General features: G+C 38.2%; 2 protein-coding genes across 3 annotated transcripts; both read right to left on the bottom strand.

Moving 5' to 3' along the window:
• Positions 1 to 32,550: 32,550 nt before the first annotated feature.
• On the bottom strand, positions 32,551 to 99,143 carry TNKS2 (tankyrase 2). Of its 2 annotated transcripts, none has more exons than XM_069099219.1 (27): positions 98,825 to 99,143; positions 74,185 to 74,409; positions 72,905 to 73,000; positions 71,586 to 71,622; positions 71,364 to 71,439; positions 70,750 to 70,844; positions 68,916 to 68,982; positions 67,057 to 67,243; positions 65,515 to 65,636; positions 64,423 to 64,514; positions 64,266 to 64,344; positions 62,461 to 62,632; positions 60,927 to 61,006; positions 58,916 to 59,061; positions 58,325 to 58,490; positions 54,542 to 54,761; positions 53,806 to 53,915; positions 53,075 to 53,263; positions 50,979 to 51,228; positions 49,408 to 49,490; positions 46,889 to 47,009; positions 43,919 to 44,016; positions 42,218 to 42,307; positions 38,594 to 38,699; positions 36,653 to 36,839; positions 35,309 to 35,465; positions 32,551 to 35,016 (listed from the first exon to the last, which is right to left on the bottom strand). In XM_069099219.1, the coding sequence occupies exons 1-27, from the start codon at positions 99,027 to 99,029 to the stop codon at positions 34,954 to 34,956; spliced, it is 3,519 nt and encodes a 1,172-aa protein (XP_068955320.1). In that variant the 5' UTR covers positions 99,030 to 99,143; the 3' UTR covers positions 32,551 to 34,953. The 2 variants fall into 2 exon arrangements, with proteins under 2 accessions (XP_068955320.1, XP_068955322.1); XM_069099221.1 differs by having other exon boundaries at positions 42,218 to 42,292; positions 98,825 to 99,142.
• LOC138169611 (large ribosomal subunit protein uL23-like) lies at positions 74,421 to 83,678 on the bottom strand. Its single transcript, XM_069099222.1, has one exon. It carries the CDS (start codon positions 79,347 to 79,349, stop codon positions 78,849 to 78,851), a length of 501 nt encoding a protein of 166 aa, XP_068955323.1. The 5' UTR covers positions 79,350 to 83,678; the 3' UTR covers positions 74,421 to 78,848.
• Positions 99,144 to 125,470: the final 26,327 nt, after the last annotated feature.

Genomic DNA, 125,470 nt, shown 5'->3' with positions numbered 1-125,470 from the left:
AAAGAAAGAAAGAAAGAAAGAAAGAAAGAAAGAAAGAAAGAAAGAAAACATGAGCTATAAATTTATGCTCCTATGATTCCCCAAAAGTTTTCTAATTGCCTTTTATGAAAAATACCTGAAATTCCAGAAGTTTAAAGCTTCTATCCTCTCTAGAAGATCGACTTAGTCTTTGTTCATATCCACAAATTCATTCACTTTTCATTCATACATTATTTCTATTCTATTTTAAAATTCTATTCAACTGGAGGGAGATGTTTGCTTTGTGTCAGTGATTGAGGTTGAAGCGGCAGATTTGCCAACTGTGAATAACACTGCGTAGTTTGTCTTCAAAAGTCTTCAGGGACAGATCATTGGAACAACCCAGATAAACAAGAATCAGAAACAATCAAACTCAGTAACAGTATCTGACAAACATCAGAATGTAAACTTCTTGGGGGCAGACTCATTATTTGATGAGAACTGCTGATGTAACAGGGAAGCAGTTTTATAAAGTTTTTTTTAAAAACCTCTTTGAGGGGCAACTAGGTGGCACAGTGAATAGAGCGCTGGCCCTGGAGTCAGGAGAACGTGAGTTCAAATCCAACCTCAGATACTTAACACTTACTAGCTGTGTGACCTTGGACAAGTCACGTAACCCCAATTGCCCTACCTTCCCCCCTCCAAAAAGCAAAAACAAAACAAAAAAAACATTAACAAGGAGAGGAAGGGAATAAGAACCACAGAAGGAGTGTTTGTGTTCTATGTGTCTTTGTATTTTAGTCTGTCCTTCTCTTGCATTGTCCCCATCTTTCTAAGACTTCTTGGTTCTCAAACTCAGCTCCTGTTGTTTCTATTTGCCAATTAACTGCTTAAAACTATTCCTGCTTCTCCTCTCTCAGTCCTCCATCTCTGGTTCCTATGTGGCTGATACAAACCTTTGCAGCACACCCTGTGTGATCTATGGGAGCTACCTTTCCTGCCTCACCACATTTCCCTTTCCCTAAACCTCCATCCAGTGGTGGAAAAGCACTAAAAATAATGAGACCAAGCTCTACTGCTTATTATTATCATCATCTCCTGAGCCTGAACAATCTCTGCCTTGTAGGCTAGGCTAGTTTTTATTTATAAGGGATTGAGGCAGTCTTCAGGATTTAATTAATTCAGGTCATTCCTGTAGCTTCCCAGTGGCCTACATACAAAGGCCAGCCAAGGAGGAGAAAGGAATTGCTCTCCCTGAGGCTTGACTGCTGTCAACATGGTAGTAGAGAATTCATGCACAGCTAAAATCAATGCTATTTATTTATTCATTCATTCGTTTATTTGTTTGTTTGTTTATTTATTTATTTATTCTGGGTATGCTTTCTTTACTATGGCTGAGAAAACCTCCTTCTGTGAAACTGCTAAATGGTCTATGAACATCTCATTTCATTCCAGTGTTGAACTGAAAGGGTTGCTGGGGCTCAAAGCAGTCTCTACAACAATATATTACAACAAGAGGAAGGTTAACCCCATGTAGCCTCTGGTGGCACTGGCCAGAAATTGTGAGGCATCCCCTGTTTTTCTATATGTAGAAAGTAAATTGTATGTAGACAACTAGAAACTAGAGACAAATTGCAACGTGCTCTGTCTTTTAGAACTGAGCTCTGAAGAAGAGAAATACTGTAAATGGTCACTTACTGAATCTGTATACATTTTATATGGTGGAGTGACAGTAATCTCCAGACCCACCAGCTATGGTCAATCAAAGTCCTCTCTAAAGACTAGAACTATACTGAAGGAACTATTTGAGGTTTTTGAGACAGCATTTAGGAGGTCACTGGGAACTGCCATGACTACTTTGCTGGAACTCTTTGGTATGACACCTAATCCTCCCCAGGAACCCAGGGATCATATTAGAATTGAGGAAATGGACAAGTGTGCCAAACATGTCCCTGATGATTTGTTGTGTTGAGATGGGGGGTTCGGGGGATGGGAGTGGGTTGCTTCTGAATTATTTTTAAAAGTATTCCAGGAGGCACAACTTATACCCTTTTTTTTCTATGTACTACAGCTGTCTTTCTAGGACTTCCAGTAAGAAGTGGGTGAGTAGGCCCCAATGTAGGTCTCAGCAGTATCAGCATCTGTGGAACTCTCTAGTCTTGGACTAGGAGGGGGTGGTGCTGAACTCAGGTATGGAGGGGAGCAGTAGGTAGCATTTTATAATTCTATTAGATAGTTTCAGGAGAGACCTAAGTGGAAGTAGGTGTCAGAGGCATTAGGGATGAAACTCTGTGGGTCCCAGTAGTCTGGGCACTAGCATGGGCATCAACAAAGGCAGGCCCAGTGTAGATATTTAAATACTCTAATCCTGAACAAATGGATCCCCTTATTTTTTTTGGCAGTACAGTACCTGTATTAGTGTTACCCCAATTAGTGTTGGACAACTCCTTCCCAAGGAGACATCAGAGGATAAAGGGATGGTTGGAAGGCAACTTACCTTCTGGTGACAGGTAGTAACAAAACTGTCAACTAAATCCCCATGGAAGAATGTGAGTAATCCCTCAACAGAGATCCCTAATGGTTCAAAGATTTGGTATTCCCAGGCCTGGGGGTTAGGAGGAAGAAGGTATTAGTTGGTGAGTTGGGGAAGATGTAATGAGTAGATTGCAAGGACTTGACATTGCCCACTACATGGACTTGAGATCCAGGAACTGGTCCTTCAGAGGTAGGGAGGAAAAGCCTGGAATTTCCGGTCTTCATTCTCTTCCATATCCTGCCACTCCTTCAGGAGGCTGCTACATTGTTTGTAGTTGTTTTGCATTGTTTTATTTTGCTCTTGTCTATCTTTTTTCTTTGAGTTTTCTTTTCTTTCTTCAGAGTTGCCTATGCCAGAATTTTCACAACTCTGAGATTAGGGTTGTTTGGTAATAGCCATAAATCCATGAAAGTGGTAGAAAGTCCTCTTCTAGAAGGCCTTTTGGACCTTACCACCAAAGGATGGGTGTAATGGTAATGATAATTTGAAGTTCTTCCCTGCCCTTTAATAGGCTGGATGTAATCATATGGAGCCTGTGGCTGGAGGAACTTGCTGAAGGGTGGAGCAGAGCCCACAGGAAGCTGAGAGTCCGAGCATTTAGAGCTGGAGGGAGGAGAGGACACAGGCAAAGAGACAGCTAGGCTTGTGAGTGTTTGTGGGAAGGCTAAAGGATGGTGTGGCTCCCTGCTATGCTATGGTGTATTCATTCCTTTGTTGCTATGATGGATTTGGTTTCTTAGTATTGGGATTTGGTTTTCTGGTGTCTGAATAAATGTTTTGCTTCTGTTTTCTATATGGAGAGTCTGTTATATTTTGCAATTCAGAATTACACTGGCATATTCATAATCACCATCGGTGCTGTGAATATTGTGTTGGCACTGCAATGGGGCATAGTAGGAGCAACATCTATCAGATAAGCAAGATTGGTTTTTCCTTAAAATATATTGAAACAATCCTCAGTACTTAATTGACTCATGGGACTAAGGCCATGTCACTGATTCAGTCTCCTAGAGATATAAACACAAAAGCCAGTTCATGAAGAGGCAAGAGCTACTCTCCTTCAGGCTTGATTGACCTGCCAGCATGACCAACACAGAGCTAGGAAAGGTGAGCTCAGATAAATTAATTCTGTGACCTTGCTGAGTATCTTTTCCTTGCTATGGCTAAGTAGATTTTTGGTTAACTGTCAGATGGTCTTTCAGTGTCTCTTTTCATTCCAATACTAAACGTGAAGCACTAGAGACCAGCCTGAATCCAGCATGGCCTCATTCATTTAGAGTCTATAAAATAGAGATGGCAGTGATATACAGAGAGAATTGGTGGAAATAATAAAACTGGGCCCTATGTGACTCTAAGATATCTTCTCAGGTATGAGCTATGGAGAACAAAAGAAAAACTGACTCCCATCAGCCATATCCCAGTGAAGAAAGTTGAAACAATCCTCCCAGAAGACAGATTCACAGGCAAATACAATCCAGAGGTTGACTCATTAGAGGTTAGAGATTATAGGCCACCCATAGGCCCAGAAATGGTACTTCAGGCCACTGGGGCTGACTATATCCACATGCCCACAGTGAGTACCAACATATGGAGTACAGAAATACAGCAGTTCACAAGAGAAATACCAGGAACAAAAAATAATTTATCAAATGCTTACTATGTGCACTGTCCATCCAGATACCAGGTTGATTATATTATATTTCTGGGGCAATGGGTGAGGAAATTACATATGTTACCAGATGGTGCCCACTGATGGAATGTACTCCACATGTGAGATTGTTTTATGCATTTACATATGATCTTTATGTTTTGAATACTGCATGCAGTTATTATGAAGCCTGATTAGGATTCTTTGGACTGAAATCCCATAAGATATGGACTTGGACATGGGGGAATTTTGTCAAGATATATGGTCTCTGATGGTGGAGCAGGAAGCTGATAAGAAGGAGGGCAGCTTTGCCAGTCAGTAAGTCATTCATTTAGGAGTTCAGTAGTCTTAGTTTATTCTTAAGACCTCTGGGCAAGGAGAAAAGTCATGAGGACCAAGAAGCAGACACACAGTAGCCTGTTGATCTAGGACTCTGTTATCTGCATGGGGATGCCTGATCAGCTACATGTGGAGAAAGAAAGCAATGCCCTTTGCTGGGCATCAGCTTTTGTTTTGACCATCAAGTTGAACCAAGAGGAGTTGCTGAAAGCCTGGATCTTCCCTACACAAATAAAGTTCACATGACTTTGGAACTTCCCCGTATATTTGAGTTTGGGCTTGAACCAATAGACATGCCCTTATTTCCAAAATACCCCACGCCAAACCCAGTAACCTGTTGGAACTCCAGAGTAGATTGTTTCTGGTTGTTGTTCAGTCATTTCAATCATGTCCAGCTCTTTGTGACCCCATTTGAGGTTTTCTTGGCAAAAATACTGGAGTGGTTTGCCATTTCCTTCTCCAGTTCACTTTACAGATGACCAAATTGAGGCAAATGGGGTTAAGTGACTTGCCTAGGGTCACACAGTTAGTAAGTATCTGAGGTCAGATTTGAACTCAGGAAGAAGAGGTTTCCTGACTCCAGGCCTGGCACCCTATCCACTGTGCCATCCAGCTGCCCATTTTCTGACAGATTCAAGGTTGCCCAATTTTTATTCTAGAGCTGTATCTATTAGCCAATAAGTATTTACTGAGCATTTACCAGTGTAGAGTACAATACTAGTTGGGAAAGGCAAAATAATCAGCAGTCACTGTCTCTAGCAGTCTAGTTGGGAGAACATATGGAGCAAATGAAAATAATATTTCTAGCCCAAGTTAATTAGCATAGTACAGTCTGAGTACATGCATGCTAACCAATAGAAGAGTGACCAAGGAATAGTTGTTGCACTGTTATTTTAAAGGTAAACATAGTTCTAGTGGGTTTAAATAGTTTTTCCATCCATTATATTCAGAAGACCTAGTTAGATTAGAGCACCATGCTAAATTCTGGAATCCAGGATTTATTGCCCAAGAACTAGAAAGTAGGGGCAGCTAGATGGTGCAGTGAATAGAGAACCTGCCCTGGAGTCAGGAGGATCTATGTTCAAATCTGGCCTTAGACACTTGACACTTAACTAGCCGTGTGACCTTGGGCAAGTCACATAACCCCAATTGCCTTGCCTTCCCCCTCAAAAAAAACAACTAGAGAATAAGATCTGTATGAGGAGGTATAAAGGAATAAGATTTGGCTAGGGTATGATTTAATGTTAGTCTTATAGTACAGAATGGGGCATTCATGTACAATCCTCTTTTTCTATTTCACTTTGTATATGAAAGTGCTTATTGTATTTTGTGTTTGTTAAGTTCAAAATAAAAAACAAAACAAAACAGAATGGTGAGGGCAGCTCTCCATCTTAACTAAGGATTGTACTGACTTTGTATATATTTTGTATTTGCTTTTCTGTGTATGTGTTGTCCCCGGTCTCCCCACCCCCGATTAGGATGTGAGTTCTTTGATAATTTTATATTTCATGCTCTCTCCCCCTCAGTCTTCTCACCCACCCCCATCCCCACCCAGTGCAGTGCCTGGGACACAGTAAGACATGCCCTTATTTCCAAAATACCCCACACTGAACCCCGTAACCTGTTGGAACTCTAGAGTAGATTGTTTTCTGGTTGTTGTTCAGTCATTTCAGTCATGTCCAAGTCTTTGTGACCCCATCGAATGATTGAGTGAATGAATAGTATAAGAGATATAAGGGAATATAGAGATATATTTTTGATGAATATCAGGATCAGAAAAAAGAATTTCCTAGTAGGGGAGCATCATATTTGACTGGGAAACTGTGGAATCTCTTTCCCGGAGATGTTAAACAGGGGAGACAACATCTGCCTGGGGTGGTTTATATGTGGTGCAGTCTGAAAACAAGACAGGTCGAGGATGAGCTAGAGACCCTGTCTGGGTTCCAGGAACTCTGAGATCCTCTGATTTCCCTTGACTTCAAAGAATACCTCTTAGTTCTTGACCCATGCTTACAGCTGTCGAGCGTTGGTGAACTCATCCAAAGTTTTGTCCCTCTTTTGACCTCTGGTTGGAGCATTCAAAGAAGTTTCCCCATTTCAATTTAAAAAGCAACAACAAAACAGACTAAAGACCACAGTTTTTGCCTTCCTTATGCTGCATTATTAATAATAATGGTAATAATAATGATGGTGATGATGTAATTTTTTTTAGAGTAAAAGGCAGCTGTAACAAATAAAAACAAATGGCTGTTGGAAGGGAAAGATGAAAGATCCAGAAGCCCTCTGTGGAGAAGGGAATGTGTGATAGGCAAACTACTAAAAGTCCCTAAGGAATGTCAGTGGGCATGAAATGTAAAACAATGCAAATGACTTCAGGCATCTGTTACTAGGTAACTCGGGCTTCCCATGAATGGGGAAGGAGCACCAGACCAGCTTGTAGTAGAACAGTTGCAACTATTGAGACAGGGAGTCATGTGACAGTGTTTGGGCTGTAGGACCCAAATCTTTGATCAATATGTCCTTTTGTTCCTGTGTACAATGATTACAATGGGAATGATTCTTCCTTCAGTCGTGCTCTGGATAGGGCACTCATGTATTGAACATATCCAGTGCTTCAAATGGGGTGGGGGGGGGAGGGGAAGAGCAGTGAGGAGAAGAGAGAGAAATGCAGAATGCCTGGGCAAGACGCCACTGTTTATGGATAACAATATAAAAATCTTCTTGTGGTGGGTCTCAGGGATGACATGTTTTCTATGAATATTTTGGAAGACTCCGTGCCCTTGCCTCTAGCTTACTTTCCCCCTGTCTCTGCTGTTGATATATCTGCACAAGAGAAAACAGATTTGCAACTTGGAACTAAAAGGAAATTTCAGGCTCTAAGGGCACAGTGAAAGAAGAGGTCAGTTATTGGAATGACTTGGAGCTAGAAGATGGAGATTTGGGTCCCTCAGCCATGTGACCTTATGCAAGTTGCTAGTTTCATCAGACCTCAGTTTCCCGATAAGTTAAATGAGAATGATAATTCTTATTGGACCAGACTCACTGGGCTGTGAGGAGAAACAAAAGAGATAATGAATGAGAGCGCTTTATAGCCTTAAGGGGCTATACAAGTCTCAGCTCATAGAACTGATGGCTAGACCAAGGTGGCAGTCCTGTGTGGCCATGGATGCTTTACTTGAACCTCAGGTTTTTTGGTCTTTAGAACAGGAATAGCAATACCTGTTAGAGCCTTCCTTTCTGGGATGTTGTGAGACTCACATGAGAAAATGTAGGTCAAGCATTTTGCAAACATGAAAGCATTAGGTACATGTCAAGGTTTAAAATACTATAAATTATCAATAGTTCACGAAGGACAGGAACTCTTCAAAATAGCATTTTAGAATTTGAAATTTGACTCTCTAAAGCCTTGAGTGTGAATTTGTTCTGTATCATTGTGAAATCCTTGTTATACTTTTTCTGGAAACACAATTCTAATATTCCATTGGGTTTTGCTTCCTTACTCAGATGGAAACCAAATGATGCCAGACCTTTATTCCTTTTGCTTTGGGTTCCAACAGGTATTCTCCCTGATAGACAAGTTCCTTTCTGGATGATGCTTCTTTTAGGTCTCAGTCTACTTTCATGAAATCTCAGTAGCCCTTTCCCAGAAGGCTGCTATTTTTGCCCATTATAGAAACTACATTCTCTTGGTATTTACATTTACTCAGCAGAGAGAGTAAGCAAATATGGGGCATGTGGAAAGATTATGCTAGGTTTTCCTAAAAGGAGAAGAAAAGCCCTGCTGAATAATTCTCTATTGTTGCCTTGAGACAATATGGTATAGTTGCATGATGACCTCAGAGTCAGGAAGACCTGGTCTGGAATTCTGCCTGTGGAAACTATAAACTGTGTGATCAAGAGCAGATTTCACCTCCCCAAGCTACAGCTTCCTCCTCTGTTAAATGGAGATAATAATACCTATAGTATCTAACAACTGTATTTTGAGAGGCTCAAATAGTGATATGAGGTATATAAAGATCTTTGTTGGCTGTTATTTTTAAGGACATGAAAATACTGTGTAAATATAAGTTATTATTGTTAGTATGTCGGTTTCCGAAGGAGAAATTAGAAAGGTGAAAAATTGCCCTGTATTACTAATGCATGTGTGGAATGCTCCTCCAACGGGCCCCTTAATCCCATTGCTATGAACACACTTTTTCCACATTTCCTATCATATACCCCTTTCATTTGTGAATAACATGGGATAGAGAGGACATATTCTTCTCGAGGAGAAGTAGCCTCCTTGATCAGATTCAAGATGCAGGAAACCCTTCTTAGCAAAAAGCATTATGCTCCTCAGACAATTAATAGCTCTAGGACCCTAGACGAATCATTTAACACTGTTTGCCTCAGTTTCCTCATGTGTAAAATGACAAACCACTACAGTATCTTTGCCAAGAAAACCCCAAAAAGAGTGATAAAGAATTAGACACAACTGAAAACAACTGAACAAAAAGGTGTGCAAAGAACATTACAGATATTATCTAATTTTGTGCAATTTTTATCCTCATTTTACAGATGAGGAAACTGAGGTACACAGAGGTAGGTACTATTATTAGTCCTATTTTGCAAATGACAAAATTGAATCAGACAGAAGTCTGGGAGGGAGGTGTTGTTATTAGACACATATTATAGATGAGGAAACTAAGGCAAACAGAGGTTAAGTGACTTGCCCAGGGTCACACAACTAGTAAGTGTCTGAGGTCGAATGTGAACTCAGGTCTTCCTGACTCTAGGTCCAGCGTTCTATACACCACGCCACAGAAACAATAACTGTACTTCTATAGGGTACACACAGGGTTGTTGTGAAGGAAGTACTTGGTAAAGCTTAATGCGTGAAAAGTTTAATGCATTAAAGATTAATGCATATTAAATAATTGTAGAGCTAAAAATATAAAGCTGCAAATGTGAATTGTAATTATTTCGTGAGGTAGCCAATTCTGCTTCTGTTTTTGTTCTTCCTCACATTATGCCTAAATTGTCCTCTGTGCCACTTGTAGCCAGCCCCTAGACTGCACAGAGGAAGAATAGACCTCTGGGATTTGAGAGGTACCACGAGGTGTTTCCTGCCAGCTCAACACTGTACCATATATGAACAATAACCATTAGGAGCATTCTTTTGGAATAGACAAATTATGGATATTATTGTAGACAAAGAAACCTAACTGTGTGTCTATGTCAGTCAGGCACAACATGTACTTTGGGCCTCTCCAGTGACCTGTTGGTCACCTCTCCTTGTGAAAAGCAAAAATCACTACTTTCCCATTATCGTGTCTTTTCATTCAACTTTCCTCTCACTTTGGATGGCACCATTATTCCCTCTGTCACCCAGACTCAAAGCCTCTGAATCATCTTAGTGGTTTACTTTTCCCTGCTTCCTCCTAAATAGTTGTCAAATCCTATTACAGTATCTCTCAAGACTGACTATTCCTTCTTTTTTACTCCTCCTACTATGACCCTAATTCAAGCCTTCATCATCTCTTGGCTGGAATATTCCCCACCCCAAGGCTTTCTCTTCTTCAGCCTAACCCATACACAGCAGGCCAACAGAAGCTTCCAGCTCTGACCAGTCATTTACCTGCTCACAAACCTTTGCTGGTTCCCTCTTTCCCCTCTAATATCAAATAAGAAACCTCCAGTCCAACATTTAGGGCCTTGCACGATATCCCTCCGCTTGACCTTTATAATTTTATTTCACAGGATTTTTTTTTCACATATTCTATGCTCTAGTCAATTCACCCTGTACTCTCATGCCTCTGAAATCACACAGGTTTGCTCCTTGGTCCTGGAACACTCTTCCTCCTCATCTCTGCCTGTTGAAATACTTCCCTTCCATCAAGGTTCAATCTCAACTCTACCTCTTCAGAAATTCTTGTCTGATCTATTTCTACTTCCTCCACTGGGCCTCTCCTCTCACTCCAGCTCAAAGTGATCTGTTTCCCCTTACTTTCAAAATGTACTCTGTCTGCATCTCTCCACTGCTCCTGTCATCCTATATCATGTTTATTTGTGTATTTACATATGTATTGTGTATACATATCATATGTAATTGTGTACTCAATTACAGTCATTACACCTTTAGAGCAGCAGAGGTTGTGCTACAGCACTTAGCACAGGGTCTTATATGTAGAAGGCACTTAATAATGTTGAATTAAAATAGGAACCCCCAGGGATCAATCAAAACAGTTTGTGATTAGAAAGTTGGCTTTCAGTGGTCCAAAATCAGTCATTGGTTAAGACTAACAATGCACACTCCATTGGCTTTCAGTCTGCCTCAGTGGAATGAATAAAAATATCTCCATATATTTTATTTTAAAAATTGTTTTACCATGAATATTTTTTGTGTGTGCAAATAATCATTATGGATGTGTGAGTAAGATGGTAAAGTCTGAAACAGACCCACCGGAAGTCAGTTGTTTTAATAATAGCCAAGACTCTGAGCATGAACCAGGCATTCACAACCTTAATTCCACTTTCAAATCACAAATACCTAAGGACCATAAAATGGTAGGATTTAGGACTAAAAGGGATCTTAGAAATGAGCTAGTTCAATCTGCTCATTTTATAGATGAGAAAATGGAGATACAAAGGAGATGTGACTTACCCAGGGTCAAAAACAGGAACTGATCATCTTAATCTCCAATTTGGATTTGCTTCTAGTAATTCTGGTATTATAAGTTTTGTTCTGTCAATCAATCAATAAACTAGTATTTATTATGTATCTACTAAGTGCCAACCACTGAGGGAGGTCTTGGGGATAGAAATATAGTAAATGGCACAATTTCTACTCAAAAGGAGATTGCATTCTAATCAGAGAAACAAGGACATATATCAAGCATATACAATATAAATATAAAGTGGATTAATACAAATACACAAAATAGTTAAGTGCAAAATAGCTTGAGAAGGAGGGCACCAGCAATTGAAGAAAAAGGTCTAATTTAGAAGATGAGGTTTGTGCTGCCTCTTGAAGGAAGAGAGGGATTTTATGAAATGAAGGGAGTCCACTCCAGGGTCTACTGATAGCCAGTACAAGAATTGGAGACCAGAAATGGAGTGTTCTGGGTAAAGGACAGTTTGACTGGATCAGAAAATGTGGGAGGGTGTATAATGTCCCATGAGACTGGAAAGATAAATTGAAACCAGGCTTGAAGGGCTTTAAAAAGCTAAACAAAGGACTTAGTATTTGATTCTAGAGGTAATAGAGGACCACTAGACTTTATTGAGTGGAGACTGATGTAATTAGGCCTGTTTGCTTGGGGAAAATTGTTTTGGCAGTGGTGTGGAGGATGAACGACCATGGTGAGGGACTGGAGGCCGGGAAACCAATTAAGAGGCTAATGAAATAATCCAGGTGAGAGATGATGATCACCTCAACTAAGGTGGTAGCTATGTGAGTAGAGAGAAAGGGTCAGACGCTATTTTACTAAACCAAAGACAAAACAAGTTTCATGGTTCCAGCAAAATAACAAAGGCATTTACAAACAAAGCTGCAGCAAAGTTTTATTTATTTAATTTTATTATTATTATTATTATTAAGCAATTGGGGTTAAGTAACTTGTTTCTGGGTCGATGCTGAGTGTCCGAGCCCGGATTCAATCCCCAGGTTATCCCGACACTGGGGCCAGTGCCCTTACTCTCTGTGCTACCTGGCCGCCCCAATTTTATTATTTTCAATGAACAAACATTTGTTTTTGAAGGAAATATGTATTTATTAAGCACTGTGCTAAGCATTTTACAAATATCTAATTTAATAATAGTTATTATGATAACGAACATACAGTGCTTGCTATGTTCCAGGCACTGTTCAAAGTATCGTACAATCATTATCTCATTTATTTATTTTTTTGTACTTAATAGTATTTTCCCCTATTTTTGTAAGATTTTGAATTCCAAATTTTTCTCCCTCTTTCCCTTTCTTCCCCTCTCCCCAAGACAGCAAGCAATCTAACATAGGTTATACATGTACAATCACTGAACAAACATTGATTTTCTCTCCTGATCTCCTGCTATCATCCCTGCATTGAAAAAAAAAGAAAAACAAAACCCTTGCAAGAAATATAGTGCATAGAGTAAATACATGGGATAAATGCATAGTAAAGCAAAATACATCCCCACATTGGCCTTGTAGAAAGCTAGGTCTCATTCTTCATCTCCAGTCCACCACCTCTTGGGTAGGAGTTGGGTAGAATTCTTCATTATTATTCTTTAGGAATCATGGTGGGTCATTGAATTTTTTTGAAAATTGTTTGTTTTTGCCATGTTGATATTATTGTATACATTGTTTATATATTGCTTCACTTTGTATCCCATTCATGATAGCCTTCCCAGGTTTCTCCAAAAACCAACTCTTTAGTAATTTTTCATGATACATTGGTGTTTAGTTACATTCATCTAACATCATTTGTTCAGGTATTCCCCCAATGATGGACACTCTCTCTTAGTTTTCAGTTCTTTGCCATTACAAAAACAGTTGCTATAAATACTATTGTGCATGTAGGTCCTTTTCCTCTTTGTTTGATCTCTTTGGGGTATAGGTCTAGTAGTAAATGAAGCAAAGTATAACCAAGGACTATTGAGAAAAGAGAGGCTATTCACTCAAAGTGTGCTCTTCCTTTTCCTACATTATAATTTAAGAATCCATGATATTGTCCCCCATTATTTCCTCTCATATTAAAATCTCAGAAGTAGCCCTTCACATCAAGGCTAACCCTTTATTAGGATTGTTAATTCTATTCTCTCTAGTTTCCTCTAGCAAATTAACCCTATAATCATCATTCTTCTCTAATCTTCAATCCCTCCCTATCAATGAGCTCATTTGCTGTTCCCTGAAAAAATGTCCTGGTCTTCCCCAAATCCAATGAGGTTTTGAAAAACCATTCTTTGACTCTACCACTCTCTCAAGCTATGGTCCTACATGTCTCTTCGCTTTCATATTCCTAGAATTCCTGGAAAAAGTTATTTTTACTCTGGTTTCCACTTCCTCTTCTCTCATCCCTCAACTTTTTATAATTTGTTCTGATTCCAAAGCTGCTTTCTCCAAAGTTATGAACAATTTCTTAATAGGCAGATCCAGTTCTTAATCCTCAGTCTTCTTGATTTTCCTGCTGCACATGGCACTGTTGACTACCTTCTTTTCCTACGTATTCTCTCCTTTCTCTTTTTTTGTGACACTGGACTCTTATGCTAGTCTTTCCAGATTTCTCTGAAACCATCTGTCTCATAATTTCTTGTGACATATTGATGTTTTTGTCACTTGGCTCTCTTAACTGTCTGAATGAGCTTTCTTTACCACCTTTTTTGACTTATCATCCATATCATGTCCCCTAACTGTGGGGATGCCCTAAGGCTCTGTTCTGGGCTCTCTTCTCTTCTTTTTCTACATTCTTTTTTGGTGACCTCATCAGCTTTCCTGGATTTTCCTGCCCAGGTTGATATATCTAACCTTGGTCTGTCTCATGAGTTCCAGTCTGCAATAGCAACCTTCTATTGGATATTTTGAAATGGATGCCATAATAGTACCTTAAACTCAATATATTCAAAACAAAATTCATCATCTTTATTTCCCCCCAAAAATCCCCTCTTCCAAAATTCCCTATTATTTTCAAGGTTACCACCAGCCTTCTAAATATGCAGTCAACCTTGACTCCTCACTATTTCTCACCTCTATTTAATCAGTCATCAAATCTTTCTGTTTCTATATCCACAACATCTCTTGCATCCATCCCCTTTTCTCCACTCATGCAACTTCAACCTAAGCTCATTCCCTCCTTCTCTCTTGCCTGTATTACTGCAGTAGCCTTGTGCAAGGAGCACCATTTACCAAGGATCCTGTCATGTAGTTTGGGCTACTTCATTGATGCAGAGGACAAGAACTTGAACTGCTGGTGTGTCATCCAGAACTCCTAGGGCATAAAGAGGTCAGAGGAGCCAGTGCTCCTCAGATTTGACAAATGCCCTATGCCAATCAACATCCTCTTCTGCCCATACATCATGGCCACTGCCATGGTGGGAAGAGGGTACTCTCTTCTATAAGGAACTATGGACATGGCTCCTGAAACATGATATTGATAAGGAGGTGATTGATGTCCTATGGAGGTGCTGATAAAGCTGCATCATAACAATCACAGTAGGTCAATAAAGGCCTTTAAGCCCTGTCCAAGCTTAAAATCTCTCTTAAATCCCCTGTCCTGCTTGGATATAAGAGAATGTTAGACACTGGCAACCAGCTTCCTGATATGCTAGGGGACCTTTAATGGGTCCATTGGAACATTCCAATTTCCATGGAGAAGTTTTGGGGAGACAGACAACCACAAGAAGAAGCATCATGAGGTCTTGGGAGTTGGTGCCTATATGGGAGCTTATAGCAACATCTACGACAGTTATTGTGAGGATGGTCAAATGATAACCCTTGACTTTCCCCAAGTCATCCTATGGAGTTAATACCAAAAAGTACTAAATCTTGGGATGTGTGAAAGAGGCTTTTTCTCTAGTGATGGCAATGAAAGAGGCTAGAGAACTTTGTTATAACAGTTCACCTGACAATAACCCTTTATTGGTGGTGAGGAAACAGATGATACCTAGCATTTTATAGTAACTATGGAGGATTAAAGTCTACTTCATAAACTCTACTATGTGTCTGGTATCAGCAACAACGTATTAAGCAGCTATTATGTACAGAGTACACACACGTACAGAACACACTAGGTGTTGAGGGTAGATAAAGTTTCTGTAAGACCCAGTCTCAGCCCTGAAGGAACTTACAGTGTAGTAGGGGGAGATGATTCCTTTGAAGACGGCTGTAAGATATAATAAATCATATCTCCCTACTGCATTGTAAGCTCCCTTAGGGCTGAGACTGGGTCTGATGGAAACTTTATCTTCCCTCAACACTTTACCATTAAACACCTTATGATGTGGTAGGGAGAGATGATTCCTTTGAAGATGGTTATATTATATAACACAGGACAGTTAGGTGGAGAAGTGGATACCAGCTTGAAGTCAGGAAGATTCATCTTCCCCAGTTCAAATCTGGCCTCACACACTTACTAGCTATCTGACTCTGGGTAAGTCACTTAACCCTGTTTGCCTCAGTTTCCTCATCTGTAAAATAAGTTGGAGAAGGAATGACAATCCACTCTAGTATCTTTGCCAAGAAAACCCCAAATGGGGTCACAGAGAGTTGGACCCGACTGAAATGACTGAATATTCCTTCACATAATATATAACATCACTTTGGGAAAAGTACGTCTTGTAGGAGCTGAAAGTGTCTAGTATTGATGCCAGTTTTCCATGGCTCAAGTTTGAAATGTCTCTGTATCGAATGCTTTTATGAAGACAGAGCTTTTGGACATAGTTCTGCTTGACCCTTTAAGTCTGTCCTTATTCTGTCTCCCTCAGAGTTACCTACGCTTTAAGGTCTGGGCTCCTCCCACAGGTTTCCATAATCCCCTGGGAAATGATTCAGGTCCACCTCAATTGGCAGGTATTCTTTCCTCTAGAAAATATTAATATTCCACCTTTTACATGGGGACTAGATTGGCTTTCCTCTAACCTAGGATTCTCATCTGGCTCTCAGGCTATTTCCAGCTATCAAAGTTGCTGACTCATTTTGTCGTTATTTTCACAACCTCCCCTGCAATATTTCATAAATGGTTGGGATTTCTGAGGAAATTAGGTTATCTCTAAACATTTATCAGGATGAGATTTGAAGCAAAAGTCACAATAAGGCCACATGAATATTCTTCTCCCCCTCCCCCCACCCCACCATTCTCACAATTTACTTTTTAAAAAATATTAAAAACGATCTCAAACTGAGTAACTAAAACTTTAGCAGTGTGGATGCGCATTTTCCAGAAGTGACTGATGGAGTTCGGCTCCTAAAGAGTTATCCTTAAAGTTGCCCCCAATACAAGACAAATATTTTGTCCTTTTGCATTGAGCACTTAGATGGTTAATGATGCATGGTCCTTCATTTGCTTGGGGAGGGGAATAGGGAAGGGAAAAGAGAGAGTGAGAGAGGCAAGAACAAGGGTGGGCTGGAGGGGCGTGTGAGGGAAGTCTGCATATCCTTAACTCAGCCCACATTCCTGTTTTCTGAATAGAGGAAGTGGCCTGATTGCTATGGGGTGATTTTACTCAACGAGATGCAACCTTCCCACAGACCTGGTCCCGCCCCCTTCTCAGGGAACCCACCAAGTGCTTTGCAGTAACTTACATTCCACTCCATTCACACAGACTGGGAGACTCACAAAGGGAGGCATTAGGAATTCTGTGGTCATCAAATCTACAGAAAGTGGGTTGGGCTTGGTAGAAGGGTCGCTTGGGTTTCACAGTCTCTTGGACTTAGTTTTGGGGGCTGACTCCTCAGAGCGAGGGCTTTGAGGGGAGCTCTCTCTGTTCTGAAAAATGCCGCAAAAAGCATTTCCAGAGAGGAACGGGTGTTTCCATCTCCCTTTCAGAGGCTTGTCCTCTCTGCCAAGTGGGGTCATTCTTGCCCATTTGCTTTAAGAGTTGTTTTTGCTTCCTTCTACATGAGGCCAAATTGTAGAAAATAGACAATCTTACTGAAACCCTAAATTTGAAGTCAAACTGGATCCTAAATAAATATATGTCTTCACAGGCAAACTCTTCAGATCTAGGCACAGGCTGAGAATTGATAACTGTTGCATGCAATGAAATCTGGACAAAATTTTATTTTAAAAATTAGCCATACCTTCCCTGCCCCGAAATAATGCAGCAATTACTTACAAAGATCAACCATACCACTTTGATAGCTAGTTACAGTCTTACTAAATGCAATTGAATTGTCCACATCAAAAGTCACAATTTGCCTTAGATTGCTTGGATTTTTTAGTTCAGTGGAGGGAGAAAGAAACCTTTCATATATTTTTAAAACAAAGGCTATTTGGCTTTAGATTGTTGTATCTTTTCTAATGACTAGCTGAAAACCATTCTGAAGGCTGACGGGAACATCCAATATTAAGTGTTAAAAACTTCCTGTGGTATGTAGCCCAATAAAGAGAAAACATAAAGAGATTTCTGTTTGAAAAATGGAAAAAAAAAAAGATGAAATTAAGATGTTTCCTCAAAGAAATAGTAGAGGAAAGAATCCTAGATGGGGAATCTGGAGACCTACATTTTAGTCCTAGTTCTGCTCTGGACAAATAACTTCCCTCTCTGGGCCTGTTTCCTTATCTGTAAAAGCTTTATGGGGGGAGGGGGAGGATAGGGGGGGGGTATTATAAGACTAGCCCATATATGTCTAGTTTGCAATTCAGTTTGCTTGCTATAACCTTGTGAAGTAGGTAGTATCATGACTTCTGTTTTAGATTAGGAAACTGAGATTCATAGGTGAAGTCAATTCATAGAGAATCCTATAACTTTAAAAAAGTATGTCAGGGCCAGGATTCTAAAGGCTCTAAGTCTGGCATTTTTTTCATTATGGATCCCTGATTAGGTGAACCCTAAAGTTCTTTCTAGTTCTTAAATTCCAAATTCACACTCATTTCCTTCAACAGAATGCTGTAGTAATAATTAGTGGTCAAAGGAAAATAGTTTCTATCCATGGGCTCTTCTTTCTTTATCTTGTGGGCAAAGCCACTGTTAAAATTATGGATGGGTTTATCACAAGTGGGCAGGCGGAGCATACCAAGAAGGCCACACAGGGAAATGTTCCTTCATATTGGGGGAGGGGTGGGGAAGGAGAGAGACACAGAGAGAGAGAGAGAAGAGGGGGAGGGGGGAAGAGAGACACACACAGAAACAGAGAGACAAAGAGAGAAAGACAGACTGAGACACAGTCAGACTGATGGAGAGAGAGAGAGACAGAGAGAGAGAGACAGAGAGAGACAGAGACAGAGAGAGAGAGACAGAGGGAGAGACAGAGACAGAGAGAGACAGACAGAGAGCAGAGACAGAGACAGAGAGAGACAGAGGGAGAGACAGAGACAGAGAGAGAAAGAGACTACAGAGAGAGAGAGGGAGGGAGGGAGGGAGGGAGAGATCGCACAAGCTGGGAGTATTGAGAACTAATCCTTTGCCTCCACCCAGGGATGAACAAAATATAAATTATATGAACGCTTCTCTCAGAACCTCGAAGGACTTCCACACAAGTCTCTAACTGAGGGTTAATAGCTCTTTTGAGATTCTTCTCTCTAATATGTACCTTGGCATGAAATGGTCTCTAGCGATTCATCTCCCTTTTTAAATAGTAGCTCTAAGACTACAAGCACTTTGAAGGGGAAAGTGGGGGTAGGGGTGGGAGAATCTCTTTTAACCTTGGATGAAGCAGGCTGTGTTTCCATTGGATTGGACATCACATAATGTGAACTGCCCTCCCCCCAACTAGAGCTATTCTCTGACAGCCCCCCCCAGCGCCCATTTAGATACACTGAAGAACTGCCTGAACAGAGGACATGATGTCATGCCACCCATGGAGGGGCCGGTGAGGACGCTACTCCAGACCATGGGGAAAAGAAATGTACACGTTGTCTCCAGTTTAACAACTTTTAGGGACGTTCCAATTTTTCTGGGAGAAAGTGGAAAGCAAAGTTGAATGCCTTTATTCTACTAAGTCTAGCCTGTGCCTAGACTGGGCCCCTCTGGTCTGTTGGACACCAAGGCTCTGGGTCCACTGTGATTAACAGGGGGCGACATGCTCCCTTTCAGACTCTTGTCTCTGAAGGTTCCCCTAAATCCTGGGGCTTTGGGAGGAACGGGAAGTTGATTGGTTGAATTTTGTGGGAAGAGGTCATCTTATTACACACACACTAAAAAAAAAATCAAGGAATTGCTGAAACAAGGCAAAGTTGGTCAGTGCCTTGGAAAGCAGAAATCAGCTCTAAGATGAGGGCACTGGAAAGAGGGTAAAATGTATTTGAAAGGAAGACTACAATAGACCAGCAGGGAGTCTCCTGTGTAGATATTGTAAGCAACCTGGAGCTATTTTGTGTTGTGCCCTAAAAATGTCGCTTGAGAATGAATTGACTTGTCCTCCATATCTTTCTTCTTTGGAATAGTTTGAGATACACACACATACACATATACACACACAGATTCCACAGTTAGAAAAGTCCATTTAAAAAATATAATTCTTTTATTTTGAGCTTACGTAACCTCACTTACATAACATTACTCTTGGGTTCAGGGTCAGCCTTAACTATGGATGGAGGGGGTGGATGCCTGGGGACTATGATTTTAGGGAATGCCATGAATGATCTACCTAATTAATCTTCCTATTAAGGAAGTGTCTCAAAAAATCTCACCATTAGAACTACTCTTTGGGGAGAAATCTAAAGTATATATACACATATAGAGACATATATATATATGTATGTATACACATACATATACACACATATACAATTCAAGAGCCATGGTACAATGAAAATGAACACTGGACACTTGAATTGGGATTAATTGCAATGACCAATCATGGTGCCAGAGAAGGGATGATAAAATACATTTCCTTTCTCTTGGTAAAGAGTCAGGGAACTATGGGTGTGGAATGTTTTATACACTGTTGGATGTAGTTGTGTTGCTTTGTTACAAGGAAAGGTTTAATTGTGGTGTTATATGGGGGGAAGACTGTTATACAAAAAAAAAAGGCATTATAATAATTTTTTTTTAAAACAAAAAGGAAAACTTTCTTTTTTCCAAATGTATATGTATATATACACACACATACATGTGTGCACCCCAAAAACTGTGTGCAATAGAAATCCTTACCCAAATAATACTCAGAGGTTTCTCAAGGTAGGAAGCAGAAAAGAATGGTTTATTTAGGATCTCCAGAAAGGGACACCCTCCTGACTCTTTTCTTCCATTGGCTGGAAGGAAGTTAGGTGTACAATCTAAGCGTGGCAATCTACCTCAAGTACTAGAACAAGGAAACAGTAGATCACCCAGTGTACGTTTGAGAAAGCACTTTTGTCCTCATTTGGCATATCTTATGCTGCAGTGGCACTGGGGAGGGTCTCCATTGCTCTAAGTCCCAGATTCCTGCAAGGTCAGGTGACTTCTAAACTTAGGCCTAGTGGATGCTGAAGCCACTCTAGATTTGATTTTTCAGAATGGGGAAACTTCATTACAAATTATCCCTCACATACATATATACATACATATAGTTTTCAACATTCACTTTTATAAGATTTTGAGTTAAAAAAAAACAACTTTAGACTTGGGATCAGTACACTTAGGTCTCAAGGCCGACACTATTAGCTATGTTACAATGGGCTTAGTCTCTCTGTTTCATTTTCCTCATCTGTAGAATGGAGTCAGAGATAAAAAACCTGCTACTCCATGGGACTTTAGCCAGGATCAGAGGAAACAATGCATTGGGGAAGAAATTTGTAAACTGTGAAGCAGGATACAAATGTAAGTTAACTTCATACATGCCTTCAGTCTATTGGTAGGGCTAACCTTGACCATACAGGTTATGAAATCTCCCATCCTCCACCCTGCCCACAGAGGGAAAGGTAGCTCAGTGCTGAAGCATATGGCCAGAAGAAGCAGTTGGGGGATAGGTATTGAGGCTCCTCTTTTTTCTGCTCCCTCCCCCAACTCCTTGTTTGAAATCCAAGGAAGGGAAAACACTAGAAAGAAATACCTAAGCCACAGGATCCCCAAAAAGGAAAAAAACAGAAGAAATGATTCCACAGCTCATTGTTTTAAAGACCAAAGAGAGGTTGATTTCTTTTAGCAAGAGCCTCCTAAACCATTCAACCCTCTTCATCGTAACCCTTGTTACTAGTCTGATCTGCAGTACACTTCCTTAAGCAAGGGACCATGGGGGATCTCTAGCTCCATGAAGGTGCCCTTTTCTGACAAAGTTCCACACAGGCTCCATTCAGTCCTCAATTCAACTGCCAAAATGCTTTTCTGAAAGTGCTCGTCTGAGCCCACCTCTCAGTAAATTCCTATGACTTCCTGCTTCTTTCACAATCAAATATGAGATTCTCAGCTTGGTATTTATCATTTATTCCTACACTTGACTCCACTGGTCTTCTTTAGTTGTTCCTTGCACATGACACTGTCTCCCCACTCAGTATGTTCTCACTGTCTGATTTCCACTCCTGGAGTGCTCCTTCTCACCTCTGTTTCCTTTAGAGTAGGGATTGTCTTTTGCCTTTTTTTTTTTTAATCTCTAGTGCTAAGCATTAGTGACTGGCACATAGTAGGTGATTAATAAATGCTGGTTAACTGACTTCCGTCAAGACTCAGCTCTGATCCCACCCTCTGGAAGAGGCCTTTCCCAGCTCCCCTATCCAATCCTCTTTCAACTTTGGGATTACCTACTATTTTCACAGTTTATATCTTGTATATACAGTTATTTGCATGTGTTCTCTATTAGGATGTTAACTCCTTAAGGGCATGAACTGTTATTTTTGCTTTTCTTTGTAACCTGAGTGTTTAGCACAACATTCTGCACACAGTAAGTGCTCAATAAATGCTTAACTATGGTTGATCCAAGGTTACATGGCTAGTTAATGGTGGGACTGAGGCTAGAGAATGTCACATAGTTTATTTACAAGTCTGACTTCCTGGTGTCTGTCTGCCTGATCTTCCTACCTTACCTGATCAGGAAGTGGTCACTTTTCTGGTCAGACCCATAACTAGGGTGGGGGCAATCAGGGTTTTCATCCCAGGATGCTGAATTTAGAAGGCGCTGACTGTTCCTATAATCATTTAGCAATGTGGAAACAATAATACTTAACATCCAGTCAGGAATAAAAATTAGTTACAACGAAAAGTTTTCAGATGGTGTCCTGGGGTGGGCTCCTTTCCTTCCTAGCTCCCCTTCTCCTTCTCTTTGGTGGCTTCTCTAGCCTTGAGTGTCTCCCAATGGGGCAGTGTTCTGCATTTTCTGCCCTACTCCTATCCACAATACTCAAATTTGTGGTACTTTCTCTAGGTGCCACAATTGCTAGTTATTATGTCTTTGCTCCTGAAGTTTCTTTTTTTTTTTTTTAAAGCAATTGGGGTTAAGTAACTTGCTCAAGGTTACACGGCCAGTTATTTCTGGGTGTGATGCGAAGTATCTGAGCCCGGAATCTATCCCTAGGTTTCGCCACACTGGGGCCGGTGTCACTCTGCCGCTCACTGTGCCACCTGGCTGCCCCTAAGCAATTGGGGTTAAGTAACTTGCTCAAGGTTACACCGCCAGGTGTTTCTGGGTGGGTGCTCCTGGAGTTTCACTGTCAGATACTTACCAATTTCCCCTAAGCAGCAACCCATACAAAGGTTGCACCTTCTGATTTACATGTCTGGGTAAACAGACTATTTTAAAGTTGGAGATCCCAATGATGGTCATTTGAAGTTCTGAACATTTACTTGTTTATAATGAAAAAAAGGGGGGACTGGAAGCTCTGTGCAGTGATCCTGGAGCATTTGGAAATAAGATGGGAATGTAGTGTCCCTTAAGACTCTGTTGGCCTTCTTCTCTCCTCTCAACACTCCCTCCTTAGGTGACCCTATCCACTCCTGTGGACCCAACTGTCTGTAAACCATTCATTAATCTCTATCTTCACCTTTAGTCTCTCTCCAGAACTCCAGTTTCCTATTTATAGCTACCTATTGGACTTCTCTACTTGGATGTCCTTGTGACACGTAAAACTCAACATTTTGTAAAACCAAACTAATCATCTTCCCCCATCCCACCCCTCTACCACAAAACTATCTCTTATCTGATCTTCAGTATTTCTGGTGATGGCACTTGTCACCTAGGGCAGCCTGAAACTTCCAAGTCATTTTTGTTCTCCCTCTTCAATCTCCCACATACAATCAATTGAAAGAACCTATACTTCTCCTTGCTACTGTCACTGAAACCATCCTGGTTCTTGTCAATCGATCAGCAAGTATTTATAAAGTACCTCCTATGTGCCAGGCATTGGGGATGGGTGTACAAAGAATTAAACAATCCCTGCTTTGCAAGAAACTAACATTCTAAAGAGGGAGAGAGATTCCATATAAAAATATACACAGTATAAATATAAAGTTAAATAAGAGTATATGGGTATGGGGCAGTTAATTAAAAGGTAATTTTGTGGAAGAAGGTATTAGCAGTTGGGGGATCAGGAATAGCTTGATGCTGAAGATGGTACCTAAGATTTATCTTTAAAGCAAGAGAGGGGAACTGTATGAGGCAGAGGGAGAGCAGAAGGTAGAGATTTCCAGGTATACAATAGGGCCAGTGCAAAGTAAAAGAAGAAATATGGAGCGTGAGGAACAAAAAAGATCAATTTGATGGTATTGGAGTGTTGGAAGGGGGACAATAAGGCCGGGAAGACAGGTTTAGGCCAGTTTATGTACATCTTTAAAAGCTAAACAGAAGCTATTTTTTTTTGTTTGTTTTTCTGCTTTTTGGAGAGGAGGAAGTAGGGCAACTTGGGTTAAGTGACTTGCCCAAGGTCACACGGCTAGTAAGCGTTAAGGGTCTGAGGCTGGATTTGAACTCAGGTTCTACTGACTCTATTCACTGCACCACCTAGCTGCCCCAACAGAAGCTATTTTATCCTTGAAGCAATAGAAAACTATTGAAGTTGGCTAAACAGAAGAATCAATGTTTTAGGAAAATTACTAATAAAAGTTATATTAAAAAAAAAGAAAATTACTTTGGCAGCAGTGATTAGATAGATCGGAGTGGGAGTGTATTAGAGGCAGGTTTTGAATCCAGATCTTCCAGGTTCTGAGGTCAGCTCTCTATTTACTACACAATACTATCTATCTTTCATGTGACATAATACCATAGCTATTAGAACACAATTTTCTGGAGATCGGGACTTGTTCCTTATTGATATAATCTCAGTACCTTACATAAAGCCCTTGGTTTAGTAGGTACTTAATAAGTAATTATGTGTGTTAAATTGAATGGAATTACAATACATAATATACTGCATATGCTAGGTTCATAGGCAAATTGGCTTGAAAGAAACTTGATTAAATTCCAACAGCTATTTGAAAAATGAATGGTTGAAACAATATTCATGGTTATTATTGGTTTCTAAAATGAATGGTGTATTCAATTAATTTCCTCATTTGTAAATGACGTTGAACCAAATGACTTCTAAGGTCTGATACAGCTTAGATAATCTATGATTCTGAGAATTAATTTGGAACAAAACAAAACAAAACAAAAAACTTCCCCTTGAAATGCTTTCTAATGTAGACCTATTTAAATTGATTTCACTTATGGAAGACACCTCAAATGCAGAAAGATTTCCCCTCGTCATCTCATTCCTCAATTCCATGATGGGGTGGGCCTGTTGTCTGGACCCAAAAGATGCACTCAAGCTTGGGACATGGTGTAGCTTGCAAGGTCATCCTGGTTTGGGTAGTCTACAGTAATCACATCCCAAACAGCTAAGGGTCAGAGAAGCAAGAGGTGGGTTATTTGAGGCAATCAGATCCATTGGAAGAGCAGTTAACATGAGGGGCAACCAGAAATCCAAAATCTAAAAGGTGTTGGTCAGCAATGTGGCAGAGGCAATTATATTAAAGGGAAAGAACAGGAAAATAAAGTCTAAATCCAGGTAAGAGTTCAAGAGATAGGGTGTCCAAATAGGTTTGAACTCATATAATAAGCTATTACTTCAATCTGACTGACCTTTTTGAGTTCCAGTGTTTGGGGATAATCCTATCCAGCCTCTTGCTCTGAATGCCTTTCAGAACAAAGCAACTGCCCCTGGATTTGATTTGACAAAAAAGTGCTCATAATAATGAAATCAATAGTGGGTGTAAGGGGTCTAAGGATAACCTTTAGGCATGGTAATATGAGATAGTTCTGCTGTCTCAAAGAACAAAGATAAGGAAACCTGTCAATTTAGCAGTGGGTAAAGGGCTTTTCAGACAATATAGAGAAATAGTTCTCAAATGCCAAATCTAAATCTCGGATGCTAAAATCTAAATCTCTAAAACAAAATCATTAGCATTCTACAATAAAATAAACTTTGATTTTCAAATAAACTTTGAAATTTGAAAATGAAACTGTCTAAATTGTTTTCTAATGAGGAAAGGAGTGTCTAAACTTTTAGAAGAGGGGTTCTTAAATGTTTTTGTTTGGTGATGTCTTTGGAAGTTTGGTGATGCCTCTAGATCTCTTTCTCAGATGCATAAAATACATAGGATTACAAAGAAAATAAACTACAGTTATCCCTTCCATATCATGGGGTTAGGGGGACTGTATTTCCCCCATCACCCTCAGATCTGCAAAATCTTTGTAAAAATTTTTTACCCTCTTTTTGTACCAGAGAAATCTGAGGGTTTTTTTTTCTTTGATAGGGTGTTTACAGTACCTTATTGTAAAATTTGAGTTAAGTATTTGGTCATAGCTTCTGTGTGGCCTTGGAGAGTTGGATACAGCTTCCACAAAACTTCCCCAAAATTCCAATTTAATTTCTTATGCTGACCCTCGATATCTCAAAATCTAGATGGGGAAAGTCATGGCGTGGAAGAGATGACCATACATTGAAACAGCTATTTAAAAAAATTCACGGACCCCAGGTTGAGTTCTAGGAGAGCTAATTAGAATTTTAAAGGTGAGAACATTCTGATTCTCACTCCTGAAGTAAATAGGATTTAACAATGGCTTCTTCTAGACAAATTATTTTCAGGTTTCACTTACACAGAAATACTAAAATGAATCTCTGTGCTGTGTTGGGCTCAGAAAAATACAAAGGTAGCCAGGTAGCACAGTGAGTAAGGGTTCCAGTGTCAGGATGACCTGGGGATCGAATCCTGGGCTCAAACACTTAGCACCCACCCAGAAACAGCTTGCCGTATAACCTTGAGCAAGTTACTTAACCCCCATTGCTTTAAAAAAAAATACAAAGGAGTCATTTTATATTTGCTGAACCACTGATGTTGACAAATGGACTCATGGCTGGGCAGAATAGGGCTTTGGCAAGACAGTGAGGGGATTTGAGGAGTTGGAATTTTTAATTTGGCGCCACCAAAGGCCTACTTTGATGTCTTATCATGGCATGAAGGTGACCCTGGGCTCTTGAAATCTATGTCAGTGGAACAGAGGCTCTCACAGGCAGTACCAAACTAGAAAGGATTCAGTTTGGGCCTGGTGATGTCCCATCCATTTGTTCTCCAAGGATCAGACATCACAGGGAAATGAAGGGCCCTGATCAAGGTCATAAGGTAAATTAGTGGCATATCTGGGACTGTACTTGCTAATGATAATATCTAGCATTTATATAGTGCTTGAAGTTCTAAAAGCAGTTTACATGCATTAACCCAACTGAGTCTCACAACAAACCTCCCAGGGCTCATCTCAGATTCTCTATTTAAAGAGGGTTCCCAGCCTTACCCAGCTTCACTCCTATGGACTTTATCATCGCACTTGTGACTCTCTCCCCCATCCCCACCCCTTTTCAGTTTCTTTTAATGTCTTGTTATACTATGAACTCCTTGAAGGTAGTATGATTGGGGATTTTAATTCAGAACATCCTTTGTGCTTAGAATTCAGGAGGGGAATATGGAACTATCAGTTCATTATGTGGCTTTTCACCACCTGAGTTATTTTTTCCTTTAGGGCAAGATGTAGTTGCCCCTTTATCAGTTTTGTACCTCCTGAGGCACTCCATTGGATTCCCTATCCCAGTAAAATATTGGGACTATTTTGGAGTGACACAAGAATTCCTTGTTTAAGTTGCTTAAAGAAAAGCAAAAAGAAAGCTTTTTGCTTAATCTCAGCTGGGAGTTTTGTCTCCACATATTTCCATTAAAAAGTGTTCATTAAAATGTCTCATAATTAAGGATTTTCAAAGCATAACAGCCCTTGCCGGTCCTGGAAGCTACTTCTCTGAGGTCTACTGTAGGATGCTTACTCCTGAAGGGAGCCTCATTTAAGCCTCCACTGCTGTCCTACTGCAAAGTTTTCATTAGAAACCATCAAATGGAAGATAACATTGTTGGTGACAGGACAGTGACACCTTTTTTTTTTTTTACTACCACCAACATGGAAAAAAATAGAATGTGGTCCCCCCCACTCCCTCAGTCCCCCTAGTCCCCAGCAAGCCAACAAGAGGAGCTGTGAAACCACAATACAAATGTGGTAAGTCAGGGCAATATGCAAATACTTGCATGGCTCCAAAGCCCTAATCCTATCAAGAATGCAGAGGATGTTAATTTGGCCATCTTTCACAGCTCATAAATCTACCCGTTCCACAGCCAGGCTACCAGATGCCATGAAGCAGACCCTCTGTCAGGCTGGCAGCCCCAGTCTAGGAGCCTTGGCTTATGCCTCAGTAAAGACTAATAAAGAGCTTTGTACTGTGGGGCTCCAGAGAGGCTTCTCACATTTGGATACAATGGAACAAAACAGTAGGCAATGGGAAAGTCTGATTATCTGAACTGGTGGTCTCCCCTGGGCTGCATTCTGTACGCTGAGCGATGGATTTCACATTCATTTGCCAGTCTTCCCATGCTGATGGACCTATCTTGCTTTGGAACAATCACCCCACAGACTGCTGAAGGATTAGTTTATTGAGTCCCTGCCTATAAATACAAATTGAGTATAGTTCCTTTTGGATGACAAGGCTAATTTTTGTATTAAAATCTAGTGAACTTCAGCTATATTATTTCTAGCCAGAAGAACTCTTTCTCCTGGGATAAGAGCGCAAATACTTTCTTCATTTGAAATCAAGGTGTTTTTTCTTTTGCCCTGAATCATTTGGTTTCCCTCTCATATGCACATGAGTTGAAACAGTAAATGATACAGCTTCAACTTCTGATTACAGTCTAACCCAGAATCCAAGAGTCCCTAAAATCTCTTTAAAAATGCATTGATTAGAATTTGATTAGGTATTTTAAGTATCATCTGTGCACAGAATTCAGGAGGGGGAATCTGGAAAAATTAGTTGGTTAAGTGGCTTTTGAACCCTCCTCCACTTTACCATTCATAGCGACTTCAGGGCAAGATGAAGACTGAGATTTAGGCAAGGGAAGGGCAGTGTGTGCTCTTGGAGGAACTTTCCCCAGTATCTAACCTAGCTGTTTCTTTCCATTTCAACTTTTTTGCTTTTTAACTTGTTTTAGAAGCAGTCAATTTTACTTAAAATTTTTTTAAACTTAGACTTAATCCAGAGATGGATGGGTTTACATTTTTTAACTCACTTTCATGTATACATAATGTAAACTTGGTGAAGCCTTAGTTGGGATCTGAATGACAGAAATTTTGCTGCATGGAATTTCTAAGAATAGTTCTAAGTACTGATCAGAGAGTTAAAGATAATATACCTGTTCCTTGACACTTAATTGATATATGGATCAAAAAATGCAAGTTCATTTGTATTTTCAAACAGCAGAACTATGTGTGATGGGTGAAAGATGCAGAGAAGCTTTAGGTTTCACATAAGGAAAAAAATTCTCAATAGAAGTCATTACTGTTCAATGAGAACTGCTGAGGTCAGGTGAAGAAATTCATCACCTGGTGGCCGGGTGCCTCAGGAAGTAGTGGACCGCCTGTCACTGAGGCCTGTCACTTCAAGGCAAAAAGTGAATGCCCACTTCCTGCAGACATCAAAGAAAGGCTGCTTTTCAAGTATGGATTGGACTATGTGACATCTGTGTTGCTAATTCTGATTCTTTAGCATTTTACTATTAGGGTCTCTCTGAGCCCAAATAATTAGTAAAGTACTTATTGTACTAAATGTTGAGGATACAAATAAAAAAGATGAAACAATTGTTACTTTGGTTTGGTTGTTCTTTGTTTTTGGAGACCAAAAATGGCATCACCGTGTTGGGGTCAAGGGACAGTGTGTCTGACTGGCTGATCAGACCAATGAGCTTGCAGTCCATATGAACATTGAGCGGAGAAGTCTCTAAATCTGTGCATTTGATGGTTTTTTTGGAGCTTTTTCAATTCTGTTGGATGGTACTGTGCCAGCGTCTCCCATGTCTCCACATTAATTCCAGAGTTCTTCAGAGAGACCTTGGGAGTATCCTTGTTTTGCTTCTTCTGACCTCTGCATGTGAGTTCTCTCCAAGTCTTTTAGGCAGATGTACTTTTGGCGTTCCATCACTGGCGCTGTGCTTTCCACAGCAGAGTTTGAATGGTTGGCCATTGTTACCTAGTGTACAGAGGATGACCAGGTGGTTGAGGGGAATATAAGGGTTTACTGAAAGAACGGAGTGGTTAAAGATGACTATTGGGGACGGCTAGGTGGTGCAGTGAATAGAGCACCGGCCCTGGAGTCATGAGGACCTGAGTTCAAATTCAGCCTCAGACTTAACACTTAACTAATCGTGTGACCCTGGGCAAGTTGCTTAACCCCAATTGCCTTCCAAAAAGCAAAAAAAAAAAGATGACCATTTCTTGGATATGATAAAGATATAGGTTGGCCTAGAAGATTATTTCCAAAGTCCCATTAAACTCTGAGCTACTGGAATTGCACTTAAACCTTCAAAGGAATCTTTACAAACTTCCTGACAGCTTCTGCTTGGAGATCTCCAGGAACTGGCAGCTTGTTACATCTCAGGGCAGTTCATTCCATTTCGAAAAAGCCCCAATTCTTATAAAGTTTGTTTCCATCAAGTTTAAATCTGCCTCTAGAATTCCCTAATTCTGCCCCTTCTGGGGGTAAAGCAGTATAAACTTCCCCATGATAACTCTGCTTGAAGACAGCTTTCATGTCTTGTCTTTTGACCAATTCATCTATCTATCCATCCATCCATCCACCTATCTGTTGGTCTCCTAATACCCTGACTTCTGTGCCCCTCTTCAACAGAGCCACAAAACTGTCACCCTGAACACAACCAGATGGGGTCTAACAAGGACAGAGCACAGTGAAATTATCCTTCTTCTTGCTCTGGAGAGCACATGTCTCAAAGCAGCCTAAGACAGTGTGCTTTTTTTTTTTTGATTATCATGTCATATTAACTCATACTGAATTTCTAATCAGGAAGACTCCTGCATATTTGCCTCACGGTGTTGTCATGCCTTCTCCCACCCTGTACTCATAGTGGTATTTTGAACTTAATGTAAGGCTTTGTATTTACTCCTTTTTAAAAGTTTATCACATTAGATTAGGCCCTATGTTCTAGCCTGTTGAGTTTTGGAACCTGTCATGTTTTAGGCACAAAACAACATGTTATCTAAAATTTAAGTATGTTGTCCTATGCTTTTATCCAAGTTACTGATAGAAATGCTTGATGTCACAGAGCACAGCTTTTATACAGTCCACTGGAGACCTAGGTGACCTAGACCCATAAATGACTTTGGGAGTACAGTCCCTAGTTTTAAATTCCAGCATATTACTGAAATGAAAAAAAAATAACACTGATTATAAACTACATTCAGATTTTATACCTAGGAGATGATGCAGGGCAAAGAGGTGGCTGTGGTTAGTAGGTACAGGTCTCTTATCAATATTATCTACAAACCTGATCAAATATTTGAAATGCCTAGTCTTTGTGGAAGTACTTTTGAAAATAGTCATTTACAAAAGTGTGCAAAAATTAGAAAGATTCTGACAAGCCCTGTCAAGGAAAAAAAAATTGAAACATAAGTGCTTGTTATAATTTTCATTGGGCAACTGATTTAGTTATGCACATAATACACACACATATAGGTATGTGCACAAACAATTGCTGTTTGCATAAAGAATAAAGATTTTCTATAGTGACAAGCAATATAACAACATAATTGCATAAAGGCTGTTGTGTTACTTGCTTCACACCTTACAGCATTTTAATTTGTACACATTTTTTTTTTTTGGCTTTTTGGAGGGAGGAAGGTAGGGCAATTGGGGTTAAGTGACTTGCCCAAGGTCATATGGCTAGTTTTTTGTGTTGTCTGAATCCGAATCTGAACTCAGGTCCTCCTGACTCCAGGGTGTTACAGGAATCTAAATTTTTAAGATCTTCCCTGCCCCTAGAGCTTGTGGTGGGAGGCTTGTTTTTCAGGAGACACTGTGATTGGGCAGTGGGTCAAGAGGGTTGTTACATTCTCTGAGCCTGGAGAAGGCTACATAAACCCTGATGTGAGACTTTGTTTTGGGGTTCACTTCGAGAAGTGTTGTGTGATTTGACCAGACCAGACTCTGGGCAGCCGTTGAGAGCCCCCTGCCTTTGAAAAACCCAGATGTTGATACTTCCCTCTCTGGTAACTGACTAGGTATGGATATAATGGCTGGACAGTTGGAGGCCTGTCTGCTGAAATGTTTCTGTTTGCTTATAACCTCTGTATACTCTGAAGTTCGGGGTGCTGACTTTTTCCCCTGAACTAGGTGAATGTTATGTTTGTTTGATTATAGCAAGACTGTTAACCCATTTTGAGTTGCTTTCCTTTAGAAAAGCAGATCTAAGAACCTGTGTTGGTAGCCACCCTGCAGATGCTGGGGTGCTTGCTGCTACACAGCACTAGTGCTCTATTCACTGCACCACCTAGCCACCCCAACAAATCTTTTTCTTCACACCAACTTTATGAAGTAGGGGGTAGAACATTTTTTTGCAGATGAAGAAAATGAGATGCAGAGCTTGTACTGAGAAGAGGAAGATTTGAGCCCAGGTGTCCTGACTCTGTATTTTACCATTTTGAACATTAGTTTTCTGAGAATAACTGAGTTGGTGTGATTAAAATGTTCAAAATTCCATCATTTTAGCTTATAGGAAAGAAGCCTGGATTTAGAAATAGTGGCCCTGCTAATTGCTTTATGTTTTAGACAAGTTACTGAACCTCTTTTGGGCTCAATTTCTTCATCTGTAAAATGAGATTAGACTAGAATACAAACTTTACAGAACAAAATCTCCTTAATAGAAGGATTTGTTCTATAAAACTTGGACTCAGTCAAAAAGCTGAACCCAAGGACTTAGAAGGCCATAAGTTCCCTGTCCCTGGACTAGGTCTCCAGGGTCCCTTCCAACTCTGTTCTACAGGCCCTTCCTAAGTTTTGGGAGGCATCATTTCTGTCTGATAGATTTAGAACTATGCTACATCACTCTGAAAGTATAGTTTAATGTAATCTTCATCCATTTTTTCAATGATTTGATACACTATACTATTCCAACAATTACTCAAAAATACCAGTGAACAAAATTGTTTATTTCATGTTAAATGGGGTACGGAATGTGAGACAGTACATGTAAAACACCTTAAGGATGAGTTAGGTAGCACTAACTGCACAAGAGGTTCAAATTCACCTCAGAAAGAGTCACCAAACAATGATAAAATTCCACCTTCAGAACATAAGGCATGTCATGCATAAACCTAAAACAAAAACTATTTGAAAAAAAGTTTCCATGCTAAAATACTGAACAAGATACAATTACTCATGGGAAATGACATATCATAATTAAGTAATATAACATTATTGTAAACCTGGCATGACAATCAATTCCAGAATCACTCAGGGTGAGTAATATGGGACAAATGTTGGCAGAAAAGGTACCTAAATATAAGCCTCTTTAACTCATCTCAATATACCTAATCAGAGAATTGAGAGGGATTGGTAGACAGATCTCTTTCTGATCCTGCAAGACTATACAAAATTGGCACACTTACTGGTATTCAAAAGAGTAATTTTAGGATATATCTGCAATTATTAGAGTGCCATCTAAAAATACTTCAAAATCACAACTTGCCTTCTTAAATAAATCCAATAATATCAAGCAATTAAAAAACACCCCAGATATATCTGGACTCCATTTTTCTTAGGAGAGTATCCATGATTTTCTATAACTATTTACAATAATTCACTGCAAACAATGAATTTAAAAATTAATATAGAACCAAGGTAAACTGGAACAGAGGGTACAAAATCAGAAATGCCCTCAAATAGCAAACACCTTTAATAGGCAAACTTTCTTTCTTGTTATCTGAGGGATAGAAAGATTTAAAAAAATGATTGAAGATGGGCACACGATGTAATGCAACACTTCTGTACCAAGATTCTTGAGCATGCTTCAACGGATAGATGACCCATCATTTCCTGCAATAGCTGCCAACATGAAGGAAGACCATGTTAACTCACGGTGTTCTACCTGGGCTTTACCCAACTAAGTCTGGTTCCAGTCAGGCAGCTGTTCTTCCTGGTGGAGCTATATGGGAAGCAGAAGTACCAGTTCCACTGCATTTATGACAGAAATGATAGCAGAAAACTGGGACTACTGTGGGGCCTATAAAGAATTTACTTGTTATGCATGTAGACTGCCATGACAATAATGGAGAGGCAGATAAAAAAAGATAATTAAAAAACACAGAACAAACAAAATATCAAAACTAAAAATCTAACGGCCCCCCCTAAGGTATGTATACTTTGTGGTCGTTTGCTATACTACCACACTGTATGTTTAGAGAACCCTGCTAGACTGTAAGGTCTATGCATGCAGAGACAATGTCTTACTTAGCTTTGTATCTCTCCTGGTGCCTAATAAAGTATTTTGTACATAACAGGCACTTATAGACAGCTGCTAAATGAATAAGGGGTTTCCAATGGACTCAAGGTATATAGAAAAGTTTGGGATTCACCCAGGGGAAAAAATCCTCCAGAAATTTACTATTTACAATAAAAGAAGAAATCTGTAACTATATAGACAGATTTTAGTCACTAAAAATTACGAGCAAGTTGCTCTATATTTCCACATGATATAAAAAAAATTTCTACCATGAAACCAAGGTTGCCCCTTTAGCAAACTGGTACCTATCTCAGCCATGGCTCTTTGGAATATGTGTTTGATATACTCAAGGTAACCATTAAACAAAAACCTCTCTAGGATATTTAGTAATTCCTTTAATTGGAAGGATTTTCAGAGTGTGCTGGATACTTCCATTATTAAAAAAACTGAATCTGGCAAATAAATCATCCCCAACTGACTGAAATGACTGTTAATAAACTCAGCTATCTTGCCAACAAAGCCTCTGGAATTGAGTGAAAAGTCTCTCTATTGTACAAGATCAAATACAGATGAGCAATACATTTGAAAAACACTTTGTACAAGGTTGCAATTCTGAAACAGTAGATTTATATTACAAAGCAATGTAAATAAATACAAGGCTAGTACAAAAGCTCTTATTTACAGTTTTACAAATGACATTGTATTCAGTGTAAATGTTGTGTTTGAAAGAACACAGTATTAGTAAGACAAGTTCCTGTTGAGGACATTACACAGTTTCTGCTAAATTCAATGCATAATGTAAAAAGGTTCAAGTTACCTGTTTATAATTTAGTACAGACAAACCCAGTTTTACCTGGAATGGCATCTGTTAAAGTGCTGAAAAACAGGAAGTATTTAGAAAATACTGTACATTATTAAAGCTTTATCAAGTCAGAATGTTAAACTTCATTCACATTTTTTTATACCACATCTGTGGCCCACAGAATTTTTCAGCAAAGAGTAAAACTGAGAGGTCACCAGCTGCTTAGATGTGTTCATACTCAGCATAGTTGTCTTCATAAAAAACAAATCAAACCAGCCCTTCACTTATCTATCCCTCAGCTATGGCTTCAGGCTTCACAATCTGGTAAGTAATCAAATACTCTGGATAAGCCTGAAAAAAGAGAAAGAGAAATATTTAACAATAAAACTTGTTTTTTTCCTCTATAGATCCAGATCTATTTATTAAGATTTCTGATGCTACTGGAGACATCACTGTCACAGGGACTAGGCAGCATAATACTCTACTTTGATGTGTTCACTAAATATAGACGTATACTGAATTTTATTGAAGTTCAGAAAATACCACATTCTTAAAAAATATGGTTTATCAATAAGACATAACAACAGACTTTAAGAAGTCCACTTCCTAAGTAATTTTTGAAGATATGATAAAGAATTGTTACCTGTTCTCCTCTGTAAATGACATATTCTGCTAATGCCAGGCCATTAACACTAGGCCGACCTGTAACTGAATGGTGTCCTGGAGGAGAATGAGCCATCTTCATTGCACTGAACTGCAGGAAAGATTTCCCCAATGTTACCCGGCAAAATAGTAATTGCCTGCGTTGGAAAGGAAAGAAGAAAAAATTCAAAAGAACAAGTCTTTTAGAAATAACTTGTACCTTCTACTTTTATAACATTTTGTGCTTGTCAAAGAACGTCTCTACCTATTATTTCATTTCAGTCTCAAGACAATTCTTGTTAGGTAGGCAGAGCATTAATGACAATCTTTCAAACACAGAGGGGAAATAGAATTTCTCCTCCCAAAATAATATGTCATTTTTCCTAGCTATATCTGCAGCAGTGAAAACAATTTAATAATTTTTCAGAGATGAAACTTGTCACCTCCTTTCTATTCCCGCAAAAGTCCAATTTATAGAACAGGGACAACTGGGGAGCTATTTTCCTTTTGCTTGGGGGTGGGGGGTCTTGATAACAAACCAATCTCTTCTCCTGCTCTGGTATAAACTGCAGATCCTCTGACCCAAGCCCTAGGTTTGAGAACACTCCACTTAGGCTTTCCACCTGGGATCCTGCTAACTATTACTTAATCCTTCATAAATTCTATTTGAAAAATCATAACCACTCAGCTACTTCAGGAATTCAAGTACCAAATTCTGAAAGCACATATTAATCATTCAAGTTGCACAAAACAGAATGGATGGAGGTACAGTAGAAAGAATAGTGGGTTTGGAGTCAGAGGTCCTGGCTATGAGATGTGTATGATCTTGGGTGAATTGCTTATTCCAAACCTTACAGTGTCTTCATTTGTAAAATAACAAGTTCAAAACTTGATTTATTTCTAAGGTCCTTTTTCTAGCTTTAAAATTCTATGATCCTATAAATGATGGCTCTTTCCTCCTTCTGGGACTGTTTTGCCTGTTTATTTTGCTATGCAAAATTTCTATTATTTTTTGTAGCCTATTGGATTGCTAGAATTTTTTCTTCTAGCAAGGTACCTAATACATGCTTATTTTTTTTTTAAAGGAGAAAAACAGCTTCTAAACTGATCTAAGTCAATGGGGGGGAAGTGGGGGTGGCACTGCAGATAAGTTCTCAAGGTGTCTTTTTTATGGTTATCTAAATTTCTCCCCCTATTAAATGGCTTTCTACTAAGCAAAACGCATCTATGTTATTCAAGACACTCGTAATCTGGAAAGCCTTCTCTATATACCATGAAATGATGGTAATCCTTTTCTTTGGAATAAAAACAGAACCAAGCACATGGGTGTAAATAAATGACTTACCTGTGGCAAATGTAACAAGATCTATCTTTGTGAACTGGGCAGCCGGTACCACCTCCAATTCCATACACATACTGATTGCTTTTGGAAGAGTTCTCAGCAAAGTAAATACCAGCTCCAAACATTCCACCTATATAGGCATGCCTTTCATCAAAACCTTTATGAATAATTGCATTCACAAATGGAGAACCTAAAATAAAGATGTTTGATATGGATAAGGCACAGTCACAAGTCTAATTCATCTCTCCAACATTACTGAATCCAATCAATCTTTTCGGTGACTCCATGGACTTACTGGCAAAAACAAGCAATACATAGTAATTTTTCTTATGCCTCAATCTTTTTTTATTCTGTTTCTCTTAGCATGTTCCATCTCAGATCCAAAGTCTAACTATAAATGTGATATATTTTCTTAGAATCCTGAATGCCACCTTTTCCCTCCTGCAGCCTCACATGTGCCTCATAGAGCCAATCAGGGCAGGCCCTAAGCCAAAGGGGAAGTAGGTAGTTAAGTCCTGGATCACGGCCAGCAAGTAGGGTGACTGGGTGGGCAGGACTACAGCAGCTGCACAGCTAATCGATTCATCAACAAACTGTGTCTATAATCATATGGAGAGGTAAAGAGAATGCTGTGGATTCCATTTTATAGAATTACTGATGAACAGAATCAGCCATTTATTTGAACTGGTATGGGAAAACCAAGACCATGTGTACATTTTTCTGTATCACTCATTATAATCAGTAAACCAAATCAATAAATATTTATTCTGCTTGAGTTCTGTGCTAGGTGCTGTGCCTAGTCACCACTACTATATAAACAGGACTCTGGGTTTTGGCAATTGAATGCCATTTAGATTTCAGTTTCTTTGCTCATTTGTGGAGCTCTGCAGCATTTTGAACCCTAGATCTATGTTCCTTCTCTATTTAGGGCAGTATTATAAAAGCTGTGTTTTATATACGTACTGTAAAATCTCACAACTTTTGGAAATTATTCCTGGCCAAATTAAGGAAGCCAGTAGTTATACTACTTTCTCTCTCTTTTTATACCCAAGTTTTGGCCCCAATAGGTTCAAAGGCAGACCTCTAAGGTTCCATAAAATACTAAAATTTATATGTAATACTTAACATGATTGATCTAAAATGGAAAGGCCAAGTAAAGCATATGTGTTTCTAAAAGACTGAAAAAAGAGTCAATGGGGTGGCTAGGTGGCACAGTGAGTAAAGCGCCAGCCCCGGAGTCAGGAGGACCTGAGTTCGGTTCCAGTCTGACACTTAACACCCACACAAAAAAACTAGCGTGTAACCTTGGGCAAGTGACTGAACCCCAATTGCCCTCCAAAAGGCAAAAAAAAAAAGCAAGAGTTAATTGAGCTTGTGCCATCAATTCAAGGAAGGATAACTGTAGAAAGCCTCCACACACAAAACTTCCCCTTCAGTTAAACCCCTATAATTTAGTTTGGAACTTTTCAATTTGAACTTGAGAAGGATGCAGGTATTTTCCTACTTCTTCCTTTTAACTGAGTCAGTGAATTAACTGAATTATATTGTCACTTTGTAAAAGATTCTAATAAAATCTGCTGAACTGGAAAAATAAAACAGAAATAGCCTAGAAGACTGTCATCAACTGCATTTATTCTATTTTGGGATTCATCCTTGGTCCATTACAAAGGACACATCTGAATAAGTCCAACGTTAATTATTAGATCAGTACGAAATTTATTCAAAGCTAATATTAGAAACTATTTGCATCCTTGAAAAACAAATTCTACAATCAAAGAGCATGAAAATGAATGCAATTTAAAAATTAATACTGCTAAAATTGAATTTACATCAAGAATAGAAAGAAATAAGTTATCTTTTAAAACAGATGGCTTATCTAGCCATGCAATTTTCTCAGAATGAACAGCAGAGAATAAAGTTATTCAAACTGCTTGGGAATCTTACCATGAAACAGCATTCTTTCATTTGCATGGTTATGATTTTCTTCAGAAACCTCTTTCCTTCGGTGAGTATATCTTTCCCAGAGTTTTTTGTTACAAACTTTCTGAATCTGCAAAAATTAAACCAGAATTCAAACCTCTAGTTTGGTATTATAGCTATCTTATTGTTCATCTTGGCCAAACATTTCCAAATTTTTTAATTAGAAGAAAGGCAAAAATGATTTTTCTCCTAACAAAATATTTCATTTATTTGGGTCAAATTAAAAATACTTCAAGTCACAAAAATTACACATACTGCAAAACTTTGGAACCTAAGCACTGTAGAGGAAAACAAAGATTTTAAAAACTAAAGTCCAAACTTTAGTAAAGAAAAAAAATTATATTAATAATTAACATTTATAGATCACTTTCAGTTTGCAAAATAATTTAAATATTTTAATTTAATCCTCACAAAGGAGCTGTGCATTGCTCAATTGTATGTGAGGAAAATGGCTCTGAGGTTGTGACCTGCCTATGACCAACAAGTTATTAGAAGTGGGATATGACTACAGATCTCTTGAATTCGAAGTTTAACAATTTCCCTGCCGTAAATACACAAATTTGGCTACTATACTCACAAGATAAACTGATTCTAGTTTACAGCTTTTTCCCTGAGAAATATAACAAAAGTACTAATGTATATGTATATAATATATACAACACTATTAAAGGTGCTTAGTATTATACCCTCTTTATGACCTAAAAGCCTAGCTGAGACTTTTATCAAAAATGTCTTAAGTCTCCTTTAAGAACAGTTAAAAGTCATTACTCAAAGAAGAAGGACTCCTTCCCACCAAGACCCCTAAACATTCTTCTGTCTGGCTAAGCAGCTGAAAGGAACCAATGTGAACATTACCAGCTGTGTTCTCAAGACTTAGCAGTCCTAGAGCAAGATATTTTCCCCACTGCTTTTCTGAGTGTGCTATAGCCCCCTGCTGGTCTTAAGGTGCTGGATGAAATTCAGAAGCCAAGAAGGTGATGTGGAAAGAAGCACAAGGCATGTGCTGGTATAAATAGGTAGTTTTAATTAAACTACCCAAGATGTCACTATGGACCTCAAAGAGCACAAATCATGGGCATGAAGATAAAGAATGATTTTTCTGAAGGACCACAATGACTGAAAACACTAAAATAAAAAAAATTTCTATTATTTGTAGCGCACTATGTTACAATCCACCTCCCAACAAACTTGCTTGTATATAAAACTTTATTTTATAGTGAACTTTCCTTATAATCATTTTGTGAAGTACTATAAACTTTATTATGCCCAACTTAATTCTAGTGCCTTCCCTCTGTTATTTTCTATTTTTCTTGTATAGGCCATTTGTACATATTTGTTTATGGTCTCCTCTATTAGAGTGTGAGTTCCTTATGGGCAGGGTCTGTATTTTGCTTCTTGTATTGCCAAGGCTTAGTGCAGTGCCTAGTACAATATTAGGGGTTTAATAAATGTTTATTGACGGAAGAAACAGACCCAGAGAGGTTAAGACTTGTACAGGGTTACAAGGCTGTAATCTAGGCAAACTGGCCACTTTAAGCACTAACATACCTTTTATCCAGCCACTTCACTTGCCTAGAACAAACATACTTTCCCCTTACCCTCACCTTAAGACGTAGCTCAAGCACCGTTTTCTGCATGATCTCTTTCTTGACTCTCCCAATTGCCAGGGTCCTCTTCCCTAAACTATGTTGGATTTAATTATTCTGTACACATCTGTATTTCTTAACTTTATAGCTGTTACATATTTATATACTTAGAGCTCTATCTCACTTCTTTATAGTGATAGCATATGATACTTTAAATAGGAAGTAGTAAACAAACTGACTCATTTCACAAGAAAGTAAAGGTAAAAACATTCAACGAATTTAACCACAAGCTTCTAGATAAATTAATGAGTTGTTAAGGAAAGGCAGGAATGCTTGCAGTTCATTCCTAATCTTATGAGGAAACATCCCTGTATAAAAATATTAAGTTGGATGGGCCCCAAGTAAACAATTTGTATTCTTAGGCGAAAGGTGATTACATCTAAGAGACTATGAAAATATTAATTTTAACTGAAAATTCTACAGTGCTTTGAAATTTACAAAGCTCTTTATGTCTATTTCAGGACAACTCTGTGAAAAAGGGCTACAAGTATTAATAACATCATTTAAAGAAGAATAAACACAAGGTGGCTTAGGTGGCACAGTGAATAGAGCACTGACCCTGGAGTCAGGTGGACCTGAGTTCAAATCCGACCTCAGATGCTTAACACAAAACTAGCTGTGTGACCTTGGGCAAGTCATTTAACCCCAATTGCCCTACTCTCCCCCCTCTGAAAAAGGAAAAAAAAAAGCAAAAAAGAGTAAAAGAGTAAACCACCTCAGAGATATTAGGTACCTTGTCTAGTCAACACAGCTAGCAAGTGTCAGGTGATATCTGGACTCAGGTCTGGTCAGCACTCATCTACTACACCAATTGTCTCCCCAATTTTTTTGATCCTGAATTCCATCAACTTTTTTTGACTACACTTCCCAATATGTATACATATTTATAATTATATAAATGCATCAACATACTAATAATTTTGTACTTTGTAGAAACTAAATTGAAGATTGAAAGTCATTGTAATAGTCCAGGCAAGAAAGATGTGATGAGGGTAAAGACCTGAACTGGGGTGATGAGTGTTAGGTGAAAGAAGAGGTGAGTGATGTCATGAATGTTGAAAAGACAAGTTCTAGGGGTGGCCAGGTAGCACAGCGAGTAAGAGCACCGGCTCCAGTGTTGAGAGAAGACCTGGAGATCGAATCCCAGGCTCAGACACTTAGCACCCACCCAGAAACACCTGGCCGTGTAACCTTGAGCAAGTTACTTAACCCCAATTGCTTAGGGGCGGCCAGGTGGCTCAGCGAGTAAGAGCACTGGCTCCAGTGTCGGGATGACCTGGATCAAATCCGGGCTCAGATACTCAGCACCACACCCAGAAATAATAACTGGCCGTGTAACCTTGAGCAAGTTACTTAACCCCAACTGCTTAAAAAAAAAAAAAAAGACAAGTTCTACCAATTGACTGGACAAATAAGATTAGGAAAAGTGAGGAGGTGAGGATCTCCTAAACCGGCAGGTAGTTTTTTTGGGAAAGATAATGCAATGAGATCTGTGATACAATCACCACCTATCCACACTTGCTTGTTCTGGGCCACTCATTCTGTCCCCCTACAAATAAGAAATGGGCTGTGGTGGTGACGTGGGGGCTCTCACTGGCTACTACTCTAGAGTGTACCACTGACCAAAGACATGAGTTGATTTGGGGGGCAGGATTTGTGGGTGTGAGGGGAGGGGGCTGGAACTTTACCTGCACAACTGCTGCAGGTGCCTGAGTCACTTCAGCCCCAGGCTTATTTTCAGGCACAACTGGAGGGAAGGGGGAGAGCAAGGGGATGGTGTAGCCGTGTTGGAGTTAAGCCTGGGATTAACTACTGTGGAGGGGTTAGGGTGTGACACCCTCCCACCTTATGGACTGATGAAACACCCTGGAATTATACCAAAGTTCTCATTTCAGAGACCACTGAAACATTTAACTATCATAGTTAATTAAAAAAAAAATACCTTAAGAATATTATATCTATTAAAGATTCCACCAGCATGACCTCCATCTCTGTGTTCTCGGACTGTACTCTGCATCTGAAGAAACCACAACTTCAAGATCAACGTAAATTATTAAAATTATTTGTCTAGTACTTTACAATTTATAAAATAGTTCTTTCATAACTACCTTGTGAAATAGGTAGCACAGATATTATTATTCCTTTTTACAAATCAGAAAAAAACTTCAAGGGTTTAAATAAGAGACTTCTTCATAGTTAAATCAAAGTAAAGAAAAATCTCACACCTGATTCTACAAATACAATGCATGAATCATTTTTATCCATCTTCAGAAGATAAAACCTTATGAGAACCAATTTTAGAAATATTCCCAAGACAGTCTGCTTTTTAGGTGAGAATCAGGATGTAAAGGTAGATTTAGTAACAGCATCATTTGTGACATAAACTAAACAAACAGTAAATGACTTCTCTGCTCCAATTCCTTCTACTTTTATAAGGAGGTTAGTCAAAGATTTCATTTAGTTATGCTCTAGAAAGTTATTTCTAGGGCCACTGTCTAGTCACAGCCATTGGAAGGCAGTGTTGCTGAATAAACTTTTCTTGGATTGGAGGCTCTGCTGTTCCCTTCCTACTCTATCCTGCCACCTCCAACCAGACAATCTATTCTTTAACAAAATTCCACACTGATTTTACTCAGTTACAGCACTAACCTCTGTTAATAAAACGAAGGTATGAATTATGAATATATCTAAAATGTTGATTTTTAAGCCTATACAGCTAGTAATTGTAAAGTTAATAGGATATAAGATCTTCCCCACCCATTCATAGGCTTCAGGTGGAGCCCATTAAAGGAATTTTGCTTGTAAGAAGGCTTTCATACCTTTTGCTAATTTCTAATCAGACATTGCCATGAGGGCTGTGATGCCCTCTGGTATTAAAAAAGGTATACATACTCTGAGGTTAGCATTTTGCTTTAGGGCTCATTCACTGGAAGAGTGTTTTTGTGATTTGACCAGATACTCTGGGTAGCTGTTAAGGAGCCCCCTGGCTTTGAAAAACTCACTCAGATACTGGTGCTTCTCTCACTGGTAACTATGTATGTATTGCCTTGGTCAGACAGTTGGATCTGTCTGTTGATCTGTACTAATTTCCCAGACAGTTAGAAGCCCTGTCTGTTGGTCTTTACTTCTCTGCTTGTATTTTCTCTGAAGTTCAGGGTGCTGACTTTTTCCTGAACTAGTGAGTATAATTAAAAAAAGACTGTTGAGGGGCAGCCAGGTGGCTCAGTGAGTAAGAGCACTGGCTCCAGTGTTGGGATGACCTGGGGTTCAAATCCGGGCTCAGATACTTAGCACCACACCCAGAAATAACTGGCTGTGTAACCTTGAGCAAGTTACTTAACCCCTATTGATTAAAAAAAAAAAAAAGACTGTTGAACCCTTAAACAGCTATCTTTCCTAGTAAAGTAGATCTAAAAACCTGTGCTAGCCACCATCCTAGGTATGCCAGTGTGGGCAACACTACAGTAATATACTGGGAAATGTGACTTGTACCTTTACTATAAGTTATATCTGATAATTTGGAATTCTTCAGAAAGTTAACAGAATATTAAATTCTGTAGAGGCTGTGAATAGAAAATTTTAACAGAGCCAGCCTTGAATATTGCCTATCCTTTTCAAACACTCAAGGTATGTAAAATCATACCTCTTCTTCCACAGACTGAAATTCTTTATCTTCAGGAGACAGATCTATGAGAATTGTCCCACTACCGGAAGTATTCAGAGTCAAGTATGGGTTGAGACCTACAAAAAATATTTTAAAATTATAAAACACTTTTCAAAAAACAATTTCATCATCTGTAACCAAAAATAATTACTTGCATTCAGATGTAACAAGTATAAAAACAGATTTAATTGATTCTTGTTGGCGGAATGTGTTGGCTTTGAAGATGGGTAAAAGCTCAATAGGTATATTCACAGAAGAAACAAGACACAGAAGTTATAGAACTGAACAAGATGATTTGTGGTATGAATTCAATAATAAGCACTGGACAAAAGAGTTGTGTGATTTGGGTTTTAACTTAAGTTCTACCACCTATGTCTATGTGAAGTTGGGTGTAAGACTGTTAACTATTCCAGGCCTCAATTTCCTCAACTCTAAAATGAGGGGACTGTGAACTAGATGATCTCAAGTTTCCATTTAGCTCTTTAAAATGTCTATGACTCTAGGCAGCTACAAACTGACTATCAATCATTAATTCATTGCTTTTGCTTTAAAAAAATCACTAGAAATAATACGGGGATATATAGTGTGGCACATAAGGCTAAGTAAAAATTTACTTCCTTTTACATTCTGCTTTAATTGTATATTTACATTATGTCCAATTTTATCACTTTAAAAAAGATATAGAGGAGCTAAGGAGAGACAAATATAAGAGGAATATAAAAGTAGTTCCCTTCAGAAAATACAGAGATTACATAGGCCAGAGGTGACTGATAGATGACTTAGTATTTTTGAAGTTGTTCAGTAATTTTTCATGTCTACTTAATGTGGCACAAGAAGACATAGCTTATGGTAGGAGATGGTTTAACTGAACACAGAGCTTTTCGGTATCAGGGTAATAAAATAGAAAAGACAATTTGACTAAGACTAGGATCACCATCCTGGAGATTTCAAGATATTAGAGACAGCTAATGTGGCACAGTAGATAAAATGTTAGGCTTGGAGTCAAAAACAAGTTTAATCCTGCCTTAGTTATTTACTAGCTCTGTGATCCTGGATAACTCAACCTCTCAAAGACTATTTCTTCATCTGTAAAAAGACACCTCATAAGGTTGTTGTAAGGATCAAATGGGAATGTAATGCAAAGTGCTTTGTAAATTTTACAGGGTCCAATAAATGCTGCCTTATTGTTATTATTGTTATTTAGGAGAAACAGAGACAGTAATTTGTTCTTAGTTGGTTTAGACATTCATTTGTTTAAAGGTAAATAATGAACCTCTATTGGGCTTCCTTATTGACTTTATCATGCCTCACTTGATTACTTTCCTTTCTTCTGGGAAGCGAAATTTGGCTGTTGGTGGTGGAGAACACCTCTAGTTGACTGGCACGTGGACCTGCCTTTCATCTTAGCACCTCATTTCTTTCCTCTTTGGGAATGTTCACATGCCAAGTGCCCAGTGTTTTTTTTTTTTTGTCTTTTGCTACTCAAAAGCTCCATTCTACCTCAGAATACTATTTCTTACACACATACCCACCCTCTTTAGTTCTCTTCCTCCTTTCCTTTTTACCTCCAGTTTCTGTCCAGTTACATCAAGAAAATCTTCCTTCCCCTGTCTTCCTTCCATTTGAGAGACCAAAATAAAATAAAGTAAAAATAAAAGGAGATAACCATGGCTGAATGGTGCTAGTGAGAAAAAGGAAAGCCAAAAGTTTTAAAGTGAAATTAGGCCTAAAGAATCAGGGCCATCAATCCCTTCCTCAAACCTGAAAGTACCTCAAAAATTCCATTTAGAACCCCCACAAAGGCATTTAATTTCTTATGCTCCTCTAGTGAACCCTCTTTTTCCCTTTGGAGCACCTAGAATTCTAGGCAAATAAAATAATTAATTTATTTTTTGGGGTTTAATTAACAGAAGTACTCAAAAACACTATTTTCTATGTTATTTTACATTACAAATATACAGCATTTCAGCTACAAAATGAATTAAATAGGCTTTTGTGAGCCAGTCTAAGAACCTAGATACCATCTGTAGCATTTATGATAAAATATGTTCAAAGTTTAAACACCTTAAAATCATAGGCTTTTTAGCACTGGTAGGGATTTTGGGGAAATCATTTAGACTAGTCTCATCATTTTAGAGCAAAGGAAAGTAGGGGCAGACAGATAATTACATTGACTAATAATAGTCAGCATTTCTATAGCACTTGAGATTGGTCAAGCACTTCATATATATTATGTCATTTAGTTTTGTGAAGGAGATGCTATTATTATCTTCATTTTACAGATGAGGAAACAGGCAGAGACAGATTAAGTGACTTGCCTAGAATCATACTACTGGCTAAATGTCTGAAGCAGGATTTGAATTTGGGTCTTCCTCACTCCAAATCCAGCTGTGTCACCTAGGTGCTTTCTCAGCTTGTCCATGATAACACAGTAGCACAACGGGGACAGGAAGGTTCTCAGGAAGATCAGAGTTCAAATCCAATCTCAGTTGGCTTTCTCATCTATAAAATGGGAGAATAGCAACTACTTCACAGGACTGCTAAGAAGATCAAATAACTAGTCAAAACTGTAGCTAAGAATTAAAGTACTGGTGACCAATGGTTGTCTAGCTCTTTATTTAGAAAGTTTATTCTTATACTGAACTTAAATCTGCCTTTTGATACCTTCTATGCATTGTTCCCAGTTTGTCTTCTGGAATCAAGGGGAATTCTTTTTCCACAGAGAGACCTTTCAAACCTCTGAAGACAGTCATCAGGTTCCTCCTTAGAGTGTGTTTTCTTCAGGGCAAACATTCCCAGATCTCAATTCCTAGGAACTGGGCTTTTGCCATAATGACCTGCTGCCTTTCCAGAAAACGAACTTTTGGAACACAAATATTTTTAAAGCTGGAAAATGTCTATAACCAGATACCAAGGTAATGAGAACAATTATTTTAAAAGAAATGGTACCTTGTTGTCCAGAGATAAGTCTTTCAACTCCTTTGATGATTTTATGCCTATGCCCATAAGCATTGATCCCAATCTCCTTTAGCTCCTTATGTCCCATTTCAACTAAAATATCCAATGTGATCTTGTTAAAAAACAAAACAAAAAATAACATTTAGTTAAGAATGGAAATACATTTGATGGTATGTCATTATAAAGAATATTTAGCGGTGGCTAGGTGGTGCAGTGAATAGAGCACTGGCCCTGGAGTCAGGAGGACCCAAATTCAAATCTGACCTCAGACATTTAACACTCACTAGCTGTGTGACCTTGGGCAAGTCACTTAACCCCAATTGCCCTGCCTTCCCCCCTCCAAAAAAAAAAAAGAATATTTAGACACAAATATAGTCATTCTGAAATAGTTTCAATAATTCAGAAATGGAAATGAACTAATATTCATAAACGGGTATTGATTGTGAAGAGTGAAGACTAATTAAACAACTGAGGAATGAAATCCCTAACATCTAAAATTAATTTAAGAATAAGAACTTAAATCAGAATCAAATAGCAAAACCAAAAAGTGTTTTCAACTCATTGTGAGAAGTTAGAATTAAGCATACTATTTTAACAGGGACTAAAACTTGGAAACCTAGAAATGACCAACTCTACTGTTTATATTGCATTTCTCTTGGATTGAATTGCATCCCTTTAGTTCAAACCTTAAATACAACTGTGACTTGGTCTTCCTTATTCTAATCTCTTCATTCTGGTGGCAAGAGTAATTTTCACAAAGGAACACTGAAAACCAGAGTTTTCCCAGTTGGAAGAGATCTTACCAATCATCTAATTTAACCCTCTTGGTTTGAAAGATAATGAAACAGAAATCTGAAGAGATGAGATGATGTGACTGAGATCATACAGACAGGAAATGCAAGAGCTGAGATGTGAATTTAGGTTGTCTAATTTCAAATCCAGCTTTGAGGAAGCAAAACATCCCTCTGACCAAAAGGACTATTTACCCACCTAGTCATTATTGTTAGAAACTTCTTTAAGGAAATAAGGATATAGGGAAAGGGATGTAAAGTTGGGGGAAAAAGGGAGAATGACATGGAGAAAAGGAATCAGAAAGAGATTAGAGATCTGCTTTAGGCCTCAGTTTCTATTCTAGATTTGTTCCTGACAAGTATCTGTAAAGTACTTCACATAGTGGTTAGAAGGACTGGAATTTTTTTTTTTAAATTTTACTTTATTTTATTTTTTTTAAGCAATCGGGGGGTAAGTAACTTGCTCAAGGTTACACAGCCAGTTATTTCTGGGTGTGGTGCTGAGTGTCTGAGCCCAGGATTCGGATCTCCAGGTCATCCCAACATTGGAGCCGGTGCTCTTACTCACTGAGCCACCTGGCCGCCCCCAGACTGGAATTCTTTTAGGGGAACTCCAGGTGGAATCCAAACGGCTTCATCCCCTGTCCCTTGCTTCTTTCACATCTCCATGATCAAATTTAGATATTTAAGTGGTTTTAATACATTGCTGTATCACATCCCTTCACCTACTAAAGAACCTATCTTACTGCTCTTTACCTACCCCTAAATCAAGTAAGCACACAAATACAAATTACGATGATTCCTTTACAAAGTCTAAGTCGCTCTGCTTGGCTTTTAAAATCCTCAGTAATCTTGGCCTATAATCTGACAATGGGACAGTGGAAAGAGCACTGGATTTGAGGACCTGGGTTTCAATTCTAGCTCTGCTATTTACTCTATTGACAGGTAACATCATCTCTCTGGGTTTCAAAACAGGAGGTCTGGATTAGATTAGACAATTTGAGGTTCCTTCCAACTCCAAATTCACTAGGGAAATAATGTTCCTCTAACCCATTCCCCCCCACAAACTAATTATCACCTCCTTTGCTTTTGAGGATCCTTTGATCAAAAACCCTTTTTCTCTGCTCAATAAATCCCCATCCTGTGAGGCTCAATTGAAGGCTTGCCTCTTCCAAGGAGCTTTTCCCTGAACACTACAGACTAAATTGACCTTTTCCTTCTCTGAATTTCTGTAATATAATTTTACACTTACATATTCTTTTCCAATTGTTAGTGTGTTAGTTCTATCTCCCTAAGGCAGGGAATTTGTTGTATACTTCTTTCACATCCCTCATAGCACCTAGTATAGAGTTGCACAGAACAGATGCTCAATAAATACCTAATTGGTTACAACAAAATTGAACAAATGGCAAATCCAAGAATATCTTTAAAAACTAAATTAAAGCTCCATAAGAGATGACTCATTCAATTTTAAAACACGTAAAATAGTATTAAGGAAATAATCCATACTCCAACAAAAGGATTGAAAACCCTAAAATCAGAGAAAGTAGAAACTGTGAGAACAAAAACTGTTAGCAGCAAATGTGCTGTTTTCTTCGCAAAGCAGATATAATATTCTTCCACAGATTAACTCAAGTGACAAAATCATTTAGGGAAAAAAAAAACTAGTACAAAAATGCAATACTACACCAAACCTGACTATAAAATACAGCTACTTACCTGTTCTCTCTCAAATATATCGATTAAATGTTCAAGTCCAAGATTTCTTACAAACTGATTGATACTAAAATCTACTCCTGGAACTGGAAAAGAAAAAAACAGCATTTTGCAATCTGCATATTTTTTTATTTCATAGCATTTAATTATTTTCACAAGATCAATCTAGGTATTAGAAAGAACACTGAGAAAAATACTTAATAATCACTTAGGTGTACAATATTGATTTGCATTGCTTCTTAATGGCAAAAAAAAGGGTGCTAAGATTTCAAAATCCTTAAAAATAAGTTTTAATGAAAGAAGCTTCGTGATTAAAAAAATATCTTTTAGCTACACACTCTAAAAAGAGTAGTTTTGCCTTACGGTATTCATTTTTATGTTTTCTACACTGAATTCTAAATGTATTCTTAAGTTTTATTTAATCATATGTACAAACTATTCTTTTGAATACCATTAGATATTTTAGAAAATATGTGAACTAAAAATATCACACTATAGGGCCAGTATAGGCTATCAATGACATGATCTGACTAGTTAAAAATTTCCAAGTGACTTACAGAAGAAATTCACAACTGTACTGGATCCAGTTGTCCCCCTATCCCTCCAATTTACCTCTAGATTGTAATGTGCTAGCATAGGTAGAAACCATTGCCTTTGCTCATCTAGAAAGTGCTAGATTTCGTGTCAGGAAGACTGAATGTGATTCTGTCTCAGACAATTAAAAGATACATGATCTTGGATAAATTACTTAATCCGTCAGCCCTCAGTTTCCTTACCTGTAAAGTGGGGATAACAATAGCACTTACTTTACAAGGATTACCCTGAGGATTATTTGAATTACATATTAAATGTTTTTCAAATCTTAAAGTACTATATAATTGCTAGCTATTATTATGATTAGTCATAGATAATCTGAACACTATGGAGCTAGGGAATGAATGGGGAGCGGGGAAGAGGAGGAGGGGAGTGCTTTGTCTTACCAGTTGAAGGAGTGGGGAGTTCATATACTTTTTGTTCACAAGCTTGGCTTTCTTTAGAGTCAAAATTGCCTGGGGTGGGGGTAGGCGTGGGGGGTGTTTCAGGAGACTGTGTTACTGTATCCTATACTAGCCCCATACTATGTTATATTAAGTAGCTCCTATATTTTAAAAAATGTCTAACAATACTGAAACTAAGGTTAAATAAAACTCAAGTATATATTTAGAACTTGGGAGCTTAAAGCATAAAAATTAGTGCCCTGTTTTTAAATGGAGACAACCATAATGTAAAATTTTTACGCTTCTGTAATAGTACATGGAAGATGACTATTAACTGGCAAAATTATCCGACTAACAAGTGTTGCTCACCTTCAGAAAGAAAATACTTAAAAAACATTACTGAAATGATAGTGTCTAGCTTATCGATTTTTGCTTGGAAGGAGGGTATATAAAAAAATGACAATTCATTCATCATAACTAAAAACTAAAAAAAAAAAAAAAAAGCAAGAGTTCAATGTTCTGATGGCTGAATTAGGTACTGATTTATGCACTTCCAGTTTGACACATTTTTCCGGCACTCATGCAAAATTTTCTCACCTTCCTTTTTTTCCAGACCTGAAGCACCCTCTGTTCCACCTGAATTAACAACTGAAGAGAGTTCAGAAAAACTACCAGATAAATTGTCAAGACTACTGGCTGCAGAGAGGGTGGATGGACTGGAGGGAACTGACAGAGCATCTGATGTAGTTCCTGTGCTTCTCAGACCATTGATGACTTGTGGTTTATAACAACATGGCAAGGCAGAAGGTGGCATGGCTGCTGTCAAAAGAGCACTAACATCGTCTGCCTAGGGGTCAAAACAGAAAATTACAGACATGGACAGTCATCTCTTAAAAATATGCAGTCACAAAAATACCCTAGAAATAGACATATACTTTTAAAAAAGGCTAGTTCATAACATTTAAAAAATGAAGGCAAAAAAGTCAACATTCAGGGAAAACAAATAGGCTCCAGAAAAGTAAAAGATAAATCTGTCAAATGTTGCTCATTATGACTAAAATCTTCACTTCTACTACCAATGAAGTATGAGGAGAATGGCACAAAAAAAGATCAAGGAAAGGCTGATCTAATTGTATAGGCATTGTATCAATGCAACGTCTTCAACCTATACTTAGTTTAACCAAACTGAATGACAATAACATTTTCAGGAAAATGTTCAATGCAATATTATCATGTTTGTCTCTGGAAGTAATGCAGTTTTTTAGGTAAAGAACATTCTTTTGTAGAGAAAATATATTTAGCTGGCCAAACGTCCTCAAATCTGGAAGTATAATAATTCCAATAAAAAAAATCTGTATTTTCTTCCTTTTCAAAATTCAATTAAAACATTAAGTTGCTGATTATTATCTCTTATTAGATAAAGAGATCTAGTTGTTACTGATTATGTTACAATGGCTACTCATTTTTCTCCTCTGAGTTCCTATGGCTCAAGTAGTCCATGCCACACAATTTATCATTTAGTTAATACAGATAGCAATTTCTGACTTACAAAAACAGTTTTCCAAATATTGCTTTTAAGGAGATTGTTTGGAATTTAGAACTCATTTTCCTATCGAAGCATTCATAAATTTTCAATTGTCCACAGAAACATATTTAATTCCTAATTTGGCTATATATAGCATTAAAACTACTACAGTTGTCATTATTTCCAGGGGAAAATGTACCCCAAGTACCAGCTAGATTTTCTAATCTTTGCTCTAAATGGGGAAGGAACTTCATCAGGGTAATTGGGAGTTGGGAAGAAGGGCAAATAACATCAACTTTGGTGGAAGCTCTTCTTGGGGTAGGTGACAAAGGCTCCATTAGAGGAAAAAGGGAGCAGAAAATTCCTGCGGTGGCAAAGGGATGGGAAATGGAAGGAAAGATAGAAGGGAAATTCACCTCGAGAAGTAGTAGCCAAGAAGAAAGACAAATGAGTGGGACTCATTTTATATATGTTTTGTCTTGTTTTCACAAATATACAGTAAACTGTTGTGCTCCTTGAGGGCAGGGACCTACTTTTTCTTTATCTAAAAAAAAGAATGTGGCATAGTACCAGGCACAGGGTAACTATTCAGTAAAAACTTACCTGATTGAACATACCTACTAGTTTTTTTTTAACAATTAAAAAAATTTATTTTTCCCAATTACACTTTTGTAAAAACAGTTTTAAACATTTGCTATTTTTTAAAAAAGTTTTAAGTTCCAAATTCTATCCCTCCCTACTGTGATATAGGTTAGACATGCAATAATGAAAAACATTTCCATATTTGTCATTCTGTGCAGGAAAATGCAAATAAGAAGTGGAGGATAGTATGTTTCAGTCATACATACTAGCTTTTATCAATTAGTTTTTAATATCTGGAAAATAAAAACTTAACACTGAATTGATTTAAGATTTAGCCCATGTCGGAATCTGCTGAATCCTAAACCAGGATTAAGATCTTTCCTAAAGTCCTTGTTGCAATAGTCACTTGCTGTGTGGAAGTCATTTAATTTCTCTGAGTCTCAGTTTCAAAAGAGATAATGTAATTGCATGACTTTCCTCAGGTTTTTGGCAGAGAAATGTTTTCTAACCCTCAAAGCATTCTGTAAACATACATTATTCTTAGAAACCCAGCTGATGTCAGGAATAGAAAGAATCCATGACTTACAGTAACCAAGTCCAATGGGGTTTGTCCTTCTTGGTTTTTCAGTGTAGGGTCAGCTCCATGCGCCAACAACAAGGCACAAAGTTGGGTTCTTCCCTTCTGGGCTGCTTCGTGCAGAGGGGTGAAAGCCCATTTATCCGTGGCGTTTACACAAGCATTATACTTGATAAGTAATGCTGCTACATCAACATGCTATGAATGAAAATATATGTGGCATTTGAGATAGTTTCTCCTATCACACTAGCTTCTCAAGAAACTACAGTTGTATGTTATCTTTATTTCTTAAATGTACTCTGAAAATTTTAAAAAGGGATGTACTCTTTTTTAACACTACAATTCAGTAGTCATCATAATAATAAATTTTGGTAACCTAAGGAAACCAGAATTATGTTGCTTCAATCATTTCCTAATTTTGTGCAAGGACAGCTGTTGAATATAAGAGATTTAGGCTGCACCTAATTATTCATACTATTCTACTGAAGGAGTTCAATATAATTTGAATTTAAGAACTCAAGAGTCATACAAGTTAGTAATCTATTGTAGCCCAGTCTCTATGACCTCTATAGGTTCTCTGAGCTATTACAGCAAGGTAGTTTAAAAAAAAAGGGAGGGAGGGGGGAAAGAGAAGATGATGCCAAGGCAGACCTAGGAAAAAAGTTTACCAGTAGACTACTATACTACCCCTTATTTTAAAGGTCCCACAGATTTTTTTTAGGTGTCAAAGGACAGCTTACCCCATATGATGCTGCATTATGTAATGGAATTAGACCACCTTTGTCCTGGGCATTCACATCAGCTCCATGTTGCAATAGATATTCTGCAACTTCTAAATTGTTGTAACCAGCTAATATAGAAAAAGAAGGGGGAAAAGTTACATAAAAAAGTCAAATGAAGATATACTTCAATTTATAAAACAGACACATAAATGAAAAACTATGTATAAAAAGATTTCATACTGAAAATACCATTCTATATAGTGCCAGAAATTGCTGACAGCCAAAAATATTTGAGAAGAGAGAAAATGTATTTCATTGGTAAAATACAGTGAGAGCATTATAAACAAAACACCTCAAACTTCCTTCTAATGTTCCATTAGTTGTATCTTACAACCTTCCAGACCTCTTTAACATAGTTTAAATCACATATTTAGAGATGGAAAAGGACTTCAGAAGTCATCTACTCCAACACTCATTTTTACAGATGAGAACACAGATCCAGAAATGTTAAGTGATTTGCCCAGGGTCATACAGGTCCTGTGACCCCCAAACTACTGCACTATTCTGTTGAGAAAGTGATAGTGAAAATATAATACTGTATACATAAAGGTATGCAGTTAAAAAAATAGACTTGGAATATAAAAGCTTTAAGTAGATTAATGTTAATCAATCTCCTGTGAGACTTAGGTCCCAATTTATCCCAAAAGATCCTTACCTGTCACCATAAGGAATCTGGGAAATCTCATTCACTTACCTGCTAAATGTAATGGGGTTGAATGTCGGCCCTGAGTATCCCGGCAATTTACATTATCAGGTGAGGATAACTTCTTTACTCTGGCTAAGCAGCCCTTCTTGGCTGCATCTAGCAAAGCTGCATCTCCCCTAAGAAGATCCTGGATATCTGTATCTCCATCTTTAACAAGGTCCAAGGGAGTATTTCCATCTCGATTTTTCTTTGTAGGATCTGCTCCATGCTAAGCACATGAAAATCAGAAAGGTATGAAATCTGTGATTTTGTTAGTAGAAAAAATCAAGTAATTATGCCAAAGAAAAGTATCTTGCTTGTCCCCTGAATATTTACTTTTCAGGTTAATTTTATTTTTACTGTTTAATTTACATGAAAAAATAAGAATTAGAAACCAAATCAAATCTGCAGATTGTTTTTGAAGACAATGATTAATATTTATAAACACACTCTGAAAACTACCATTAGTTGTTCATTAAGAATTACGTATGAACTTGATGCTGTATTTTGGATGCAAGTTTAATGCCAGTTATAGACTGGGTGAGACCTAAATCAGGGCAAGGGCTACTCCACGCTACGAAAATTGCAGACCAATGAAGTAAAGTATATAAATATATTAATAGTACTTCTAGATAATTCTAAGGCTAAAAAAAGCCTTAGGAAAAAAATTTAAAGTCACAGTGAGCCATTAACTCTGTATATGTGAATAAAGCTAAATTATAAAACTGACTCTTTGGCTATAATGAGGTTGAAGGAGAAATGTCGATAGGCTGATTTAGGATGACAGACTGTGTTAGCTTCTTAAAAATTATAACCACTCACCCCAGAAGGTGCAGTAGAAAGCACACTGGATTTGGAGTCAAAATGCCTGAGCTTCAGATTCTAGCTGTTTTCCTTACTCTCTATGGTGAACTCAGACAAGTCCCCTAAACTCTGGTCTTTAGTTTCATTTATAGGATGAGAAGATTGGAGGGAAGGACCTCTAATGCTCCCTTCTGGCTCTGAATCCTATAAGTAATTCAAAGGATGAACTATTCTGTATGACTCTAAAATTAATGATTCAAAGGAAGTAAAAATTTCTTATAGAATTATAGGATTTAGAGATGGAAGAGGCAGTAGAGATCATTTAGTCCAATGATTCCAAACATTTTTGACTATGAACATCATTTAATTAAAAAAAAAGTCACAAGAAGATTCAATAGTATCAGACCTTAAACTATATTGTAAAGTAAGAGCATTGTTGAAGTATAAAATGGATAATTCTGATTATTTTAAATTAAAATTTTCCTGTATTTGAATAAGACCTATGCAGGTGTAGTGGCAACCACACTGGCATACCCAGGATGGCTGCTAGCATAGGTTTTTAGATCTGATTTACTAGAAAGATAGCTGTTTAAGGAGTCAACAATCTTTTTAAAAATTATACTCATTAGAGTTCAGGGGAAAAGAGTCAGCACCCTGAACTTCAGAGAACATACAAAAGAAGAAAATACAAGCAGAAAAATAAAGACCAACAGACAGGGTTTCTAACTGTCTGGGAAATTAATACAGATCAACAGACAGCTCCAACTGTCTGACCAAGACAATACATACATAGTTACCAGAGAGAGAAGAACCAACATCTGGGTTTTTTCAAAGCCAGGGGCTCCTTAATGGCTACCCAGTCTCATCTGGTCAAATCACAAAAACATTCTTCCAATGAGTGAGTCCTAAAGCAAAATGGTAACCTCGGAGTATACATACCTTTTTTTAAAGCCAGAGGGCATCACAACCCTCATGACTCAGTGTCTCATTAGAAATTAACAAAAGGTGTGAAAACCTTACAAGCAAATTTCCTTTAATGGGCTTCACCTGAGGCCTATTAATGGGTGGGGAAGATCTTATATCACATATTAACCTTATAGCAGCCAAGAAGAGAAGGAATGCAGAAAATTGGGGAAAAAACTTTCATAGATAATCTCTCAGAATATGATTGGGTTGGAATATTGCTGTGTAGGAAATAAGCTGGTGGGTTTAGAAAAAGATGGAAAGACTTGGACTTATGAAGGAAGATGCTATCCACCTTCACAGAAACAGATGACAAGTAGAAATAAGCACAGTGTTCTTATGTATATGTGTATAGATAGCTATATGTATGTACATATGTGTATGTGTGTATATATATGGAGGGAGAGAGATCTACACTTAACTGTAGGCTTCTTTGGGGAGGTGGGGAAAAAATAAAGTAAAAAGTGCACAGCAGAGAACAAAAGAAGAGCTGGCAGCTTTGAAAACAATATGAAGAATTTATCATATGGAAATGGAAATTTATTTATATTGAATCCTCTCTCATATTCTGCTGTATACATGGCAATGCTTTTCTTTTCTTATTTTGTATTTGTTTAAAATAAACTTTAAAACTTACAAAAAATGTCATGTGATTTCACTAAGGAACTAGTATTTGTTGATTTTTCAACAATTTCCTTTGAAAGATAAGGAAACTGGGGTCCATGGTAGTGGTGGTGGTACTAGTAGTAACTCATAATTTTATATTATTTCAAGGCTTGCAAAACTTTTCTCCCATAAGAACTCTGTGAGAAAGTTAGTTAAAATATTATTCCCATTTTACAGAAAAAGAAATGGAAGTTTAAGAGATTAAAATGTCCACCATCACATAGTTAGCAAGGAATAGTATACGGATTCGAACCCAGTATGGGGAATTTGACATAGTATGTCTGCCTAGGAAGAATTGGATAATGAAGTTGGCTTTTTCTTAGGCAGTTTGAGTTTATTGTTGCTACTGGAAATATCATAGGCTTATAAGATCATGAGAGTGTAGAGAAAGGGGAAAGGAAAAAGCATTTATATAGTACCTAATATGTGGCAGGCACTGCGCTAACACTTTTACAAATGTTATCTCATTTAATCCTCATTGACAACCCTGGGAGGTAGGTGCTATTACCTATCCCCATTTTACAAGAGGAAACTAAGGCAATCAATGGTTAAATGACTTGCTGTAGCAGCAAGCACCCTGGCATCCCTAGGGTGGCTGCTCACACAGGTTCTTGGATCTGCTTTGATAAAGGAAAGCAACTCAAAATGGGTTAACAAGCTTACTTTAATCAGTCAGACACATATCGTTTACCTTGTTCAGGGGAAAAGGTCAGCACCCCATACTTCAAAGTATACAGGCAGAATTATCAAGACAGAAACAGATCAAGTAGACAGATTTCCAAACTGTCCAACCATTACATCCATACCCAGCCAACATCTGGGTTTCCACATCTGGGTTTTTCAAAGCCGGGGGTCCCTGGACAACAGCTTCCCAGAATCCATATCAAATCACAGAACACTTCTCAAACTGAGCCCCCAAAACAAAGCTACACATCAGGGCTTATATAGCCTTCTCCTGGCTCAGAGAATTAACAACCTTTTGGACCCACTGGCCAATCAAAAAGTATCTACTGAAAAACAAGCCTCCCACCCCAGGCTCCAGGTGCACTTTAGCTTAGGGGCAGGGAAGATCTTTAAATTTGCATTTCCATTACACTTGCCCAGAGTCACAAAGCTACTATGTGTATGAGGTCAAATTTGAACTCGGGTCGGCGAACTCGGGTCGCCCCAATTCTAGGCCCATATCTCTATCCACTTTGCCACAGGAACTCTGGGATTATTTAGTCTCATCTCCTTGTTTGACAGATGAGGAGAAAAGGGGCCCTGAGTAGTGAAGTGCCTTATCCAAAGTCATATCATATCATTAAACATGATTCATAAATTACATGAATCATATACAATTTAAATACTTGACTATACCTGTAGAAGAAGTTTACAAATCTCATATTTTCCTTTTGCTGCAGCTTCATGTAGAGGTGTGAATTTCCACAAATCAGCTACATTAACCACTGCTCCATGTTTAACAAGTAATTCTGCAACTTCATAATGTCCATAAGAACATGCATTGTGCAAAGGCACAAGGCCACTGGAAAAAAATTAAAGTCAGGGTAAAAGATGGTTAGTTTTCAAGGTTTTTTTCCCCAAGTAATTTGTTTAGAAAGTTTCTGACATAAAGTTAGGTATAGACAGCATTTCACAGCAACCTTAATTCTATTACTAGTATTAAAACAAAGTATCAGATATCTATCCTTATGGAGAAAAAAAATTTCTAACATAAAACAAATAAAGCAGTGTTACCCATCTTGCTTTCCTTCACTATTTAAAAAACCTATAATGCTCTGCAAATATGCCTTTATAAATGCGAGGAAGTAGTCTAACTGATAGTGAACTCCATTCATACCAAGAGACAAAGTTCTTGGAAAAGAAAAGAGCCAGACAATTCTCATGAAACAATTTCTACTAAATTGAGGGGATAAAAAGGAAAACCAGGTTATGCTATATGCTCTTTACCCTTTATCTTTAGCATGCACATCAGCTCCATGCTGTAGCAGGTATTCAACCACAGACACTCTGTTGTATCCTGCTGCAAAATGAAGTGGTGTAGACTGTCGCCCTTCAATGTCTCGGCAGTTGACGCTCTGAGCAGTGCACAGTTTCTGTAGGATGTACCAAAAATGTTAGTCAGCATATTTTCTGAGGAAAATAAGCAATGATTTTCCTTGTTGCCTTACTAATCTGTGAAATATTCAACTAAGTTTTTGATGACTCTGCTTTATTCTTACTTTTATCATTATTTCCTCTTCAGTACCCAAATGCTTTTTAACAAAACCCTTATCTTCAAATACCAGGATTTATTAAAACTTAATACATTACAGAATTACTACTGTTTTATGTATATAATCTAATGGAGACATATGAAATTTCCTATGGTATTTCAGAAATAGTTTACAATTTATTTAAAAAGATGTTATAAACATATGGCATGCCAGTATAGTGGATAAGGAACTGATCTAGGATTCATAAGACCTCAGATCAAGTCTTGCCCCAGAAACAAAGAGACTGTGTGACCCTGGGGCAAGTTACTTAACCACACTGTATCCTTAGGCAATTCTCTAAGACTAAGCTTCAGAGAAGGTGCTTGCTTGCACCAGGAGAGTAAGGTTTTTTTCCCTCTAGGAGCTTCCTATACCAATTAAATCACAGGACCAGTCTCTAACCCTAACCCCTATATACTATACTATAACCTATTCCTCCTCACTCTTCCTCCTATTTGAAAGTATATTCCTTTTTGTGAGTAGGGATCACTTATTGTTATATCCCTAGTGTCTAGCACACAGCAGACACATAATAAATGCTTACTGATTAACTGCTGCATATGGACAACAGAACAGGCCCAGAATAAAAAAGGACTGTTTTGACTGCATCTGGTAACCTGGAGAAGTGCTACAACAAATCCTCCAGACCAGAACTGATATAAAAGATAACATATAAGAAATGCATCATCAGAAAAGAAGGTGGGCTGGTTGTATAGTGAAGCCTAACAGATGGATAACTATCTTAAGACCTACAGGAAGCCCTGTAGAACACTGGATAGCTGCTCTGTGGGGAAAGTGGCGGAAGAACATGGAATAGAATCCTATAGGTGTAGAATGTGTGCACAGGCTAGAATTGGAACACTTGGAGGGAACATGCAGTTCAATGGATCCTCTGAAGTACTGACAAACTAAAACTTGTCCAGGTAAGCTGGGGACCTTCTCCCACGAGGACCAAATGAAAGAACTGGGGGAAATTTGGTCTGAAGAGAAAATTAGAAGGGGCTATGGTAGCTGACTTTATGTTCTCATGGAAGTCGTAAGAGAGAAAGATTTAGGCTCAATGTATGGAGAAAAAAAACCCTCAATAAAAAAAGCTGTCCCAAAGTCAGTGCCTCAGAAGGAAGTGGGTTTCCCAATAATGAAGATTTTTCCAAGTGGAAATAACCACAGTTAAGGATGTTGTAGAAAGGATACCTATTTAGGTTCAGGCTGGATTAGAGAATTTAGGATCCTTTCCAACAGATTCTGTAAGTATTCTCCTGAAGACTGACCCAACATACTCAAACCATTGCCAGTGAATCCCCAAATAGCTCTTTAGGCAAAACATTTGGTCAAAAACTTTCAGAGTTTATTATACATTTAATGAACAGTAGTAGTCAAAGTAGTAAAGGAGTAGAAAATATGGGATCTAGTTGGGTCCTGTTTAGGGGAAAATATTTATTAAAACTTTAAAGGTCTGCTTATGTATACTGATACAATGTCAGAATGAGGGTAAATCTTTTCCTTACATTACTCAAAAACTCTTACAGGAGAAAGAGATGAGACACAGAGACATATACCAGCAAAAACAGAAGTGGACTTAAAGATCTATTTAAGAATTTTTTTCTTTTTTTAATATGACAAATCATATTCTCTAGAGAGAAAAATCCAGATAGTATGAACCACAAATTTAAAAATGTATGAAGAAAAATGAGTTTATATCTTACTTTTACAGTTTCTACATCTCCAGCCTTTGCAGCTTCCAGCAACTGTCTATCTGCATCTGAATTACTCAATGGGAGTCCCTCTAAAAAGAAGAAAAAAATACTTAATTCCTATGTGGAACATAGGAAGTACTGATCAGTTTCTCTTTTTGGGTCTTTTTTCCTTTTTTTCCTTGCCTTTCTTCTAGCATGTATTTAGAGGGGCCCATGCCAGATGAAAACAGTATTATTTTAAATTCCCTACATGCCTAGATATAATATGGTTGGTTATAAATAAGAACAAGTGATCGTATGTAATTCAAACACCAATAACCACAAATTATATAGTAAATGGAGGCCTACTGTATAACTTGTCTAGGTTAATATAAAATATCATTATAAATAATTTGAAATCTCATTAAAAAGCGAGACTAGTATTCTCAAGTATGACTTCTTTCCTTCCTTTCCTATGAACAATATGGTGTCACCCCTACCCCATAAAACTTTGGCAGCTGAGTAAATTTCATATATGATATATGGTTAACAGGTGATTCTAAGTCACAATCTCAGTTTAAAAATCAGTCAGCCCACAATTATATATTATGGAACCTCCTCACATTTATTTAGATATTATGCAAAGGGAATTGTGAAGGACAGACTACTGCTTCCTTTTGTACTGACGATGAAAGGATCTGGTGTTCAGGTAACTGCATTGTAGGGCCCACAGTATATCGAGAGCAGGGTGTGACTGAGAAAAACCTGTTCACCATCTTTTAACAAGTTGTTTCAAATGAACAATGGGGGTACAACTAAAATCCTGGCAGGGCTCCCTAGCAGTAAAAGAGAGGCAGGAATAACACAATGTGTTTCTAAAAGGATAAGAGACTTCTCTGTAAACTGCATCCCATGTGAACTAAAACAAATCTACTGCATTTGTTTCTTGTAAGCAGATCCTAAAAATGTGGAGGGTAGTATTTTTCTGCTTCCTATCTTAAATTCCCTTAGGAAACCTTTAAAAATTCATGGCAGTGAGAAGTAATCTCACCCTAGATGACTACTTTTCTGTCAGATATTCTAGGTGAATGGATACCATATATTTAAGTAATAGTTAATATAAATCTATCTGATAGACAAATATTTACTAAATGTTTTTACTAAGTGGCAAGGCATTGTGCTAGGTGCTACACCTCTTATATGTATATAACAGATATAAAAGAGAGTAAAGAAAGACCTGCCATTACAATAATATTTATCAAAATTGCTACTCCACTCAAGAGATCCTAATAAGCTTTAAGATATGAATTAAAAACTAGTTATTCACCTTTGCAATCAACTTTAAGAGGACAGACAATAATAATCCAAATTATAATTAGCACCAAAAAAGATTTGGTCACTAAATATAGTGGTCTGGTTAGAAAAGAAATGGAAAACAAATTCAGGAATTGTCTGAATTTGTCTACTTCTACATTTAACAGCTAAAAGACATATGGACTCATTTAAAATTAAAAGACTAGATTTACTTTCTTTTTAAAGGTCATATGATAGAAATATTCCATACCCTGAAGAAGTTGCTGTACATTTTCATTTCCCATTTGTAAAGCTGTGAAGCCTTGAAGAGATACAATTGAAGGATCACATCCATAGCTCAAGAGAAGTCGGCATGTCTGCAAATGACCACAGTGTGCAGCTCTATGGAGTGAAGTCTGACCAAGATTATCTAAAGCATTAACCTTAAAAAAGCAGAAGAGATACCAGTGAGATTGCAAAGTGCATTGAGTAAAGAAAGAGAAGTTAATTTATTAATAATTAATTCCAAGCTGCTTCTTTAGGAAGCAGTCTTACATAACCTTTAGTCACAGCAATTTTTAAATTAATCTACAGCAAGATTTCATCAATGTACAAATGTTAACTATAAATATAGAAATAGTTCTCTTTTTAACATGAAGATTTTTTCTTTAAAATAATATTTTAAACTTTGTACTGGCTTATACCAGTGGTACTATCAAATTATGTAAGTAACATTATTAACTATATGATTTTGTATTTTTGGGGGGAGATGACTATGTAAAAGAAACAAATAATTAAAGCTCACAAATGAGCTGTGGTGACTAGGACATTTTGAGAAATCAATCAACTACTTTATATAATAGGGTGGTGAACTTGTTGCTGGTCACAAGCATGTCTCAATGATCTTCAAATGAGACTACAACATAGGGTGCTATGCATTTCCACTGGAAAATGAAAAGGAAATAAAGCTTCTGTGAACTGTAAGCATAATCCAAGACAATTATTAAAACTCTTTGAATAATATTCAAATACCAAATTACCATTAAATCATTCCCCAAATGAAAACTTGAACTGGCTACCCTGTAAGTCTCTGTCTCCCACCAATTTTAAGCATCAAATATTTTGATACTTTAGTAAGCCAACTACTTTAAAAAAAAGTGACTACTAAGTGCCTCCCTCCCCCCCCAAAACAGGACAAGATTAAATAAATATAACTTCATTTAATCAATTACAGCAGAAGAAATCTAGAGTAGACATTAGTAAGTACTTTCACAAAATAATTTGTGGGACTTTGGAAGTCATGACAGAGGGGAAACAAAGCACTTATTTCTTTGGGAATATTTTAACACTAGAGCAGGCAGACTTTGAAGGAAGATTTTAACACATCCTTGTTTGGGAACAAAGGGAAGTTCTAGAAGGTGGTCTAATATCCCTTCTAATGTGAGGTACTGATCTGTAAACAGTACACTGTAATTCATCTTTTACTAATTATTATTTCAAAAAGTTATTGGGACATAAATGATTATTTTAGTTCTTAAAAGGACAAGAATATAGCCATTTGAACACCATATGTCTATCAAAACAAAGTTTCCTCCAAATGACTAGCTAATTTAAAGTTGCTAATAATATTCCTACTGTAACCACCTCCATACCTACTCTCTTAGTCTACTGTAATAGACTTCTTGCCTCTGTCTCCTTTCAAGATTTAGCTTGGATAACACTGCCTGAACAATGTTCTTAAGCACTGTGGGATAGTGGAAAAAAAATACTAGAATTGGAGCCAGGAGAGGTCAGGTCAAAGCCCCACCTCTTTTAATGGCTTCTTCTATGGCTCAGTTCAGGTGCCCCCTCCTCTATCAGAACTTGTTTGATACTTCTTGTTTTCTTAACTCTCCTCCTGAAATGACTTTGTGCTAATTTATCTGTGTATATATTGTATCCCTCCAGTACAAATGCAAGCTCCTTGGAAGGTAGGAACTATGGTTTCCTTGTATTTTCAGCACTGAGCATGGTACTTAGCATGTAGAAGGTCCCTTAATAAATGCTTTTTGAAATCAATTTGATTGAAAGAGATACCTTTGCTTCATGCTTCACCACTACTTCAACAACATCATTATGAGCTTTTTCAGATGCCACATGCAGAGGAGTCAAGAATCTTTAGAGAAAAAATAAAAAGTCAGTGAATGCACTTGCCAGAAAACCCCATTTGACTTATTTCTGAAAACAGACTTACTCTTTTGTTTTTTCATTGATGTTTGCTCCTTTTCTTAGTAACAGTTCACAGACTTGTTTTCTCTTGGGATATGGAGATGCAGCAGCACAGTGCTAAGTAATTTAAATTGCAACATAATCAAGGATCATAATTAACTACATTATTACTTAAAAATGTGTTTTTAATCAATGTTAAAAGAGTTCTCTGATCTACCGTGTTCAGTATTTGACTTAATACTGACTTGAAATTTCACTCTCCATACTCAATTTGGTAGAATTGACCAAGGATAAAGTTCTTCAAAAACAACTTAAAAATTATACTAGGTTGACTTTAGCTACTTGAAATTCTGGCCTGCTTTTCCTATTTCCTTCCTATATGGGAAGAATTAAGATCGAGATTATGAACACATATGTGGATGGCTAAGATGAGGAACATGACCGACATTCCTGTTCAGACTGTTATAAAGGATCTAAAAAGGCAAAAGAAACAAAAAACTTTTTTCCAAGTTTGGGATGACTTCCATGCTGGCATCACAATTGCTTTTACAGGAGGCAAGCTTTGTAGAGCTCATATTCCTGGCTCTCCCTAACAGTGGCTACAGACTGGGAATCAATCTCAGAACAGGTGCCTGGCTAGTCACATCCTAGATGGTGCTAGAAATAGCCTTTGGGGTTGGAAGCCAAAAGGGGTTATGGGAGTATAGGTTTTCTGTCAGTTAAAGGTTTTTGTAGCTATAAAACCCCAAGTTTTTATAAGGAAATGTGAAGTCAATTTATATTCTGGGCATCATGACCTGTACCCTGAAATAGATGGTATTGATATTGGTCTAAATCTTAGAAACAATTGATTTCATGGAATTTTAATGCGAGTTAATAGCTAGAACTCCAATTAAAAACAAAAAGAATTTTACAAATGATTTAAGGTATACTCTTATAAAACATAGCCAAGAGAGGAAATTTTTAACAAAATGACAATACATTGAGCATAAATGAAAAACAACTAATGTTTCAGAAGGATGGCTTTGGAGCCAACGAAAGCCATACTGTATTATGTTTAGTTTAGTATTTTAAATCACTGTTCTTAAAAAAACCAAAAACATATCTGAATTATTACCAATGCTGTTTCATGAGTTTGGGGATGCTTGAAATTCACTATCTCCAGAGAGAGATGTTTTTTGATTCGGGCAACATCAGCTTCTCTTGCAGCCTGCAGCAATGAATGTCCTTTGAATTCATCTAGAAGAAAACCATGTGAGTTTGAAAGAAAACTATGAAACGTGTTTTTTAAGTGAAAAGTAGATATTTATTTCCTCAAAATTACTTTCTATAACACCTGGAAGAAGGCTCTAAGAATATCCCAAATTCAAGAAAATAGAAGACGAGTAACTCTCATGAATACCCTCTTTTTTTCAGGGGTCAGTTTAGTTCCAATCCAGCTCTATGGAAAGTTTTCTGCTTTCAGCAGGCTTGGATAACTTCCAAATATGCTCATTCCAGAGAATCCTAATAATATTCTAAAGCATTATTGATTAAAGAGAACATATCAATAATGTTTGACCTCTTCATCAATAGGTGTAGAAAAATGGAAAAAATACCTTTGTACTTTTTAATCAGTAGGTGACTTTAGTAGGAATCAATCAACTGTCCAGACCCTTGTTTTGTGCTACCACAGGAACGAACAAAATTGACAGCATGTAAGTAGGACTCAAACTCTTTATTAACAGGTGAAGTATTCACTTTTTAGTATTCACCTATAGGTGAAGAGATCAAGGTCTACTAGGAGCTGTCAGTTTTGTTAATTTCCATTCAAGGAAAGAAGGGCTTTGACAAGTTGAGTTTCTTCCAGAAGCTACCAGTTGATTAAAAAGCAGCATTTTCTCAAGGTTCATCACAATTCTACTTCAGTATTGTGAAATTTTAGCTTGGTAAATTTTAACTTGTGAAATCACTATTCTCTATTATTTCCAGGGCCTTAGGGAAAATGTGAACATTCCAAACATACAATGTAATTAATCACCTATCTGTACTTAAAGGTGAACAAGTACTTCAGTGATGAGCAATGGAAAATGAAACTTCAGAATGATTTTTATTATCACAGAAAGGTTAAACATTATAAAAGCAGTTCACAGAATGATAAGATTTAGAGTTGGACAAGACTTTATAGAGATCTAGTCCAATTCTCTCATTTTACAGGTGAGGAAACTGAGGCCCAGGAAGTTTAAATGGCTTGCCAAAGGTTACAAAAGGTATTATGAAGCAGAGCCAGAATCCAAACCTATCATCTGACTCCAATTTTATATGTAGAATAAAATAACTCAGCAGTCTTATTTAAAACAAATCGAGGAAATTATTTTAATTAAAAAAGCTCCTCTTCATCTTCAAAATAGATACATGATTAATAAAGCTCATTTGAAAAGAAAGTGAACATATTTAAATATTTTCATAAATTAAAGTAAGAGAAGCATCTTCCCTTCAAAATATTTTAGGTTTTTGGTTAAAGGAGATACTTCCAAGTTTCAACAATTGCTATTCTGAGGGAAAACTCTAGATGCCTACAGTAAAAGAACATGTTCTATATATTAAGCCTATTTTAGGAATGAACAATTTTAGCAAAACAACAAGCATCCTAGTTTAACATTCATCAATATGTACTCACAAGCTAATCTTTCTTTAAGCTGAGGTGTGGGAGCCAAATCAATGGCACTTTTATTGTGACAATTTAGCAGGGTTGGATCTGCACCATAACTTAATAGGAGAGAACACACTTCAACTCTATTCTTAGATGCTGCTTCATGTAAAGGTGTGAACTGCCACAAATCCATTGCATTCACACAAGCACCATGCTAGAAATAAAGCACATATTTAACATTTAGTTTTAAACAGAAGTTGTGGTTATTAGTACAAAGAAAATATTTTTACATACAGGTAGTTGGTAATTTAAATGGGCAATTTCAAAGAACTTTTAAGTTAATTATTCAGAACTGGAAATACCATTTCCAAAAATGACATTATATAGATTTGCATTAACCCATGTATGCTTATTTAGTTCAGAAAATAGCTTATATATGTGTACATGTATGTGATATTGAAAATCAGTAAATCTCAGAAGTCGGAAAAGACCTTAAGAGGTCATTCAATCCAACCTTCTACCTAATGCAGTATTGCCATCCACAGCATTTGACTTGATATTCTGCTTATGGAGCTCCATGATGCTGTTCTGTTGTTAGATAGCTGTCGTTATAAGAAAGTTACTCCTATTAAATGAAATCTGACTTCTTTTAAATTTCCACTCACTATTCTTTTGCTCTCAGGAGCAAAAAAGATCAAGTCTACTCCCCCTTCAATATGAGAGTCCTTGAAATTATTTTGAAGATGGATAATGTCTTCTCTAAATCTTCTCTTCTCCAGGCTATATGCCCCATAATATCAATACCTTCAACCATTTTTTGTAATATTACCTGAATGCCCTTCCTTTGACAGGTGTCATAAATCACTTAAATAAATGTGGTATCTTTAATATGGCTGAAGAGGTGAAGGAAAAGACTAAAGTAAGCAGGAGGAAGGGATATGTAAGAATCAGGGCAGGGAAGAGGTTATATGGAAACCATGAGGCTAGCTCTTTAACCTTCAAAAGATGAGAACAGGTACTCAGATACCCACCAGATTCTATACCCTCTGGCAAATACAATCATAGGATTTAGAACTGGAAAAATTATTAGTGATCATCTAATTAAACTCCTTGATTTTATAGATGAAACTGATAGCCTGGGAAGTTATGTAAGCTGTCCAAGGCCACAAAAGCAGGCAGTAGCAGAGCCAAGATCTGAATCTAGATCTTGACTCTCAATCAAAACGTTGATTTTTCCACAGTTGCGCTACATATATAGGATAGTTGTAAGTCATGGACTTAGTTCGTAACAGTCTGAATAATTAAGGGAATAAAAACAAAAGTACACCTTTAAAAATATCAAACAAATCTGTCAAATATTTTTAAAAACACAGTCACTGATTTTCTTAATGGTTATAGACTTCAATAAGGACTGTCTTTTCAATATTATGTTTTAGGATTTCTAAAACATGAACTGTCACAAATTATACCACCGTTTAATTTACTGATCACATGATGGCAATTTTGTCTTTCTATGAAATTATTAAGTTTATATAAAATATGTATATGTACATGTGTGTATAATAAATTATAAACTTGAAAACTTACAATATGGTCAGATGCATATATACATATAGGAATGAATTTGGGTAGCTCTTCTCTGTTCCATATCAAGTTACTATCTTAAATGTAATTATAAAAAGTTTTACAAATTGGGATTCTAGGATAGGCAGTGGAGTACAATGAATAGCCTCAGAGACAGGAAGACCTGGGTTTAAGTCCTGCCTCTGACATACTGTCTGTGAATCATTTAACTTCTCAGTGACTCAGGTCAGACACAGGTAAGACACAGGCCTGGGCACATAAAATACAAGAAACCAATTTCAGAGAGACAGAAAGGAACTAACCTTCACCAGAAGTTCTGTTACTTCATAATGACCATAGGAACAGGCATTGTGCAATGGCACCAGATCTCTAAGATTTAATGGAAATATCTGTTGTTACATATGCCCTGTTTCACACATTTATGTTAACTTCATAAATTTCTACATTATGGTTTATCCTAAGTACCATCTGTGGAAAACTGCAGAAGCAAGACTATTTTTTAATAACTAGAGACAAAACCAATTCATTTTGAAAGAGGGTTTACATAAAATAAGCATCAAAACTGCTTTAACTTAAGCTAAACAGCATAATCAAAAGAATAAACTTACTACAGCTAATTAATAGTCTTAAAGTTTTTGAATGACTCTAATTGGCTCTGCTTGGGAAGGGTCTATCTGGCCATAGTGGTAGGCCCTCCTACTGCTTCCTGACCTGAATTAATAAAATTTCATGCCAATCATTAAAGAGGAAAGTTTCAAACATTGAACCCATCAAACTTATGTGAAATATTGTTAGATGAAAAGAGATCTAATTGCTACAGAACAGGATAGGGTAGGTTTACTTTTATCTCCTATCAACAAGGGAAATATTTAAGAAGACTAGCAGAAAATACAAAGGAGCCTAGAAAAATAGATTATGAAATTCTAGCCCACTTCTACCAAAATAAGTTAACATATGTTAATAACAATTGTTAGTATTCCTTCTACCATTGCCATCATCTCCTTGGCTAAGGAACAAAAAACAGTAGGGTTCTTTGGAATATATAAGAAAGAAAGAGGTATCTGAAGTCAAACATAAAAGGTTAATGCTTCCTAATCCAAAGGTATTTTCTTATCCCTCTGTCGCCTCTTTTTCCTCTTTCATTTCCTAACATGGGCATATACCAAAGGTTTGGTCCTAGCACTGGCACTCAAGGCTTTGTATAACCTGGCTCTAACCAATCTCTTAAATTTTATTTTGCACCACTCCCATGCTAATCCTATCCCAATCAAGATATGAAACTCATAGTTTTCCTAATATTTCTGTCTCTGAACCTTTGCTTATACTCTTTTTCACAAGAAATACTGTCCCCTTCCCCTCATTGCTGTTCTAAGACCTAAACCCTCCCCAAGGTCAAGTTCAAAAAATTCAACTGCTAGTTTTTAGTGACTATTGATTAATTTGAACTATAGCAATCTGCTTATAGTATTCAGTTAGCACTAAGCATATGCCATCTTATTTTGGTTATGTACCTTTTCATTTATATAGCCCAGCTCCTGAGCTAGATTATAAGCTCAAGGGGAAAATAATCTCACTGTGTCTACCACAGTCAGCACAATGCCTTGTATACTGTAGACAACTTTTCATATAAAACATCTCAATAACTATGTTATAAACCATAAAAAATTTATGAAAATTTTCATTCACGTAACAAGCTCAACAAACAAAATTAACTGCAACTAACTTTCAATTTCATTAATGTTGAAATTTAATATTAAAATCACACAATGAAAAACTAAAAACAGCTTAGTGTAACAATGGGTGAATAGCTATACTTTATGTTCAATATGATGGAATAGTATAACATAAGAATAATGACACAAAATATTATAAAATGAAGAAAGCAGTACCAAAGATCAGTATGTACATCCTCGTTGAAAGAAAAACAAATATAACATTACAGTGTGGAAGTATATATAGGCTAATATACGGCTCAGAAGGAGGGAATAACTAAAAAAGCATTAGATACCAAGATACTGCCTTTATTTTTTAAAGTACAAATAGCTGTAATTGGTTTTGTTATTTTTGAAAATCATGATTTAAAAAATATTCTCTACATAAAACATATAAAAATGTTTTCATTCTTAACAATCTTACCCTTTGTCTTTAGCATGTACATCAGCTCCATGTTGTAGTAACAGCTGCACAATCTTAACTCTGTTGTATCCTGCTGCTAAATGTAATGGAGTTGACTGAAATAGTAAATTAGATTAATTATTATTAATCTATCAAAATAATAATATTGGGTAAACCAGACACATCACAGTAAAGTGTAAGGAATAAAATATCAATGAAGACAAAGCAGAAGAGCTTTCACAACTGTAGTTAAATTAAATAAGATATACCAAAGCCACAAGTTAAGATAGAGGATTCAAAGGTATACAATACTTGGAAAGTCCAATCAAGTAAATAATTCTATCAAGTCGGTTTTACAAACTACATTTTACAAAGTCCATTAGAAGTACTATAGGCATTAAGCAAGTTTGCTATTAACTTTTTTTGTTAATGTAAAGCAGACAAGTGAATGCCAAATATACCGGCACTATCACCAATTTTGTTAGAATCTTATACTTGGCCTTGGTATTTTGTTTAGACAAAAATTTCTGCTCTGCTAAAACTGGTTAAAATTTTTAACCATAAGATGAACACATTTACCAAAAACAGATGATTTACTGCAAAAGAATAAACAAGTGATTTGTACATGGAGATACCTTTCTGCCATCACTTGCATGACAATTGACATTTAATGGTGTAAGCAGGGCCATCATTTTTTCCTCATTGCCACTCCTATAACAGAAAATATTTTAGTAATTTATATATTTTGTGAAATCTTAACTTCACATATACACAAACAGAAAAAAAGCTATTTTTTCAAAGCTGTACTTTTAAAAAATTCTAAAAATGTTGTATCACATACATTTACTCTATCTTACCTAGCACTTTCCAAGAGTTCATCTTTCTTATATTCACCTGAAAAAAATGAAGATGTTACTAATTTTCTTGCAGGAGGTTTTTTATTGAGATAAAGTCATTGAACAGTGAAAAAAAGAACTAACCGTAGAATTGTTGGCTAGATTAATACCTCATTTATCAGCAGGTCACTTATGTGGCAGTCTTAGCTATTTAATGCTACCTCTAAGAAGCAAGCAATAAGAGACTGAGTTGTTTAAGGAGGTATCACACAAAGTAGAAATTTTATTTAAAGACCTCTCTTAGGTTTACTCTTAATTTAAATACCATTTTAATAAACTTGATTATCAGAAGATGATGGAGGTAGGTTAAAGGGTTACTACTAGAGGATGACATGTAACAAAGAGAGATAGCTCCAAGGAAGAAATAAAAATAATGAGAAGCAGACCCCAAAAGCATAGCAGTTTAGGGCTATTCTACAGAAGGATAAATAGCACTATGCATCTCAATAGTCCCCAAGGACATCACTAAATTATACCAAGTAGAAAAGCAACTTCTATTCAGTATAAAGGACCCATAAGTCATTTCCCTGCCCACTCTACCACTCCCAAACCCACAACATTAGATCCTATTTGACATATAACACATTTCAGAAAGAAATTCATTAAAATGACTTTTTAAAAAGGTTCTTAAAAGAGTAAGTTTCAGTTGTCAGAAAAAGTAACTTAATTAGAACTTATTTCTTGACTGTCCAACCAAAAAGGAGGTATTTTTTTGTAATAAAAAAAAATACCTTGAGTAAGAGTAAATCTTGGAGAATAATTTTTTTTGCATGAGGTGGCAATGATATGAATATATATGTAATAACTAATTTTAAAAAAGTGTTTTTGCCCCTTTCAAAAAAAAAACACTATTTCAATTGCCAGTATAATACAGTATTATTTAAGATAGTATAGTTATTATACTATCTTAAAAGTGTAGATAAGCTCATTATCTCTTTCGAGGGTAGGGTGAGGACAGGGGCATACCCCCCTCAACATTGTGGAAAAGCACTGACTGGGCTCAGAAGTCAGAAGGGATGGCTTTTAGCTCTGGTCCCATACTAGTTTGGCCATCTTGGACTAAATGTTTAATTACATTAAACCTTAATTTCTTCATTTAAACAATGTGGTTAATGATACTTGTTTCATAGATCTCCTAGGGTTGTGAAATGAGATAATATATAGTTCTTCTTTATAATACATTCATGCACCAGATATCATTAAGGAGGTAAAAAGCCTATTTACTGAAGACTTTGTTCTTTATGTTCATTCTGAAATGTTAGAATAGACCAATGCCTTACCAGTTAATACTGCTTTTGCAGATGGGTCTGCCAAATCCAGTGCTGTCCTTCCATCTGTATTACGGATGGTTGGTTCAGCTCCATGCTGCAGGAGGACTGCAAAATAGCAGATACGTTTTTCTAATGAGACTTGATAATGTTGCATTTGGAAATTAGTATCTTCAAAACATTTGGACCAGACAAAGCCCTGTAGATGCTCAGAGGTTCTTTGTCTTAATGGCTTTACTATAAATTCCATACTTGTTTATTATGCCTGACATACTAAACATCTATTCACAGACATATAGTCCATTTATCTTTTAGGTATTCTAACAAACTACATTCATATAAGGCAAGAGCTCTAAAAATCAAATTATCATTACTGCCTAGGATTCAAATATTACCATATAAAGATCTCTCTCATCTAATAAACCAGATGCAACAAGCAAAATCTGCTTATAAATTAAATTTCTCTAAGTGATCCTAATTCCATAATAAAACTGGAAATGTATTTTGCCAGAAAAAACTGTTGGCCTTCTAGATAGACTTTGTTTTGTTACATAGTATTTATATCTTTCATTAGTTGAAAATCGATATATTGCCAAACATTCTTTAAGGTATTCAGGGTGGTATGGCTAATGAAGAAAAGGAGAGAACAGCTCTCTTAACCAAAGTCTCCTTAACAGCCTTTATAGACAAACTGAAGGTCTTCATAGATACTTTCCAAATTATCTTATGTAAACTAGTCTGATGCCCTTAGGATATAATGTTCACAAAATATAGTGATATGGGATTCTTTTCAGTTATTATTTAACTGCAGCTTGGGTGCCTGATCCCCAAAAGCTGGTTTTACCTTCTAGCCCCAAAGGTTTCAGTCATCTGCATCATTTGAACATTTTCTTCTAGATCCAATTTCCCTGGTACTTCTCTCTCATCACCAGAGCCACTTAGACAGGTTCAGTGAAACAAAATGCAAATTGAGAGAAGCTCTCAAGTAGAAAGCAATAGGGAGACCATTTACAAAAAGAAATCCCCATTACTTATCAACAGACTATATACACAGTTTTGTCAATTATTCTTTTGAAACATCTCATCTTTTTCACTTTTAGTCTTTGTATCTCCAAGGAGCCAGGAACATGGAAGGCATTTAATAAATGCTTGTAGACTGGCTATCTTTTTTCATTTCTAGAACCTTTACCTAGGCTCTCAGCATCTCATATTACTTTTATTAAAATTCAGTCTAGCAAAATTTGAACATAACAAATCCTGAATGAAGATTCTTCAAGGAAGTAAAGGATTACCTATGCAAACATCAATCTTTCCTTTAATTGCAGCTTCATGCAGGGGAGTATAATTCCAGTTATCCCGAGCATTTGGGTCTGCACCATGTCGCAAGAGAAGATTGACGACTTCGGCATGACCAAAGGAACAGGCATTATGAAGAGGAATAAGACCCCCATCATCACGAGCTTGGACATTAGCGCCATTTTGTAACAAATATTCAACTACATCTTTCCGACCAAAACCTAGAAAAAAAGCATGTTATATGTAAACCTTCAGATGTTGCATCCAAAAGCAAATTCTCAAAATGCTGACTTATTTGAAAACTTATTTTAAACACTTATGTCAATATACTTTTAAAATATCCACTTTTGACTTCTTGCCAAGATAGCTGCCTGAATGGGAGGCAGACTGCCCAGTTCCCACAGGCCTACTTGAGCAATACCCCGAAATTCCTACCAAACAATAATCAAGAAATCCAATGAGAAAATACAGTAAGCAAATCTCCTGCCCATGAAATGCCTAAGCAGGAAAGGGACAGCCCTAACCATCTTTCCCTTTTCCCCCTCCAAAAGCTAGCACCAGCCCAACCTGTCAGCATGTGACCAGAGACAACCAGGGACACATATATGGAGCTTGCAAGGCTCTCTACAGGCAACATGAGTAGAAAGCTGCCCTGAAATTGCCCTAGGATAATAAAAATTCTTGGGATAGAAATGTTGAAAGGATCTTAGAGCAGAGTAGGTTCATATTAGGGATACACCAGGCCCAAAGGTTCTCAGAACCCTAAACACTCTGTCCTGAGTCACCAGAGGTGGCCTTGAAGATCTAGCACTCTGAAGCTCAAAGACTGCAGGAATACCTAACTCCAGGAGGTAGAAGATCCGCTCAGGAACCCAGGCTAAGACCAGGCTTGGCTAACTACTCCATCCAAAAACTCAGCAAGGAGTAGAGCTAGGCTCTATCACAAAACCTTCATTCAGGAATTAAAGCTGGAGAGATGAGTAAATCAAAAAACAGTATAAAAAATTATTGCAAATCTAGATAGCCCTCAAAAGAGAATAACTCCATGACAACCTCAAGTAGAATTCTTTTTTTAAAAAGGAAGAAGTACATGAAAAGAGAAAGTCAATCAATAAATATTAAACATCTACTACATGCTGGGCACCGTGCCAAACACTGGAGTTACAAAGGAAAAAAAAAAAGAAAAACAGTTTCTGCCCTCAAGGAACTCAGTCCACGAGGGGAGAGAGAATGTGCAAATGACCATGCACAAACAAGATGTATACAGGACAAAGTGGAGATAAATCAGAGGGAAGGTGCTAAAAGTAAGGGGGATGAGGAAAGGTTTCCAGTAGAAGGTGGGATTTTAGCTAGGAGGCAGAAACAAGAAAGAAGAGTACTCCAGAAATGGGGCACAACCAATGAAAATGCCCTGAGTCACAAGATGAAGTATCTTGTTGGAGGAACAAACAACAAAATTAGTGTCACTATGCTGCAAAGTGCATTGTGGGATGGGAACAGGAGGCAAAGTGTAAGAAAACTGGAAAGTATGAAATCAAAGGATTTTATACTTGATCATGGAGGTGATAGAGAGCATTAGGAAGTGACTTAGTCAGACCTGTGTTTTAGGAAGACCATTTGACATCAGAATGAAGCATACAGTGGAGAGACCTGTGGCAGGGAGACCAATTAGCAGGCTACTGCAATAGCCAAGGATTCGTGTCAGAGGAGAGAAGGGACATATGCTATATGTTATGAAAGTAAAGGTGACAGGTTTTGGCAACATACTGCATATGGGAAGTGAGAGACAATAGGGAGTCAAAGATGACACCTGGGTTTTGAGCTTGAAGGGTGGGGAGGAAGGTGGTGTCCTCAATAATAATAGGGAAGTTAGGAAGAGGAGAAAGATTTTGGGGAAAGACAATCAGTTCTGGACAATGTTGAATTTAAAATGTCCAACAAGCAGCTGGAAGTACTAGCCTGGAGAGCAACAGGGGTTGGGTTTGATAAGCAGATTTAAGGATCATCAGCATAGAGATGATGACTGATTACATGGGAACTTATGAGATCAACACATAATATAGTATAAAGGGAGAAGAGAGTCCAGTACAATACCCACAGTTAGCTTACTTCACCTAGATGAAGGTCCTGCAAAATAGACACAGAAGGAGCAGGTGAGGTAGAAAGATATCCAGGAGAGAGTACTGTCATGAAAACCTAGAAAGAAGAGAGTATCAAGGAGAACATCAACAGTGTCAAAGGTTAGAGAGAGGTCAAGAATGAAGACTGAGAAAAGGTCATTAGATCTGGCAATTAAGAGATCAGTAACTTTGGAAAGAGCAGCTTCAATTGAATGTTGAGTTAGGAAACCAGGCTAGAGAGAGATATTAAGAGAATAATAAGAAAGAAAGAAGAGGCACTTATTGTATATGGCATTCTCAGAGAGTTTAGCCACAAAAAGAGAAGAGATATAGAGCAATAGCTAAAGGGAAATGGATAGATCAAGTGAGGATTTTTTGAGAATGGGGGAGATATAGGCATGTTTGTAGGCAGTAAGGAAACAACCAGCAGACAGGGAAAGATTGAATATGAGTGGGAAAAAGTGGTGATGATAGAGGAGGAGACAATGGAGTAAATGGGATAAAAAATATCACTTTGTGGATTTAGAGGGGTTTGCCTTGGCTTAATTATGTGAGATGGGTGGAGATAGTGGCATATCTTACAGAAGTAAGGAACTCCCTGAAGGCTAGAAAAGATAAAACAGAAATCAATGACTCCACGAGACAGTAATAATATTAGAATAAAATCAAGATAGAAAAAAAATAAAAGAACATGTAAAATATTTGCTACTAAAACAACTGACCTGGTTGACAGGTGATAGATGTTGGAAAAAAAAAAAGCATGGATACTGTATTTCAAGAAATCATAAAGAAAAGGCTAATATTTATCAGAAGCAGAGGGCAAAAGTGAATAGAAAGAATTCACTAATCATTTCCTGGGGGGAAAACTCCAAAAAGGAAAAGTCCCAGAAATGTCAGTCAAAATCCAGAGCTTTGGGTAAAAGAAAGAAAAACAACCACACAATAAAACAAAACCCAAATGTCTAGAAAAAAACAATCCAAATACCAAGGGACCAGTCAGGATAACACCTGAAAGCTACTACTAAAAATGAGAGATACTCTTATAATATTCCAAAACGCAAAAGATAAAAGTTTTAGAACCTAGAACAATTTATGTGGAAGGATAAGTTTATTCCTACAGGGAAGACGAAATCTATCTCTAGCATAATCCAAAACTTTTAAGCATTTCTGATTAAAACACCAAAGGTATGTAGGAACTTTGAGATAAAAACACAAGAATCTGAAGATAAATTTATTTCAGCAACTGGAAGGAACAGTATTATGTAGTGCTAACATTATTATTATTAATTTTTTTTGCTTTCTGGAGGGCAGTTGGGGTTAAGTTACTTGCCCAAGGTCACATGGCTAGTTTTTGTGTTAAGTGTCTGAGGCTGGATTTGAACTCAGGTCCTCCTGACTCCAGGGCCAATGTTCTATTCACTATGCCACCTAGATACCCCTAGTACTAACATTCTAATACGGAGAGAATAAGTGTCCTATTAGAACCTTAATGTCTTTGAAGGGTCCTAAGGGAATTAAATGAAAACTTAGTATTCTTGAAGGTGGGACTGGTTTTGTTCTGAGGATATGAAGGGTGAAAAGAAATGGTGAAGCAAAGGGAATACAATAGTGTAGAAAGGAAAAGAAGAGGGTAGAACCTGCTAAATTATTCTTCTCACACATCCTAATCACAAGAAAAATTAACAAATGTGGAGGCTGGGGTGGGCATCAGATGAACTTCACTTACTTGAAATTGGCAAATGAGAGTGAACAGACATATAAACAGTATGATATAGAAATATACCAAACTCAACAGGAAAGTAAATAAGGGAGGGAGGAGGGGTGGCATTACCAGGTAGAAAAATACAGGCTTCCTGATCCTGAAGGGAAGAGAAAAGAGGGAGGGGGAGAAAAGAACTATAATCTAAGGGAGTACCTTAGATTGTGTCTTAGACAACTGGGGAATGGCTGAACAAACTGTGGCATGTGAACATAATAGAATATTACTGTACTGTAAGAAATTAGTTAAGTGCAAAGAATCTTAGGTAGTATGAACTGCCAGAGTGAAGTGAGCAGAACTAGAAAAATTTATACAAGGGCAGCAACATTGTAAAGACAAACTCTGAAAGACTTCTTAAGAAGTCTGATCAATATAATGACCAACCATATCTCTAGAGAACCTATGATGATACATGTTACCTACTTCCTGACAGAGAGGTAAAGAATGTAAGATATAAAGTCATACATTTTGGATAGGGCCACTGTTTTGATTGTTTTACTTGACTATACTAGTTAAGTTTCTTTCTTCTTTTTCAATGGGGGATGAAGGGGAGATGATGACAGGGGAGGAAGAGTTAACAATAATGATGTTAAAGATAAGACCACTGAAAGTTTTTAAAAATTGAATGAAAGCAAATTCAGAAGGAAGCATGGATAAGCCAGGCAACTCGAAAGTAATATGCACAATTTTGTATAACATACACACAGTAAATAGTATGAAATTAGAGATTCATGGTTTTATTTAGAATCTACTTTTTTTTTTATTCTGGAAAACTTTATTTTTATCGTAGGTGGAATGGGACACAGCAAGTTAGATGATTCCCAATTTTGTTGGCAACATCTAAAGCATCATAGTCTGGAGCAAGACGGACATAGGGTTTCTTCTCTCCATCGGGCTGGATCAGTGTGTTGACCTTGGCCACGTCGATGTCATACAGCTTCTTTACGGCTTGCCTGATCTGATGCTTGTTGGCCTTGACGTCCACAGTGAAGACTAGGGTGTTGTTGTCCTCAGTCTTCTTCATAGCAGACTTGGCGGTCAAGGGAAACTTAATAATGGCATAGTGATCGAGCTTGTTTCTGCGAGGGGCACTCTTCTGAAGGTATTTGGGCTGCCTTCGAAGCCTCAGTGTCTTGGGTCGCCGGAAGGCGGGGGATGTTAGGATCTTCTTCTTTTTGTGGCTATGGACATCCTTTAGCACTGCCTTCTTGGCCTTCAAGGCCTTGGACTTGGCTTCTGTCTTGGGGGGGACAACAGCTTCCTTCATCACCTTCGGTGCCATGTTGGGGGAAAGGGTCTTCCCTACTTTTTGGTTTTTATTGTGAATATGGAAACTCTTTTTGGTGTTTAAAGTTCAGAATAAAAGCATTTAAAAATATTTGCTTCTGCATCTTTCATCATAAATTAGATTATGTCCTTTGAAGTCCCTGTGGTTATCATGCTGCCACTTTATGAACAAACCGTTATAACAGTTACAATGTGTGTATGGCTGACTAGTTTTAACCATCTCTAACTCCAAGAACATCTGGACTCAGGGGGCAGTTGGCCACCTTGTTAAAAGATCCTTTGTGTAGCTAATGACTATCAGAAGTCTCAATCTTAGGCCTAGGAGAAACACTGTATCTCCAAGTACATCTAGTCCAATTCATACCTGAATAAATCTGCTTTGTATCTGATAAATGATCCTCCTACCCACAGAAGCAGTCTATTTTATTTTTAGACTGCTTTAATTTTTTGGTTGTTTTTTTCCCTTAGGTTTGTCTTTTTACAAATTCTACCCATTCTTCCTACTTGTCTTGAGGCCAAGCAGAATAGTCTACTCTCTTCCACATTTAAATAAATTTCCCCTCTTATTCAGAGGATCATATGATTTTTGTTACTATTTTACACAGACTGCTTCTTAATTTTACCATTTTAAAGATGAGGAAACTGATACTCCAAGATGTTAAGTGATTTGACCACGGCACAGCTAGAGTCTGAGGGAGTATTTGAATTCGGGTCTTTCAGACCCCAAAATTCAGCACTTTAGTCATTACACCATGCTGTACTTCTGATATTATCTAATCCAGTTGATTAAATTCTCTCCATAAAGAGGACTCCCCAAAATATACAACCAAATTTCTCCTAAATTCCATTTCTGCACTACCTGTGGTCTGAGGGTTATTTCCACCTGGATATCCCACTGTCACCTCAAACTCAACATGTCAAAATTAAACTTATTCTCTTTCCTGTATTTATTTTATCTGAAGACACGGTTTGTTCTACCAGTAAGCTCCTTAAGAATAAGGACTATTTAACTTTCATCTTTGTCTCTCCAAGGCCTAGCACAATGCCTGGTACAGAATTGGAACATATCATGTTCCATGGGTAGAATTTCTATCTTCCTTTCAACAACCATTTATTAAGCAGCTAGGTGGAGCAATGAATAGAGTGAAGGACCTGGCATCAGAAAGACCTGAGCTTAAATCTAGTCTCAGATGCTTACTACCTGAGTGACTCTAGGTTAATACTTATTTCTCAGGTTTCTTGTAGGACAAATTTGATAATACTTGTAAAGTACTCTTCAAACCTTTAAGTACTAAGTTATTAGGATAGAAAAGAAAGGCAAAAAATAGTTCCTACCTTCAAGGAATTCACATTCTAATGGTAGAGAAAAATATATAAATAACTGTGTATAAGTCAATCAGTCAATAAGCATTTATTTAAGCACCTACTATGTGCCAGGCACTGTGATAAGCACTAGGGAAATAAGGAAAAGGCAAAAGACAATCCCTACTCTCACTGGGAGAGACCACATGCAAACAATTATGTGCACATAAGATTATATGTGTGTGTATATTATATATAAAAATGAGATAATCAACAGAGGAAGTCACTAGCATTAAGGCTATTCAAAGCCAAGTTCCCTGACTACATTTCTGTATGTGATGCCTGAATTTCAGAAAGGCATATGATAAAGAATTATGCTACCATGGATAGGATAGAGAAATGTGGACTAAATGATAGTAGTTTGATGGATTTGAAGCTGCTTGAATGAGAAGATATCAACCTGGAGGGAATTCTTTAATAGAGTGACATGGGACTGTCATTTATCTGACTATTCTGGGAGAGCAGATGAAAGTTAATCTTAGAGAGAAAGTTCTAACAGTTTGTAGGGCTTGGAAGAGCCTTTGGTACAAGGTTGGATTTGAACTGAGCCTTGAAGTAATCAAGGAAAACTAAGAGGTAGAGGTGAGGATGATGAATATTTCAGGTACAAGGGACAGCCAGTCACTGTAAAGACACTGTAAAGAGATGGGAATCTCAAATGGGGAACAGAGTGAAGAATAGTAAGTAGGCCAATGTAGATGGATCACAGAGTACATGGGAAGGAATAAAATATAAGAATCGTGGAAAAGTAGGAAAAAGCCGGGTTGCAAAAAAATTTAAAAGTCAAGCAAAGGACTTTAAATTTGATCTTGGAGATGACAGTGAGCCACTGGAATTTACTGGGGGTGTTTGTTTTGGGGTTGGGTTTTTAAAGGCATAGACCTGTGCTTTAGGAAGAACACTGACATATGAGAAGATTGGACTGAGGTAGAGAGACTTGGTGCAGGGAGACTGTAGAAGGCTACTGTAATGGTCCATATGAGTAGTGATGAGGCACTCACTGTACTAGGGTGGTAGAGTAGACAGAAGGAGTCATATACAAAAGATATAAATGTCAAGATCCAGTAATGATAGGATATGTGGGGTCAAGAATGAAGAATCAAGGATGACACTGAAGCTGTGACCCTGGGTAACTAGAAGGATAGTGGATCAGGCCTGCACAACCTGAAGCCTGCCAAAGGATTTTGAGTGACCCACAAAAAACATAGAAGAAAACATCCTCTACATTTTTTGCAGGCTGCCCGAAATCCTTTGGTGTGTCACAAGTGGGTCCAAGGGTCATAGGTTGTACAGGCCTGTCCTAGATGGAAAAAGGAGAGTTCAAAAGGGTGGGCGGGGGTTGGTAGAAGATTAAGAATTCTATTTTGGATATGTAGAGTTTGAGATGCCCATAAAACATCCAGTATGAAATATCCAAAAGGCAGCTTGACTGTAATTCAGGAGAAACATTTATTTAATTTCCTCCTATACTGACCCTCCCTATTTCTGCTAATGGCACCCTATCTTCTCACTCACTCAAGTTGATAACTTGTCATGCTCGACATAATTCTCTTGTTTAAACAATCTTAACAGTTTGCCAAATCTTGTTGATTTTGTCTTCAAAAATGTATCTCTTATCTATTCATTTTTCTCTATTTCATATGTATATGATATAATCACAAACTACAATCAGGGACTTTCTCAGCATTTGCCTAGATCTAACTTTACAAGCCCCCACCACATGTTAGGAATTGAAGATAAAAAAACAACAACAACAACAACAATTATTAAACAGTTTTTGATCTACTGGAAAGAAAGCAACATATACATATGTTAAGTAAATCTACCATAATGGCAGCAAAATAAACTAGAGCATATATATATATAACCATGTTACTTCCATGCTTGAATCTTCAGTGGTTCCCCTTAAGGCCTCTAATACAAAATAAAACTTCAGCCTGGCACTTACAAACCTACATAACTGTTCCAACCTGCCTTTTTAGTCTTATTTCAGTCTTCTCTTTTACCACATTGGCCAGGTTGAGTTACTAGCTAATTTTTTTAACTCAGTCTTTCACCTTTGATTAGGGATGTGACACATATCCCTAAGTATTCAGTCAGTCCCCCACGCCTTAAAAAAATTTTTTCTTTAGCTCTCAGAATCCTTATTTTCCCTCAAGAGTTATTTCAGTAGCCATCTCCTTTTTGAAGTCTTCCTCTATCCCCCATTTGTAACATTCTTCTCCCTCCCCAAATTACTTTATATATATATGTATGTGTCTATATACATATGTAAGGGATACATACATGTGTTATATGTATCCTAGCACAACATCTTTCATACTATATGAATTAATAAAAGAAAAACATTTATTAAGCACTTGCTATATGCAAAGCACTAGGCTTTAGAAGTAGAAAACCGAGACAATTCCTATTCCTGAGGTACTCATTTTCTGATGGGGGAGACAAAGATATAGGAGGATTAGACCACAGGGACTGAATAGATATGCTTATTGAAAAACTGAATAAGTTCCCTTGATCCTCAAAACAACTCTTTAAGTTGCCAGGTTAATTACTATCTCTCTCACCTTGGGCAAGTTATTTAGCTTTTCTGAAGCCTCATTTATAAAACTGGGATAATATCTCCTTCACCTGCCCCCAAAGAATTGTTATACAGTAAAGCAGGATATAAGTATCAGATATTTTTCTTGTATCTGTAATCAACATTAATATTATCAGTGACTGATTATAGACATGGAGGGCTAACAAGAAAAATTAAGATTTTGTTTGGTAAAGTTATTTCAATGACTTACCATTTATGATATATTACCTCTTGACAAGTTTAAATTCTGAATATTCTAAATGACGTTCAGAAATAGTAAAAAAAAAAAAACCTTTTATTTATTTTTAGTTTTTCAACATTCATTTCCACAAGAATTTGAGTTTAAAAATTTTCTCCTTATCTTTCCCCTACCCCCCCCCCCACCCCCAAGAGGGCAACCATCCTGAATATCCCCCCCCCCCGTCTGCCCTCTCTTATCCCCCCCCCCCCCACCTCCCTTCTTATCCCCTTCCTCTTTATCTTCTTGTAGGGCAAGATGGACTTCTATACCCTACTGCCTGTATATCTTATTTCCCAGTTCCATGTAAAAATAACTTTTTAACATTTGTTTTAAAACTCTGGGCTCCAGATTCTCCCCTTCTTTCCTCCTCACCCACCCCCACTGGGAAGACGAGCAATTCAATATAGTTTATACATGTGTAACTATGTAAAACATTTCATTTCCACATTACTCATACTGTGAAAGACTAATTTTATTTCTCTCCATTCTATCCCATTCCCCATTTATTCTATTTTCTCCTTTAACCCTGTCCCTTTTCAAAAGTATTTGCTTCTGACTACCTTCTCCCCCAATTTGCCCTCCCTTCTATCATCCCTCCCTCTTATCCCCTTTCCCCCTACTTTCCTGTAGGCTAAAATACCCAATTGAGTGTGTATGTTATTCCCTCCTTAAGTCAAGTCCAATGAGAATCAGGTTGACTCATTCTCTTTCACCTCCCTGCTCTTCCTCTCCATTGTAACAGCTTTCTCTTGCCCCTTTTATGTGAGATAATTTACCCTATTCTCTCTCTCCCTTTCTCCTTCTCCCAATGTATTCCTCTCTCTTACCTCTTATTTTTTAGATATCATCTTATATTATATTATATTATTATCTTATATTCAACTTACCCTGTGCCCTCTGTCTATGTATACATACATACATACACACACACACACACTCCCTTCAACTATCCCAATACTGAGAAAAGTCTCATGAGTTATAAATATTGTCTTTCCATATAGGAATGTAAATAGTTCAATTTTAATAAGTTCCTTATGATGTCATCTCTTTTCTGTTTACCTTTTCATGCTTCTTGTATTTGAAAGCCAAATTTTCTGTTCAGCTCTGGTCTTTTCATCAAGAATTCTTTAAAAGGGGGTGGCCAGGTAGCACAGGGCTCAGACACTTAGCACCCACCCAGAACCACCTGGCCATGTAACCTTGAGCAAGTTACTTAACCCCAATTGCTTAGGGGCGGCCAGGTGACTCAGTGAGTAAGAGCACCGGCCCCAGTGTTGGGATGACCTGGGGATCAAATCCAGGCTCAGATACTTAGCACCACACCCAGAAATAACTGGCCCTGTAACCTTGAGCAAGTTACTTAACCCCAACTGCTTAAAAAAAAAAGAATTCTTTAAAAGTCCTCTATTTCTTTGAATATCCATATTTTCTCCTGAAGTATTATACTCATTTTTGCTGGTAAAGCAAATATATATAAAGCTTCATTTGGTCCAACAGCTTTTTAAGAGGAAAAAGATGATTTATTTTGGGGAAATTATGATCAATAAAATTTTTCATTTACCTTTGAAAATTACAAATATAAAACCAAACACATACATGATGGAACACCCCCCCCCCCCGCCACTAGTTTTTGTTGTTACTGATGAACTTTATTAAAGATGCAAATTTGGAAACATTTAGATCTCACATATAAATGAGGCCAATGGAGAGGTGTATGCCTACTAAATTTACTTCTTACTTATTATAAAAATACAGTGTTGAAGGTTTCAATTCAACAAACATTTACGAAATATCTATGTGAAAAAAATTAAACAGTTTTGGCCCTCAAGAAACTTATGCTATATTAGGGCTGGGAGGTAGAAATGGGTGAGATACATCTTGTACAGAAATATTTCCAAGTTGATATAAAATAATTTTGAGTATGAAAGAGTATTAATAAGTGGGAAAACCAAGAAAGGTTTGATGTTAGATATGACACCTGAATGATTCCAAGAAATAGAGATGAAAAAATATGTGGATTGTGGCTAAAGCCTGAAATACAGAGTGATAACTGGTCATTCTAAGCAATGTTGACCCTGGTAGGCTGAATTCTTACCTGTTGACTGATAGTGTTCCAAGCCTTTGAAAGCTTATGTGGGGGAGAGGATCTATATGTAGCCTAGGTTTACAATTAGCTCAGAGTTTCTATCCCCTCTTGATTTATTTTTTTAAGCTTCCTAGCAAGGATATAAAATTAGTTAACTGAGAAAAATGTCAAAAGTCAGTACAGCATAGAAATAACTATTACTGATTCAAAACAGGAGAGATGATTGTGCTATTCTGACAAGAAACGTTTATTAAGAGCATACCAAGTACCTGGCATTGTGCTAAGCATTGTGGATACAAAGACAAAATTTGTTAAACCGTTCCTGCCCCTGAGTACACTATAGTTTACCAGTCCTTTTGGGAGGAAGACACTAAGTGGAATTCAGAAAGGTTAAATGTAAAAGGTAGCTGCTAGACCTGAGTCTTGAAGGCAGCTAGGAATTCTATGACATGGACTTGTGTGAATTCCAAGAGCATGTGACAGCCAATGAAAAGGCACAGACAAGAGACAGTGTTTCATGTAAGCAAAAATAAGAAAGCTGGGGGTGACTAGGTGGTGCAGTGAATGGAGCATCGGCCCTGGAGTGAGGAGGACCTGAGTTCAAATCCGGCCTCAAACACTTAACACAAAAAACTAGCCATGTGACCTTGGGCTAGTCACTTAACCTCAGTTGCCCTACCTTCCCTCTTTCAAAAAAAAGAATAAGAAAGCTGGGTCTCATACTGTGGGGGAGGGAGTAATGTGTAATAAAGCAGGGAATGTAAGCTAGGGTCACTTTGAAGGCTTTTTTAAATGCCAAAAACAGAGGTTTATATTTGATCCTAGAAATGAAGGAGAGGTACTGGAGTTTGTTGAGCAAGGATGTTAGTTAGTAAAACCATTTTCATAGCTATGTGGAGGCCAGATTGAAGTGGGGAGATATGTGAACTATTTAAAATAATTAAGAAGCTAGTGCAATAGTCCAGGCAAGAGGTGTTGAGGGTCTGAACTACAGAAGTGTCCAAGTGAGTAGAGAAAAGAGGACAGATATGAGAGTTAGAATGTCAGTAGAAATTATATAATCTAGAAAATGGCTGGATGTGTGGAATGACAGTAAGGAGTCAAGGATGCCACTGAAACCGAGAACCTGGATTATTGGAAGGATGGTGGTGCCCCTCAACAGAAATATGTTAGTCTGGAAGAGGGACAGATCTAGTATAAAAGATGCGCATTCTCTTTTGGACCCTGAGGGGAAGAGACCATTAAAAAAAAAAAATTCTGCTTCCTCAGCACCTAGCATATGATAAAGTCTTCTATAAATGTTTGTTGATTTCAAGATGACATTCCTAAGCACCTTTGAAACATGTCTATGGGTAGTTAAAATAATGTTTTTTCAAAGTAAATGCTGCTCCAAGGCTCTCCCTTTATCAAAGCTCCAACCTTGGGAGTAACAGAAACACATATATTATGGGAGCCAAGGTATTAAAGAAAAACTCACAAGTGGCAGAAGCCAGGAGCTGGGGAATGTATTAGGCAATATCCAGTTCAGGTCCAAGGTTAGATCTCTATACTACTTAGAAATTGACCTTGACAGCTCTAATTTTGAGAATAAGTATGGTGTAGTGAATAGTGGGCTGGCTTTGGAATTAGAATGATCTGAGTTCAAGTCCTGTTTGATATATAATTGCTATGTGACTATGGGGTGTCACAAACCTTAGTGCCTTTGGTAAGTTAGATGATTTGCAGAATTCCATCAGTGAGGAAAAGCATTCTTAACACCACTGAAATCAGATCCTCCCTCAGCTCTAACTTCTCTAGAAATTTACAGGCCCAGACATCCTATTCTACCTGCCTCAAACTAAAGCAATAAAAATCTCAAGCTTAGTCTTTAGAATTGTCTAGTCAGATTATTTTGTAAACACTATATGAATAACTATAGATTCAAATACAGGAACAGTACTTGAGGCAGAGATTCAAATAAGATTCCCTAGACACTGGGAAAAAAGGATCCTCCATTAGGCTAGAGAAATAATAAACTAGCAAAAATCAGGCTGTAGTAACCAGGTGAGTTTATTTCAAGAAATTTGGACATGTGCAAGACTATGCCAATAATGTTATAATAAGGATAAAGAATAACAGAAGTGGGACAGCCTATCTGAATTATATTTGGGGAAAAAAAGGAAGGATATTAACACCTATGAGCAGAATAGGAAGGGCAAGAGAAAAGAATATAAAGTTCTTCATTTCTGAGAGATGGGGACATTTTAGCTATGTTTATACTGCTGGCTGAAGATATGTGGACTAATAAAGTATTTTGACAAGTCTAGATTTTCACTACCTTACTCCTGAGCATAGAGTCATAATAGAGGGAAGCCTGGGGAGCAACAATGGTCAAAGCAAATTGCATGCTAACAGAATAATGACTGCAGAGAATTCACTAGAAGGGGTGCATCAGGATATTATGTGTACAAATTTTAAAAGACAGCAAAAAGCAAAACTAACAAGAAGTGACAAAGTAGGAAGAATGCTAGATTTGATGTGAGCCCACTGAGGTTCAGATTTGGGTCCTACCACTCCCTCCACATTGGGCAAATCCTTTCACTGCTCTGAACTCAGCTTCCTCACTTACAAAATGAGGGGGTCATTTTACCTGCTACCATATGCCAAAATCAAGTCTAAATGGGTGCACAATCTAGGTATAAAGGCTGATATTGTAAGCAATCTGGGAAAGCAAGGAATAGTGTACCTGTCAGACTCATGGAGAAGGGAGGACTTTATGACCAAACAATTTAGAGAGCATTATAAAATGCAAAATGGATAATTTTGATTACATTAAATTGAAAAGTTTCTGTACAAACAAAATCAATGTAATAACCAAGATTAAGAGGAAAGTGGGAAATTGGGAAAAGAATTTTTACAACCAGTGTCTCTGATAAAGGCCTCATTTCTAAAATATACAGACTTGAGTCAAATCTATAAGAATACTAGTCATTCCCCAATTGATAAATGGTCAAAGGATATGAACAGGCAGTTCTCAGAGGAAGAAATTAAAGATATCTATAAGCATATGAAAAAAATGCTCCAAATCACTAGTGATTAGAGAAATACAAATCAAAACAACTCTGAGGTACCACATCTCACCAGTCAGATTGGCTAAGATAACAAAACAGGAAAATGACAAATGCTGGAGAGGATGTGGGAAAATTGGAACACTAATGCATTGTTGGTGGAGTTGTGAACTGATTCAACCATTCTGGAGAGAAATCTGGAACTATGTTCAACAGGCTATAATTAATTGCATACCCTTTGGCCCAGCAATACCACTTCTAAGGTTGTATCCCAAAGAGACCATAGAAGTGGGAGGAAGACCTGTATGTACAAAAATATTTTTAGCAGCTCTTTTTGTAGTGGCAAAGAACTGGAAATTAAGGGGATACCCATCAATTGGGGAATGGCTGAACAAGTTGTGGTATAAGAATGTAATGGAATATTATTGTGCTAAAAGAAATGAGGAGCAGACGGATTTCACATGCTCCTGGAGAGACTTATACAAACTCATGCTGAGTGGGAAGAGCAGAACCAGGAGAAATCTGCACACAATTACAGACACAACATATGTGTAATGACATAGACTGGACTCTTCTTAGCAATGCAAGGCTATAAGACAACCCCAAAAGACTCATGATGGAAAAAGATGCCTACATTCAGAGAAAGAACCAAAAAGAACTAGAGAAAACAGAGTCTGAATGCAGACTGAAGCAAAATACCTGCTCTCTTTCTTTTTCTTGCTTGGCTTTGCTTCCTCTTTCCCACTGTTCATCCCATCGGTTATAATCCTTCTTCACAACCTAACATCTAATGTTAAAGTATTTGCAGATTCTATACTTGATTACACGCAGCCATGGGGGGGGGGGGGGAGAAAATTTGAAACTCAAGGGAATGTGGAACTGAATCTTGTAAACTAAAAGTAAACAATAAAATTTTTTTTTATCAAAACAAAAAAACAAAATGAGGGGGTCAGTCCTCTGAGGCCACTCTCACCCCAAATAGGATCATAAAATAAACAACACCACCTAGGCTGGTGTCCCAGAGGTGCAGCAACTCAGATATGTGCTAGCTGTTGTACAAAATAATAAAGAATGCAGAGAAAATAGAATCAATGAACTTTGATGGGAAAAGGGAATGGATTTACATGGAGACCACCATGCTACAACAGAAATAATTTCTATTTCTGGGAATATGTATCTCTCTGATGGCTTACAAATGGTAGCTAAGATTAATTTAGAGATTACAAAGGGAAAGATGGATACCCCTTTGGGAACCAAGTTAGGAAGACTATGTCATGCAATCTTGGAATATAGAATCTATCCTGAGACTGTAGCTAAAGGTTCTCTAGGGCTCTGACAGTTTTATTTTTTATCAATCTAGGAAATAAAATTCAGTGAGTAGGGTTCAGTAGGAAGTGAAAGGATATATTTCTAATATTGCAATTTTTTGATGTCTTTGGAAATTAGGATAGTTGAGAAAAAATAAAATCCAAAATCTCTAGATCCAATCCCTCCCCACAGAAACATGAAGTAAAACTTCATATAAGACAATTTGGTGTTTTCTTTCATAGTTACATTCAGACCTTATCTTTGGAAGAGATTCAGCAGTGTTTTATCTTAAGACCAGTTATATAAGAATGCTGAGCGTTTGCACAGATGGTATCTTTATTTGTCACATGGACTAATAGTGAGTATAAAAGAAAACCCTTAAGAGCTTTTGAAGTACCAACCAATAAGCATTTATTCATAGCCAGATTCTGGATAAATATGACAAAAGTGAACCAGTATATGCCCTCCACAAGCTTATATTCTATTAGGAAAATCATGTGATAAAAGGTGAGAGGTGAGGGGTGGCCAGGTAGCACAGCAGTAAGAGCACCGGCCCCAATGTCGGGATGACCTGGGGATCAAATCTGGGCTCAGACATTTAGCATTCACCCAGAAACACCTGGCCATGTAACCTTCAGCAAGTTACTTAACCCCCAATTGCTTAGGGGCATCCAGGTGGCCCAGCAAATAAGAGCACCAGCCCCAGTGTCCGGATAACTTGGGGATCAAATCTAGACTCAGATACTTAGCATCACACCCAGAAATAACTGGCTGTGTAACCTTGAGCAAGTTACTTAACCCCAATTGCTTTAAAAAAAAAAAAAAGGTGAGAGGTGGGATTCTCAGAATTGGGAGGCTCAGGAAAGGTTTCATGTATAAGATAGCACTTGGGCTAAGTTTTAGAGGAAACTAGGGGTTCTTAAGAAATGAAGGTGAGGGAAAAGTGCATTCCAGATATGGGGAACATACAGCACAAAGAATGAAGATGGTAAATGGAGTGCTCTGGATGTAGAAGACCATACTGGATCACTGAATACATGAAGAGGAGTAGTATGTAATAAGGCTGGGAAGGTAGGTTGGAACTCTCCTTCCCCAAATTTCCTATGCTTGTGGTCTGGGTACAGTAAAAACAGAAGACTTCTGCCAAGTTCAGAAAGCTGTTCCAGTGTTTATTTCTTCTTACAGGGCTCTATCCCTACTGTTCATTTCATGTTCTCTGGTCCCCTTCTGTTTGAAATCTTCACAGCTCTATCACTGCTACCTCTTCTCTCTTGAGGCATTAGGTAGCATTTATCTAGGTAATGAATCACTCAAGTGGAAGATGGTGCTCTGCAGGACAACTGAGGCATCAGAGTTAGACAGGTGAGAAAACCCTCCAAAGGTTTCCTGAGTGAGAAATGGGAACATCACATGCCAGGTGATTCAAACCACTGCCATCATCTTCCCTGAGACTCACTGGAAAAGACCCTAACACTATGCCCAAGTGCTGGGAAAGTAACATCATTCCCTTTCCCGCCACCCCCCATACCACTGCCCACTGCCACCACAAAAAGGAATAACCCTTGTGGAGGTATGACCTGTGGGTGCACTAAGACTTGTTCCACTCCTCCCCCTAGCTGCATCTACTGAAGATTCAACTAAGAAAGTTCTCACTACCAACGTCCTTGACACTTTTAAATCGTTGAACTTAGAAACAAATACTATTTTGTCAGTGGAAGTGATGCAAAAGAAGATGAACTCTAAGAACTAGTGGGCCTTTCCATCTGATGTTCAGTGCAAGTATGTGTTGTCTTCTCCATTAGAATGTGGACTGTCTTGCTTTTCTATTTGTGTCATCAGTGCTTTACACACAGTAAGGGCTTAATAAATGCTTTCATTCAGTTTTTCTTTTCCTTCCGTCTGTACTTTTTTCCTGTCTGTGTTCACTTTGGGGTTACATAAAAAGACTGGCCATTAGAGCCCTTCCTTTTTGGCCAATCAACCAGAATACATTTATTAAATGCATGTTGTGTGCCAGGCACTGTGGTAAATGCTAGAGATACAGAAAAAGGCAAAAGAAAGTACTTGCCCTCAAGAAGCTTACAATCTAATGGAGCTAACGATCAGAAAACTAAAGCGTTATCAGCTATGTGGACTTTCTTCAGTTCTTTATAGATAATTTCAAAAAGGTCCTGTTGTTTTCTTTCTTAATTCCAGATTTGGAACCATTCTGGACATTAAATGTCAGAAGACTGGTTCCCTTATTCTACCTGATTAAGGAAACTCCAAAAAAAAGCCTTATTAATATTTATTATTAGTATTAGAAGCAAACTTTTTTTTGGGGGGAAATTGCAGGATGCTTTCAATTATTAATTTGTTTGTTTCCTTTTAGTTTACAGGATTCAACTCCACAATTCCTTGAATTTCACATTTTGTCCCCCCCCCCCCATTGGCAGCTTATAGTCAAGTATTGGATCCTGTAAATACTTTCACATTATACATTGGTCAGGTTATAAGGACGGATTGTACCAGCTGGAATGAAAAATGGTAAAGAGGACATAAAACCAAATAAGAGAACGAAAAAGATCAGGTATTTTGCTTCCACCTGGATATAAACTTAGTTCTTTCTAGTTCTTTCTCTGGATGCACATTTTTCTCTCCATCATGCGTCTTTTGGGATTGACTTATATCACTGCATTGCTGAGAAGAGTCCAGTCTATCAAAGTTGGTCATCACATATATGTTGTGTCTGTAATTGTGTACAAATTTCTACTGGTTCTACTCTTCTCACTCAGCATCAGTTCTTTTAATCCTCTCCAGGTAAACATGAAGACTGCCTGCTCCTCGTTTCTTATAGCACAATAGTATTCCATAACATGCATATACCACAACTTGTTCAGCCATTCCCCAATTGATGGACACCCCCTTAATTTCCAATTCTTTGCCACCACAAAAAGAGCTGCTATAAACATTTTTGTACGTATGGGTCTTTCTCCCATTTCTATGATCTCTTTGGGATATAACCCTAGGAGTGGTATTGTTGGATCAAAGGGTATGAAAGTATTTATAGCCCTTTGGGCATAATTCCAGATTGCTCTCCAGAAAGGCTGGATCAGTTCACAACTCCACCAACAATGCATTAGTGTTCCCGTTTGCCCACATCCTCTCCAGCATTTGTCATTTTCCTGTTTTGTCATCTTAGCCAATCTGACTGGTGAGATGTGGTACCTCAGAGTTGTTTTGATTTGCATTTCTCTAATCAATAGTGAATTAGAGCATTTCTTCATGTGCTTATAGATAGCTTTAATTTCTTTCTCTGAAAACTGCCTGTTCATATCCTTTGACCCAAACTTTTCTTTTGAAAGAAGAACTAAATGTACTTGGTCCTAAGATATACAATCATATTCTGCTAGTTCACATCGTGGGCTACAAAAAGTCTGAACAGAAAAGAAGAGTAAAAGATTACAATATCTTAGAGAAGGATTTTGATTTCTACATCAAGGCTTAAAACCTAGGGATGCCAGACCAAGATATAGCACAACTAACAAATGCTGTTAAGAATGTACTTTCTGAGTGCCTTGCAAATTTAATAAAAAAGGTTTAAAATTAAATGTGTTGAGGAGGAAGAAAACTGCCTAAGTACATATACCAAGCTAGATAAAGGGCATAGCCACAATTTATGAAAACAAAACAAAACAAAAATAGCAACTGAGACATCCAGAAGTTCCCAGAAAGCAAAATCCAAGGAAGTTTCTAGTGGTAAGACACAGGGTCACAAATGTCTATCTATACATAAATACCCCAAGTTTACATAAAATGCAAGTCGAACTAGAGGTCTGAACATAAGTAAGCAAATTTGAATACACTGGTATCATTGAGACTTGGAAGGATAATATCTGACTGGAATATAGTTCTGAATAAATATAGCTTACTTGAAAGAAAAAGGTTAAGTAAAAGTAGGGTAGCATGGTATAGTAAGGAGGAATACTCAGGTGAGACTACTTAGAAGATATGTTAGACAGCATCTTAGTCAAGGTCAATGGAAAGAGTAACAGAAGTATAGACTATATATGTTATCACTGGAACATATTAGAGAAGTTCTTGACAGAAAAAAAGAAATTTCATGAAACATCATAAGCCTGGTAAAGAGGCATAAAATAGCGATGTGGGATTTTAAACATTAGATAATTTGCTAGACCAATATCTCCACCAAAAGCAAAGTACTTTGAGTAACTTCTTGATTTGCCTTAATAACAATTTCACCTTCCAAAAGGTGAAGGAACCAACAAAGGAAAATTTTATACTGAATCTTATTCTAACAGAGAAGAGTTAGTTGCTGGAGGAGAACCTTGCTCCTTATCTCCCCCACCCTTTGGGATCAAGTGACCTTGGTATCCTAGCTGTTTCTTGAAGTAGACACGATATCTCCCAAGTCTGGGCATCTTCACTTGCTGTCCCTCATGCTTGGAACTCATTGTCCCAACCCTTATGCTTGGAACGCTTTCCCCTTTCATCTCCTTCTCCTATTTCCTCTGGCTTCCTTCACATCTCAGCTAAAATCCTACTATCTGCAAGAAACCTTTCCTAACTCCTCCTTGGTGGTAGGGTCTTTCCCCTGTTGCTTATTTCCAATTTATCCCGTATATAATTTCTTTCTACATAGTTTCTATCTCTTCTATCAGACTGAGTGTTCCTCGAGAGCAGGGACTTATGTCTATGCCTTTCTTTTGATCTCCAGCACTTAGCATAGTGGCTGGCTCAATAAATGATTGTTAACTGAACCTTGAAGACAAGAGAGCCCTACCTCCTAGAGTTTGTGATGGAGAAAGAGGAACCACTGGGAATGACATTCACCCTAAGTTTTAGTAGAATAGGATTCGAAGGATTCAGAGGAAGTCTAGATAGGAACCAAAGAGTTCATTCTACAGAGGAAGCTATAAACCCATGAGTGAGGAAGAATTCAAAGAGAAACAACTTTAGTAATGAATAAAAATGGTAGCTGCCTGAAGCCATAAATGTAGAAGCAAAGAATAACTCAACCAACAACTTTTTTTTTTAAGGTATGTTCAGAAATGGAAGAGCAGGTAAAAGAGGATGTGTGGCATAGTCCTCTAAGAGTTGTCAACTAGCTGAACTATTCTGGGAACCAATATGGAATTATTTGAAGAAATGTCTAGACCCTCTGGCCTAAAGACTGCACCTCCAGGCATAATCCCCTAGAAAACGAGTAACAAAAAGAAAGGTCTCATATATAACAAAGTATTTAAACCAAGTTTTTGAGGGTTTAAGAATGAGGTGAATACACGACTTTTTGGACATATTGGTTAATTTTGCAGAACTCCTTTACCTGTAATAATAATAGATAGCATTTATTTAGTACTTTTAGGTTTGCAAAGCACTTCACAAATACCTCACTTTATCTCAGCTCATGGGAGATTGTTAGGAGAGACAGAGTTCAAATTGGGCTGATGCTTGGCAAGTATTCTAGGGAAAATTATATTTAAGGATAAACAATGAAAAATAATACATGCACAAAATTAGAATCTGATACCCAATCAGAAAATTCAATTCCATTGCTGTGTTTTTCCACTAAGGACTCAACACACATCCCTGGCTGAAAGTATGTGATATAATTCTATAGTGAAAAGTATCTAAGACTCTTAAGAGTTTTCTGTAAAAAAAAAAACAACAAAACAACAAATTGAAAATTTAGACAAAAATTAATTCTTGCAATACCTAGTTGATATTTCTTCCCACTTTTTGAAACTAGAATTTTTCTAAACATTTTTTCTGGCCTTACATACTACTTATTATGGCTTCTTTTCTACAGTCTGTGGCCCTCATACTACCACTATCATTTGAGGGGGAAAACCCATGACTTTCCTTTTATGTAATTATTTGTCTAGGAATCCAAGGAAAATGAAGTTTCCTCACTCTCAATACTGTCTCTTTTAATGATCATCAGTTTCCAAGAATTTAACTATTATCTCTCTATGTGATGAGTCCACATATTCAGACCTACACAAATCCAGCTATAGTCTCTCTCCTGAGTGCCAAAACAACATCACCAACTGGATGCCTCATAGCTCCAAATGTCTTTGGACAAAACAGAACTCATCTTTCTCTCCAACCCCACCTCTCCTCAGAGCTTCCCTATTTCTGTTAAGGGGGATTACTATCCTTCTAGTCATCCAGGTTCACAACCTTGTAGCCTTCAACCCTAAACTCTCTTACCCACATAATGACTCAGCATGTCTTCCAAATCTGTCCCCATATCTTTGTTCACACAGCCACCACATTGGGGCGTGTAACAGTTTCCTAATTGATAGCTCCTACTCAAGTCTCTCCCTCCACATGCTAAATAGATCTTATTCAAGGACAGTTGGCTTAGTAGCAGGTCACTCTTCAGCTAAAAAAAGCTTCAGTAGTTACCTATTGCCTTTAGGATAAAATATATACTCTTTTGTTTATCATTTAAAGATCTTCAGTCTGGCTCCAGCCTCCCTTTAAAACTTAATACACACTCTTTACACTCTCTAAAGTTTAGCCAAAATGGCCTATTCAATGCCTCTCAACAGAGGTCACCCTCAATCAAAATATTTATTAAGCACTTACTGTATAATTTGATAAGTACCAGGGATATAAAGGTCAAAAATTGTATCTGCACTCTCAACTTCCATACCTTTGCATAGGCTGTCCTCCACGCCTAGAATGGACTCCACTCCTCACCTCCAATTCTTAGAATAGCAATCTTCTTTCAAAGGTCAGTTAAAGTTCCTTCTTCTGTAAGAGGTATTTCCTGATCCTTCTCCCTCCCCCCTCCCCCCCAGCTATTACTGTTTCTCCCACAAATTACATTGTATTTATTTACTTATTTACTGTGATCTTCTACAGAATGCAAGTTACTTGATGGCAGAAATTGCTCGATTTTTTCTTAATATCCCCAGAGTTAAGCACAATGCTCCCCCCGGCACAGAGTAGACACTTCATAAATGTTGATACGTGTAGTCAGTTTTTCCATGTGAAGTCAAACCTCTACCTTAAAGATATGCAAGTTACTAAAAAGTCTCCTATTTTATTTACAAGCAAAAAATTGTAAGTGTACGCATGTGTGTATGCACATATACACACATGCTTATTACAGAGAACCATCCATGAAAAGATTCCAACACAGATATTTACAAAATATCACTCACTGTATCAACATTACAGTTTATAAAATGGAGGTTACAGAATTACTTTCCTCAATGGAAAAAAAAATGTACAAGTTTTATTCATTATTTAAAAACTAAGGAGTTCTCATTTAGATTGAATTTCCGTTTAACTTAAAACCTCTTGCATTAATCTTTACTTTTACAACCTTTTCCCCATTCTTGTCTCCTCCCCTCCCCTTTCAAATTCTTATAATCAGTAATTGGAGGCTAAAGGTGAGGCAAGTTTAGGTGTAGGAAGGTTGCAGAGAGGGAACATGAGGTCTCTGGATAAAGGTGGGGGAGGAGAACCAACATTAACTACAGACATCTAGATTATATTTTTACTCATCTTCAAAGGCTTTCTACTAAATGCTTTCCTGTCCCACAGACTGAGTGGAATCTAAATCATCTTGTTTTCATATTATTAAATCAATTTGTTACTTTCCCCCAAGTCAGGAAGCAGTTGTTTTGCTGTAACCCACACTGCCTAACAGAAGTTCCTGCATGCTGGCCATGACAAAGACAGTATCCATTAAAAAAGCCTTAGACAAAATTGTATAAAATAGGAACAGCAAGTCATTGGAGATCTCCCATATTGATTTTTCTAACCCTGCCTCTACCCAGCATTCCTATACTGCCCGTTCTCCCTCATGTTTTAGTAAGAGAATTTTTTTAAAAAGGTGGGGGTGAAAATAAAACTTGATTTTTGTTCAAGGAAAAAAAAAATTAACATAAGCTTTAAACGAAACAATACATGTGAACTTTGCAAATTGTAAAGTGATACACAAATGGCAGGCTTTATTATTTCTTAGCAAAGATAGGACCCCACCCTAATGAAAAGTTTAAGTAGGGCTAGTCCCAAATAAATTCTCAAATAGATGTACTACGGACCACAATTTGTCGGAATCCCTTTGTCCCACCCACTTATCAAGCTAGGCCCTTTTCTCCCCCCACCCCCATCCCAAATAAAAATTTCCAAGTCCAGGGTCTAGTGAGACAAGGCCAAAAGTATGGCAGCAAATCTGCTAAACTTACTGTGTACTCCCTCTGTAAATCCCTCACCCCAAAAAGTAATTTCGCCGCCGGATTTTCTAATAGCTCTGACTGGTCCTTTCCTTTAAGCTTGCAATATTTTTTATTATACTCATTTATGTAACATATACTCACTGAACTGACTTGTTCAAGTTTAATCTTCGCTGCTGGCTATTACCCCCTTCCTCTCCCTCCATTAGCACTTGAGTTAGAACTCAGGCCTTTAGCGCCTGAACCCAAAGATTTAATGGTAGACGTTTCGGGTAGGACAAGAGGAATCATATAGGTTGGGGGCAGGGTAGGAGCTTCTTTACCCTTCCAACCACCCCAAGCGTGAGTTAGGGTAGCCAGAGGTGCAGGACCGAAGTCGAGTGATGAGGACCGGAAATCAAGGTGTTGAGTTCGGGAGGTTAAAAACAAACAACAAAACGCCACCTAAGTGGTGGGTGGGGTCAGGGCCCGCAGCCTCCCCATCCCCCCTCTCTGGGAACCTGGGCCCAGTGTTGCGCCGCGGGTTCCGCCAGGGGCCCAGCAGCTGGCGGTGGGGAAGGGGTACAACCTCCCAGACGACCCCGGTCGTGGGGGGGGGGGAGGGGATGCGCTCCACTTCCGGCCGGCCGCGGGCCCCCTAAGTTAGTTACCTGCGGCGAAGTGGAGGGGGGTGGACTTCCTGCCCGCCGTGTCGCGGCTGTTCACCTTCTCCGGGGTCACCAACTTTTTGACGCGTTCCACGTCCCCGTTCCGACAAGCCTCGAACAGCTCCCGGGCCGCGGGCTCCACGGCCTCCCCCGTCGAGGCCGCGCCCGCGCCGGGTCCTCCCCCGCCAGCGCAACGGCGGCCGGACATAATCGCGGCCAGCGGCGGCGGCGACGGCAGGAGGAGGAGGGCGAGGCCCCCGGGAAGAGACGTGCTCACAGTCCCGGGTTGCTCCACTCTGCTCCGCCCCGCCGTCACCGGCCTTGGCGCAGGACCATGGCCCCCTCCCCCGTAGCGATCCCCTCGCGCCCAGGCCCCGGACTCCTCGAGCTCCCTCGGCTGCCCCGCCGCGCAGGCAGCGCGAGTCTCCTCCCGCCCCGCCCCCCGCTCCCTCAGCGACCGCCGCGACGGTGGCTGCAAAGGCCACTCCGGCTGGCTCTGGGGAGTCGGGGAGGCTCACGGGACGGCCACTGCCGCGCTTGCGCAGAAGGGGCTGACGCGTCGGGCAGGTTTCACTCAGAGCGGGGAGGGGCCTACTGGGAACAAGACCAGAGGAAGGAGGGTTGTTGAGTCTCGGGCTGCGAAGGTCCCAGGCTTGGCTGCCATGTTGGCTGCTGGGGCCCCTTCCGCCCCCTGTGCTCGGTTAACGTCTTCTGCGCATGTTCCCTGATCCGAGATTCGTTTTTAAGTGTTTCGGCCTTCGGAGAGCGCTTGGGAACTTCGGCGCGGCATTGAGGCCCTAGGAATCTTGGGGACCCTTCCGGAGGGAAATTTCCGGTTGTGTGCCTCGCCTCCTGTAGGCCCTTCCTCCTACTCGCTTCGAAAACTCCCCATTTTCTGTTTCCGCTATACGATTTCTGGAAAAAGAGAGGCCTAGACTGATTCCCGCCTTTGTGAGGGCCCGCCCCCTTATTACTTTGTGTTCACTTTCCCTCTGTTTTGGACTGGGAGCACCTAAGCACCCCGGGCTCCTCGAGCCTTAAATCTCGATTTAAAAGCCTGCGGCTGAGATTAGTTTATCTTTGAGTGTGTCTCGCCCCTTCTTCCCCTTCGAGTGTAAACATCCCGAGGGCAGGGACTGTTTTGTTTTTGTTTCCTGGCGGGTGCGGCTCTAAAGACCAAGAACCGGCTGAGCAAGCACTTAATTGTGCTTGTGGCTTTTTAAAGGAATAAACACTTAAAAGGTTGTAAGATTAAGAATGAATATGCACGTAACCGAGGGTTGCGGAATCAAGCCTGAATCCTTCCAGGAACTAGGTAGAGGTCACTAGCTCACTCCATTCAATTGGTACCCTGGAACCCTGGATTTTCAATCGCTGGGACACTGCCTCAGTTCAGGTGCGGGTTACCTCCTCACACCTGGTCTGTTCTAATAGCCTGCAGGTGGGTCTCTGCCCAAGCCAGTCTATCTTCCACTCGGCGAAAGCGATCTTCCTAAAACGCAGGAATTGCCACAAAACCCACAGATATAAAAGCGTTGCAAGCCCTTTATTATCTCGCCCCCTCCCACCTTTTCAGTCTTCTTACAGCTGCTCCTTCCCACGTATTCTTCTATCCAGTAACTCTAGCTTACTTGTTTCTTTGACGAGACACTCCATCTCTAGACTCTGACTTTTAACTGGTTGCCCCTCATGCCTGGAATTCGCTCCTCTCATCTCTATCTCTTGCCTTCCTTCAGCTACTAGCTAAAAATCCCACGTTCTACAGAGACCCTTTCCTCCTTAATACGTGTTTTCTCCCTTATTATTTACATGTGAAGCTTCTTGAAGACAGAGTCAATGTGTTTGTATTCCCAGGTTTTAGAATGGTGACTGACCCAAAGTAAACACAACAAATTTTTGTTGAGTAATCCTAAATTCTCTAGCCGATAGTAGAAATGTGGAGAGTACAGTGAGTGAGTTGTATTTCAAATCTCACCTTAATCCTTTTTTTATAAAATGGAAATAATACTACCCAGCTCCATGGGATTGTTGTGGAAATTTTGAGAGATAAAAGGTAAATCACTAATAGGTAAAGTGCTTTGCTAAATTTAAAGCTTGTGTAAATGTGATACAATAAAAAAGAAAAGAAAAAGGTCCGAGCTGCTAAAGACCATCCCCCAGCTTGCTTTTGAAAGGGCTAGGCTTGAGGGTCATTATTACAAGATTTAGAGTTGTAAGGGCCTTTAGAAAGCTGTCCAGTCTACCCTCTCATTTTGGAGAAGAGGTAATTCAGACCTACTGAGGTCTCTAAGTGCTCTAGGCCGCTCTAAGACTACAGGAATCCTATAGCATATGTATATAATGAATGCATAATACTAAAGCTGCTTGAAGATAATGTCCCTTTCCTAAACCACCCCCTCAAACTACAGGCTCTTGTGACTTTCCGGTCTTTTTCCTTCAAAGTTCATTGTTAGCATATTTCAATTCTAAAAAAGGTTGAGTAGGTGGGGAGGGACACACAATGTTATTTGTCCTAGGAACTGCCTCCTCCTCCACCCTTCAGGTTCTTGAAGAGGAAACAGTATAAACTCGCAAATCCAGTTTCTAGATCAAGATGCATTAGCATCTAATACAATTTTATTTTATTTTTTTTAGTAAAGCTTATGATGACTATTGGCATTTTTGTTGCTGAATTCATTTTGGCAATGAATAGAGAACTGGCCTCAAGCCTCACATTCTGGCACTGAATGCTCTAGGCCACTCTAAGACTACAGGAATCCTATAGCATCTTCAAGGAGTTTTCAAGGTAATGAATGATAGCTATCAGTTTCATACTGGGGCTGCTTCATTTTTATTTTTGTATTTATAGAGTCTGGAACATAGCAAGCACTTAATAAATGTGTTTTGATTGATTGTTAATTGATAAAGTACCAGCCTCGATAAATTCTTAAAAAAAAAAAAAGATTACATAGAAAGTACAGAAAGTTCAAGTGGAGATCTTCAAGCCGAGGCTGGACAACACTTGTCCAATATATTGTAGAGAGGATTTTTGGTTAGATTTAATTTGGACTAGGTGGCCTGCCTCTAAGATCTTTTCAGTTCTTGACACCCTGAATACGTATAGAGCAATGAGAAGAGAATGGGAGTAAGGGAGTTGACTTACCTTAGACAGCAGACATTAAGGCAGTTTGAGGTTGCTGAAAAACTTAGCTTGCTAGAACTTTAGGCACTATTACCTTTAGAATTTATATGAACTGATAAAAATGAGGTAAACAACAGAAGAATAATTATGACATCCATCTTATAAAAATAAAAATTTTGAGGACTTTTAAGAATGGAATGAGCAGAACCAGAACAATTTATATAGTAACAACACTGAAAAACAAAATACTTCGAAAGTTGTAAGAACTATGATCAATACAATAACAATTCTTGATTTCAGAGGACTGATAATGAAACGTGATCCATTACAGTCAGTAAACATTTTTAAATTATCTAATATGTGCCAGGCACTATGCTAAGCCCTTAGGGATTACAAAAAATGGCAAAAGACAGTCCCTGCAACCAAGGAATTCATAATCTAATGGGGTAAACGAAAAAAAATTACAAAAGGCTATGTACGGAATAAATAGAAAATAAGAGAGAGAAGGAACTAGAATGAAGAGACAGGGGAAGACTTTCTGTAGAAGACTGGATTTTAGTTGGGACTTAAAGGAAGCCAGGGGAGTTAGTAGATAAAGATGAGGAGGGAGAGTAGTCTAGCATGGAGGACAGCTGGAGAAATGCCTGAAGCCTTGAGATCAAGTATCTTGTTTAAGGAAAAGCCAAGAGGCCAGTGTCACTGGAACAAAGAGTAAGTGTTAGGGAGTAGTTGTGAGATCAAAAAGGTAGGAGGGGGCTATGTTATAAATGGCTTTGAATGCCAAACACAAGTTTTCTATATGATCCTGGAGGTGATTGAGTGCCACTAGAGTTTATTGAGGGAGGAGTTGGGGGGGGGGAACTGGAAGGGTGGGAGGTCTGGGGGGGGGGGGAATAATATGGTTAGACATTCACCTTAGGAAAATCACTTTGGTGGCTGAATGGGGGATGGATTGGAGTCCAGAAAAACTTGAGGCAGGCAAATTCAACAGTAGGCTATTATATAAAGGTGGTGAATTTAGGGTGCAGAATGAGACATATGTATTTTATATATAGCCATTTAGGGAATTTGTTTTGCTCAATCAAGTGGGAGTAGGAGAGAAAATAGATTTGTTGTTTTTTAATAGAGGGGTGGGAAGATCCACAGATGTGAAATGTATACACTTTCAGATAAGGTTATTCTATTATTAATTTTGCTGTTTGCTTCAAGAGACAAGTGGAAGTAATCTGAAAATATTTGTAATGTAAAAACAAAACACATCAATAAAACTTTTAAAAAGAAAATTTATAAGGGTAGCATCACCACCTTTTTGGTGTTGTACTGATTTCTGTAAATTTTTGTTTTACCTCTTTTCATTTTATGAATTATTTCATAGAATGTTAGATTTGGGGAGAGACCTTAAAATCCATCTAGTTCAACATGAACCCACACAAGAAACCCCTCAAAAACATAACTGGCAAGTAACTTCACCTCCAGCAATGGGGAACCTGTTACCTCCTGAGACAGTTCATTCTGCTCTTGGATAGCTCTAATTGTAAGAAGAATTTCCTTATATGAAGTCTAAATATACCCCTTTGCAACTTCCACCTGTTGCTCCTAGTTCTTCACTCTGGGGCCAAACAAAACAAATCTAATCCCTCTTCCATGAGACAACCTCTAAAAATACTTGAAGATAGCTATCATGTCACCTTATTCATTACTGTAATTCAATCATACTCTTGCACTCAATAACTGGTCATTTCAACAGCAATAATGAGATTTTTCAAATATATATATGTATACACACACAAAATAGCAAACATAAACATGTTTACATAAATGTTTATATGTTTATTTAAATATACATATGTTTATATATTTGTTGAAGAGAAGAAAGCACCCCTGATATTCAGCAAAACATATCTTCCTTAGCTCCTTTTCTCAGACTTTTGAGTGCTGAGACAAGTAACAGTGAATAAGAAGTTGCTCCCACCTAGTGGTTTAAAAACCACACAGACTTTTAAGAATTAGTAGAAGAATAGAAAAGAATATGAAAGACCAATTCATTTGCAATTATGCATAATTTAGAATTTATCTGCTGGTATTAAAAAAAAATGACGACTTGGGGGCAGCCAGGTAGCACAGCAAGTAAGAGCACCGGCTCCAGAGTTGGGATGACCTGGGATGGAATCCAGGCTCAGACACTTAGCACCCACCCAGAAACACCTGGCCGTGTAACCTTGAGCAAGTTACTTAACCCCGATAGCTTAAAAAAAAAATTGCAATCATCTAAACTGTGTCCAATTATCCCATTCCACCTACAATGAAAAAAAAGTTTAAAAAAATGACTACTTGAAGTAGTGAACTGCTCCCTGTCCATGCCTCTTCTACTTGGACTTTCAAAATCCCTACTTGGGTTCCTCATTTTTGCATTATCTTTGCAGGGTCCAGTCTCCAAACCACTCGTTGGCCTACTCCATGACATTACTTGCCTCTCCACCCCCGCCCCAACCATTTCTAGCTCTCTTTTATGTATTGTCTTCCCTTGTTACAATGCAAGCTCTTTGAGGGCAAGCTCTATCTTGCTTGCTTGTATTTGTATTCTCATTACTTGACATAGAAAAAGTGCTTAATAATTGTTTCTTTGTCTTCTTCTCCCTAATGTGTTAAATCATATTTAATGTGAGCAATTACAAAACTGTAGGGCAAGAATGTTTGAAAATCCATGTTTTGAAATAGAACCCCCCCAAATAGAGCTATTATTATAAAAGGAATCATCACAACTTGCCCTTAAATATCACCTTCATAGCTCAAATAGTATGATTGTTATATCAGTTGATTAGGGCATGATACTAATTGTGTGATTTGTTATTGTTGTTGCCATTTTGAGGTTTTCTTGGCAAAGATACTAGAGTGGTTTGCCATTTCCTCCTTCAGCTCATTTTTCAGATGAGGAACTGAGGCAAACAGGGTTAAATGACGTGCCCAGGATAACAGAGCTAGTAAATCTCTGAGTCCAGACTTGAACTTCCAAAGATGAGTCTTACTCCAGGTGCCGAATTGTACTCACTACGCCACTTAGCTGCCTAATTATGTGTCAAAAGAAAAGCCATTTGGCTTTGTCCTTTCCTAGGCACAATGCCCCTTAACCTTGGGTTACCTGTTCTACAAATAAATATCATTGGTTACTGGGAGTCTGAGGGAATATAGAAACAAAGATCCATCACATATCCATTGTTCCAAGTGGACAAAATTTAGCTAATTTTTTTTTCTTAGCCTCAGTTTTCTCATGTATAAAATGAAAATTTAGGACTATATGATGTCTCAGGTCTTTTCTAGCTCTAAACCTTTGTAAGCAAAGGGTAATGAGCCCCATGTCTAGAGGGGAGCCATATATGAGGAGGGCTTGGGTGACTTGAAGGGAGGCAAAATAGACATCTCTAGCTTCTTTCCCCCCTACCCTTTTCCAAGGGAGTGTAATGGGAATGTAAATTTAAAGATCTTCCCTTCCCCTAGGCTAAAGTGCACCTGGAGCCTGGGGTGGGAGGCTTGTTTTTCAGTAGATACTTCTTGATTGGCCAGTGAGTCAATAAGGTTGTTACATTCTCTGAGCCAGGAGAAGGCTATATAAGCCCTGATGTGTAGCTTTGTTTTGGGGGCTCACTTTGAAAAGTGTTCTGTGATTTGATATGGATTCTGGGAAGCCGTTGTCCAGAGCCCCCCCGGCTTTGAAAAAACCCAGATGTTGAAACCCAGATGTTGACTGGGTATGGATGTAATGGTTGGACAGTTTGAAATCTGTCTACTTGATCTGTTTCTGTCTTGATAATTCTGCCTGTATACTTTGAAGTTCGGGGTGCTGACCTTTTTCCCCTGAACAAGGTAAACGATATATGTCTGACTGATTAAAGTAAGCTTGTTAACCCATTTTGAGTTGCTTTCCTTTAACAAAGAAGATCTAAGAACCTGTGGTGGCAGCAAACCCTGAGGACGCTTGGGGTGCTTGCTGCTACAGGGAGGTTTTCATTCTTGTCAAGTGAATAAGCAAGAAATTGGGGCCAAGGCCACTCTGGTCTCCTCAGAGAGAGGGAGTATTGGACTAGAAGTATATCTTATCTGCTTCTTTAAATATTGTTAATCTAGGGAATATAATTGGGTTCTATCCTACTTTTGATGGCTTTGTCCTTTTGGGAATGAGTATCCTAAGCTCTATATACAAGACTTGAACCCTTCTCCACTTAATACCAGTTCTACAATGAACACACATATAGCAAAGAAACCCATTTATGCAAATCAGCAACAAAACAGAAATAAGGGAACATAGGAGAATATATACCAGATGGTATGAGAGTGAAGGAGACCACTGGGAGTGAGATAACTCAGCTCAGCCAACATAGAGTGTCCTTGATCTTAATTTCACCCGAGGGGAAATTGCCTAAAATCTCTAGAGTAGCAAGTTGAGAATAGAGGCATGATAGAGACTGCTAGCTACTCCCATGTTTTCCCAGAGTCTTTCCTTCAGCAACTTGAAGAGGGGTTGGCTTCCATTTTCACTTTCAAAGAAGGAAGCCAGAAGTACCCAAAGCAACTTGCAGCTTTGTAGCAGCAAGCACCCCAAGTGTCCTCAGGGTTGGCTGCCAATACAGGTTCTTGGATCTGCTTTGTTAAAGGAAAGCAACTCAAAATGGGTTAACAAGCTTACTTTAATCAGTCAGACATATATCGTTTACCTTGTTCAGGGGAAAAGGGTCAGCGCCCCGAACTTCAGAATACACAGACAGAATTATCAAGACAGAAACAGATCAAGTAGACAGATTTCCAAACTGTCCAACCATTACATCCATACCCAGTCAACATCTGGGTTTCAACATCTGGGTTTTTTCAAAGCCGGGGGGGGCTCTGGACAACGGCTTCCCAGAATCCATATCAAATCACAGAACACTTTTCAAAGTGAGCCCCCAAAACAAAGCTGCACATCAGGGCTTATATAGCCTTCTCCTGGCTCAGAGAATGTAACAACCTTTTGGACCCATTGGCCAATCAAAAAGTATCTACTGAAAAACAAGCCTCCCACCCCAGGCTCCAGGTGCACTTTAGCCTAGGGGAAGGGAAGATCTTTAAAATTTACATTCCCATTACAAGCTTGAAGAATCCTAAAGAAGACTGATGCTCCGAGTCCCAAAAGGGACTGGCCAAGAAAAGTCCTGAATGGGGACCAGGTGAAAACTGAAGCTCTTGCTTCTTGTCAGCTCCATCTTACTTCTCATGCAGGACAGGACATTCGTCTCCACTAATAAGGAAAGAGTCCCATAACAATGGGTCTTGGCATGGAGTTTATATCTATGATTCTAAGGTCCTACATGCCTTACATTGCCTTTATAACTTAAGGACTACACCTTGAAAGCATATAATTTGTGTTGTGTGGTTATATATTGAGTGAATCTAGGGGCCTGGAAGTTTGTATGTTAAAATAATTCAACATTTTTATAGCACTAAAAGATTTTCAAAGTACTTTCTTCGAAACAAGCCTATGTGGTAGATGGTATACATGCTATTGTTCCCATTTTATGGAAATGAAGACTGAGGCTTAGGGACAATTGTGGTCATAAATCATTTAAATATCAGTCAGGTCTCAAAAACAAGTATCCTGACCCTAAACCCAGGACATTTTGTATTAATGCTATATGATGGGTTCTTAAGTGTTTACATTGTTTTATTTTTAAATTTAAAAAAATTAGCATTCTTTTTTATTTTGAGTTCCAAATTCTTTCCCTCTCCCCAGCCTTCCACCCACCCATTGAGAAGGCAAGCAATATGATACCCATTATACATGTGAAGTCATTCAAAATATATTTTTATATTAGCCAGGTTACAAAAAAGCAATAAAAAGTGAAAAAAAATTATGTTTCAATATGTACTCAGAGTTTATCAGTCCTCTCTCTGGAGAATGGAATTGTCATGGATCATTGTATTGGTTGGAGTATTGCTATTACTGTGTACAATGTCCTCCTACTTCTGCTCACTTCACTTTGCATCAGTTTGTAGAAGTCTTTCCAAGTTTTCCTAATCGATCTCCCTGATCATTCCTTATGGCACAATAGTATTCCATCAGAATAATTTACCACAACTTGTGCAGCCATTTCCCAACTGATGGTCATTCCCTTAATTTCCAACTTTTGCCACTACAAAAAGAGATTTTATAAGTATTTTTATACATATAGATTCATTTCCTTTTTCTTTGATCTCTGGATACTTACCTAGTAGTGGTGTTAGATAGTTCCAAATTGTTCTCCAGAATGGTTGAACCAGTTCACAACTCTATTAGTAGTGCATTAGTGTACCTGTTTTTCTACAACCCCTGTAACATTTGTCATTTTCATTTTCTGTCAAGTTAGCCAATCTGATGGGTGGTATCTCAGAGTGGTTTTAATTTATATTTCTTTAATTATTAGTACTTTAGAGAATTTTTTCACATGACTATTGGTGACTTCAATTTCTGAAAACTACCTATTTTATCCTTTGACCATTTATCAGTTAGGGAATGGCTCTTATATTTATAAATTTGACTCAGTTCCCTATGTATTTGAGGAATGAAGGCTTTATCAAAACTTTCTGTAAAATTCGACCCCCCCCCATTTCCTAATTTACTTCTAATTTTGGCTGCATTGATTTTGTTTGTACAAACATTTAAAATTTCATGTAACCAAAATTATCCATTTTGCATCTCTCACAATCTTTTCTATCTTTTGTTTGGTCATAAAATTTTCCCTTATCCATAGATATGACAGATAATTTTTTCTGCCCTCCTCTATTTTGCTTATGATATCACCCTTTATGTCTAAATTGTATACCCATTTTGATCTTATGGTAGTATGTAGACAGTTCTCAACTTACATAAGTAGACTGTTCCACAGATCTCTACATAAAGCAATTTTTACATTATGTGAATTTTCCCCTACCCACCTACTTCATTTACCTTACATAACAAAAGCAAACACAAAATAATCTCTTAATTCAAGTCATAAATGTACTAAAATGCAGATATATTATTATATATATATATCTGCAGTACCATCATAATAAACATAATTGTGAGATGAAAGGTAAAGTGAATGATGAAGTATGCAGAATACTGTACAGTAAAGTTAACATAAGTTACAGTATGTTGCCCCTTCCCTACCCACTGTACCTAGCATTTATCACTGGTGGTTGGCTGTGTAACATTTTTTTATGAAGCTATATATGTATGTTTGGACAATGGTTTTCTTTTTTCCCCCTATATATCTGATGATAGCAAGCAATATTACCCTGAACTAATCTTTGAATTTTTAAAAATCTTAAAGTATTTGGATATATATTTTCAAGAAAAAGTTTACTCTGCTGATGAAATGCTTCTCCCAATGTTTTGTTGTGAACCCTTTGGTTTGACCTTGCATTCTGAATCTTCCCTTTCTTCTTCTACAATCTTTGTAGCTAACAGCTCAATCAGGTCTTCTTTTGACAGTTCTACTCCATGAGACTCAACTCCACATCATTTTTGTCCACTTCTAGCTCCATTTCTTGTGCTAATTTTACAATCTTGCTACTTATTCAAAAGATTCATCTTTGTCAAATTCATGAAAATCAGGAATAAACTGTGAGCACACTTTCTTTCAAACTTCCTTCATACATGATTCTATTATATTTTCCCATGCCTTGTAAGATTCTAGATTACATGATAAATATTACAGGACTTCCAGAAATCTCTCAATGACAAGTTCTTGTCTGGTCCAAAGCTGCAACTGCCTGGGCAAATGTAATGCATACATGACATGCCTTGAAATCACTCCTGATCCATAGGTTGTAATAATGAGGTAGTATTAATGGAAAGATAGATCACTTTTACATTTTCATTAAAATCACCCAGATAGGGAGGATGACCTGGGGATTTATCTAAAATCAATAGAATCTTGAAAGGAATTCCATTATCATTATGAAACTTCACAACTTCCTGAATGAAGGAGTGCATAAACTATAAACATCAAAGATGATAAGGGTTATCTATGCCTTAGTGACTTAACATTAAGGTAGTGTTGTTGCCTTTCTGATTGCTTTAAATGCTCTGGGATTTTCTGAGTGGTGCATAAGAACAAGTTTTAATTTGCCAGTCCTAAATGCATTCCTTCCAAGTGGAAGAGTAACAATTTTTTGAAGTTTTATGCCCTAGTTTTTGAAGATTTATGGCATAGTTTTTTCCTCCACTGAGATATGGGTTCAAGATGGCATTCTTTAAATGGGACTTCCGTGGGGCTCCCACTTCCACCTCCTCCAATTCATGTAAAAGGTGACTCTGAACAAACTTTGGAGCTACAGAAACCACAAAATGACACAGAGGAGCTAGCCTCCCACTGAGGACAGCCTGGCAGGCTGGCAGGAAGTGGCTAGCATAGCACTCTGGGAGCTGATCCCAGCCTCATGCAAGCCCAAGGTCTTAGCCTCAGGGGGGCCACAGCCAGCTGCTGGCTGGAAGGACTTCACATCACCAGCAGCTGTGGCGGTTTCCAGAATGATCAACCCAGAGATGCTAAGGACAAAGTGAGAGGTCAGTGCAGTGTGGACTTTGGGATCCAGTAGTTTGGGAGTGTGGTCGGCCTTTGCTCCCAGGGCAAGAAGCAGCTGAGGCACTGCGGCCTTGTGGCCACAGCCATGTGGCTGCTTCAGCTCCTGGCCTCCAGATTGTAGGAGGACCAAGTGACCAGTCTGAGGGGAAATTGCTCTTGCTTTAACCTGCTTGGATCTGGATTGCAGTCTAGGGCGGAGGTCCTGGGGTGTGTGACCAGCTTGCCAGAGCATGTGGAGGCTTCAGAGAGGGCACCCAACTAATACCTTCATCAGCTGAGAAGACCCCAGTGTTTGGAATAAAGCTCCCCTGTCTGGTAGCAGAGTCCTACTGTGGCAAAAAGCCCAAAAGTCAAGTAATTGAGTGACAACATGAGCAAACGAGGAAAGCAAAGCAATCAGAGCAACCCAACTTTACACTCCTATTGTGGGGACAAAAAGGACCAAAGCATGGAACAGGAGGAAGACAGCAAAGTCAGAACTCCTGCACCAAAAGCTTCCAAGAAAAATATGAGCTGGTTACAGGTCATAGAGGACCTTAAGAAGGATTTTGAAAATCAAATAAGAGAAGCGGAGGAAAAATTGGGAAGAAAAATGAGAATGATGCAAGAAAATTATGAAATGAGAGTTAACAACCTGACTGAAGAAAATAACATCTTAAAAATAGACTAACTCAGATGGCAAAAGAGGCCCAAAGAGGCAGTGAGGAGAAGAATGCCTTAAAAAGCCAAATTTGCCAGATGGAAAAAGAATCTCAAAAACTCACTGAAGAGAATCATTCCTTCATAATTAGATTGGAGCAAATGGAAACTAGTGACTTTATGAGAAGTCAAGACACTATTAAACAGATCCAAACAAATGAAAAAATAGAAGGCAATGTGAAATATCTCATTGGGAAAACCACTGACCTGGAAAATAGATCCAGGAGAGATCATTAAAAATTATTGGACTACCTGAAAGCCATGATCCAAAAAAGAACCTAGAAATCATCCTCCAAGAAATTCTCAAGGAAAATTTCCCGGATGTTTTAGAACCAGAGGGCAAAATAGAGGTTGAAAGAATCTGCCAATCACCTCCTGAAAAATATCCCAAAAAGAAAACTCCTAGGAATATTACAGCCAGGTTCCAGAATTCCCAGATCAAGGAGAAAATATCACAAGCAGCCAGGAAGAAACAATTTGAATATTGTGGAAACACAATCAGGATAACACAGGATCTGGCAGCTTCTACACTGAGGGATTGAAGGGCCTGGAATATGATATTCCAGAGGTCAAAGGAGCTGGCATTAAATCCAAGAATCACCTACCCAGCAAAACTGAGTATCATGTTTCAGGGGAAAATATGGTCATTCAGTGGAATAGAAGACTTCCAAGCATTCTTGATGAAAAAAAAAACAGAGTTGAATAGAAACTTTGACTTTCAGATACAAGAAGCAAGAGAAGCATGAGCAGGTAAACAGGGAAAAGAAATCATAAGAAACTTATCAAAGTTGAACTATTTACATGCCTACGTAGAAAAACGATAATTGTACCTTTGAAACTTTTCTCAGTATGAGAATAGTTGAAGGGAATAGAAATGTGTGTGTGTGTGTGTGTATGTCTACATAGGAGGGTATATAGGCATATGAATACATATGTGAATGTATGTATATATGTGTATAGGTATACATAGACAGAGGGCACAGGACCAATTTAATAGAAAGGGATGATACTTCAAAGGTGAAATTAAGAGGTGAGAGGAATATAATGAGAAGAGATGAGAAGAGACAGAATGGGGCAAACTATCTCATATAGAATAGGCAAGGGAAAATGTTTACAATGCAGGGGGAAGAACAGGAAGGCAAAAGGGAATGGTCAACCTTATTCTCATTGAATTTGGCTTAGCAAGGGAATGACTTACACACTAGATAGGGTATCTCACCCTACAGAAGAGTAGGGGGGAAGGGGATGAGAGGGAGGATAATGGAAGGGAGAGCAGGCTGGGGGGGGGAGTTGGAAGCACCCACTTTTGAAAAGGGACAGGATCAAAGTAGAGAATAGAACACATGGGAAGTGGGATAGGAAGAAGGGAAATATAGTCAGTCTTTTACAATATATCCACTATGGAAATGTTTTGCATAGCTACACATATTTTTTGTGTGTGTTTTGCATAGCTACTATATTGAATTGCTTATCTTCTCAGTAAGGGTGGGTGACAAGGGAGGAAGGGAATGAATCTGGAATTCAAAGCTTTAAAATATATATACTATTATTAATATTATTTTACATGTAACTGGGGAATAAGATATACAGGCACTGGGCATAGAGATCCACCACATCCTACTGGAAAGTCGGAGGGGGTATGGGAGAAGATATGGGAGAGAGCAGATTGGAGGAGGGGATATCCAATGGGATTGCTCTTTTGGCGTGGTGGGTAGGGGAAAAACGGGGGAAAATTTGTAACTCAAAATCTTGCAGAAATGAATAATGTAAACTAGAATTTAATAAAGCATTTGATAAAAAATTAATAAACAAACAAAAAAAAGAAATTTATCACACAGTTTTATACTGGTTAAGAAATAGAATGGCAGATTAGTGGAATAGATTAGGTACACAGTACATGACCAGGTAATCTAGTGTTTGATAAAGCCTAAGATCCAAGTTTTGAGGGCAAGAACTCTATTCAACAAAATCTACTGGGAAAACTGGAAAGCATTGTGGCAGAAACTAGGCATAAACCAATATCTCACACTATACAGACATTTCTCACTTTAAGCATTACACAAATTCAACTTTATGTAAAGAATTCTGAAGAAACTCTGCATTACAAAAAATATTACAAAAATTCCTTACACAAAGCAGACATTGTATAATAAAAAAGCTGTACCATACAAGCAGCATAAACAGTGGTGAGAAGCATGTTTAAGTCAGTTCTCAGCTGCAGACAATGAGTGATACTGTGCCTCTCCAGGGCTCAGTGGTCATCCTCATATTTTCACCATGGCTGGTACAAATGTACTCTTGAGGGGAAAAGTGAATTGTATCCACATCATAAACCATTAGATTTGGAAATGAAAATAATTAGAAAATATGGAGGACAAAAATTGTCATCTATGATGACAAGTCTTGCAGTATCAACTGTGAACACAATAGTGTAGGTTGCTTTCCAGATAAAGGAACATACAAAAGGCAGGGCTTACATGAAGGTGACTTATCTGTTGAAACAAAGAGAAGAGGCTATTCAAGAGATAAACTATTAACTATGCGGTTATATGACCAGACTTGGAAGAATATTCCATTCTTGAAAACAAGCTTGAAGACAAATCAAGCAAAGTTTCAAAGCCTCTCTTTAGATTTAAAGGTAAAGTAACAGGGAGGAACAATCAACAGTAAGTGGTAGTTAATTTGGATTTAAAAATCATGCAAGATTTTATACTGTGCAAATGTCAAGAGAGGCTGCTGCTAGTGCAAACATCCAAGTAGCAAAGAAGTTCCTGCAAAAAAATAGTAGATTGTGGGGTGGCTAGGTGATGCAGTGAATACAACACCAGCCCTGGAGTCAGTAGGACCTGAGTTCAAATTTGGCCTCAGACACTTAATAGAAAAAACTAGCCATGTGACCTTGGGCAAGTCACTTAAGTCCAATTGTTCTACCTTCCTCCCTCCAAAAAGCAAAACAGACAAAAAAATAGTAGATGAAGGTCCATATTTGCTAGAGCAAATCTTTCAGGTAGATGAAACTGGCTTATTTTATCAAAGAATGCCATCTTTTTTTTATCAAATGCTTTATTATATTCTAGTTTACATCATTCATTTCTGCAAGATTTTGAGTTATAAATTTTCTCCCCGTTTTTCCCCTACCCACCACCCCAAAATAGCTATCACACTAGATATCTCCTCCTCCAATCTGTTCTCTCCCATATCTTCTCCCATATCCCTCTGACTTTCCAGTAGGGCACGGTGGATCTCTATGTCCCAGTGCCCGTATATTTTATTTTCCAGTTACATGTAAAATAATATTAATAACAGTATATATATATATATATATACACTCACACTCACACACACACATATATATATTAAACATTTAATTTTAAAGCTTTGAATTCCAGATTCATTCCCTTCCTCCCTTGTCACCCACCCTTACTGAGAAGATAAGCAATTCAATATAGTAGCTATGCAAAACACACACAAAAAATATGTGTAGCTATGCAAAACATTTCCATAGTGGATATATTGTAAAAGACTGACTATATTTCCCTTCTTCCTATCCCACTTCCCATGTGTTCTATTCTCTACTTTGATCCTGTCCCTTTTCAAAAGTGGGTGCTTCCAACTCCCCCCCCCAGCCTGCTCTCCCTTCCATTATCCTCCCTCTCATCCCCTTCCCCCCTACTCTTCTGTAGGGTGAGATACCCTATCTAGTGTGTAAGTCATTCCCTTGCTAAGCCAAATTCAATGAGAATAAGGTTGACCATTCCCTTTTGCCTTCCTGTTCTTCCCCCTGCATTGTAAACATTTTCCCTTGCCTATTCTATATGAGATAGTTTGCCCCATTCTGTCTCTTCTCATCTCTTCTCATTATATTCCTCTCACCTCTTAATTTCACCTTTGAAGTATCATCCCTTTCTATTAAATTGGTCCTGTGCCCTCTGTCTATGTATACCTATACACATATATACATACATTCACATATGTATTCATATGCCTATATACCCTCCTATGTAGACATACACACACACACACACACATTTCTATTCCCTTCAACTATTCTCATACTGAGAAAAGTTTCAAAGGTACAATTATCGTTTTTCTACGTAGGCATGTAAATAGTTCAACTTTGATAAGTTTCTTATGATTTCTTTTCCCTGTTTACCTGCTCATGCTTCTCTTGCTTCTTGTATCTGAAAGTCAAAGTTTCTATTCAACTCTGTTTTTTTTTTCATCAAGAATGCTTGGAAGTCTTCTATTCCACTGAATGACCATATTTTCCCCTGAAACATGATACTCAGTTTTGCTGGGTAGGTGATTCTTGGATTTAATGCCAGCTCCTTTGACCTCTGGAATATCATATTCCAGGCCCTTCAATCCCTCAGTGTAGAAGCTGCCAGATCCTGTGTTATCCTGATTGTGTTTCCACAATATTCAAATTGTTTCTTCCTGGCTGCTTGTGATATTTTCTCCTTGATCTGGGAATTCTGGAACCTGGCTGTAATATTCCTAGGAGTTTTCTTTTTGGGATATTTTTCAGGAGGTGATTGGCAGATTCTTTCAACCTCTATTTTGCCCTCTGGTTCTAAAACATCCGGGAAATTTTCCTTGAGAATTTCTTGGAGGATGATTTCTAGGTTCTTTTTTGGATCATGGCTTTCAGGTAGTCCAATAATTTTTAATGATCTCTCCTGGATCTATTTTCCAGGTCAGTGGTTTTCCCAATGAGATATTTCACATTGCCTTCTATTTTTTCATTTGTTTGGATCTGTTTAATAGTGTCTTGACTTCTCATAAAGTCACTAGTTTCCATTTGCTCCAATCTAATTATGAAGGAATGATTCTCTTCAGTGAGTTTTTGAGATTCTTTTTCCATCTGGCAAATTTGGCTTTTTAAGGCATTCTTCTCCTCACTGCCTCTTTGGGCCTCTTTTGCCATCTGAGTTAGTCTATTTTTAAGATGTTATTTTCTTCAGTCAGGTTGTTGACTCTCATTTCATAATTTTCTTGCATCATTCTCATTTTTCTTCCCAATTTTTCCTCCGCTTCTCTTATTTGATTTTCAAAATCCTTCTTAAGGTCCTCTATGACCTGTAACCAGCTCATATTTTTCTTGGAAGCTTTTGGTGCAGGAGTTCTGACTTTGCTGTCTTCCTCCTGTTCCATGCTTTGGTCCTTTTTGTCCCCACAATAGGAGTGTAAAGTTGGGTTGCTCTGATTGCTTTGCTTTCCTCGTTTGCTCATGTTGTCACTCAATTACTTGACTTTTGGGCTTTTTGCCACAGTAGGACTCTGCTACCAGACAGGGGAGCTTTATTCCAAACACTGGGGTCTTCTCAGCTGATGAAGGTATTAGTTGGGTGCCCTCTCTGAAGCCTCCACATGCTCTGGCAAGCTGGTCACACACCCCAGGACCTCCGCCCTAGACTGCAATCCAGATCCAAGCAGGTTAAAGCAAGAGCAATTTCCCCTCAGACTGGTCACTTGGTCCTCCTACAATCTGGAGGCCAGGAGCTGAAGCAGCCACATGGCTGTGGCTGCAAGGCCGCAGTGCCTCAGCTGCTTCTTGCCCTGGGAGCAAAGGCCGACCACACTCCCAAACTACTGGATCCCAAAGTCCACACTGCACTGACCTCTCACTTTGTCCTTAGCATCTCTGGGTTGATCATTCTGGAAACCGCCACAGCTGCTGGTGATTTGAAATCCTTCCAGCTGGCAGCTGGTCAGGCCACCCTCTGTTTGATAAATTTCAAACCATATTACAAAGTGGTAATCATCAAATCATTTTGTAATATATTTTCAAATCTGGTACTGCCAGGCTACTTTCTTCTATATACATACATACATACATACATACAGACAGACATATATATATATATATATATATATATATATATACACACACACACACACACATAATTCCCTTGATATTGTTGATCTTTCAGATGAATTTTATTATTTTTTTTCTAGCTCTACAAAATAATCCTTTGAACACTTAACATTTATTCAGTTGTTTAGATCTGTCTTTATTTGTGTGAAAAGTATTTTGTAATTGTGTTCATATAGTTTCTGGTTGTGTCTTGGCAGGTAGACTTGCAAGTAATTTATACTGCTCATAATTATTTTAAGTGGAATTTCTCTTTTTATCCCTTCCTGATGGGTTTTGTTGGCAATGTATAGACATTCTGATGATTTATGTGGGTCTATTTTATATTTTGCAACTTTGCTAAAGTTGTTAATTGTTGCAACTACTTTTTTAGCTGAATCTCTAAGATTCTCTAAATATATCCATCATATCATCTGTAAAAAGTGACAGGTTTGTTTTCTTGTTGACCATTTTTATTCTTTCAATTTCTTTTTCTTGCCTTATTATGTTAATTAACATTTCTAGTACAATATAAGATAATAATGGTGACTTGCTTTACCCTTCTCCAAATATCATCCAGTGGTCCAAGATGTCTTAACTCTGCTGTTGTTTAACTTTGTCATAATATCATTGACATTGTCCTGCACATGTCCAGTCCAAGCTTTTGGGAGCAGACCCATTTATCATTCTGATAATTTCCTTACTATACTGGTATATCAAGTACTTCAATTCACTTTAAGATTATGCTGACCTAACTTCCTTTGGTTTCAAATTCCTTTGGCATCCTGGGGGGTAGTCTACTTGCTGCCAGTGAATCTGGTTTGTATTTTAGCTTTAAGAATTATGCTTTACCAGCACCTCCATTTCTTGAAATAATTGCTTGAATAAAATAAAACTAGATTATTGAAAGATAATACACAGCTATCACATGTATTTTAAAACCATAGAGATGCATCTTTGTACCAGAATCATTTGCTGCTGAAGCTCTCTCCTCTTTTCCTACTTCTTTATTTTACTGCTTCTCCTTCAAGTTAATCCCTTGGACTATAATCTTCTCTCACTTTTTATTGAATACAAATAATAAAGTAAATATACAAACAAATGAGAAATGTATTATGAGGTCCAGAAGCTCACCAGTGATTCTTAACTATTATGCTCATGCCATTATCTCCATATGTGGTATCTCATCTATCTGTTCTCACAGTGATGGCTTATTCTGGCCATTCTATATAATCTTTAGGAGAGTAATAAAAATCTAATCAAGTTCATTTCTCAGAACAGCCCTCTGAACCACATATTAGTGAAATATCAATTCGTGGGAGGATGATACTCCAGTAACCAGGTTCGACTTGAACATGGTCTTACATGGGACCAAGGAATCTTCTTCCCTGTATGCTTATCTATAACCTCTAGATGGTGCCAGAGGCCTCTGGTTTGGTCCCATGAGGAAGCCATTCCATATACACTGAAGAAACTACTCAGTGATTTAAGGGAAGATTGCTCAAAAAATTTCACTCTGTCATATAAGTCAAGTTATAAAGGGTTTTATACAGTTCAGGAGAGACACAAAGATCTCCCTCCACTGGGGGATAGAAAATCTGTATCCTGATTATAGTCATAGACTAATGGTTGGTAGTATTCGTATACCCTAAAATTCATTCTGAGAGAATTCAGACTCAAAAAGATTTTGAAGCCTGTGGAATTTCTCATATGCAATATGCTCATTCCATCCTTACATTGGAAGCTATGGGTGAGAGATAGAAAAAGTAACACCTGGGACTGAGGTGGCCCAATGAGAGTCTGGTCTCATTTATCTGAGGATAGAGGCAAATGGAGAATAGATTCCTCCTGAATGACACTCAAATCCACTGTCTTCATTCCCATTTATTAAAGAACTACAGTGACTATGGGGGCTTCTTGACTTTATTTGTTTCTGCCAGTGAATTTGAACAACCCACCACCCTGGCATGCCTAAAAGAAAGCCAACCATGAAGAGCCTTAGGTTTCTTAGAAGGCATTAAATAATTGGTCTTTGTAAGAAACTGGCACTGCCTTTAGATAAGAAGAGATGTGATTATTATTTATACAACCTCTCAGAAGCATGCTGTGTCTATAGTAGCATCCCAGAAGTCAAAGATCCAAGTCATATCTTTGGCTTATGCTTCATAAGTCCCAACAATTCTGGAAATGAGATTAGGTAATTGAATTGAGGCTTATGGTTATATTCTGAGACTTTCAAAAACATAAATACCTTTTGGCCAAATGGTTTATCATTGTACATACTCACCACAACTCACTGACCATGATCTGGAGTAGAGCCTTACTGGTATTAGAAGTCACCACCTCACTTCTCAGACAATGGTCAGTAAGTTACACTCTGCAAAAATATATTCTTAGTGATTTCATATAGCTGAATGACAAATGACAGGACTACTAGTAATAGGAGAAGCTTACTCATTCAGACCAGTGAACAACAACCAGTGGCATTGACCCAAACTGATTAAAGCTATGTTTTCAGGGGTCTTAACTCAGACCACCCCCTTATATTTCTGTGATGATTTATCAAAACCAATCCAAACCAAACCAAACCAAAAACACATCCACCTACACAAGGCAGGGGTTAGGACTGTGAGCCCCAGAATACAAGCCAATTACTGGGGTCCCTAGAAATTTGCACAGGAGGTTGACATAGTTGCCTTGTTTTAGACCATTCCAATCCTTCAAATCACTGACCTGCAACAGTTGTCACAGGCTATGAGTGTGTATTTGAAGTAGCCACACATTAGCTAGGCTGGTGGGACATCCAAGCCTGGGTAGATACCAAGGAATGGCTGCTAGTCCTCTCTCTATGCAAGATGATCAGGGTAAAAGAGTACCATACCATGGGGGTGGGGATTCATAGATTCAAACCTGGCAGACTCCCTCACCAAAGAAGAGAAGGACATTGTATCCCTAGGCCTTCTGTGATAACCTTAGGAGAGAGGATAAGGAAGAAGTGTTGCTATATTTATGGGAATGGGAAGAATAAGGCAGGTATGTACCTTAGTGAATATAAGTTCCTGTATTTCAGGGAGAAGCTGAAAATTTTAGCTATGTTAGGCACAAGAGGCTTGTTGTTGACCTTTTCTTCCCCTCCTCCCGTACCCCTGTCCCCAGTAAATAGATGATAACTGGAGCCATGTACACCAATTAAAGCATTTAGGTAAGCCTATGTTTCTGCTAAATTTTAACTAACCCCAGCTATGACAGGGAAGGTCTGGGAGTAACACTTTTCTCTAAGGAGTCCAATGAGAAATTTGTTTTTGTTTTTCTTTCTTTGGGTTTAGAACCGAGAGCCCCCAGATAATATGGAGCTCACAAAAGATCATTTTCTACCTATAAAATTTTAGTTTTCCACCATTACAATTTTATTTTTTTTTTACCATTACCATATACTGTAAGATTATTGCTTTTTTTTTTTCTAGACAGGACCACTACACCAGTAAATGCAGTAGAAAATTTATTTGTCATTGTTCTATCATTTCAGTTAGACTCTTTGTGACCCAATTTAGAGTTTTCTTGGCAAAGATAATGGAGTGCTTTGCCATTTCCTTCTCCAGCTCATTTTACAGATGAGGAACCGAGGCAAACAGGGTAAAGCGACTTGCCCAGCAAGGTGAAATTTGAACTCAGGAAGATGAGTCTTCTTGACTTGAGGCCCACTACTCTATCCACCTGCACCACCTAGCTGCCCACATAGAAATAGTAAACCTCAATTTGAGTAAAGTTTTTGACAAAATTTCTCATTCTGTCCTTCAGTATTAGGTTCAGAGATGGGGGCAGATTAATAAACTTAGATGGATTTAGAACTGGCTGACCAGACCAGACTCAGAGAGTGGTGACTAAGAGATGATACCTGGGTAATAGATCATAACCTGGATGTATATTACTGGTGAAAAACCACAAGGCTCTGTCCTTGACCCAGTTTTATTGAATACTTTTCATTGGCTTGGATGAATATAGGTTGATCAAATTTGAGGATGACACATTAACTGGGAGATATTGGAAATCCTAGTCACAGCTCACACTTATGTAAGTACTCCTATCATGGGTGGGCTGGTAAATATTTAACAATGAGTTCTGCAAAACATGTATCCATGACACCCTTTTAAGTTTAATTTGTGTTGTCAACATTTTCTCCATCATTTTATTAAGTCTAGACAATTAAGAAAGCAAGAAATCCAGCCTTTATTTCTGTTTGCCAATATTTGAGGTTCAATGTGAAAATTAAAAATTTTTCTCCAACTGGTTCCAGCACACTCCTGTTTTTTTTCTTTACAAAGATCTTAACACACATTTACATGTATCATATTTTGATATATCATCTCTACATGTATTATCTGGTCCTCAACAATCCTGTGATATAGGAAATTCAGGTATTATTATCATCATGTAACAGATGGAGAAAATGAAGTTAAGAGACTGTCATGTTGTAGAGTTAGATCACCTTGCTTAGCTCCAGGTGGCAGAACTAGGACCAGTGGATTGTTTTTTTCTTCATGTAGGGAAAATTTCCTAATGATTTGAATTGTCTAAAAGTTAGTCAACAAGGATAATTAAGCATTTACAATATTCCAGGTACTGTGGTAAGTCCTAGCAATATAAAGAAAAGCAAAAACAGACCCTTGTCTCAAGGAGTTCATATTCTAATAGGGAAGGCAACATGTAAATAACTAGGTACATACTCTCTGTCTGTCTGTCTTTCTATGTATTTATCTATTTATGTATCTATCCATTAGATGGAAGGTAATCTCAGAGGAGAAACTACAGTACTAGCAACTTGGTGGATCAGGAAAGGTCTCCTGAACAAGATGGGATTGGAATTGAATCTTGAAGCAATCTAGGGAAGCTAAATGGTAGAAGAAAAGAGGGATGCTATTCCAGGAATAGGGGGCATCCAGTGAAAAGGTACAGACAGGAGATAGAGTGTGCTGTGAGAGGAAAGAGAAGGAGGCCATTGGATCATAGAGTGCACAGAGGGGAGTAGAGTATAAGAGGACTGGAAAAATAGGAGGGAGGCAGGTTGTGCAGGACTTTACATGTCAGACCTCATGAGGCTTTTATATTTGATCCTGGAGGTATCAGGAAGCAGTTGAAGTCTATTGTGTAGGAGGGTGACCTGGGCTTTAGGAAAATCACTTTGGTAGTTGGATAGAGGATGAATTGTAATGGGGAGAAGCTTGAGGCTGAGTTAGACCAATTAGAAGCTATTGCAATAGTCTAGGTGAGAAATGAGGAGAGCCTGAACTAGTGAGGTGATTATGTGAATGAAGAGGAGAAAATGAGAATTGTAGGGAAGATTAAAAAAACACAAACCCAACCAACCAAACGAACAAATAAAAACCCAAACACTGTTTTTACCTTCCTCAGGATATAGTGAGTTCTCCAGATCTAGAAGCCTTTGAGGGCATTCTGGATAATCACTCTTCAGGGATATTGTACAGGGGACTCCTTCTTCATAGTTCATTGTTCAGATAACCCCTAAAGTCCTTTCCAGCTCTGAAATTCTATGACATTTACTCAGACCAAATATAATGTGGGATATTGAAAATGAGACAACCACTGCAAAAGTACTTGGGATAAATTTATTCAGTATTGCTACTTACTTGGAATTGACTGTATTCCTTTGGATTGTTTAACTTTTAGTCAATCAAATTGAGTATTTACTGTGTTTCCCCAATAATAAGACACTGTCTTATTAAATTTTTTTTGGACAGAAAAACACCAGAGGGCTTATTTTCAGGGGAGGGCTTATTTTAATGAACATTGACAGCAATTTTAATAAACAGGTAAATGTGAACAAAAAAAATGTACCTTTATTCAATAAGCAAATCATTGGGGAAGAACAGGATGACGCGCTCACTGCTAAAGCTCTGATTGGATGCAGCTCGGAGCGCGGCGTGTGTTTTACCGAGGGGGGACGGTGCATACAGAGGGTACCGTAATGTAGCGTGTAGCGCAGGGGATCACCTTCACTACAGTAGCAATCTCAATAGGGCTTATTTTCGGGGGAGGACTTATTTTAGAGGAATCTTACACAGTAAGGGGAGGGCTTATTTTCGGGATAGGTCTTATTATCGGGGAAACACGGTATTAAATGCCTAATGAATGCCAGGCATTGGGGCTTGTAATGTAATGCCAAGGAAAGGCAACTTCCCAAGTTCAAAATACCAGCATAGGTGCTCTCTATTTGATTCAGTGACAAACCAAGAACAGAGAAGATCAAAACATGACATCATTCCAAATACAGCATTTACTAAATGTGATTAAATAATCTCCAAGTACTACCCCACCCCAGGACCTTCCAATCATTCAATCAATTACAAAGTCCCTGTTCTAAATACTTCTCCACCCCTAGGCTATACCTTAATTAAGTCCACCACAAAGCCCCTCTTCTCAAATGGAGATTAGTTTCCAAACATAAGGTCAAAAGTTCCCCACCCCTGGATCACAATTGAATCTACCCCAGAGTTACATCAAGTTTAAACACAGCACTTAATACCCAAATGGAGGTCTTTTCTTCATCTTGACAAGAGGCAAGTTCTCAGCAATCTTAGTTCCTGGGGAGACAAGGCTTAGCAAAGCCACAAGATACATTGCCAGTCCCTTCATGAATTTATCCTCTGTCTGTAGAACAGTCCTAGAACCCCTGAACACATTAGCAAAGCCCTCTCCCAGGATTTCTGTAAACATACAACAAGAAAATCCTTCTTCAGGGCTTCTGAACCAACAGAAAGACTCCCAGACCCCTGCAACAACAGCACTGTCCTTCACCAGTGGACAGTATTCATTCTGTCTGCAGGACAGTCTCCAGACCCCTGCAACAACAGCACTGTCCCTCACCAGTGGACAGTATTCACTCTCTGTCTGCAGGACAGTCTCAGGGCTTCTTAGCGAACAGCCAGGTTCCAGGACTTCTTCAACAAAAGGACTGTCTTTCACCAGTGGACAAATCTGGCAAAACAACATCAAAACAGACAGACAAAGTACCAGCAAAACAGCCATGTCTCCTCAGTCCTTGGCAGCTCAGGGGGCAGGTCTCAAAAGTCCAGGGCAATTCAAAGTGGCCACCAGCAATTCTCTTAGTCTCTCTCTCTCCATGAGGTGCTGCTTCCAAAAAGATCTTCCGCCTCTCTCTAGTGTCTCTCCAAATCTACATCACCAGCTCCTCCCAGTTCAGGACTTTCTTTTCACATCAACAAGCCCATCCCACAGGTGGGATTAACAAACTCTGGGTTTTAACACAATCAATTTGAAACCAAGCCAATACAGGGGAATCTTTAATTGCCATTACTATCACAGGGGCTATAAACACAAAGTGAGACATAAGCTCACAATCTACTTTTTGGATACCTTTAAGAATAGAAGCTAACTGTTGTTATTCAGTCATTTAGTTGTGTCTGACTCTTCTTGACCTCTTGGACCATAACACACCATTCCAGTGTTATATCTTTTAGCATTTAATATTGTCCATGGGGTTTTCTTTGCAAAGATACTGGAGTGGTTTGCCATTTCTTTCTTCAATAGATCACCTATTTTCAGAACTTTCCACTACAAGCTGTCTGTCTTGGGTACCCCTGCACAGCAGAGCTCATAGTTTCATTAAAAGCTACAGGATCCCCCCACCATCATAAGGCAGTGATTAGGAGGGTAGAAGTGAACAGGAATTTCTTTTCTTTGCACTTTTCAATTTCCAAGTGAGTTTCAACTATTTAATTTGCTCATTAGGGAAAAATTAGTATAAATTTCTTATTAGTGCAAGCAGGCCAGATCTACTCCTGTGGTTCAGGTGCTGTCTTTTTAAAAGAAGACACCTATGGTAGTTTTACTGCCTAAGGAAGGAGTGCAGTATCTCAGCTGCCCACCAGGTGGAAGCCTGTTTGAACCCCCAGCTCAGTGACCTTTTCAGTTTCTGTCAACTACATGCCTGTAACAGCCTTCCTCAAAGGCTGTAGTATCTGAACTGTCCACTAGAGGAGGATGTTTGGCCCGTAGATGCCTAGATTGTGCTGCTGATACAGGACAGTTTGGTTCAGCTAACATTTGCCATCTCTGAAATTAATCTAAGGGATGAAATAGAATATTACTGAAAATATTTAAATATCAAATCTTTGGTCTGTATATAACTCATTTTATAAAAACCACCCTCAGTTCCTGATCACCCACATTTGTGGATTCAAAGATTAACATACTATGATCACATAGTTCATTGTACATAGAAAAAAAATGAAAGGAAATAGATTAAGTGCTCCAATATTGAGTTGTATGCCTGCAGGCATCTGTTAAAATTTCTTCTATTTATCCTTCCAGGTGTGTGTGTGTGTGTGTGTGTGTGTGTGTGTGTGTGTGTGTGTGTG

This window comes from Petaurus breviceps, unplaced genomic scaffold (genome assembly GCF_028583685.1).
Source record: "Petaurus breviceps papuanus isolate PSGF00001 unplaced genomic scaffold, PetGlider_PUasm1.0 37, whole genome shotgun sequence".
NCBI classification, from domain to species: domain Eukaryota; kingdom Metazoa; phylum Chordata; class Mammalia; order Diprotodontia; family Petauridae; genus Petaurus; species Petaurus breviceps.
This window is presented reverse-complemented; position numbering and strand designations above follow the sequence as displayed.

What these genes read in the sequence shown, in the direction of transcription:
- LOC138169611 (XM_069099222.1), bottom strand. Translation starts at nt 79,349, where the DNA reads ATGGCACCGAAGGTGATGAAGGAAGCTGTTGTCCCCCCCAAGACAGAA.
- TNKS2 (XM_069099219.1), bottom strand. Translation starts at nt 99,029, where the DNA reads ATGTCCGGCCGCCGTTGCGCTGGCGGGGGAGGACCCGGCGCGGGCGCG. An exon ending in CCCCCTCCACTTCGCCGCAG is followed by an intron (nt 74,410 to 98,824) that starts GTAACTAACTTA and finishes CTTTTTTTCTAG; the next exon opens with GTTTTGGTCGGAAAGATGTA. An exon ending in TTTGTAAACTTCTTCTACAG is followed by an intron (nt 54,762 to 58,324) that starts GTATAGTCAAGT and finishes TCATGTGCTTAG; the next exon opens with CATGGAGCAGATCCTACAAA.